This window comes from Notothenia rossii (genome assembly GCF_949606895.1).
Source record: "Notothenia rossii genome assembly, chromosome: 1".
NCBI lineage: Eukaryota > Metazoa > Chordata > Actinopteri > Perciformes > Nototheniidae > Notothenia > Notothenia rossii.
The window spans coordinates 28,452,137-28,591,638 of record NC_136912.1 but is presented as its reverse complement, the minus strand read 5'-3'; the positions used below and the strand labels follow the sequence as shown (position 1 = coordinate 28,591,638).

Genomic DNA, 139,502 nt, shown 5'->3' with positions numbered 1-139,502 from the left:
GCTACTTCTCAGGCATGCCGGGTAATCTGTGACGTTTCGCTCTCTCAAAAGTTGGGCCATTTTGTCATCATGCGCCATTGAGCAACTCTCATATGAATGAGGCCCCGCCTCCCACGCTGTATCCAGTTCTTATTATACATCCATGGCTCTTCCTCGCTCGATTCAGACGAGTGAAGGCGGGAGCTGCGTAGTTGTATTTCTTCACTTTTCTCATTCATTATTTCCCTTTTTAAGGTAATTACAGTAAACAAAGCACTATAAATGTATCAACCCATGTTATATATAATCTGTATTACATCACCGTGGTTCGTTGTGAGAGGAAAGTGTGTATTTTGTAATTTGTTGTATTGTTTGAAGGTTCTTGCTAATTCTGGCTAACTTTGTGGGCATTGAAGCTAGCTGCTGTATACTTCGTGGTGCCGCTGAATCAGACGGTTTGTCATGTTGTTAGCAGCTAAGCTAGGCACTGTTACATTCACATTCCCATACAGATGTTGTGTTATCACTGTTAAAGAGCTAAGGATAAAGGAGAATTTAGGCATTATTATTAGTCCTGAAACTTGAGTGTATTCATTGTAAATGTACAAACTTCATTATAAAGATGGCTCGATTCAGACGAGTGAAGGCGGGAGCTGCGTAGTTGTATTTCTTCACTTTTCTCATTCATTATTTCCCTTTTTAAGGGTACTGTGTGTGTGTGTGTGTGTGTGTGTGTGTGTGTGTGTGTGTGTGTGTGTGTGTGTGTGTGTGTGTGTGTGTGTGTGTGTGTGTGTGTGTGTGTGTGTGTGTGTGTGTGTGTGTGTGTGTGTGTGTGTGTTTTTGTTTGTTTGTTTGTATAGAACAAATATGTATCACATTTGCACTTATGGCCCCATTCAGCCTCTTTCACTGCTTGATCAGATTGACCCAGATACAATCTCTGTGATATAAACATGCAGATAGATGACATGAACCATTTTCATTTGTATTGTACTAATTAAGGCAAGCAGAAGATGATTCATTAAAAAAAAAAAAAAAAGGTTAAAATATTTTTCCTAGAAAATACTTTTGTATCATTATGTTGCCGGTTTGGAATATATTTTTTTATTGTTCTCTGCAATCTCAAGTGCATCAATCTCATGCCAAAACGATGTAGCCTATTCTTCTCCAGGAAATGGCACAGCAGTGCTCAGGTCGTGCTATACAGATAATGCAACCTGCATTAATCTGTTATTATCTTAATAAAAGTGCATGCTTGCAGAAGATTTAAAATAAACATTGGCCTATATCATTACACTCAGGACCATTCACACCACTTGACATGCTGGTGCCGGCAGCAGACAGTTATACCCGTGAATCAAGCTCTAAGAACCAAGTTCATCTGGGTTGCTTATCCTTCCAGTTTTATCTCACATACATGCCAATCCCACGCCACGCGCAGGCCGGTCTCCAGCAAGGGAAGAGGCAGATTTCTGGTCGGGTCCGGTTCCCGTTGCCATGGAGATGACGTCATGCTGCAGAACCCGGATGAAATGCGCATGCGCGGACGGAGGGTAGGGCGAGACGGAGACCCCATTACGCATTCAGCCAGAGACAGTCGACTGCACCGGGAGGACCATCACCGAGCAGAACAAGAACCGGGGCACCTTCATCCCCCTCTTTCTCCGTGAGACCCCCTCACACACCGCAGAGACATCATGCGTGAGATCGTGCACCTGCAAGCCGGCCAGTGTGGCAACCAGATTGGAGCAAAGGTAAGAAAACGCGCACAATCGTCGCCGTTATATCTACCTGTTAACAGGGCTCGTTTTCTAATGTGATTCAAGTCAGATTTTTACAGTGATTATGTTATGTCATGGCTGTTACGGGGCCATGTTTTCCACAAGAAATACTAAATAGGTCAACACAGGGGAGGAGAAAGGGTTGTATAAGACTTAACGCAGCGCACAATAGCATCCTTTTGGATCCATGGGCAGTGGCAGGCAGAGACATACCCTGCTGTCACTTATCCCCTTTGAGCACATCACAGACAGTGAACTGCGTGTGCGTGTGTGTCACAGAGAGATAAGGTGTGGCTCAGACATTAAATGCACCAAGAGGACTTGCAGTTTTTAACACACACATATTTATATAAGTCATGTGTTATTGCAACGAGAACACTCCTGTATCCAAAAATAGGTTTAACCTAATTTATAATGTAAATCATCTTATCTTCTGAAGGTATCTGAACCAGAGATGAATACGAGGTTGATGATTTTCAAAGATTATTAAATAATATTCTGAGACTGCTAATCATAAGTGTCATTCATTATTAATTAATCTGTTTGGCCTTTAATTCAAGTAGAAATAAATTATTTAGTTTGACGTATTGGCAGAAATGTAATATTCATAGCATATAATCACCTCATAGGCCTACTATAAATCATGTGTTTGGAGTAAGCCCTTCATAGTGGCTCCTCTTCATCAAGTGCGCAATGTTGCATCGTCATGTTTTTCTCAGAAGCTCAGAACAGACACATCAATCCTGTCTCTACACATAGGCATTTTGCATTTCCACATCCCCATAAGGCTAAATCCTACATTGGTATTTAATAGATAAATAATTTGGTGTATGAATTACAAATGACATTATTCAATCAAATTGTCTATTAATTTCCTGTCAAGCAAATGTTGTGGCTCAACAAGTACAGTGGTTTGTTAAATGGAATATAAATGTATTCCATTACTATGTTTTAATCTATTAAATTATCAGTGAATTCAGACTGCATCATGCAAGTTTTTCTGTCAATCCAACACATTGCCTTATCTGTAGTTCTGGGAGGTGATCAGTGATGAGCATGGCATCGACCCAACAGGAACCTACCATGGAGACAGTGACCTGCAGCTGGACAGGATCAACGTCTACTATAATGAGGCTTCAGGTCAGGACTCTTAAAAACGATTTGGTGTTCTTATAGTCAGTCCTATCTTTTCTGTTGTAACACATGCATTTGTGTTCTAGGTGGGAAGTACGTGCCCAGGGCCATCTTAGTGGATCTTGAGCCAGGCACCATGGACTCTGTCCGCTCCGGCCCCTTCGGACAGATCTTCAGACCCGACAACTTTGTCTTTGGTATATGATCAGCCACAAACACATATGTTGGTTAGAACATAACGATAGCTAATTTTAATTGGAAGCATATTATAGAGAGAGTTGTTGTCTTCCATAAAGATGACTATTTTAAGTTTAAATTAAATGATGACCTGCTAGCAGGAGAAATATGGCTGAATATTGAAAGGATCGATCAACCTTCTCTTTATAGGCCAGAGTGGAGCTGGTAACAACTGGGCAAAGGGCCATTACACAGAGGGGGCCGAGCTGGTGGACTCAGTCATGGATGTGGTGAGAAAGGAGGCTGAGAGCTGCGACTGCCTGCAGGGTTTCCAGCTCACACACTCCCTAGGCGGTGGTACCGGCTCTGGTATGGGAACACTGCTCATCAGCAAGATCCGTGAGGAGTACCCGGACCGTATCATGAACACCTTCAGTGTAGTGCCCTCACCTAAGGTACAGAATGTGTTGCTTATTGGAGGTTTCTTTACTCTTTTCTGGCTTTCCCCCTCCCTGACCTTTTTGCTTTGTGCCTCCAGGTATCAGACACAGTGGTGGAACCCTACAACGCCACCCTGTCTGTCCACCAGCTTGTTGAGAATACAGACGAGACTTACTGCATTGACAACGAGGCCCTCTATGACATCTGCTTCCGCACCCTCAAACTCACCACACCCACTTACGGAGACCTCAACCACCTGGTGTCTGCCACCATGAGCGGGGTGACGACTTGCCTACGTTTCCCCGGCCAGCTCAACGCCGACCTCCGCAAACTGGCAGTTAACATGGTGCCCTTCCCCCGTCTGCACTTTTTCATGCCCGGCTTCGCCCCCCTCACCAGCAGAGGCAGCCAGCAGTACAGAGCCCTCTCTGTGCCCGAACTCACACAGCAAATGTTCGACGCCAAGAACATGATGGCGGCCTGCGACCCTCGTCACGGCCGCTACCTCACCGTTGCTGCCGTGTTCCGCGGCCGCATGTCCATGAAGGAGGTGGACGAGCAGATGCTGAACGTGCAGAACAAGAACAGCAGCTACTTTGTTGAATGGATTCCCAACAACGTCAAGACAGCCGTGTGCGACATCCCACCCCGCGGGCTCAAGATGGCCGCCACCTTCATCGGGAACAGCACTGCCATCCAGGAGCTGTTCAAGCGCATCTCCGAGCAGTTCACCGCCATGTTCCGTCGCAAGGCCTTCCTCCACTGGTACACCGGAGAAGGCATGGACGAGATGGAGTTCACCGAGGCTGAGAGCAACATGAACGACTTGGTGTCCGAGTACCAGCAGTATCAGGACGCCACCGCTGAGGAGGGAGAGTTTGAGGAGGAGGGAGAAGAAGAGGCAACCTAAAGCTAAAATAACCCACAATTTCTCAACTGCACTCGTCATAAATCCATCCAACCGTCCAAATATTAATTCACTTTAACTACTCGGAGGGAGTCAAAGTACTAAGTACTATCCGTTCCCTTTTTCCTGTTATCCTTCTGTTCCCTTTTCTCTCTGCCTCTCCTCTTTCCTCCTCTCAGAGTAGGACTCATAAGGCTAAAGTGACCCCGCGACCTCATAGTTCATATAGAGGAAGCTAACACAGCTGTGCTTGTGGTATTTTGTCAGTAGCTTTCTGTCCATGCTCTTTCATCAGCATCAGTCAAACTGGGCCAAGTATTCAATGAAACTGTTCAACTTTCAATGTTCAATTTGATCACTTGTCTAGTTTGGCATTGATTGAAATAAATGTTTTATTCCTGTTAAAAGTGTTTGATGTTCTTCTGTGTAATGCATTTTGGATTTCAATACATTTTTACATGAAATACAAGGAGATAAGTAAACCCACGCTGTAGATTAATAAAATCCTGCTGACAAAATAGATCCCTTTTGACCAAAATAGACGAAAGAGAATATCAAAAATGTTTTAGATCTGAAATTCATCTTCAAGTTAGACTCTAGATGGCACAGTATGAACCAAAATGGAGACCTGCATTTTCTAATGATAAGGCAGTTTTGCTTGAACACCACTAGGAGGAAGTAAAGAGATCTGCGAGTGTAAAGCCTCTCTTAGCAGGATGAGGATATGAAACCTGTCGACCAAATGACTTCATAAATGCTAGATCTAAAAATGCATATGTTTTTTTATTTATTCAGGAAGTCACAGTGAATTCTCTTGACAAGAAGGTAACTCATTATAGAGGAGACAAACTACTACACTCCTACAACAACTATAATAATAGAAAAGCAAGATTGAAATATACATACAAGGTTAGATAGAAATATCCTTAAAAAATAAAACAGAAAAACAAGCATATTGTGTAAACCAGTCTGAAATCAGAACCTCTAACATTTCTTTTTTTGTAAATTGTCCAATTAATTTCAGTGTGTGAAGTTGTAGTCTACTCTAATAGTATACACTGTACCGTGATTGTTCCTGAAGCCGCTCATGAACATGTAAATGATTAAAGACATGCTTTACACCTGATGGCTGCCTTTTTAAAATGAGTATCCAACTCTAATAGGAAACAGAGGGTGAAAAAACATCAAAGGATGGAAATGGAAGTCTATGAGAGAGCTTAGAGAGGTTGGTTATAACAGACGTCATGAACACACACTGACATAGATCAGGAAGTGTTCTGTCACTTCTATTGCGCTGATTGTGCAGAGAGCTGCTACCGCCGGTGTGCTACTTCTTTGCGCCACTGCTACATCCAAAGTATGGCCATCATCTGAGAATCCTGCTGAAGATATTGGCCCTCCTGGACAAACACATGGGCACAGACACATCGGGACAGCATGGGCTCCAGACTGAAGTGAGTGGTCATGTCTTTCTTCGCTTGACTTCCATCATCACTGCCTGTCAGTCTGTTCTTGTGGTTTTTCATGACTTCCTCTCACAACTGCACAGGAAGTTTCCTGCAGCAACTCTTTGCCCTTTATGTGTTGCCATACACTTTACAGTAGACACTTTTCTTCTTAAAAGCAATCTGTGTTTGATGCATATGAGCCACTTTTTAGAATTTTAAAGTAATCCCACAGTGGAGGAGGAAGTATTCAAATACTTTACATGAGTAAAATAAGCAAAACCGGAGTGTATAAAGACTTTCGTACAAGTAAAAGTATTGCATTTTAAAATGTTATTTAAATTAAACTACAAAAGTATAGGCATTAAAAAACACTTAAAGTAAAAAAGGTGAAAGTATCCAAGTTGAAGAATAATATATTGTAAATATTTCATTTCTATTTATTATTGATGCATTAATGTGTTTATCTGTTTAATGTTGTAGCTGGTAAATACAGAACAGATTTAGTAAAAAACCTATTTGGGGGGGGGGGGGTTTATCTATAATAATACATCGCCATTTGTAGTAGATTGATATTTGTTATTAAGAATCTAAATCTATAAAGTGACTAAAGACGTCAATTAAATGAAGTCGAGACAAATAGTACAATATTTACCTCTGAAAAGTAGAGTAGAAGTATACAGCAGTATGAAATTGAAACACTACATTTTACTACAAATTCCTCATAAATGTTTTAAGTAAATATATAAGGTAACAGTCCTTTTTCCCCAAAAGCATACCTGTTTCATACCTCTCTGAGAACAAAGTCCTCTAGGTGTTGTGAGATAATGTTTTTGATTAATATGATAAATGTTGGGCAGATTAACTAGTTAGTGTCAACACATATGTGGAAATGCTTTGGTTTGAAACACACTGTCTAGATAATCTTAAAAATGATGTGTGAATCTCTTTCCTGTCAGACAAAACCCTGAGCGAACCTTTTACTGGTTCTTTCAAGCAACTTGCCCCGTAGCCAGAGACAAAGGTGAGTCCTCTGTCTTTATTCTGTTCAACACACCAGGGCTAAAGAAATAGATGTGATTACTGTGATTCTGTGTATCAGCCTCTATATCGGTATAGATGAGCCATTTCTATGTGCGAAGTGATTTGTCAGCAATAGAGAAGTTGTTTAAAATTGTTCCTTAAACTCTTCCCTCTGACTTTGTTTACTATCTTCTCGTCATTTTCCCTGAAATGTTACAACAATCTGACTGTTAACTACAATCAGAAATCTATGTGACATAGAAAACACACATGAATTATGATGTGATAAGATAATAATGCTTGGTGAATATAAAGGTGTTTTTGCCGAGCTTAGGGCTCATACTTCCTGTCATGTGATCAGAAAAACCACAAAGTCACACTAGATGAGATGAAGCATGTTATGTTTAGACTGAGCAGCTGGGTTAAATAAATACTTTTTATTGACATGCAACATTTATTTAAACTGCCCATCTTTAATAATGTGTCGTCTTTCTATTACAACCAGTGTTGCCTTATAACACACCTAAAATACTTTGCTTCTCTACATGTTCTGTGTAGCTGATGTGTTTGGAGTATTAGCCATGTGGTTCATTTCATCAATGTTTTTATGTCCTAGATCCCGGTGTTCTGTTTCAGTTCCCAGAGGACTTCAGCGATGAGGTAGCCATTCATATCTTCTGCTCCTGGAATGGTTTAATATGTGTTGATGTATTGTTGCGTTAAACTGATGGAAGAGGTTTGTTTTTAGCCATGCTACTGCCGTGCCTCTGTTAGGATGGCAATGTCAGTCAGTCTGCGGGTCAGTCATTCCACCACTCTGGTTCATTACAGTACATTACATTACATGTTACTTGTTAGACGCTTTTATCCAAAGCGACTTACATACTCAATACTGGGGGCAATCCCCACAGGAGCAATTTGGGGTGAAGTGTCTTGCCCAGGGACACAACGACATGCTGACTGCAGTGGGGTTTGAACCTGTGACCCCCTGATCCGAACACCTACGCACAACCCAATGCACCACACACCTCTCAGACTGAAATATCTCAATAAATATTTAGATAGCTGATATACATTTATTTATTCCTGAGGGACATTATTTTGCTTCAGTTGCAGTACAAGGGAAAGAGTGCTAGTTTAAAATAAAACAATCCATAAGGCTGCAAATATGAAAGTATCAATGCCCAAAATCCACAAAATGTAGATATACACAATGTATAATTTGTATTTCCATTACATTTTTAGAAAAACATTTGTGTGTTCTTCAGAAGAGAATTCCTACTGACTTTAGCAATCCCCTGACTTTTGATGTACCGCCACCATGAGGTTTACATTCGTTTTTCAGTAAACTATTTCTGCAGCTATTGGATGAATCGGCATGACATTTTGCATACATGCATTAACAATGCCATTGCTATGACTTTTCACGCAGCGTTATATTCTGATCAAATTTATAACGTTCTAATATGGGAGAGTGGGGTAAGATGAGTCAATTTGTACTAATGTTGTCCTCTAGGCAAGGGAACATTAGATAGAAGTGATTCTATTCTATTGTTTTACTTTTATGTATGCACCACGACACCAAGTCAAATTCCTCGTACGTGTAAACCTACCTGGTAATAAACCTGTTTCTGATTCTAATTCTGATTCTGATTCTCTCCATCACAACCAGATATAAATGATGTGTACTTCCTGAATTTATGGTCACAAGAAAACAAATGTGCACAGTTCCCTAGATTAAGGGGGTGGGTCAATTTACCCACTGGTTCATCTTACCCCACTCTCCCCTACTTTGGTTTGTGATCGAATACCTCCAAAAAACACTCACCATCCCATCAGCCTCAGCTGTACATTATCGCTAATGCTAATTGGATGATACCTGCCTGGCAGTGTGAATGTGTTATCAGTGATGTGCCTAAGTGCAGCCTCATATAACCATTAGCATTGCTTGACTCTTTCAACATGTCATGTGATTTTTCACTGTTGACGTGAAACACACAATTCTATCCCTTTCCAGGAGTCCTCTCAAACATTACCCCGGTTCTGCTTCCCGTATGACATAGGCCTACAAAGGTGAGTACAAACTGTTGTTACTCATGGTTACACTGTTTATCTATACGTCAACCTCTCACCACATCTCTCTGCACAGAGCGAAGGAGGGGGTGGCCGTGCAGCACTTTACCTTTGTTTTGACTGACCTTGAAGGATGCCAGCGGTTTGGCTTTTGCCGTCTCACCAACCACACACATACCTGCCTCTGCATGCTCAGGTACATCTGTGTGAGAATGAGGAAATGTGGGTGTAAGGGGATTTTAAAATAGTTATTCTAATGATTCTAAAATTATGATTTTACAGTTATCTTCCATGGTTTGAAGTGTTTTACAAACTTCTCAACAACTTGGCTGATTACCTCTTGAAAGGACAGGTGAGTTTCCGTTGCTTGTGTGTTATCTTTCTGCTCCTCTATTTGTCTGAAATAAACACACTCTTATATGAGTATCCTTAACATCATGTTCTCAACAGACCAATGAGATGAAAGCTCTGCTGGCTGCACTCTACAAGCAGCCCTTACCGCTGGCAGCTGGATCAGTCACACTGCAGATGGTAAATCTCTAAATATCAATATGGTGTCACACTTGGCTTATTTGGCTGTTTACCTGTCAGTGGTTAGCGTGTTGTGTTTTTTTTCTGAGGGAGAGCAGCTTTTGGTCAGCACAGAGGTGTCCCATCCTGATGGACACAGAGAGGGAAAAGAGGGGGTGAGTCCCACAGGGGTTCATGTGGTCTCGAAGAATTGCCGAGCGGATACAGACTAACTCCTGGAAAACTCTAGCTGTCTGTGCTTGATGGCTAAACCTTGTGTGTGTGGACTAAAACGTTGTCATTCATCTCTCTAATTGAATGTTTAAGCCAAACCTAACACGATTTGCACTAATGCCCGCCTGACCTTTGTGAACAGTTGAACAGTTGTATGTATCCTAACCCATAAATAACCCTTGATTATACTGATCCAAAATAAGTGTATTGACTTTTTTTCATTCCAAAATAAGCCATTATTTAATGGATACAGAACTTTGGAATGAAACCTATAGCCTCATCCTGTAACCTTTTGTGCATGCATGTCATATGATTTCGAAAGCCAGCTGAAAGCAGAAACATTTGCATTAAAATCCAGTTTTTAGTAATGTTTTGTTTCATTTGTCATGACCAGGTTCCATACTTCATCGCTCCAGACCCGAGAAGTCTCCCTTCAATCCCCGAAAATGTGGGTAAAAATGATTTAAAGCTAAATGAATTAGTTTAGACACCTAGCCCATTAAACCTGAATTGCATGTGCTTGTGTTTTCCAGAGGAACCTGACTGAGATGATAGTGGCAGTAGATGTGGGGAACCTGCTCCAGCTCTACGCCAGCATGCTGTTTGAGAGACGCATCCTCATCTTTGCCAGCAAACTCAGCACTGTAAGACACACATTTGTTATCTTCTATTGTTTTTAAAGAGTGTCTAGACGTGTGTCATGTTCAGACTCTGAAAACTCATGACACTTTAGCTTATCCAAGAAGTTCAGTCATGGTAGACCATACAGAAAGGCGTGTGTATCCTGTGTGTTGATGTCTGAAACAATTGTCAATTTTGTATTGTGTATAGCTGACGTCCTGTGTGCATGCACTCAGTGCTGTGTTATACCCCATGTACTGGCAACACATCTTCATTCCTGTCCTGCCACCCCATCTGCTGGACTACTGCTGGTAAGAACTCTACCTACCTACCTACCTACCTACCTACCTACCTACCTACCTACCTACCTACCTACCTACCTACCTACCTACCTACCTACCTACCTACCTACCTACCTACCTACCTACCATCCCACCTTCAATTAATTGAATTCACTCTTTATTTGGGTTACAGTGCACCTATGCCCTACCTAATAGGGGTCCACGCCAGTCTATCTGAGGTAAACGCCTAATTAAAGTTGACCATAGTCACTCAATTATTTCCTTATTGTGAACCACAAACGGAAGCTCAAACTGTGTGTTTGTGTCGGTCTGACAGAGGGTGAGGAGTCGTGGCTTGGAAGAAGTGGTTATTCTGAATGTGGACACAAACACTCTGGAAAACCCCTTTGACGACCTGAAAAGGATACCTTCAAATGTGGTAATACACACTCTGTGTATATGTATGTTTGTCTGGTCAAATTAAAGTATTTTGGTTGTCTCTTATCTCACACTGAACTATTTCTAGGAAATAATGACTGGGATGTGAAGTGTGTACTACAGAATCAGGCTGTTATCCTAATTATTTATATAGATTCCTTTAATGGAAATAAAAGCAAGGTTCTTTATTTTCTAACCCTAACCCTGAAAAGTTCATGCAGTTCATTGAGTGGTACGAGCACACGTTCCAGCCCAACCATAATTCTCTTTCTGTATTTCTGTCACTCTACACAATCTACGATAACAAAGTCAAAATGACAAAAAAGAGTATTCTCTGTAGCAGCTTTGGCACTTCTTCTGTTAATCGTATTTGTTGTGCCTGTTTGTATGTTTTTGTTGTTGGTTTTGAGCACTAGATAGCACATTGGGGCATAGGGTATTTTGGTGACCTTACCGGCATTGGTGTGAGATTGGGACTGGGAAGAGCAACAGTTTTATGACCGTGTACCATGCACACACTGTTTCTTTGGATATAAAATGGTATTGAAAGCTAAAAACGTTGTCGTGAATGAGATTACACACGTCCAATTCCCTTACCCAGTTTAGCCAATCCCTCTGCGATATTGAGGGGCAATAATCACCACAGTGTTATTAATCATTATTATTGAGCATAAGCATTTGCTCTTGATAAAAATGTAAATATTTCTCCAGATGTCTGGGCTGAAGGTGTGTTTGAAGCGTCAGGCGGTGTCTCCTGGCTGCGGGGTCTCGAGGGCCTTCCTCAAAGCTCAGGCTCTGCTGTTTGGAGGCTACAGGGACGCACTGCAGGGTGAAAAGGTCAATCTTTCAAAAGGCTTATGGATGTCATTAAGTCTTCAGTTTGTTATAATAACAATACTAACAATGCAGTAAATGATTAAATAGTTAAAATGTGTTTAAAGTGTTTTCTGTATTTCTGTTTTTTTATTTATATGTGCATTTTGGGGAAACATTTTTCTCTTTTGTTGTGTCAATAACACTTTTGTTTCTACAGGAGGGAGAGGTGTGGTTCAGTGAGGAACTGTTTGTAGAACACAAGTCTTCCAGCATGAGGCACTTCCTAGAGAATGCCATTCATCTACAGTCCTTCAAAGAGGTGAGCATTGTGCCTCGTGTGCTTTACTGCCCTCTGCTGGGCACTGCAGTTACAGGAGAAGAGCTTGTTGGGCAGAGAAAACAAATGAAATGCAGCTGCTTCAAAAAAATTCTGACATCCTTTGATGCTGATTTATACAGTAATGGACGGGGTGTTGTTTGCTACATCAGATTACTTGGACTAAGTCATTCTGCTGTTACTCTAATGTACATGAGTAAGCATTTAATATAATTTAGAAAAACATATCAAAATGTGTTTTCGTAGTTCATTGACGGTCGCCTGGATATTCTGAACAAAGGGAAAGAACCAGATGACCTCTATGAAGAGGAGATCTTAAAGTGTGAAACAACTGCAGGTATGTGTGTGTGTGTGTGTGTGTGTGTGTGTGTGTGTGTGTGTGTGTGTGTGTGTGTGTGTGTGTGTGTGTGTGTGTGTGTGTGTGTGTGTGTGTGTGTGTGTGTGTGTGTGTGTGTGTGTGTGTGTGTGTGTGTGTGTGTGTGTGTGTGTGTGTGTGTGTGTGTGTGTGTGTGTGTATGTGTATTTTATTACTCAGGTATCACTCTTCTCTTCCCATTGTGTTTTTGTGTACTCATAGGGAGAAGCAAATCCTATCAACAGTTAGTTGGTAATTTAAAGGTAAGCTATTTGTATTATTATTGAAACCGCTTAAAGTTCATTCTTGTAAGTTCTTGCCAAAAATACAGTATGCACAATTCTGACAGAAAGGGGGAGGAGCGCTCATCCTCAACATGAAGTCCAAAGCAAACATGGGGGTGAGTCTTTTTTTTTTGTAAGGGCAAGTGAATTCAGTCGTATAAAAAACATTTGTTCATACTGATTTTAATCTCTCCCAGGCCAAAGGTCTCACAAAGTCTGGTTTTAAAAACCTGCTGTTGCACAAGGTGGGTCAGTGTTTATGTGGTGTTGGTTTTTACGGGGATCAATCAAATGCTGCTGTTGATTTATTATAATACTTATTTGTTGTGTGTGTGTGATGCAGACCCAAAATGAAGAGAACACCCTTCACAGGGGAGGATCTGTGAAGCATCGCCGTGCCCAATCGGACTGCTTACAGAACCGCCTGCCAATCACTCAACACTTTGGGAGGGTGAGAGCTCATCAGTAATCAAATATTTATTTAAACAATGTCTTTCTAAAATGTAACAAACATAACATTATAATAAGATACAATTACTACTGTACATAAATGAATGAAAACCAAATAAATTGATATATATTAATAATACAAATAATAATAATAATGGCTAGGTTTTTTTGCAATGATTAGTCCATAAGCCAGAAAGCATTATTATGGCACTTTTAGTTTCCCCTACAAGATACCATTCATATGTATCCTCTTTATTAACTAATGTTCTTATTTGTGCTATTTTGCATCGTTTTTGCTCCATTTCTATTGCCTTTTGGTCCGCCCCAACATCTGTCACCTCTGTTATGGAAATGTTGCATCCTCTTTGCTTCGTTACTCCATGTTGCCTGTTGTTAGTCACGTCCCCGTCGGCCTGTTCACCAACGTAGGTCCCCTGGAGACGAGGAAGACGTGCAGGACACTGGGGACACATGGGATGGGTGAGAGTCGGAGATAAACTGAGAGATGGAGAAAAGTGGGAAAACCCTGGGGTTTATGTAAATATTTAAAAATATGTTTTACTCTTTTGTGCCATTCCTATTTCTGTGTATTAGAGCTGGCTCTGGGCCTGTGGTCGAGCTGGACTCTGAGCTGCAGAAGGATGAGGAAGATGGGGAAGATCCACTGCTGTGTGACCCAGAGGAGATGGATCTGCTGGGGGAGATCTTTGACACGCTCAGCTCCCGGAGCTCCAACGAACGTGGCCTCCTATACGCCACACGCAGCCTGGATCTGTTTGGACCAGACAGCCATGACTATATCAGGAAGGTAAGAAGATGAGGTGGTGGATGTTTGTGAGGTAGAGGGTCGTCCATCAATCGGAGTACATTGGTTCCATTCCTGGCCAATGCAGCCAACATGTCAGATGTCCTTGGGCAAGATACTAAAACTGATATTGCATCCAATGACATGGCCAACAGTGTGTGAATGTTGTTCTCCCCTGAGAAGGTTGTACCTTGAATAACCTCTGCCTCAGCATGTGAATGTCAAGTGCTTTAAGTGACTGGATGAGGGCTAGATAAATGCTTGAGGATCTAACACACACTGGTCTTACTCATGCCGTTGTGTTTTCTAGGGTTGTTTTCCAGCCAACCCGAGCCAAGAGAGCCTGTCTCTGTCCATCAGCGGCAGCGGCAGCCTGCACAGCTGGAACGTGGAAACCATGGAGGAGCAGTCAGACCTGACAGAGGACTCTGATTGGCTGTGCCTGGACACCAGCGTACCAGAGGAGGACAGGGCAGAGAGTCCGCTGGCAGTGTGTGACATAGAACAGCAAAAAGGAGGACAACAGGAAGAAGTGAGGTTAGCAATAAATGGGAACAAAGAAGAAGAAATAGATGGTGGAGGTAACTTTAAAGAAGCGAAATTAGAGGAAGAGACAAAAGAAGTGAGTGAGGAAAAGAGAGTGAGTTTAGGAGAGGAGCAATTGATAGGAATAGGGGATAATCGTGAGGATAAAGGGTTGAAAGAAGAGAGGGAAAGCGAACAAAGACAAAGTGACGAGGTAGCTGAGGGGCAAGAATTGGAAGAAGTGACAAATGAAATGCAGAAAGGTGAAGCAAAAGGAGAAGAGGGAACAGAGCAGGAGCAAGATGATTTAAACAAACTGAACCGTCATCATGCCAACGCTGCGGAGGAGCAAAAAGAACTGGAGGACAATCTGGAACCCACATCTGGGCTTCAAAGTCTCATTGTTGACCCTAAACCTCCAGAAGGTCCTGGAAAAAGTAGAGAAGCAGTAGTAGAGAAACAGGAGCAAGACACAAGGCAGACCCCCTCTCCTCCTGAAGTGATGTCTGCTGAAACACGCGTCCAGTCTCAGAGCCACGGCGTTCAGGTGAAGGCCAGGATCCAGGAACGGTCTGAACCTGAGAGACCCTGCAACACAGTTTGGAGCAGGGAAAACACACAGACTCAACCGCCATGTGACTCAAATATATCAGAGAAGAAAAATGTCTCAAAGGATGGTGAGGACAAACCGCCTCTGATCAAAGTGTCTGAGCTTAAAAAGAGATTTGAAGCCTAAATTATATTTGTATTTTAACAAATCCAAGGAAAAACACCAACATGAGCAATGTGCAAGTGTGTCAGCACTGACCACTCCTGCATATCTGTGACCCAGGCCCTTTTTAAAAACGTTTTAGCGCTTTAAAAATAGGACACATGTATAACGTTTCATGTTATTTAAAATGACTCAGTTAACCTAAAAAAGGATTGTAGCTTTAGGAAAGTATTATACAGACTTTAATATGTAGCTCATTTGTTGTGGACTATTAGGGATTGGGTCAATGGAGTGTTTTTAATCATTTTTGGTATATGGAGTTGTTGTCAAGAAAATCTTATGGAACTTTGCCAAGATTTGCCAAATATGAACAGATTTGTACAACTAGGAAATGTAGTTGAAATGAAAGAAATACATTCATGTTTTGCATTTCTGCTACTGTATGATGGCCCATTTGTCATTGATACATGAATATTTGTTATAAGGTGTGTGAGAAAGTTATTAAATACTATAACTGACAATGAGGATATTGCATTTGTCTGGTCTTCACACAGAATATGAACTTAAAGCATAATAAACAAACTGTTTTGAATATCTAACGTCCCGTTTCCTTCAATATTCAAAGACTTGGGTAAAAAAAGGTATTCACATACCTGGTTTATTAATAGAACACCTCGTGTACCGCACATACTGATTTAGAGACATTGAGCTTCTTAGAGCTTGACATGAAAGTGCATCACAGTAATCGTTTTAATCAATATCCTTCATAACTGGAAATAGTGTAAAACACAAAATGTTTTAGATATAAATACACAGAACAGACAGTACAGTAAAAATATACTCATCTCTCTACAATACAAAATATACTTCAGCTCATGTTTCTTATCCGGCAAAACAAAGGGAGTGAGGGAATTTTATGAAGCAATACAACAGGATCTGAGATGACACACATTTTCCCTTCCCATGCAGTGAGTCGGGGGATTCAATTGAAAGTCTGATCTATGTATTTGTTGTCCCCAAGAAGAAAAACAAACAAATAGTGTTTTTGAAGATTTTCTGGCCCCAAAGGCAAACATAGATCATTCTAGAGGAGCGCAGCACAGAGACGTCAGAGAACAGGAGGAATGGGTCCACAGGTCACACAGGGACAGAGGACAGAGGGTGGGTCCACCTCCAACCGTCTGTCATATGAGGCGTTCCTCTTTAGGCAATGGGAGAGGCAGGCTTGGTTTTTCGCCCCCCCCTGATCCCGTCTGTTTCCTCTCCTCCGCACTGGGCCTGTATGTTCCCTCCATCCTCCTTTTCTTCCTGAGGACACACAGCAGCAGCAGCAGAGCCAGGCTGAGCAGCGACAGCACAGTGGAAACCAGCACGGACACAGCAGGGGCCATCAACACCTGCATCACCATGGTGAAAGACAGCTGGGGAGGGAATCACGCTGGTCAGTCAATGTATAACTACAGATACACTATTGATTGGTTACATTCAGCATGTTAAATAAAGTCTAGGAAATGAATTTGTGCGCAATATCCAAACCATTTCCTGGAGAGAACTTAGCAATTTGATACTGAATATTGGAGGTGTTCAATTGGTAGCTTCCAATTAAAGCATAACCTATATGTGTGTTATTTGGTAGGTCTGGTCAACTGAAGAAGTAAAGATGTGTAATTTGTCTACAAGTCTACAAGTAGGCAAATGGAAAGATTTTAAAGTGTCACAATTGTTGATACTGTTAAATCATCAAAATATAATAAAAAGATGAAAACATACTGGAAAAATACCTCATAGCTTGTCTTAAAATCCTTAATATGGTATTCATAATTCATAAATTAAGAATAAATACATTTTTTAAATAGCAATATTGGACGAGCCCTACATGATGAATGCTTAAAAGCAAGTTGTATTTTTACTTCCTTGATTGAGATAGATGGCTTTTTTGAGGATATTGATGATTGTCCCAGAATGGAAATTAATCGCTGTTCAGACCTATTTTTTTTAATCATGATCCATACTCATCCAGTATGATACAGACTTATTTTCCTTATTATAGAGTGGTGCAGTGACGCGTCCTAAAACCCGGAAGTAAGCTGCGCATGGGTACCTTCCGATTCTATCGATCATAAATCTATAAAAGTAGGGTAGACATGTCGAGATTATCCGACTGAACAAAACGTGATCCGTCTCTTAAATGTGTGTCAACCACAGACCTTATTTCGAGCTATTTTCCAAAATCCTATGGAGAAATTGCATTGCTATTTTGTCGAGGGAACCGGAAGGAACTTACTTCCGGGTTGGATGCGTCACTGCACCACTCTATTAGTACATAAATACATTACTCCATGCCAAGAAACCTCCTAGGAAATAACCGACCCTTTAAATGAAATTATCCCCAAACAGGTATACAGGGATGAGATCATCCAACAGCGTGAAGTCCTAAAAAAAAAACTACCTGGTGATGAGGAAGTACTGATCAGGTCTGTGAGGCATGTGCCCTTACATCTGGACCAACACTGTTAAGGTAGAAACAAAAGAGATGAATCTGAAAGATAAGAAAGAAAGCAAATCAGGCATTGAACAAATGGATGTCATCACAGCCAAAGATTTCATGTAAAAGAAAAAAAAACAATGATCAAAGTCAGTCCCCATTTAGTAATAGCAAGTCCATGTCAAATCGTGTTTTATTCCCACGCATTGTGGAGAAAAGAAAGGTTAAGCATGTGTTTAGATGAGAAGGGGGATATCATCTCAAGTGCACACATTGACTTTATTTGGTGTGGTGCAGACAGTTCAAGCTCAGAGAAAGACTAAAAACACAGTTCAATGACCAAGAGTTATAAAAGCAAACTGTAAGGAAATATTCTTGTTTCAGGCTTCTATTCTAAACACTGACTGCAAGACAGCTAAATGTTGAAGAGGTGCAAATATGTCACTCTAACAGCTTAGTCAAAAGATCAAAGACAGCATCTAAAATAGTCGGGCTACAAAACAACTCTTGTCCCATGTACGTTAAACCTTTAATATTATTAAGTCCAATAAAACAACTCCAGGAAGTAAATACTTGAAACCACAGGTGAACACCTCTCTTCTAAAACACACAATAAAGTTAATGTTTCACAGGCAGTATTGCAGCAGTGCTATTGTTTTGGATTACATTACATTCCTTAGGTCTGTTGTAGTTTCTATTCAGCTAGTGTATTGCCTACAAAAGGCCAACAAAGCATCCTACGCTTGAGGCTAGCAAGGGTAAACAAAAATAAGAAATGCGGATTTAGAAAAAGCATTGCAGCTTAACAATTATGCTGTTAACCTACTAACAGATAATAATACATGTTAATATTTTAAAAATCAAAAACCATTTCAGTCACTTTTTTTGTTCACAAAAAACACACTTTTACAGGTAGTCAAATATGATGCTTCTTTTGAATATGTTGCCTGGTAAATGTATGTACAGAGAACAGGAAACTTACATTACATTCTTTTCACGTTAAATCATTGCTAACGTGTGAACAAACTATGAAAAAGGTCAATTTCCGTCCTAATCCTTGATAAACTAAACACACGGACACACCCACTGAAGTTTGATATTGGTACAGGCGGTTGTATGTCTGCGCACGGCGGAATGCAGGAGGTCCTGCTGCACCTGTTTAACTTGTGCTCTCAGCCCAGGTAAACCGATGAAAAGTACAGACATAAAGTAGTCCCTTAAGGATCTGTAAATCTAGAAGAGGCTCGGAACAGTTTCGTTTGGGCTCGACTCGTAGGTTAAGTGTTGACGTTATTTAGGGGATAATGGATACATTCAGAGAGAGTTACCTTCCGGTTACTGAGCGTCCGTCCAGGTGAGCGGACCGACGGCCTGTGGTGACTCCTGGTTCAAAGGAAGATGCTCTGGCAAAGCGACAGGACTCTTAATCCCGTCAGGTGTCGGTGTGTTCGCGACATAGCTCAAACTATTTTCTCCCACACTCACCTGCCTGTCCACATGTAAATGAGCCCGGTCACGTGTCCCATGTCCTCCAATCAGGAACAGCTCCTTATCTCTCCAACCTTTTACTCTGTGCATGTCTTTCTTTATGATGTTTATCTACTTCTTTTTTTGTGTTGCTTTTTGGCATTTCAAATTAAATGTTATTTTCAGACTTTTTTCATTTTTCCATTAAATTCTTTATTTTGAATTTTGCAACATAAACCACCTTTCTCAGTAGAAACCTGGATTAATTGTGTTTTCCAAAGCATCAATCTCTCTGGTATCGGTTTAATAATTAAAGAGAAAGGCCTTCTACAAGATTAGATCTGCTGTTGGTCAGCAAGGACAATTTGCTTTCTGGCGTGGCCTAGTTTCATTATTACTAATCAAACAACTTTGTTTGTTTCCAAATAGTAGGACTCCTGACATCCAGAACAAAGACATGCCATGGCTCTATAGTGGTATGGGGCTTATCAATAATGAATGGAAGCATGAAGACTTTATGTCAAATTGTAGAGAGATAAGCTTACTCTACAGCAGTTGTAGACAGAGTCATTTACTTTTCTTACTTTCCTGTTGGGTGTAAACTCATAAGAGATGTGAGACCAAAGGTGCAAAAACAACCATTTAAGCCAGCTTTGAACTTTTGATAGGCTATAAATCTGGCCAACTGATAAATGTAAAATGAAAAAATGTAGCCTTTTAATGAATGTGATTGTCTTGTTTTATTATCAGTATACGCAGAGCCGACCCGACCCATTAAGCGACATAAGCGGCCGCTTAGGGGCCCCGCAGCCACTAAGGGCCGCCTAGCAAACCGCCGCCGTGATAAGTATGTTTAATTAATGTTGTTAATATGCATAGATTGCCTACTCTCAAAGTCATGTATTATATTATTGAGTCACTCATATAATACATTAACAGTGCTTTACCTGAACCTCATCATGACACTAGAGAGGACGGCAGGATTGTAATTTCCCGTGTTCAGTGAATGCAACAGAGGCAAGGCACCAGACCAACCAGAGAGTTGAATGGAAATAAACATCTGTCTTATTGGCTGACAGGTACCTATCCTGTGAGCTGTGACAATGTTTAAAATAAACTGTGTGGCCGTTTCTCAATCTCGAGGATACTGGCTTCCAAGCCAATATTTCAAGGATGCTACGTCATCGAGTGCCGCCGAAGTACTGTTCCAATCTCCAACATACTTGGAATTCCACCGAGGCCGCGTCCTTGGTTTGGGGGAAATTTTGAGGCTGCACATGGGTAGACTTTGCGTCCTTAAAATCCCCACGATGCTTTGCGCACGGACAAATTTCAAAAACCCTTGCGGAGAATGGCTGAACTGACTCAGCACACATTTAAATATAAGTATGTAGTGCCGTACAACATGTGTTGGTAAATATGTTACTTTGTTACATTTGTTTGTTATCACCAAAAATGTGTTCCGTGAAAGTAAAGCAAGTTCATAATTAGATAGACATCGTGAGGTATTTATTTTCGGTACAGTTTATGTTGAAACCGTTAGAGAGAGTGGCACACTTGTTAGCCTGTTCCATTCTTCTTCGTTATCCGAAGCCGCGGCTTGGAAGCATACTTGCTTCGTTTCTGAAGGAAGTGACTTGGAAGTACGCAACTACCAAGCCAGCATCCTCGAGATTGAGAAACGGCCTCAGTCTCAGACTCAGAGTTTTTGAAGATGGACATAAGAACATTTGTTCTTAAAAAAGACGACAATTCTCAAGTGGTGGTTCACACAACAACCCCAGAGCCAGCACTTGAGCCAGGAGAAATTACAGTTACGTTGACGTTACTTTGAATCGCAGGGGGTAAGCTAAACCGTTAGCAAGTAGCTATAGCTAGCCAGATATATTAAATAAACACTGTCATACAATCTAAATGTAATGTTTTTTAGCGTTACCCGGTGATTTCAAAGAAAGCTATCTGGGAAATGTTGACTTACTGTTCGACATGAAGCTAGAAGCTACCTTACAGTACACAGTTGATCCTGAGTCCTGTCAGTTAAAGTGTTTCATAGTTAGCTTAGCTAAGCATCAACCTAGCACTGAAATATATGGATGTTATGTGACAGTATTTCTGAGAAAAAAGTCAGCTGAAATGGTGGCATAGTTGCCACTGCTTTACGTATCGACAGCATGTTTGAACGTATTTGCAGCAGTAAATGTTGCTGTTTGGCCACTGACGTTGCCATAACAACACCTGAATGTAAATATGCAACCTCTTTTGTGACAGATTTTTCTATGAAATTATAATTCTTCTGAATGATATTCCTATTGACAGCTAGTTTTTATGTGAACATTATGAGATGGACAGCCAGAGAGAATAAATGAAAAACAGTTATGAAATACTATATGACAAAACAAGAATACAGTTTGAAAGGGGAGTGATTTGTAAAATATATAAGAAAAATCTATTTACAGTTCTGTTTCATTGGGTGTTGAGAGATGTATCCATAGATCTCTTAATTTGGCCCCCGGACCCCCCTAGAGGAGGTGAGGACCTCCCTAGAAGATGTTAGGTCCACAGTGTTTACATGCTTATTTATACAATATGTTTGCTTATTCTAACATCATAAGGCAAAAGTTGGTTCCGTGTTGTGTGAAGTGTGAACACGCTAGAGTGAGGGGGGCCCCCGAGCCAAAGCTCGCTTAGGGCCCCCAAAAGTCTAGGGCCGGCCCTGAGTATACGTAACCGGATGATTTATTCTCATTGCCAGCCCGAATGTTCCTTATGCCTTACCCTAAACCTTAACCTGTATGTGAAAAATATATAAGTAGATCTATCAAACAATGGCATCCTTCTTTTAGTATATAACTCATTATTGAATTGTTATTTATTTCAATATAGTTGCAAAATCAATACAATCACAAATAAACTGAGCCATAAAATGATTTGAATATCTGAAAGAAATTGTACAGTTATAACATTCCCAGAATAAAATAAAGATTCATAGACTAACAGTTTTTTTCTTCAGACTTTCAAATGTGAAAATTCCCCACTGTTGAAACTTCAAAAATCCCTGCCAATTATTACTCAACAGTTTGTACCTTAGGACTTAGTGTGCATGTTTAATATTATTGATTATGTGCAGTTTCAGAATAATAATGAAACATTAGTAACATTTCCCAAACAAGAAAAGAAGAACCACTTGTCACATTTAAAAACAACATAAATGCAGATAGTTATTTGGCAGTCATTTTGAACTTGTCATTCAACTTTATGCTCCAAAGTTAATCAAACATGTTAACCCCTTATTGATTTTCTACTGTTTCTACTATCAAAGTGGACCTCATGTTTATCAGTTTCTCAACTGCTGCTGGGAAATGGCGTGTATGTGATTGTGTTGGTACATATGTAAAGAAAGACTACGTGAGGTGAGGTGGCGGTGGGGCAGTGACAGGATAAAAGGAGGGTTCTGCACAGCGACACTTCACTGACAGCGGATCAGGATCAGGAGGATGAGGAAGACTCTGCTGTGGCTGCTGGCCTCTCTGGCCTTCGTCTCCCTGACTTCTCTTGCTGATGGAGCTCCTTTGTAAGTAGACATTTCATACCTTTACCCACTCCAGCTCTGCTTGAATCATTTCTCAGAAAACAAAGATATATATTTTTTTGTTTTTGGTCATCTTCCTGATATACACGTTGCTATTGGTTAAACTGTAATGGGAGCAACTATTGGTGGTCGCAACATTCATATTATTCAAAAAGCTTTTGGATTTACCTTAACTTGTGTCTTTCATAATGAGGAGCTACAGTCCACTCTGTGTTACAAAATTCAAGGTCATGTGGTGTTTCAAATGATGCCAATAAGTTGGCCTAATGTTTAGAGTTTGCACAACGATGCAAAATGTCAGACAGAGTAAGGGTCTAGACTAGAGTATGATGAAATATTGTGTTGATCCAGTGCTGGATCTTTGTCAATGTAATCAATAGATTACTCATTGTGTGTGCAATCCATGCTGGAGCTCATGATCCTCATCTTTGAAAATAGATGCAGTTTGGGGGAATTGAAACCTAAAATTAAGTGTTCTGCTCCCCCTTACTGTTCCCTTTAATTATCTTCTTACCAATTGGGTTTATTTATTTGACCGAGTTAAGCACATACACACAACTCATGCAGTATCCCATATATTTATTTGTATGCTAACAATTTCCAAAACGCATAAACTTCACTATTTGAAACACTTCAAACTCGTCCTGCGAATGGAAATAAACCATGGAGGCATCATTAATTCAAGGTGAGTAGTTAATTTAAAAAAGGTTGTTTTGTGTGTGAATTAATATTTTGAACTCTTTTTTTTCAGTACATCCAAAACAGCATGTGGTTCTTTCTGCTCGGTGACATCACATTCACATTAATAGATATCTTCTTTTCCGCCCCCGCTTTACAGGGAGGTGATGTCTGCCCCCAACTTGTTAAGGGTAGGAACAGCAGAAAACGTTTTTGTGGAGTGTCAAGACTGCACAGGTGCAGACCAAACGGTGGATATCATTGTGATGAACCATCCAACCAAAAACAAAAGGCTGGCAACTGCATCTGTGACGCTTACCAGTACAGATCAATTCCAGGAGCTGGTACAGATAATGGTAAATGATGCGCTATAACTGCTGCATTTTCTAAGATGATCTAGTGTTGAATTAAAAAAAATGCACATAATGTACACACCCTGCTCTTAATGCACTGTTTGTGTTTCTTCATAATGATTTCAGATCCCTACTGGAGACTTCAGTAAGGATCCCAGCATTAAGCAGTATGTGTATCTGCAAGCTCAGTTCCCTGACCGACTGCTTGAGAAGGTTGTCCTGGTCTCCTTTCAGTCTGGGTATATCTTCATCCAAACTGACAAGACCATCTACACCCCCAACAGCAGAGGTGAATTCATTATCAATAAATCAAGCAATATTTATTCATAAAGCCCCATATTACAAATTTGAAATGTGCCTAAAGGGGCTGATTAAGGAAATCAGTCCCAATTAATCAGTGAAAAAATAAAAACTATAAAGATATGACTTAAAGGTCACCAATAAGGCAAAATCCACTATTTAATGTATTTTATACTTTAATATGTGTCGCCTCTGGGTTAAGAGTTTCAGGAAGTAATAATCTTTCTCTTTTCGTCCTGATCCATCTATACTGTATAAAAACCAGACTGAAAATGAGCTGATCAGATTTAAGCCACTTTTTCATGTCACAATGTTTGTTTTGGGTTGTGCAACCATTAGCCAAAAACCAACCAAGGTGACACCCGCCTTATCACCTGGAACTCATCCTAGAAGGTTTCCCATTTCTCGAATTTCCCCTCCTCGACTCCTCGACTCCTCGACTCCTCGACTCCTCGACTCCTCAACTCGTGTCTTAGTCCCGCCCACAGGAGATGCGAGCGGAGGACTGAGGAGGGGAACCGAGGAGAGAGGAGGGGAAGCAGCAGGCGGTTAGAGAAATGAGAACTCCTCTCCTCTGAGCGCTCATTTTAAAGAGACGTCCATTAATGATGACAGGAGGCACAGCAGCCCTCTGTCTGATGGACAGAACTGTGTTCATGATGACTTATATATTTACTTTTAATTCATTCACAGTGCGGTATAATGAGACAATAGCAGGCTACAGATGCGGACATATATACACATACACACACACACATATTTATATATATACAATTTCAGAATCAAACAAGTATGAGAGCACTCTTATAATAACGTAACAATATCAGAGATATATCCCCCCCCCCCCCCCACACACACACACACACACACACACACACACACACACACACACACACACACACACACACACACACACACACACACACCTACACACTGTACAACACACACCTACACACTGTTCCACACACACAACTACATCTCCTAAAGCATATAATATATATCAGACTACAGCCGTTGTGTATTTTATTATGTGAAGCACTAAATGGTTTTAGAAAAAATATCGACTCTTTGTTTTTAGATATCTAAACTAAAGCAAATAAAGAGAGTAGGCCTGTTATACTGAGTGATATATATTATACACATTGCTCTGCTTTCTGCAGGGGCCTCAAAGCTGTTCTGGCTGTAAACATCGTGTCGCGTTTAAAGCAGTTAATAAAATAATATCCAGGGGATGCATGCAGAGCTGTCATTGGTTGAGATAAGTCCGGCCGTGCGTCACGACTCTTTGAAACATCACAGTTGCCATCCGTGGAGGAGCCGTGGAGGACCCATCAGTGTATCCTCGATTATAGCTCCTCCAGAGAGCCTCCTCGATGCTCGATCCTCGGTCCTCGATGTGCATTTAGAGAAATGAGATGTCCTTCAACCGACCGAGGAGTCGAGGAGTCGAGGAGGCGGAAATTAGAGGAATGGTAAACCTTCCTCAAGCACCATTGTGTTTTTTTTACCAAATATCTCACAGAGGGGCGTGGCCAGCAGCAACTCATTAGCATTTGAAATCATCACTTTTGAAACAGGGCTGAAACAGAGGGGTTTATGGGATGCTACAATGCACGATCTGTTTAGTATTTTTGAGCCAAACACTTCAGAGACATGTTTTATATATATCTGAGACCTATAATATATTGTTGAAAAAGAATATAATAGGCGACCTTTGAAACATAGTAGTGGCAGTGGACCTCAATCAGGAGAACTGCAACAGGTTAATCCACAATCCAAAAGGTGCAACGATTGAATGTGGCTTTCTGCAAGAGGAAAGAGCGCGAAAAATCTGGAGTTGCCAAGTTATTACCATGCATTTATCGGACATTAGTACATAAAGATAGAGAGGCAGCGGAAAAGAGAGGCACTATAGCAGCATGACTTGGGGCTGGTCCAAAGTAAGACTGAACCAGCCCCAACGATAAGCTTTATCAAATAGTAAAGTCTTAATATTCCACTCTTTTTCTATGTCAGTTCATTTCAGGATGTTTGCTGTGACACCCCGTATGGAGCCTGTGGAGAGGGATGACGCCAATCAAAACGATGCGTCTATTGACATTGAGTTTGTGGTATTGTTTTCCGATCTTTGATAAGCACATATACCAAGCCTCTTGGTATTACAAATTCTTAACAGTAGATACTTTTCTCCAGAAATTACCACAATAAAAATAAAAACACAGCCAACATTGTGAGTTGGGTTGTGTTAATTTAGGAACACCTGTCCTATCACTTGCTACCCTCTAGTGGTTGATTTGCATAAACGTAGACAATTCCTTTAGTGGTCGATAAATACATTTTAGGAGTAACTGGAAATTAAATAAGTCTCAATAGAGACAATGAACAAGCTCATGGAGAAATGCATAAAATAGACTATAGCGTGGATTTACAACATTAACTTGTTTTCGTTAATGTTTTATTTTTTATATTGTTCTTTTTTAGACCCCTGAAGGCATAATTTCACCACTTGATCCAGTCTCTTTGAAATCAGGGATCCACTCTGGAGATTACCAACTCAATGAAATTGTCAGGTTAGTAGTTTATCTTGTTTATGTTCTGTTCTCTACAATGAATTTCCATGTTGCAAATTTAGTGTTTGGAAAATAACTAAACAAAAAGTAATATATTGTATTAAATGTGGAGACACAATGAATTCTCAGTTCACACATCACACCATACTTCCATGATGATGAATGTAAGTGAAACACACTGGATCAGGACAACATAAACTGAAAATATAGTGTTTTGAGTGTGACTATTTGTTATGTCAACAGAAGAAGTGGAAGTGGAGTTTGACTTTCTTTAGAAATGAGATGAGATTTGATTATAAATATATATTCAACTTGGTTGGCACAGTGGTCCCTGGGCTCTATAACACCTTACTGCACCTCATCTGAAAATTCATTCAGCCAATATGCTACTTTAGTACATTACGATTCACATCCGAATGTACTAAAGTAGCCTATTGGCTTTCTAGTCGAAATGATTAAGGGTTTAAATAACAGTCTTCTTGTGGTAATTATATGTTCTCACTCTCAAATAAATAGTTTATCTAGTATCTACTTTATCTATAATAATCCAGCCTTTTAATTGTAAGTGAACAGATTCAATAGAAATAGGCCAACATTTAATGCCTATGAACTGTACAGTAAAACTAATCAGCGTAAAAAGAAATACAATAAAAGTACTAATACCCTTACTCCCTGCTACGCTACTAACCTGAAACGTTACATTTTAGTGTAGGGCACTAATAACTATACTCAGCAGCTAATTTTTATATATTTTGTTTGTACCTTCACAGAGTATGAGGCCTGATTCCTGTATTACCTCTCTAAATTAGTGTTTAAATGTTGTCTTTGTGTGTGTTTCTATGTTTAGTACCGGAGTGTGGAAGGTCGTCACAAAGTTCCACAGCAACCCACAGCAAAGCTTTAGTGCAGAGTTTGAGGTCAAAGAATATGGTGAGTCTCCCATTACCTGCACTTTCATTTAAAACCAATATCAGATTACAACATTCACTCGTTTTTTTACTGGATTGGTAAAACCATAAATATCGTTTTTCAGTGCTTCCCAGTTTTGAGGTTAAACTGAATCCTACGAGCCCTTTCTTCTACGTGGACGACCAAGAGCTCACAGTCAACATTAAAGCCATGTAAGAGAAAGTTCTTGCTCTGTGGCTTTAGAGACTGTTTGATTGGTGGATTGATTGTAGGAATGAATACAGGTTGCTGTTTAGAGGTTGGGTTGACGCTCTTGCTCTTTTAGTTTCTTAACCATTTGTTTTTACTTTGTTTAAAATGACCCTGTTTTGATTCATACATTTCCCTCTCTTGTGGATTTAGGTATTTGTTTGGTCAAGAGGTGAATGGGATGGCCTACGTTGTGTTTGGGGTCATAAATGATGGTCAAAAGAAGAGTTTTCCAAGTTCTCTTCAGAGAGTGCAGGTGAGCACATTCTACACTTACTGTATTTGACATGTGTTTTGGAAGAGTCTAATACTCACAAAATGTGTAGTATTTCTCCTCTAACTCCAAGAGTTATTTGCAGTTATTTCAGTTTCATTTTTATTCACAGATACAATGTATTTAGCTTGTTGAAAATGGTGGTGACAAAACACAGTATTTTCATATTCTTTTAATTGAGAGACCCTTAGCAGCAGGAAATAAATTGTTGTATTATCCATTGTTCACTGTAACACTATTTAAGACACATTTTTAAGACACATTTTTTAACTATGTTACATTAGATTGAAAGAGGTGTTGGAGCTGTCACGCTGAAGAGAGAGCACATCACAAGGACCTTCGAAAACATTGAAGAACTGGTGACGAAATCCATATTTGTAGCTGTCAGTGTGCTGACGGAGAACGGTAAGAAAGAGACTAAGACTATTCCCAAAAGAGACGGACAGAGTTGGAAAACATAAATATATAAAGATAGGATATGTTTTTAAAATGTATATCTGAGTGTTGTATGTCTTTTAAAAAATGGACCTTGAGTCTCTATAACACACCTGATGATGATGATGATGATGATGATGATGATGATGATGATGATGATGATGATGATGATGATGATGATGATGATGATGATGATGATGATGATGATGTATTGACAATTGAAAGATATAATTACATTATAAACAAAATAATCTTTAATCTGTTTTGTTTTGTTTCTGCAGGTGGTGAAATGGTGGAGGCAGAGTTGAGAAATATTCAGATTGTTACATCTCCTTACACCATCCACTTTAAGAAAACTCCCAAATATTTCAAACCAGGAATGTCCTTCGATGTTGCGGTAAAGTACTTTACATTAACTTTAAAAAGTACGATAAAAAACATTAGCAAAAGTATGGCTATATCTTTAATGTATTAAATGATTCGCTGAAAAACAGTTACACTTTTTTAAATTATGAAACCTACATACAGTTTACTTCTCTCTTATTATACTATTAACACTAACAGATCACATCAATTATCTTTGTCATGGATTTGAATTATGATGTTATGGCAGATTTTTCAGATTTAGGGAAATATTCCAGAGAAATTAAGAAATGTACCCGTTAAAGTTTGTGTCACCATAAAGTCATAATACTTAGTGAATATTGGCAATAAATCTACAAGAGATTGTACAGTCCAATCAGAAGATACAGTACGTCCATGTTTTTGAGCAGGTCCACGAATCCAGTCTTTGTCAAGTCTGTCACCACCTTCGCCAAGCTGCTGGCGCCACTTTGCCCGGTCCTCTGCCAGCCGTCCATCACGATGTCCAGGGCCTTCATGTCACGCTTTACGACATCTTTGAAGCGTAACAGTGGTCGCCCTCTGCCTCTGAAACCAGCGCTCAGCTCGCTGTATAAGATGTCTTTTGGCAGGCGGCCGTCTGGCATTCTGCGAAGGCAGTAAAACAGTAAAACATCTTTCTGATTGTTGAACTGTTTGTGTCTGTGTTGGCAGGTCGAAGTTGTGAATCCTGACAACACTCCGGCACGAGGTGTTGCTGTTGTGGTTGAACCAGGCTCCGTGAATGGCTTCACTGCAGACAATGGCATGGCAAGGCTAACCATCAATACAGGGGACCCACAACTGATGATCACTGTAAGTCTCTTAAAAATGAATACAGGCACCACAGGCCGCTTTTCAAATGTAAGCTTTAACCTATAATCAATGAATAATCATTATAAACATTTTTTAATATTCATTTTTTAAGGTGAATTCAAGCAGAGTATCAGCAGATGCTTTTGCTTCTTTATAGCTCATTGCTTTACTTCCGATTTTTTGCACATTTAATTTACAGCATGTGAAAGGTGAAGTTTATCTTCATCGTAGCCAGGATAAGGATGGAATAGGAAAGACTCAGGAGTTTTCAAGTAATATTTATTTGATCAACCATGTGTAAGCTTGTGTGTTTATTTAATTTCAGGCAAAGACGAATGATCCTCGTATTTCATCGGCAAGACAAGCATCAGCCACCATGAAAGCTCTCCCATATATTACCAAAAGCAACAACTATATCCACATAGGTAAGATACCAGGGGTGGGAATCTTTTTGTATACCACTATTTCCTTTTGTATCCTTTGAATCATGGTTTGATTCTAAATTGGTCCTCAATTCACTGCATAGAGGTGCTAATTTAGGAATAGACTCCAATCCACCTTGCGCTGAAAGTACAGTAAAGCGTGGATGAAATTATGGATTTGTATATTTGAGGAAATTATTATTATTATGATTTGCAAGACTTTGGACGGTATTGAGCTATATACCTTTGAAATAATTTGTCTGGAAAACATGCTCTTATTCCTACATTTTTTACTTTTATGTTACAAGTTAATCTAGAACTCTCTTGCTCTAGAATAACTGTCCATCAGAAGCAATGTAAAATATCATTGTTTTATGGGGAGAAAATATACTACAAGGCTCTACTTTAGAAATACTTGAGATACTGCAATCACAACATGTCATATTTGCAGGTGTGGATTCAGCTGAAGTAGAATTAGGAAATAACCTGAAAATCAACCTCAACCTCAACAGGCAGGAAAGTCATCACAATGACATCACATATCTGGTGAGAGATGTTTTAAATATGTGCATGTGTGCTTATACTACCCTTTTTCTTGCATCCATCAAGTTGTATAGTGCAGTATACGCTCATTTGCATTAAGTGCTGATATGTAAGTTTGTGTCCCTATAGATCATGAGCAGAGGTCAGCTGGTGCAAAAAGGCCGATACAAGACAAGTGGTCAAGTACTGATCTCCCTGATAGTTCCCATTACCAAAGACATGCTGCCATCGTTCCGCATCATAGCATATTACCACACAAATGGGAATGAAGTGGTATCAGACTCTGTTTGGGTGGATGTAAAAGACTCCTGCATGGGCTCGGTGAGACACGCAATACAAAACACACACAAACTGATTTATTTATTACTGTATTCATCTGACATTTTTTTATATAAAAAACTAGTTCAACAAATCCAAACTGTATGTGTGATTCATTGACCTCACCTTCACATTTAGCTAAAGCTGGAACCATCGAGACCCGCTCCATCCTACGAGCCTCGCAAGATGTTTGGTCTGAAGGTTACAGGAGACCCAGGGGCCATAGTGGGACTGGTGGCAGTGGACAAAGGCGTCTATGTCCTTAACAACAAGCACCGCCTCACACAGAAAAAGGCAATTTATTTATATCATATTTTTATTGCATTCATTGCATGAATACATTTCTAATGACATATCAGAACTTTAATGTGAGTTTCGAGATATGTCTACGTCTTGCCTTTAAGTCTTGTTTATCTATTTGTGTGTAAATGACTTTCACTATGCTCAGGTGTGGGACATTGTAGAGAAGTACGACACAGGTTGCACACCAGGTGGAGGGAAGGACGGTATGAGTGTGTTCTACGACGCTGGGCTGTTGTTTGAGTCCAACACGGCTTCTGGGACTCCCTACAGACAAGGTGACACTACTTTACTTTCCCCTTCCCTGAACATAGTTTTAAAAAGTGAGCACATACACCTTTATTCATCACCATCAGTCAAGTGCTTCTTTAGAAGTGAGCATATTGTGTTCAGTAAAAGAACTGCATCCTAAAGGGTCTTTTTATGGCTCCCCTTTATGGTCACGCAGATTGTTTTGGTGTTTCTTAAATGGTTCGTTGCTGTTTGGATATTTTGTAAATATTTGCCTCCTATAGAAAAATATTGAATGCTAGAAAAACCTGAAATCGAAAAGCTGAAACGGTCAGATACTCCCATATCTGGGTATTTGTTCGTAGGAAATGTGACTTTGGTTGAATTTACCCTTTGAGGCATTTCCAAGTTTGCATTGACCATCGTGACTGGCCAATGAGCTGAATTGTTCTTATTATTAGGCGGTTTTAAAAACCACCTTTAGCACTTATTCTAAAAAAAAAGATGTCTCACCCTCACACCCTGTTCACATGTCCTACCAGAGAAATAACCTCTCTCTGATTGTAAAAGTTCCACATTAATTATATAATGCTAAAGGTAGGTTGAATATTGTTGAGTTCTGTAAAAGATTTTGCCTCTGTTGCTTTTTTCCAGAATTGAAATGTCTGGCACCGAGCAGGAGGAAACGAGAGACTACAATCATGGATGTCAGAACCAGCTTACGTAAGAACCATAACTCTATATACAAAGCAATAACCTAATTTCCTGTTATCTTCTGTCTGAAAACATTCAGGTCTTAAAAGGAAAACCAACTCATAATTGCCTTAAACCTACATCTCATAGACAACATGGGCAACTACACAGGTTTTAAAGAGAAGTCTGATTTTATAGAAGTATTTCTTACAAGTTTATGTTCTCAATCCCTAGGTTCCCAGTTAGAGTAAAATGCATACAAAACCAGGGTATGGTTAAGGTTGCGGCTATCTTTTGGTTGTCAAGTCGCTAATACGCATTTTCCATTGGTTTGATATTATCCAATTTTGGGTGACCATATGTTTTGTTTTGAACTCTTTCACCAATTTAAATTTAAATGTTATAGTCTATTTTAAATCTATGTGTCACTGTTCTAATTAACAGATGGCAACTGCCAAAATGCCAGACCTTAGCTTTAAAGTTGTAGTTAACAAACTGATGGCCGACATCACGATAACTACATCTACTTCTTATATACGGGCTATGCTTCCATCACACAGTTCATGTTTAGGGTTCTTTAAGGACCCTAATACACATTAGATACATCAATGTGTCCACCTCCTCCTCCTCTTCTTCAGGAGGGAAGGCTCAGGTAGAGTCCCACGAGAAGCCCCCTTTGTAGATGTGGAGAGCAATGGATGGTGGTGTGGAGCTCAGGCTTGAGTCCAGGTCTAGTTGGTGCGGTGGATGAAGGCTTGAAACAGGGAGTGCAGACAACAACTGGGAGGGGTCAGATGGCAGAGATAGAAGCAGAGTGTAGCAGTTCAGGCTCTCCACATGTTTGTAGATGGTCTGGTTTCAGATTATTCTTCCATACCATGCTAAAGCAGTGTTTCTCAAACCTTTTCATTCCAAGGACCACTTAACCAATAAAAAAACACTCACGGACCACCTAACTCCCCAAATATCCCAAAACAATAGGCCTGCTTACCAGTCCAACAGTATATAACAAATTACAGCCTAATAATGACAGCTTAACCTTCTCTATATCGCCTTGTTCACACATCAAATCAACAATACAAATACAATTACAGATTATATTAGCATTTCGTTAAAATGCGATTCAAAATGCTCATAGGTTTTACACCTCTTATGAAATGTAGACTACATTTATTACGGAGTTTATGTCCGAGCCAACAGACTCACAGATCGTTGGCTACTGAGAGATATGCAAAATACACCGCATGTAGTACAACACAAACCTCCAATGTGGATTTTCAGAACAAAAAAAAACAATGGTTGCAGGCCCAAGTTTAACTCTCTGAGGTTTAAGCCATTTTTTCCCATGTTAGGCTCGTCTTGGCTTTTTTTGTAAAAATGCTATTAAGACATGAACCTTGGTGACCATCGGGCTGGCCTGCATGGTCTGCCTACAAAACAAAAATAAAAAAACTTTATGCAGCCCCAACAACAGCCTCTGATTCATCAACAGACTTCAGTCAATGCTTAATTTGATGCATATATTGTATATGTAATCTCTATCTAACTCCTAAAACATCTAAATATATTTCCAGCATGGATAAATGTTCATAAAAGACATCCATTGTTTATTTTATACGCTTCTTGAAATCTAAATCGTTTTTCTAGAACAGATTACAAATCGCCTGAAATTGGTACAAACAAGTGGCAACATGTGAAAGTTAAGCTCGCTCCATTGCGGAGATATTCCCGCGAAAGTGCGGAAAACATACATTAATTAAGTTATTTCAAAAGTGAAATTGTTCCAATATACTCACGGACCACTAGGGGCCGCTCACAGACCACCAGTGGTCCGCGGACCACACTTTGAGAAACACTGTGCATGTATTGTGGAAAGTCAAAAGGGAAAACTCTTTTTACTTTATTTTTCATTTAGTTAATTGGTCGATGTGTTCCTTCATACTACGTATTGTCCATGCTTAAGATTTATTTTTTCCTTATTCTTAAAAAACAAAAAAACAACGTTTTGTTTCAAGTTTACACTTCCTGCACCCATCTTTATCTCTCTGTCTCTTCTTCAAAACCCTTTTTTTATAGTGAGTAACTATAAAGAAAAAATGCAACGTGACTGTTGTTTGGATGGCATGAGGGACACCCTCCTCTCTTACACCTGTGAAAGGCGTGTAGAGTACATTGTTGATGGTGAAGCCTGTGCAGCAGCCTTCCTGCACTGCTGCAAGGACATGGAAAACCAGCGAGCTGACAGCAAGGTGGAGAGCCTTCAACTGGCTCGCAGTAAGAGACCGGGACAAGGGATGGGCTGAAGACCTGGGTGATCATGTTTTGCCATAGTAGTAGTAGTAGTAACAAAACATTCTGAATGAAAATATGTTTGACACTCTAGGTGAGGAGGATGACAACAGTTACATTGACAGCAATGAAATTGTTTCTCGCACCAAGTTCCCTGAAAGTTGGCTGTGGTCAGATATCATGCTTCCTGCTTGCCCTGGACAAAACCCATGGTAAGTCAACTGACATATATACACACAAAAAACACTATCTTCAATAATGACGCCACTAGAATTTAAGTCTACACTTACCTCCCAAAGATTTAACACTATTCTTTGTTTCAGTGATACCACATCAGTGACTAGAAATGTTCCACTGCAAGACTCAATCACCACCTGGCAGTTTACTGGCATTAGTCTGTCAACTACTCACGGTGAGGATTCAGTGACTGAAACCTGTTTCGTTTAGGAATCTAACCTTGAACTTTTTTTATCCCTTAAATCCTCTCTCTCTCTTTGTAATCCCTTTTTATTGTCCCTCTCATCTTAAAGGAATCTGTGTTGGTGATCCGTTAGAGGTAATTGTCCGGAAGGAATTCTTCATTGATCTCAAGCTTCCATACTCTGCTGTCCGGGGAGAGCAGCTGGAAGTTAAGGCAATCCTGCACAACTACAGCCCCGATCCTGCAACTGTAAGTCTATGTTACATACAGTAAAAGAGGCAAGAGAACATTTAGACTAAAGGGCAAAATCAACAATAAATATTCAACTGACTACTGTATCAAAAAAATATACTACTAGAGTCCTACTCTAGACTTTTGATACCTGCTCACATACTGGTTGGCCTGCGACTATCGTTTTTCCAACCCAGTTTAGATTTAATGTATTCAATTCAATTCAGTGTTAATCAGAACACCAAGAAGTATTCAAAAATAGCTATTTTCATCAATCTACTTTTAAAAGGATGCTCTATGTAGCGACTGTAGCTGTCAATTCCATATTTTGTGGGATGCCACCAGTGACGCTCTGATGCTGCATTAATGCTTCCATCATGCGGTAGTGGGCACCATGTCTGAACTGGGATGGAAAAACGATAGATGCCTCAGCAGCGGGAAACCTTACTGCATAATTAACAGTGTGCCTTTTATTATTAAGATCAGATTGATCCTGTAAAAAACACTGTATATCATCAAATGTTAATTAAAATCAGGTATGCATTATCGTTAGATGACTTAAAATAAAACTGATTGTAATCCTATTATATCCTCAATAATAGTATTTTTCTTTGAGCAATTTCACAATCTCCAGTCCATCTTTGTCCTGTTCTCAAGGTGCGGGTTGATCTGATTGAGGAGGATAATGTGTGCAGTTCGGCTTCAAAGCGTGGAAAGTATCGGCAGGAGGTCAAAATGGGTGCTCAAACTACACGATCTGTGCCCTTCATCATCATTCCCATGAAAGATGGAGAATTCAAAATTGAGGTCAAAGCAGCTGTTAAAGATTCGTCGCTTAATGATGGAATTATGAAGATTCTGCGGGTGGTGGTAAGAAAAATACTTTTTTCTACACGATTTGGAATTGTTCTCTTATTGCAGTGAAATGTTCAAGATGCCATGAAAAAAAAGTACTTATCCGAGGTCTGTTACATTATGGATGGAATATTCTTGTTACTTTTAGTTTCAAGCCACAAGCCGTTTACAAATCCTTTAAAAACCTCAGTTTGAATACAATCGGTTTAATAACGTGACAAAGCTACAGTTACGGGTATGAGAGATACTCTGGTAAAGTCAGTTTCGTAGACTGTCATGTTTATGAAATGCATCTCATTGATATATAAATACCTTATTTAAATTATGACCATATTTGACTTTGCTAAACAACAGCAAAGAAAGATTACTCAAAAAGTTATGCAAATAATTGTAATTTCTAATGTTTGTCCTAACTGTTGTTTTTCCAGCCTGAAGGTGTACTAGTAAAAGATCCTAAGATTGTAATTCTAGACCCCACTAATAAAGGTGTAGGTGAGTTACCTTGAAGAATGACATGCGGTTTATCAACTTTATGTTTTTACTTTTTATCTTTTGCTAATTGATGCTCCAACTTGCCCACTGTTACTCCCTTTAGATGGTGAACAAGAAGAAATTATCACCGCAGGAATTCCCAAGAAAGATTTGGTTCCAAACACACCAACAAGCACACAGATCTCTGTGACAGGTGGGACATAATGCCATGTCAGTGCATGTACAATGGGAACAATTTATACAATTGGTATAAATTGTTATTGTTCTTATTGGGAAATATCTGCCTCACTGGTCGTAGGGGCACTTTGTTGTTGCTTAGTGGTTCCTTCTTGTTGATTTATAACGTTTTGTGTTTATTTTCGGTTTGTCTGTTTTCATTCAGGGAGAGAACAAGTTTCTGCCCTCGTGGAGAACGCTGTTAGCGGGAGCTCAATGGGTTCTCTGATCTACCAGCCCTCTGGCTGTGGAGAGCAGAACATGATCCACATGACTCTACCTCTCATTGCAGCCACATATTTAGACAAAACCAACCAGTGGGAAACTGTGGGCTTTCAGAAACGTGATGAAGCCATCCAGCACATCAAGACTGGTAGGCTCACTGATGTATTTTTAGTTCAGATAGCAGAATCTTATCAATGCCACTGTGAGTGTGATTTTAAATTGTCTGACATTGCAGAAGAGGTTTGAAAAATAAAATCAATCCACACCACCCCTGTCCAGCCCTCATTTGGGTTTCCCTTTTTAAAACAAAAGCCTGTGCCAGCAGAATCTTTTAAAAGAAGCTCTAATGACTGAAAAAGATTCAGGACTCCTTAAATTGGCTTCTAATCAATAAGATTCAGTAGAGCAATGAATGGCACTTTTTTAAATGGTTGAGTGTATTTGTTTGTGTACAGGCTACAACCGACAGCTTACCTACCGGAAAAATGATGGGTCTTTTGCTGTGTGGGCAAAACACCAAAGTAGCTCCTGGTGAGGAATTCAAACATGCTTGAACTCACACAATGATGTATGTCACGTGTGAATAAAACTAAACTATTACACCTTCTTCTCTCCTCTAAGGTTGACGGCCTATGTTGCCAAGGTGTTTGCCATGGCAAACAATCTGGTGGCAGTGCAAGGCCCACACATCTGTGAGGCCATCAAGTATCTGATTCTCAACGCACAGCAACCTGATGGCTTATTTAGAGAAGTTGGAAGGGTGATCCATGGAGAGATGATTGTGCGTTCACTGGTTTCATAGAAATCTGTTTTTCATCTAAGTGCTACAAAAATAGCTAATAAGTTTGAAAACAATAACATGTTATCGACCCTCATTCAAAAAATAAATAAGCTTGTGTGTGTGTTTGTGTGTGTGTGTGTGTGTGTGTGTGTGTGTTTGTGTTTGTGTGTGTGTGTGTCTAGGGTGATGTGCGTGGCGCAGATTCAGATGCCTCCATGACGGCCTTCTGCCTCATTGCTATGCAGGAGTCCCGAACGATTTGTGCTGCCAGTGTTGGTGTGAGTGATTTACTTCCATAAAATGTTTTCTCTTTTTCCCTCATCTGTTTCATTTCGTTATTTAGCGTCTCCTCGCAGAGGATGTGCGAAACAAAGCCTTCTGAGGCACTAAACCACTGGGAAGCATCTCACATCTGCAAAGCTGTAAATCTCTGTTTCACAGCCAGCCCTGTTGCTGCTCCTGTCCAAGCAGCATGCTCCGGGTCTAAAAAGTGAAGCCAATCCGGATGAGCCTTAAAGCTGCATCCAATATCCAGCAGGGGGCGACTCCACTGGTTGCAAAATCAAGTCAGATTGTATAGAAGTCTAAGAGAAAATAAACCAACTTCTCACTTGATTTATTAACTCAGTAAAGATTCTCCAAATTTGTTTCTGGTCGCTATCGCTATATTTAAGTCTTCTTTATTGAAGCATGATGTTCATTTTGTAAATGATGATCTTATTTAGAGTAAAATAGACGATTAATCAGCGTATGCTTTATGGCGTGGCTACCATGGGATTGAATAGTAGCTAAAATAGTGTTATCCGGTTAGGATGTTGTCCATGTTTTAGTTTTACACTCTCTAATAGTGTGTCTTCAGTTCATGAAAGGTTATTTTTTCCTTTTGGTTGCCTAAAAATGTCTATCTAACTGTTCTCGCCTTATTCTCTTTCCTCCCTTACTTTTGTACAGAGTCTACCAGGCAGTATAGACAAAGCGGTGGCCTATCTGGAAAAGCGTCTGCCCAACCTCATCAACCCATATGCTGTTGCCATGACATCATATGCCATGGCCAATGAAAACAAAATGAACCGCGAGATCCTCTACAAGTTTGCTTCCCCAGGTGCTGTTACTATTCTTAAACATAGAAAACATAGTCTATGTTGTGGTGATTAGATTCAAAGGGATTTCTCACCCACAACTACTAAGAGCCTGACCAACACATTGGTATTATGGGATGATGTTTGCTCAGTAGAGAAATGTCAAATGTTTGAGCTAATTTAGAAACAGTCTGTAAATGACGTAAATAGTCTTCCAGCCGTACTATGTCCTGCTCACAACACTTTTTGAATAACAGATATTATTTCAAATTATTAGGAGCGAGGACATTTTAATATGTCCCTACGTATTTTAATTTTACATTATTTTCTAGGATGAGATATCCTGGATTCATAAGTAAATAGATTTATGTATAGCAAAGTAATAAGGAAGATATTTGTGTGTCATCCTTAGAGTTGAACCACTGGCCGACGCCTAAGGGACGTGTCTACACACTGGAGGCTACGGCTTACGCTCTTCTCGCTCTGGTCAAGACCGAGGTGAGCATGTCGCATTTATGTGTGTTCCTTTCATGCTACAAACAACATACAATTTATTCTTATCAATGCTACCTTAATATAAAGGTTTGTATTCCATTTTCAATTAAATGTGTCTCTCAGTAATATCACTGCCTTAAAATATAAGTAAACATTTACCCTTTTAAGTATCCAATATTTTAAGTATTACAATTATTAAGTAACTGATTTGATTGTCTTTTTAATATATTTGTACGTTTTTTTATAATTGTAATGTGCAGTGAATGACAGAAAAGTTCAACCATGTACCTTCCTTCTGTGAATAAAGGCTTTTGAAGATGCCAGACCTGTTGTGAGATGGTTCAACAAACAGCAGAAAGTTGGCGGAGGCTATGGATCGACTCAGGTAAGAAGAGGCTCCTCTCTCCATCTTGATCCCTCCATCCTGTTTTAGATTATCATTTATTTTGTTCTGATAATTTGTTCCCCCATTCACCCACTATTTTTCTCTAAAGGCCACCATGATGGTGTACCAGGCTATATCAGACTACTGGTCCAGTGCTAAAGAACCAGAGTATGATCTGAACGTGGACATTTTGTTTCCGGGCAGGGCAAAGCCTGAGAAGTACCACTTCAACAGGGATAACCACTATGCCACAAGGACATCTAAAGTAAGCACAGACAAACACACAAACTCACAAACAGTGGCTCGTTAAGGTGGCAATGTGTGAACAGATAATATGCATGTAATTATGCATGTGTATATTGTGTGTAGTCTCCTGGAATACCAAAAAGATCTGTAAACTCTCGTAAACTGGAACTATAAAAGTGATTTTAAAATACAGAAAAAAATTAAATTTCAGTTTTACTAAAAATAAAAGAATCACATTTGAAAACCTATATTCCTGATAAATGTAACTTTTGAACTAAATTTAGTTTTTATTTATGAATTCTAAAGTCCCTTGAGGATCTCAATTCTTCCATGGAGATTTGCCTGATTTATCAGATTTTTTTAGAACAAGTTTTAAATGTACAGATTGCATATTTACACACTGATTGTTGATTTCGTCACGCAAATAATAAATACTTTAATGTCTGCCTATCCTTGACTGTTTGTGTTTGTGTTCATATTTAAACTCTGACAGATCAATGATATAAACCAGAATGTGAAAGTGACTGCCAAGGGTTCAGGAGAAGCAACAGTGACAGTGAGTATAACATATACTCTAAGTTTTAATAACAGTTACTAACTGGTCCGTCCTTTTTTAAATTAAGATTTGACCTAATACCCTTTTAACCTTGTGAGGACTTATATCAAATATTGCACCTTCTCTGTGTGACAGATGGTGTCGCTGTACTACGCTCTACCTAAACAAAAGGAAAGTGATTGTCAGAAGTTTAACCTGTCAGTGCAGCTCATCCCAGGTGATTTAATGCCTTCTGTCTCTTCTTCGTTTGTTGTACCTTACTCTTGAGAAACAAATGAACTAAATACAAATACAATATTACACTCCTTCAGAAAAAATGGATGAAGACGAGAAGATATACAAGCTGAGGATAGAAGTGTTGTAAGTACAACCAAGGCAACACACTGACACATGGTTTTATACATAACATTTTCTAACCAGCTATTTACAATATTATTATATTTCACAATCTGTATTAAATATTCTGCTTCTGTTCATTACCCTTTTCCCTATATTCTTAACACTTTAATTTCCTTCAATCTATTCTGTGTACAGGTATAAGGACAAGGAAAGAGATGCATCAATGTCAATTTTGGATATTGGCTTGCTAACCGGCTTCACCGTTGACACAAAGGACCTGGACTTAGTATGAACTTTTACAGACACACATTAACCCACAACAATTGCACTAGCTGGTTTTTGTTAGGAGAAAAAATATGTGTATTATGGTTAGTGGTCTGATTGTGTGTGTGTGTGTGTGTGTGTGTGTGTGTGTGTGTGTGTGTGTGTGTGTGTGTGTGTGTGTGTGTGTGTGTGTGTGTGTGTGTGTGTGTGTGTGTGTGTGTGTGTGTGTGTGTGTGTGTGTGTGTGTGTGTGTGTGTGTGTGTGTGTGTGTGTGTGTGTGTGTGTGTGTGTGTGTGTGTGTGTGTGTGTGTGTGCGCGTGTGCGTGTGTGCATGCGCGTGCGTGTGTAGTTGTCCAAAGGACGTTCCCGCACCATTGCAAAATATGAGATGGACAAAGTCCTGTCAGACAGAGGCTCACTCATCATCTACCTGGACAAGGTAAGACGTCGCTGTTTCCTTCCTCTATACTTTTCCTCTCTGCTTTGCTCTTTGTGTATATATCTCTATCTCACCTTTATCTACAGGTTTCTCACACCCGACCAGAAGAAATCATTTTTAGGGTTCATCAGAAGATGAAAGTGGGCGTCTTACAACCAGCGGCTGTATCTGTCTATGAATACTATGAGCGTGAGTCTTAGAGAAACCTCCATGTGTTTTGCTCCCAATATATGTCAGAGAATATAACACTGTCAATAAGCAGCCATTATTATTTGTTCAAGTATTTAATTTATATATTTATAAAGTACCGTAAGAACCTGTTTCAATATCTTTCTCTTTTATTGCAGAAACACATTGTGTGCAGTTCTACCATCCAGAGAGGAAAGGTGGACAGCTACTGCGACTCTGCAGAGATGATGAGTGCACATGTGCTGAAGGTAAACGGGTCAAAACAACCTTTATCCATCCACTGTAAAGTTTTATTTGTTCAATTCTAACATAAAACAACACTTAAATTGTGCTTTGTACAGGTAAGCTGCAGATCTGAGGTCTGTAAACTGCAGCAGCGTATTATTATACTTTGAAAACAAAGACTCAGAGGCTATACAGCAATGCTAGTAGCTGAGAGTCTTACCTATGGATGGCAGCACTAAATGCTATTCCCCAATCATAGTTGTTGAGATATTTCAGTCTTAACCCAAGTGTTGGAGCTAATAAAACGACAGACAGACATTGTCCCCATGAAAGCCACACTGCAAGCATCGAATCAAAATGATATCACCAGGAATTGTCTCTCAGATTTACAACATAAACAAAGGAGTTGTACTCCTTGTGAGAAAAGTACTTACCGTAGTTTAACATCTGGTAAAGGAGAATGCTGTAGAATGTAGTTTGCAGTAAATCACCAGATTGAAACACAAGCACCTGAAGTCTAAAATCTAAATTGTGACGTAAATACAGCTGCCATCATCCATGCTCATGTACTAATATAAGCATTTGATTGGATGTGTTATAACTTTATGCCAATTGTGTATTTCCAGAGAACTGCAGTATGCAGAAGAAGGAGGAAATCAGCAATGATCAGCGCACAGCTAAGGCTTGTGAGAGTACACAAACCAGCAAAATAGATTTTGGTAAGAGAGCATAAATGGATTGAATTTACTCAATATAGTACTTTTATACGCAAAAAAAATGAATGTGTTTGATTGTGTGTGTCTAAGAGGTTGGGAGAACAAGTGAGCAATGAAACAGATGAGCAAACAATCTACAATGTGTCTGTCCTCAGTGTACAAAGTGAAACTGGAACAGTTTGAAGATGGTTTGTCCACAGACATTTACACAATGCTTGTTCTGCAAGTCATCAAAGAAGGTGGGTGCCGTAAAAGTGTAGGTGACTTAACAGTTGGTTTACCTCCTTTTTACATTTTGTGTGCACATTTAATCTCCTGTCAGACAATAAAATACAACTTTTAACATTTTGGTAAATGCATTTATGTCAGGCAGTTCGATGTAAACACCGGTAATTTTCATGTTTCTAGGCAAAATAAGATGTTCGACTCGTTTTCACTTATTAGTGCAGTTAGCAGCTTGTTGGCTGGATAATTATTATACAGTCATGAGAGTGGGATCAATTTAAAGGGGCCTATTATGCTAATTTGTATGATTCATATTTTTATTTTGGGGCTCTAAAGTGACAGGTTTACATGCTTTAATGTCAAAAAAGGGATTTTTTTGATATACTCATTCTGCCTGTGCGGCTGCACCTCTTTTCACCCTCTGTCTGAAACCAGAGCCAAGTCTGCTCTGATTGGCTTTGATTGGTTAGCCGGCCGGCTCTGTTGTGATGGGTCAACCACTTGGAGTTGTCCCGCCCCTTAGCCTCTCATGTAAGATGTGTCAGGAGCTAGACAATTGAAGCGCAAGTGTTATGTAGTGATGTCACTATGTCGCGGAAGTAAACCGTAAAGCCGTCCAATGGAAGAGTTTCGAGCAGGGGGCGGGAGTGTGGGTCAGAAACTCCCTCTGGAGGGAACTTTGGGATTTCAGCCTTGCAGACCATTTACATGCACAGAAACTCATATACTGTAACACAATACAGAAAAGGGAAAACCCCAAAAAGCCTAATAGAGCCTCTTTCACTTTTGGCAAGAGGACAAATAAGTGTGTTTCCAGAAACGCTTGTTCCTGTCAGAATGATTCCACTGGAAATATGTAATAATAAAGTACTTTTGTTTTGTGATTACTAATTAGCTATCCAATTGATCCTCACCTTTTCTTTGTTCTCCTAATTTTAAATTACAGGAACGTTTGATGTGGGTCCCCTGAATAAACTTCGCACATTCCTCAGTTATCCGCACTGCAGGGAGTCTTTAGGTTTGGTTCAGGGCAAAACGTACCTTATCATGGGAACATCAGGTGATATTCACAGAGATGATACACATCAAACGTAAGTTTGTTTGAATCTGATTGTGTGGTGTGGGAATTTAAGATCTTTCTGTTTCATTGCTTTTTATACTAAATCAAGTCAATATTTGTTGTACTCATTTGCTGTTGCCATTGATAGAGTAATAAAGTATCCAGAAGGAGGAAGGAGGCTTTCTTGTGTTATGTTTGAATGTTACAGATAGCTATTCACATGAAGACCTAACGTGTTTTTCACTCTGCTGTCCTTAGGTATCAGTACGTACTTGGAGAAAGAACCTGGATCGAGTACTGGCCCATAGAAGCTGAGTGTCAAGCTGATGAACACAGACCTACCTGTTTGGGCATGGAGGAGATGGTCCAGCAGTACCAACTCTTTGGATGTCAGCAGTAATGGAATTAATTGCTTTTGGAATTGTTTATATGTTGACATTATTCCCATCTTGTACGACTTTCACTGCTATAAGATGTATGGACTTGCAATGTCAGTGTATTGATTGAAATTAAATGATCTTAATCTCATTTTCTGTGTCTTATATTCATATTTACTTTTAGTTGATGTAGAAAATTTGACAAATATTTGACTGTTTTGTTGGCTATAGTAAACTTCGATGAGTTCTAACCGAAGCAATATATTAAATATATATATATATAATATTGAGTTCAGGGGATAAATGTATAGGAAGTTTAACAATGTATAAAACAATTTCAAATTGGCTGTGATTCAGAATATTTGAAAGATTATATAGACAATACAATACATAATGACAACTGTAATAAAACTACCAACAAAAAGAAAAACACTCAAAAATGTGTAGCTGAAAATGCTGTTTTATTGATTGTTTGGGTTGAGCAAAACCCACAGTCAAGAAACAAGCAGGCCACAGCCTCTCACAAAATTCAAATGAAAAAATACATCAATTTATCTAACAGTATCTTCATTGTCATTCTTGTATCTTACGAAGGTGAGAGGGTATAATGGGATAAACCTAAAAATGATTGAATTTTTCTGAATCTTATGACTGTAGTCTGTTTACCCTTAATTTTATTTTCTAGCCTGAGTGACAAATGTAGTAATTTATTATTTTATTCTGGTTTATTTATAGTTTTCTCCCTTTTTATTTGTATTTTTACTTACCTTATGTTTGTGAACTAAACTGTGTGCTTTTTGTATTTTATGTATTTACATCTCTGTACAGCACTTTTGGTTTTAAAGTGCTTTATTTGTATTGTATGATCTGTAGTTTAACACATACACATTAGGAGGCAGCATCGCGCCGCGATGCAGCGTGTGGCTACCAGAAATACAGACGGAGAAGACGAAAAGAGTGACGTACTTCCTTTAGCCCGGCCGCCTTTGGGTTTTGTTGGTGTTCTCGGAGAAGAAAAGTCATAACTTTAACGACAGGCAACGTCAAAGCGTGCGAGTCCAAGAACACAGCGATAGTCAATGCCGAGGGAGTCGTTACAATTGGATCAGCGAATTTAAGTTAATTTTCCAGGTCGAAGTGCCTCAGAGATAGCGCTATGGCCAAGGTCCAAGTGTTAAATGTAGCTGTGTTGGACAACCCGAGCCCTTTTGGAAACCCCTTTCAGTTTGAAATAACGTTTGAGTGCATGGAGGATTTGCCGGAAGGTGGGTATCGTTTATAGCTAACTATTTTCTTATTCTTTGTTATTTTAGCTATATTAGTAGCTCACTCGCTGGTCGCCTTCTGCTTTAGTTGTATCTAATACACCAAATGTAGACGAACGAATCTTAGTTTGTTGATAAGAACGTTGTGTTTTTCGACGATGTATCACTATTAGCTGTCCTAGGGGCTAAATAACAAGATATCCTTTGACAAGTTATTGAAAATTGGCGCTGGCGCGCTTGTGCTCATGGCCCCGCCTCCTGTATGCAATGATTGGTTCAGGGTAAATCCGAGGATTGTTTTCCGAGAAGCTGATTGGTTGTATCAGTTATGTTACTGTAGCAACAGACGAACTCAACGAGTTGCCGCGAACTGAGCGGAGTTTTTCGCCATTCGCCAGTTTATTAGGTACACAAACTGTTTCAGCCTAAACACAACAGTGATGCACACAATGTAATCCTAACATTCCATTCCATTACATGTCACTTTTTAGACGCTTTTATCCAAAGCGACTTACATACTCAACACTGTAGACAATCCCCACAGGAGCAATTTGGGGTGAAGTGTCTTACCCAGGGACACAACGACATGCTGACTGCAGTGGGGTTTGAACCCCCTGATCCCAACACCAAGGCTCTATTCACTGCGCCACATGCCTCCCTACCCCTATCCAAGTTATTGTAGAGTTGATTAAACTCAAACCGTTTCAGCACAAACTGAACATTTATAGCCTTAATAAAGTGGGATTCTTTTGGAGCACCATACTATTTTTAGTTTGGTGTAATTTATAAACTGGAAACTGAGTGTTTTCTGGGAATACAAGCAATCGATGGTGACATCAATTTTAAGCATACCAGGAAATATTAAGTTTCATCAACCTATCTACTGGATCTATTGTAGGGAATTTTTGATTGTAAAAGGGGTAGAAATGAACTCCGGTGAAGCCAATCAGTTTATTGATTTTTACGGTAGATATTTGGCCCAATGGTGAAACTGGAAATTCAAGGACCTATTTTTCTTAGGTCATGTTACTTGATATTCAGCTAATATTGTAATGGTGGCAGAAGTCCCATAACTGGGAATGTCAAAGAATGCAACCATATTGCCTTGCTAGATACCTTTTTAAGTTTGAACAGATCCCCCTTTGTCCCCTGATTTACCTACCTCAATGCTAGGGTCGATAGAAAGTACAAATGTGCCATAAGTTCTGTATTTAATGCATATTTGAAATCTGTACACTACACTGTTTCGAACAGTGAATGAAATGTATTCTGCTTTCATTGATTATATTACACACAAAGGTCTGCAAAGAGAAGCGTTGTTAATACGCTGCAGATGTTATTCTGTTCTGCTTTGAAAGTCTCACTGTTGTGTATGGTTTCAGATCTTGAGTGGAAGATCATCTATGTGGGTTCAGCTGAGAGCGAGGAATACGACCAGGTTCTGGACTCTGTTCTAGTCGGCCCGGTACCAGCTGGTAGACACATGTTTGTGTTTCAGGTATGTAAGCTTTTTTCACATGTTACTTCTCTTCTCTTAAAGCTAGACCACAGGGAATTATAGAACTTCTCACCAAATAAATGTGGGTGAAAGTGTTTGATTTCCCTAGTTTTGTTCTTCCTTTTGCCCAGTGCTGCATTAATAGGATAAATACTTTGGTTTAGTTCAATCTGATTTATGTATTTGTAATGTTCCTCTCGTACCCCCAGGCGGATGCTCCTAACACAGGGCTGATTCCAGAGACTGACGCTGTAGGAGTGACTGTTGTCCTTATAACCTGCACCTACCGTGGACAGGAGTTCATCCGCATCGGTTACTATGTCAACAATGAATACACAGATCCTGAACTAAGGGAAAACCCACCTCTGAAACCAGACTACGCTCAGGTAATGCATGCATACACTCAGCAAAGACCGGCATTGCATTACTTTACGGATAGAAGCGTAGGAAGCCCACTCGCAACAATCTGCAGACATACACTACAGTGATGGGCCATGCTTGTCGAAAGGGTCTTTTAAGCACACACAGTTTTTACTGCCCTCTGGTGCTATGAACATGGAAATGACAGGATGCATTGGCATCAAGAGTATAACATAAACTTCAAATATATATATATACTTTGTATAAAGTAAATGTTTCCTTATCTTTAGTTGTTCTCTCTTAATTCTTATTTTTCTGTTGGTATAACGCAAAAGTAAGTCAAAGACCCCAAATATATGCATCTTAGAGATTATAATTAGCTTTCTGCTCTTTTCTTCTGAAATTAAAAGTTTTGCTGAATGATTGCTTGATTAAAAAAAAAAAACTAAAGTTGAATTGATAAGGAAAATAATCCCAGTCCATTTGCAGCCCTATACCGCTCAATGCAGGTTAAAGTTAGTTAAAATATAAAGGGGGATGATTTTTTATTAGCCTTGCACAAACATTTTCAGTTGGCTAAATATTGATAATGGCTTTCGTTTGCCTTTGAATAGAGATACAAAATAACCTACACTTTGTTTGCATTCAACTCTGGGCTACACAATGCCCACTCATTGTCAAAACTCCACGAGAGCTGAAGGTGTTAAATGCAGACAAACATTTTCTTTCTGGTTGAAATAATAAGTGAGGGGTTCTAATATCAGGGATGCAAAGTATTTACTTATTTAGCTTGTAATATACACCTACAGTACACACTAGGGATGTAACGATATACCGAATATCGCGGTATCGCGGTAAATAAACTTCCCAATACCGTCGTGAGACTGACAAAATCTACCGCGATTTAAAAAAATATTTTTTTTTTTTTTTTTTTAAAAAACCTTTATTTAACCAGGTGGTCCCATTGAGATCATCGATCTCTTTTTCAAGAGAGACCTGTCTAACATGGCAGCAAGTAGGTTACAACATGAAAATAAAACAACAGATAACACAAAAGGACATCGTATTTACAGGGCTACATTTACACACCTAGAGACATTGACAAGTACCAACCATATATTTATATCTCGCCCTGTCAATAAGCCTGGCGTTAGACTTTTTCGCTGTCCGTCATTTCGACAGACAGGATCGTAAAATATCCGTCATAATCCCTTATTACCCGTCGGGTCTGAAAAGTTCACGATAGAGCATGCTCGTGAACTGTCAACGGTGGGGGGGGGACGTGTGTGCATGCACCTCGCGGGACGCGCACAGCGTAAAGCAAGACCTCCCAGACATGTATTGATCTGTACGGCAAAGTACGGTTTGGAAATATCATTTCCTTTTGGAGGGCATGCATAACACGGCATAATACCAGAGCCTGGCTGCGGGGAAACGTTGGCGCTGTTCCGAGTTTGTTCTAATCTGTCAACATGACAGACTGCTTTCAGATTTTTCCGTCATTGTTAAATAAAATATTCGGTTAACGCGACCACTGGTGTCCCAGCAAAATCAGTACCAAGCGAGAGAGTTGTTTCCAGAGCAGGGGATATTGTAAATGCCCATACATCCCAGCTTATAAATACCTGGAAATGTGGACATTCTCATATGCCTAAAAACCTGTCTGATGATGCTGAATGAGTGACTAGTGAGTTTGAGTTGAGTTACTTGAAAAACTAAAGTGAAACTTGATTTATTTTATTGCAGGGTCTGATTATTAAATGTCCTTGTTTATTTGTGAGATGCAGTGGCATAAAGAAAATGCTTACTTTGTTTGGTAGTACTAGTAGGTACAAAAACACTGGTTTTCTTGTTCCAGTCTGTTACTGTCACTTTGTTTTTGACACTTTAAAATACTGCTATCCTACAAAAATGCTGTAAAAATCAGATTTATTATGTAATAAAAAAACATTTTCCGAGTAAAAAAATGTTTTATTGAAGAAAAAAAATTCAGAATTTTTTTTCTTCTTCCCTTTATTAGTCAATATCGCAATAAATACCGTACCATGGACTTGTTATCGCGATATTATCGTACCGTGAGTTTTTGGTATCGTTACATCCCTAGTACACACTCCATTAACCCTCAGCCTGATAAAGAGGAACCCTGTAGCATCAATGCAAGCCAGTGGAACAGAAGCCTACTCAACACTGACCATGACTCTCTGAAGTATGCTCTGTAACTTCTACTGTATGTAGAAAAGGGACCTTTTTATATTCACCTGACAGGGATCCCAACTTTTTTTTAAAAGTTTCTGATGTTCCTGTCTTTCTTTCTTTTCTGGCATGGAAAGCCATCAAGATTACATCAGTTTTGGCTGTAGGTCCACAATCCTGCAGTCATCGCATGTTTACCAGGCGGGTGGGCACTAATGAAAAGATGGTGTTTAGTTCCATTAAGAAAAGTGTTGAGACTTTACCCATATTTGGCACTAAAAGTGAGGATATCTCAACCATAACAAGTAAATCTGTCATTTCCCAAATTCTGTCAGCTCCTGAGAAACATTTTGGCCTCAAACCCCCGTGTCACCCGTTTCCATATCAACTGGGAGGGCTCAGCAGACAAGATGGAGGACGGCGAAAATGTTGACCCGTCTCCCAACATCAGCGGCATGCTCCCTCCGTCCTGTTTACCAGGAAAGATGCCACCTATTGGGCTGATGCCGGAAAACTCCATGGACTGCATGTAAGAATCATCAGAATAACATAATGGACAAGAAGCTCTTCTTTCAATACACTCAACCACAGTGAAAACACCCATTTGGACAAAGAGGCCATGGATTTATCCAGACAACGTGTGGAAATTAACAGGAAGCAGGGATATGGCAGCAGGAACAATCTTTTTATACAGCACACACAAATGGGATGCATCTGGAAATATAACAAACTGTTTTTGTCTCTTGTGCATTTCGACACACCAACCTGCACAACCAACATTGCCTTATTTTACTGTATAAGATAATGTCAAAGCTGAGTCAGAGAAAGTTAAAAGTCCTCAAGTTTGGGTGATCTTAAGACCACCAAATCCTCACAGCAAGTCATACTCATACTGTGCTGCTCATTTTATCCTCTGGAGCACAGATCAAATCTATGGGCAGTACTCAGAATAGATGTAGCTCTAGCTGCTTATAATAAATAATTGTTCTGAAGGTTTGTCTCCTCTGAGCTTGATTTTGTTGCATCTGAATTACATGTTCAACAATATTGGGTATGAAATATATGCCGTGTTCTGGGGCCTGTTGCAAGAAGCAGGTTTTATTTGTCTAACGCTTACTAATAGTCTGTAAAACAGCCTCTTCAAACAGGCTCCAGGTCAGATAATGTTCTTTAAAATGTTACAAAAAATGTCTGTAATTATGCACAAACCATGTATGTGAAGGAAACAAAGGAGAAATGGATTCTGTGTTGCAGCCATGTGGTTTGGGTGTTTTAGGCTAATTGTAAATAATGTTTTTTCTCAGCGCTTATTTTGTCTTCAGGAAGGGAAGGCATGTTTTTTATACTTACTATATATTCTTTGCCTCAGTATTTGTAACAGTGATGGGGTTAATAAAGTTTGTTTTGTGAACCTAGTGCTGCTTTCTGGTCATCACATTGTGCTTACACAGCTGCTTTCCACCTAGAGGAGAGGAGGGCACAGCAGCAGCAACAGCAGTGTGTGTGTGTCGCCCACTCTTTCCCCTCCCCTTTCTGGCGCCCTTTCTTTTTTCCAATTTCATTCATAAAATGTAGCAGCCTCACTCCACCATTCTCACTCTAGCCTCATGTTGCTAGGCAACTGCAGCACAAAAGGGAGGGGGGCTGTCTGCTGATTTTATCTCTTCTGAGGTGAAGGGACTGGCTCCTCTGCCTTCATCTGTTACTTCTGTCCTTTTACTATTCTCACTGTTTAGCAAGACTGTGAATAGCTGCGGTCTAGATCTAAAAAATGCAAAATTTAAAGCAAATCTATAATAAGTAGTATTGTATGTAAAATGGTGCATACATTACAATTGGTATCACAATCAATTGTTGCTTCTCCTGCCTGAGTGGAGGAAATGTATTGGGTGCGTTAACCGCAGTTCAATTGTATGGTCCTTAAATTGACCTTTTTAAATATACTTTAATAGACCAATACAAGGATTGTGTATGAGCTTGTGTATAGGATTGTGTCTTTTGGTATGAGATTAATAATATTGAAGAATAATAATCTGAAAAATGATGCATTATCATAGGTTAAGGTATGATTGATCCCAGGGGAGAAATTCACAAGCTAATCCATTCACTTTTACTCATGGTATTTTAAGCATGTAAGTTTGATACTAGTCCTTATCTGCTTTGCGTTGTTGGTTCTATTTTACCTACCTTCTGGTTTTTTATTTTCAAAATGACAATGGTAACACCATGGTTGCAGCCTTTATATATACAGTCTATGGTTGCAGCCCACCACTGCATTTCTGAAAACCAGAGGTGCCACAGAAATAATTTGATTAAATGTTCAACAAGCACTGATAATAAATAAAAGCTTTATTATATAATCAAAACACACTGAGATGTCACATGAATATAGGGCTTAATATTTTACAAGTTGTAGCTTATACACCTGTTTAGGCTTATAGAATATATATAAAATAAAGTAGAAGGCTGCAGAGCCATAATATGATGGTGTCAGACCCTGCAGTAGCTGTAGGGATGTCTTATTTATAGCTTGGGTGTTTGTTAATGGGCCTTTTTTTTTAAATTAGACTTAGACTCAAATAAATCTTAAAATGTGATATTTAGATGCAAATCTATATGAAATTGAGGCTTTTCAGGATCATGATAAGAAGGGGCCCTTGGTTATTTGGTACACCGGAAGGTGCGGATGACACGAGATGCTGTTTGAAGAGTCTGACTGTAACCGTCGACGGTCCACACAGACTGAGAGTGAGGCTCTGCGTGTTTTCAGCCAACACTGATTGTAAAATTGGTTTATTCCTGTGATTCACTTCCTACCAGATAAACTCTACCCTCCATGCAAGACCGTCTGCGATCTGTTCAGAAGTCCTGCCAGCCGCGCGGCGCGTGCGTTAAATTCTGACCAACATTTCTATAAATAGCTCGCAGTTGACGTCACTCAGCCAAACGTGTATCAGTCGCTCGGCGGCGGGGAGAGGGGGTGTATGAGAGCTCGGGGAGGGAAGTTTTTTTTTGGACGAGTGTGGGGGGGGGGGGCATTCCTGTCAACCACTGAATACAGCCAATAGATATCCACGCATTCACCGAGATTCCCACGGTTCGACCACGCCAAGCCAATGGAGGAGAGCAACCGGAGTAAGTGGGCGCGTACGTCGTCGGGAGGAAAATAATCACTGACGTTCCCGTCGCTTGCTATGGCGGCGGTACGCTACCGTTAATGATGGATTGCAAAGGACCAATTACAACGCTCCATGGGACAGCGCTGTAGAAAGGTAGCCAATCAGTTGCCTAGCTCTAGCTGTCATTCAACCCCGATTCTGGCGGGTAGGCGGGACGTTCGCTCGGCTGTAGTTCCGTCATCTCGCTCGTCTCCGAGGCTACAGGGGGCCAATGTTGATTAGGGCGAATTCCCGTCGTTGTCGGAGCCCGCCGAGGAACCATTTTTAAAAGCTGGGTTCGGTAACGAAAGGTGGAAGGCTTTTGGTTGATAATATTGCATCCCCGCCGTCGGCATAGCTTTTTTTCTGGGCTGGGGGAGAGGTGGCGAGCCGGGGGGCCTCGCTCGGAGGGGGCTGCAAGGAGGGACAGGAGAAGACTGGATCCTCCGTGTTCAGGCCAACTGCGCCGAGGTCGGCCTGGCAGTCCAGTGAAGCCCCAGCGACCGAGACACCAAAGTGATAGTTCCCCGTGGATTTAAACTCGATTCCGGTCGCCGGTGGAGGGATGACCGTGGAGTGAGTGAGTCCGCTGCACCGTCTCTCCGTGGCACCGCATCTCCGTGGCACCGCATCAGCAGCTGTCAGCCTATTAAGGAGCAAAACCTCGGAGTGAACGCTTTCTTACTATAACAGCTGGATTTAAGGAGCACCATTCAGACCTAATCGAGCTTTGACCGGCTTGCCAAGGCTGTAGGGCGGCCAAAAAGCCACGGATTGCCGGTTGACAAGTTGTCATCATGGGCAACGCGCCCACGGCCAGGAAGGGAAGCGAGATGGAAAGCGGTGGGTAAAATACACACTACTCCTGAGCAAACACCTGCTCTGTAACAGCCTCATGAAATGATCAGAGACGATGTTATACAGCAGGCTATGTTAGCTTTACATAACAATCCATACACTGTCAATTAGAGGCCTAGATGCTTGCTTTCCCATTCATTAAGATCCATTCGTACGTCCATGACAAGTCCTCGCTGCTGTATCAGCCTGTGCCCTGCACATTTACATCGAGTATCATGTATGTAGATGGAAGGGAATCTCTCTTCAAATGAGGCTCAGGCTTACTGTTCAGGTTTTTAATTTAAATGTTTGTGCTAAGGTAGGACTAAGCAGGATTTTGATCTGTTTCCATAGCCAAATATATCTGTAAGCTGAAAAACAGCATCTTGGAATATTCAATGTGCTGAAATATTGGCAATATCATAACACTCTGACTGTCAGATATTTCCCAAACACTAGGCCTGTTTCTCCACACATTTGGAAAGAGATGCTGCTTTAACTGTGTGTGGGTGAGCTGAATATATTCTCTGAGAATCCAAAAAGAGTTTGTGTCTGATGTACTGTGAATCCAAGGAAATATGACTGGTATTTATTTAGTTTTTACCACGGTTTTTACAATGACACATCAACTAAAGCCACTATTATTTAAATGTCTGTCAGCAGTGATGCATAATAAATGCAGATGTGTGTGTATCTCATACTCAAGCCAGTCTGAGTACTGGCTAGCAACCTAATAGCATGCTACAACCGTGCATCACTATTAAAACGGTGTCCTTTCAACCAGATATGTTTTTCAACAAACAACTTACATTGATGATGAAGAGAGTCCTTGAAATTTGATTTAAAAAGTGTTTTCTGTGGCATTACTATAGTTCACTTATCCCTACCATATCCACGCAGCTGGTTATAACCCTTGATCTGTTTTCAGGAAATGTTTGATTCAAATTTGTGTGAATCATAATTTTGTTTTCTTTCTCACTTAAGTAGCATGCTTGTCCTGTGATATAGTATTACACTTTCAAATAGCTGGATACTCACAAGAGATTGATGAAGCAGCAAAGACACAGATTGTCTTTTCTTTAACAGCTTTCTATGCAACTCAAATATTCTTTCCTTACTGCCTGTAAAAGGCCCTTGTCTTTTACATCCCTAGACTATAGAGATCTTTGAAGTTCTACAACAGTTTTACTATGACAAGTAACAACACAAAAACACAAAGTTTAGTCTTAAACGATATAGCTCAGCTTTTTAAGTTTAGATTCATGTTTCAACCTGTTAGGCACCTGTTGCACGCCATCCTATCAATTGTTCCTCTTTTGGTGTTAGCTGGGCTATAGAAAGCACACCTGCTCTTTACAACTTATTATCATTTAACACCAGATGTATCCTATTTATTTTCTGGTTTGTCAACTCTTTTCACACACCAACATCTTTCCTTTACAGTCAAGGAGTTCCTTGTTAAAGCCAAAGAGGACTTTCTAAAGAAGTGGGAGATCCCTGCACAGGTTAGTGTTCATCTCAATAACAGGAATGTGACTTGTATTATCTCCCTCTACGATTCCTTCTTTTCAATTTAAAATCGTGAATACCACTTTTAATGTACATTTCTATATACTTGTAAAACATGTTGGGTGATGTTTCATCATTTATTGATTTAGATCAAAACCATATTGCCCTATTTCCTCTAAAATTGATTTTGTGTTTTTTGTTATATATGATGAGTTATGACACATGTGATGGATAGCATTGCATTGAACAATATATGGCTTGTTTTACATGCATTTTTTACAATCCTTTTCATCTGCAGGCATTTTAGAAATCCTTGTTAAGATTGTGGTTTTAATTTCAACTGTATCCTTAAACCCTAGGAATATTATACAAGCCATGGATGTTCTGTGGGCTGCTATGCAACAAAGATTTAAGACATATTTTACAGACACTATGATAATATTTCATAACCTTTTTCTCTTAACCAGGTAGTTATGAAAAAAAACACATTCACATGTGACAGCGTGACTTCTTTGCAAACTTTATGTTGATGATCTCAATCAGGACTTATACGAAATATCCAGTATGCATTTTGATGCTTTACATACTTTAATAGTCCATATATACCATGCTTGATACACATGATTTACTCTGTGATTATACTTGGTCATTGCTAACCTGTACAAAAACATACATAAAGTATGTTAGAAGTTAAATGTGAGCCTTGGACACATTAGCAAATGAAACTTTCCACGCCACAACACTCACCCTCCAGTTTCACAAGGATCCACTAACCCTTAATGTTTGTTCAGAACACGGCTGGCCTGGAGCAGTTTGAGAGGTTGAAAACCCTCGGCACGGGCTCATTTGGCCGTGTGATGCTGGTGAAGCACAAAGAAACGGAACAGCATTATGCCATGAAGATCCTCAACAAGCAGAAGGTCAGTCGGGATGGAGAGTGTTAACTGGCATTTAGGGACACTTGCACTATGTTCATAGAAAATAAGGAAATTACAATTGATGTGGAAATGAACCTGCCTTGAAATATTCGTGGATATCAAATCCTGGCAATATGCCAGTGCAAAGATGCAGAGACTCTCATACAGGTGCAAGCCTTTATTCCTTTGTTTCCCTTTGAACCTCTTTGAACCCGCTTGTGATGAAGCAGGCATCGGCTGGAGTGGCTGAGCCGTGGTTGTCTTTATGCAAATCACATCAAGTAGAGCCATTCTGATTCCCAATTTAGAATTAAAGTGTGCCTGTGCCGATCCCCTTTAATTATCTAATATTTATAGATGGGCTTAATATGTTTGTAGATAACATATGCGAATTACCAAGTGGCTTAGGTTCTTTTACCACATTGATACAGTCAAAATACATGCAGGTTAACAGAATAGGTCACCAAATAGTGAAAGCAAATGTTGTTTTTCTATACATGTGCTGGAAACATGGCTAACTGTCTGACCAAATGCATGCTGGGCCAGACTCCTAGCAGGTATAGAAATAAAGAAATCTTATATATATTTAGGTTTCTGTATAGTCTCATTTAGAGTTCCTTATATTATATAACAAACGGTATGCATTTCTTTGTTTTACTTCCTGTCTCTGCATCTGGAGAGAGACAGCCCTCCTTTAAAGGATACAAGCAGCTGATGTAATTGGCCAATTTGATGCCACCTGCTTAGAATATATTCCTCCTGTATGTTCATCCTATTCAGGCCTGTATTTCAAAGTGTCGTTTTTTTACTTTAATTAGTGTATACTTTTAGTAGTGTGTCTGATTACTAAAAGAGCAGGCACCCTCCTCTGCCTCAGTAACAAAATGGTATTGATCTTACCATTGTGTTAATCCCCCCATGACCTTTATCTTGGTTTACTTTGAAAGTGAAAAGTGGAAATACTTGTAGGAAAAGTACATTTTCATTGTCCTACTATCCAAATTAACCTCATTTAAAAATAATTGGATGTGTGTATGTGTCGCTTGACCAACAAAAGATGAAAGAAAATGGTTTGTGCAGCAAATAATAAAGATATACTTTTTGAATATGTTTTGAAGACATTGCACATCAAAAGAGTAGAAAATACATTCAATAGAAACATCCCAAAATAGAAAACAGAACTAAAAAGTCGACTGTGAAAGATAAACATCTGTAGACTGCCTGACAAATAAACTCTATGAAGGGCCAAACACAGCTAACACAATTTAAAAGTAGGATATTATTTACATTAAGTGTGCAATGTTGACCTATTCACAATGTAATAGTGCCAGCCAGGTGAAATAACCTGATCAAAAGCAAACACAAATGGAAAAATAGATAGACAGCTGTTGGCCATGAGTGCCATAAACTAAAGGCATTGAGGTAAATAAAGCATGTGGAGCCTAAAAGCTGCAGACTGTACGGAGTAGAAATTATGATGTGGGGGGAAACATGATAATCTTAATCACTTTTTTAAATTATTTTTGAACTATTGCCTTTTGTCCTTAGTTGCCTTTTACTTTCTAAGCTATAGCTATTTAATGTGTTATCGAACGAAGTACACATGCATAGCTCAGTGTTTTAGATGGGAGCATAGTTTATTTGTTCTATCCATAGGTATCAGTACAGTGGCTGTTGTTTATTGTTGTTAAAACTCATTTCTTGTTACAATCTAAACTCTCCTTTTTCCATCCCTATTTTTTGCCTTTCAGGTGGTGAAGCTCAAACAAATAGAGCACACTCTGAATGAGAAGAGGATCCTTCAGGCTGTCAGCTTCCCTTTTCTGGTGCGACTAGAGTACTCATTCAAGGTAAGTCTTAGATAATGTGTGTGTGTGTGTACGAGCCTGTATGTGTCTTTTACTTATATCCCATTCTCTATAAGGGGAGACCCATTTTAAAGACTCTCGCCCTGACTGCTGAAGACTATTTGTCTATATACTACATGTTAGCATTTCCTTTTATCTGTAGTGGCATCCAAACTTTCCAAGAAACCACTATAGAGCCGTGTGGATGACAAGCAATCCAAAATAATCATCAGCCACCGGTCTAAAGTCAAATACTGAATAAACTAACAATTCTCGACTTGAAATAGCTCTCAAAATAACAAAACTTCAGTTATATTTCAGGCAGTATACTTTCCGCTGCCCAACTCATTGTGTATCATGTAATCTCCACACTGAAATAAACGTTGTAAATGTAGTTGCCTGGAAGACCAAAGGCAAAGTAAACATAACTCATTTTCCATTCAAAATGTAACACAACCATTTATTCAGACACATCTTTAAAACACCATGTTTAACAGGCTGTTAATATAATCATTCTTTCACCCTAAATGAATGTATTAAGTATTCATCTAAATATTAGCTTTGAGTTCATTATGGCTTTAACGTTACGTTTTATCTTTTGAACAATGTTTTTTCAAATAAGGCTCTTAACACTACATGTGAAGTTAAAACCTTAAAACTTCTTTACTCAATAAAGCATATCATATCAAAAATATCTAAGGTCACTCAACATTTAGTTTGCTTCACAGCTTTTAACACTATGTTGGGGGGTTTGGGTTATTGTCCCCAGATAAAGAATGCAGTTATTTTGTAGGGTATAATCTGTCTGTTTAAAGCTCAATCAAGATCTAAGTTGATTGTTGAAGAAAAGAAAATATACTCAAGTGGGGAGTTGGACTATATAAACACCTTATTGAGGTTAAGCTGATCAGATTGATCTTGGAGGACCGGGATAGAATATGAAGAATAAAACCCTCCTTGACAATCTACAGCTAGTATCTCTCTGCTCTACACAACAGGCTGGGCATAACTTCCGTGTGTGTGTGTGTGTGTGTGTGTGTGTGTGTGTGTGTGTGTGTGTGTGTGTGTGTGTGTGTGTGTGTGTGTGTGTGTGTGTGTGTGTGTGTGTGTGTGTGTGTGTGTGTGTGTGTGTGTGTGTGTGTGTGTGTGTGTGTGTGTGTGTGTGTGTGTGTGTGTGTGTGTGTGTGTGTGTGTGTGTGTGTGTGTGTGTGTGTGTGTGTGTGTGTGTGTGTGTGTGTGTGTGTGTGTGTGTGTGTGTGTGTGTGTGTGTGTGTGTGTGTGTGTGTGTGTGTGTGTGTGTGTGTGTGTGTGTGTGTGTGTGTGTGTGTGTGTGTGTGTGTGTGTGTGTCATTTCCATGTAAGGCGCTTTGTGTTGCTTTTTATTAATGTGCTTTAGTAATAGAGCTTGAAAAATACATTTTGACTACCTGACACTGTTTGATTTTAATTATATGGATACATCATTTGATCAACATAGTCCAGCGATTCAATGAAATAGCTTGTTAGCTAATTTGCTAATTGCACAGGTATACAGAGGTACATAGGAATAAATAAACTTGCATTTGACTAGCCTACAATCACTGAGCTATTCAGAATCAAGAAATAAAGAACCTATGAATTTCAAATAGGGTTTTGGAAATATAACACATCTTAATGAATGTATAAGATACAGAGTGACTGACACCTTATCGCTTTTTATGGTTTTTAACAAAAAAGATCAGTGGATTTATTTATATTGACCCCCAAAAACAGTGTTTCCATGTTGTCCTGTTGCCCATCCTGTGCGTGCATGTGTGTGTCTGTTCGAATGTGTGTGTGTGTATAAGTTAATGTCACTAACAGGTCCTCTGTCTTCCCCTCCCCAGGACAACACTAACCTCTACATGGTGATGGAGTATGTTCCAGGTGGAGAGATGTTCTCCCATCTACGAAGAATTGGCAGATTTAGGTGAGTGTCGAAGGAGTTTGCAGCCGGAAGCATTTTGTGGGCACTCCCACTCCGTCCCTTAACCCTAAGACCACCGCCATTCTTGTTCACAGCCTGGTCACTTCTTGCATCGACTACTGCAACTCCCTTCTCTTTGGTCTCCCTCTCAAATCCATCCACAGACTTCAACTGGTTCAGAACTCTGCCACCCGCATCATCACCAGAACCCCCTCCATTAACCACATCACTCCTGTTCTTCAGCAACTTCACTGGCTCCCCGTCAAATCCCGTATCGTTTTTAAGATTCTAATCCTCGCCTTTAAGGCCATCCATAACCTCACTCCTCTGTACCTCTCCGACCTCCTGCACATCAACACACCCATCCGTACACTCAGATCTTCTGCTTCCCTCAGCCTCACTGCACCCCCCTTCCGTTTAACCACAGTGGGGTCTAGAGCCTTCAGCCGCTCTGCACCCCGCCTCTGGAACTCCCTCCCACCTGACATCCGCAACACTCACTCTCTCCCCATTTTAAAATCATGCCTCAAAACATATCTCTTCACACTCGCATATCCACCCTGATCATTATCCATCACACATCCTACGTTTTTATTTATTTGGTTATTTGATTGATTTATATACCGTCTTGTTTATGTTTCTTATGCTGGTGTTATGTATTGTGTATCTTGTTTTTTATGTGTTTGTACGGCGACCTTGAGAGCCTTGAAAAGCGCCTATATAAAATAAGTGAATTATTATTATTATTATTATCTCATTGAGCTGTGTTCTCCTGTTTTTATTCTCTTGTAGTCTATATTATTCTATATGTTACAGCTTTGTTCTCTCATGTCTGTTTTAGCCCTACTCGGTTATATTTTTTAATATCTTCCCCTCTTTTTTGTTCTCCACTTAACTGCCACTCTCCCTGTGTGCAGTGAGCCACACGCTCGTTTCTACGCTGCTCAGATCGTCCTAACCTTTGAGTATCTGCACGCTTTGGACCTGATCTACAGAGACCTGAAGCCTGAAAACCTGCTCATAGACCAGCAGGGATACATACAGGTAAATCATCCTGGTTAAATAAAGGTGAAATAAAACAAGACCTGATCGTCTGATATAAAAGAGGATCATAGGTTTCCTACTCGGATGGCTGTTGTTTATATGTATTCATATGATTTTTCAGTCATTATACAGCATTGGGAGTTCAAAAGTGGTGATGAGGATGCTAGCCTTGTGGTGTCCCAGTGGCCGTTAAGATTTCCGTGTTTTTTTTGCAGTGTGCAAACGTTAACGCTGATGGAGATGAATTCATATTTATTAGATCTGCAACTGAAATTATTTTCATTACCAATGTATCCGTACATTATTTCCTCAACTGACTGATGCTCTTTAAATGATCTAAAAAGTGTGAATTCTTAGATTTGTGTTGATTACACATTTTGTATTGTGTGACCGAAACCAAGACGAAAAAAACAGTCAATAGATTATCAAACTAATGGATTACTCTAGTATTTGAGCGCTGAATTTCAATTTGTTCATCAAATTGAGCAGGGAAGTAAACAGGTAAAGCTTTACACTTTCGCTAATGTATACAGACTTAAAATGTAACTGTAAAGGCAACCGAACAACAAATATTTGCCAGTGAGGGATATGGTGCGAAGCTTTTCCAGACGCGTGGTGTTGACAGCAAATCAGGTCTTCTCTTTGAGTGCATTTAAGATGTTTATTTGGATTGCAGGATGATGACAGCAAAACAAGAGCCGGGTGTTTAACTAAACAACTAACTGTGATAAAGAAATAAACCGAAATTAACTCAAAATAAGCGAAAACACGCACGGTTGAAAAACTGTATGGCTTCCCTCTGGTGATTCCCAATCCCTAATGCTGTGCACCTGTGTCCTCCCCAAATAGTAGGCTGTACCCTGAAATTGGCTGAGTCCCCGCCTATGCCCAGGTCAATTCAGTAGTATCACAGCACCTTCATATACCAATATTAAAATACATCAAATTGGCTGCAACACTACGGCTCCTAATTGTTACTGTATAATAACATAACAATTCAACAACATAAAAAACATTGCAGCCAAATAGAATAGTCCATATCAGTATTCTCAATCCATAATGTTCATTGTTCATGTAGATAATCCAATAGGGTTGGTAACCCCAATAATAGAAGTTGGGTTTCAGTCTTTATTCAGCTTCCAATAGAAGACAGATCTTCGTGATTGGTCGCTCCAGGATGTTGTACTTCGTCCGGACTTTAACCGACCGCACAAGTCCTTGTCTGTCGGGAAAGGTCTGCAGTACCTTGCCCAACAGCCAGGATCCGTGAGGGGCATTAGAGTCCGCTACAATGACAATGTCTCCTGTGACAAAGTTCCTCTTGTCCTTTGGCCACCGTTGTCTCTCTTGCAACAGTGGTACATACTCCTGAATCCATCTGTGCCAAAAGAGATTGGCAAGGAATTGAACTTGCCTCCATCGTCGTTTGGAGTAGGAGTCATTTTTGTCAAAAAGCCCGGGTGGTAGAGAAGGTTTGCCTTTTAACAAGAGAATGTGATTTGGAATCAGGGGTTCGAGATCATTTGGATCCTCTGAGGTTTTTGTAATGGGACGGTCATTCAATATGGCTTCCACTTCGCACAGGAGTGTTTGTAGTCCTTCATCATCCAAATGTTGCTGATGAAGAATAGAGTTCAGCACTTTCCTGACCATGCGAATGACTCTTTCCCATACTCCTCCATGATGGGATGCGGCTGGAGTGTTAAAACTCCATTTCACTCCAGAATGAAGCAGTGAGTTTTGAATTTTCTGATGGTTCAAATGAGATAGAGCTTCTCTCAGCTCACGTTCTGCTCCAACAAAGTTGTTTCCGTTGTCTGATTTGATGTGTGATACTTGGCCTCGCCTGGAAATGAATCTGCGTATTGCATTGATGCAAGAACTGGTGTCCAATAAATAGGCCATTTCCAGAAGGACTGCCCGACTAGCCATGCAGGTGAAGATAACTCCATAGCGTTGGATGAGGCTGCGGCCTCTCTTCACTTCAAACGACCCAAAATAGTCAATGCCCACATTTGTGAATGGTGGAAGATCAGATTGCAGTCTTTCTTTTGGCAAATCTGCCATCTTTTGTTCACCCAGCTTTCCCCTATATCGTCTGCAGACAACACAGGAAGAGAGGATCTTTCAAGCAGCAGCATTTGCTCTGGTGATCCAGTATTGTCGACGAAGTCTGGAAAGTAGGTGATTTCTTCCACAGTGTCCTAACTGTTCATGAATGTGGCGTAAGATTAGAGTGGCGATGTGTTGGTCCTTAGCAAGAATGACTGGATGTTTTGTGTCTTCAGGCATTGCTCCTTTGCTAAGCCTACCTCCCACTCTCAAGATTCCTTGTTTCAGCACCGGATGAAGTTGCTTTTCTTCACTGCAGATGTTCCCTTTTTCAAAGCAGTGATTTCATCACTAAACTTGTCCATTTGGCAGTACTGAATGATGATACTTTCTGCCGCGTCAATATCTTCAGGAAATAAGACGTGACCACCCATTGTGGCTCTGAATCTTTTCATGTCCTCTTCCTCTTTGTTCTTTTGTTGAGTTGGGTCAAGTCCACTGCTGGACAGAGAAGCTTGTATTTCTTTTTCTTTTTTGACTCAACAACTGCAACGTCTTTCTCAGCTGGAGAAACCACGCAACTGAGATCTTAAGCCTTTTCCACGAGGAGAAGTGGGTTATCAGTTGATTTACTGCATTCTGTGGGTCTTCATCAGAGATGTTATTTGTTGCATTTGGTGCATCGTTAATGATGACAGTATTAACTGAAACTTCTCCTCTAACCTCTGGGTCATCACTGCTGATGGAAGTTGAATTCAAGATGTTAAGAGGCCATTCCTCTTCACTCTTGGAAAGAAACTCTGGGCCATGGATCCATCTGCTGCAAGTGAGAAGGTGTTCAACTTTCACCCCACGAGAGGCCTCATCAGCTGGGTTCCGTTTTGTGTCAACGTACCTCCATTGTGAGATGTCTGTGGCCCCTATTGGCAACAAAGGTGTGAAAGCGCTTTGTTTCGTTCCTGATGTACTTTAACACTGTTGTGCTGTCTGTCCAGAAGATTGAGTTTTCCAGCTTTAGTTGCAACTCTGCTTTCAGGAGTCTGTCAACTCTCGCTGCCAGCACAGCAGCTGTTAGTTCCATCCTTGGGATTGTCACATTCTTTACCTTTCCTTCTTTTCCTTTCACCTGATGCTCTGGCACACTCTCTGCATAGCCATTATTTATGATATCACCAAGAAAGTTGGTGTATTCCTCTTTGAATGTTGGATTTCTCTCCAATTCCTTTTTAGGCAGAGGACCCTTTGCTCAGCAAGATGGCGGTTGTTGGGCTTGACAACATTATCCTCTTCTCTAAAAGGCAACTTCAAGCAGTAATGTCCATTGTTGAGTTCAGCTGAAGTGTTGGCAATTTGCATGAACTTAAGATCTTCTATGGACATTTCTGGCTTGTCTTCTGCTGATTTCTCATTGAAGTCATGGTTGTACTGCTTCACCAGCAGTTCCTCTATGTGAGCAATGGATATGCGGTTGGCTGTGACTGTGGGGCAGCTACTCCCACTCTCATTGCCTCCTCTCAATGGTCCGTTGACAACCCATCCCAATAGGGTTCTAACAGCGTAAGGTCCTTTACCCCTGCTGTTTATCACTTCCCATGGCTCCATTACTTCTGGAGAGTTAGTTCCAATTAACAACTCCACATCAGCATCGATAGCAGGAATTTCCACAGAGTCCAAGTATGGCCAAGCATACAAGTCTTCCTGTTGTGGGATGTTATTACGAGTCACAGGCATCTTGCGTTGGGTGTACACATCAGGCAACTCAATATAGATGTTACCATTGAGTGCAGCTACCTCTAGTCCTGAGATGACGTGACTGTTGACAAAGCTTTCTTTATTCATTGTTTTCATCAGGAATTTAGTGTTCCTTCCTCTCACCTTTAGCTTCCTCATCAGTTGCTCAGAGCAGAAAGTAGATGAGCTGCCGGGATCTAGAAATGCATAGGTCTTTAGAACTGTGCTGCCTTTCTTTGCCTTGATCTTTACAGGCACAATTGACAAGATGCAATCTTGTGCTCCGGCTCCTATATGGCCACATGTCTTGGAAGTAGTGGCTTGACTCATCCATGTTGTTTCTTGCTGTGTGTCCTTTGATTTGATTTCTTTCCATTCCTTTGCATGGATATGGAGAATGCTAGGATGTTTCAGGTTACACAACTTACAAGAGAGCCGACTGTGACAATCTTTACTCATGTGTCCAACTGATAGACATCCAAAACAAGCACCTTTCTTTTTTAGGAAATCAATTTTATCCCGATGCTGCTTCTTTTCCATCTTGGGGCACACTTCCAATCTGTGGCCCTCTTCACACAGCAGACAAGGTCCCTCTGTTGACTTATCAGGTAAGTATTTCTCCTTTTGAGTTTCAGAGTTAACAGCTGCCACAGATGTAGCGAAACTGCTTCCTTTCTCCTTTATGCGTCCCTGTGACACTTTATTTCCAACTTTGAATTTTGAGAATGAGACAACTGTGTCTTGAATGTCTCCATACAGTGGGTCAGATGCAATAGACACTTGTCTCTCAATAAAATTGACCAAGTCACTGAAACCTGCTTGACGATGGCGTCTCTCCTGATGTTCAAAAGCAATGTTTCTCCATTTTTCCCTCAGTTTGTATGGTAACTTCATGATTATAGCACGTATGTTTGATGGCATATTCATTTCTGACATGTAGCTTATGTCCTCCATAGCGTTACAGCAGACGCGTAGGAATAGTGAAAATCCTTGTAAGGCTTTGATGTCCTCTGACTTCAGTGGTGTCCATCCAAGTGCTTTTTCCATATATGCAGTGGCTATTTTTTGCTCATTTCCAAAGCGTTCTTCTAAAAGCATTCTTGCTCTTTGATACCCCCTGTCAGATGGCATGTGTTGTCAGCTCTTGACCAGCTCTCTAGGTTGCCCTCGAGTGTACTGCTCCAGGTAGTATAAACAGTCTACACTGCTAGCAGCTTTTCCTTCCACTCCATTTTCAAAAGCTCTGACAAATAAGTTGTACTCAAGAGGGTTTCCATCAAACACTGGTATGTCCCTTGGGGGTAATGATAATGAAGACTGCTGTTGCACTAGTAATGCTGTGATGTCGTTTTGCTTTTGCATGATGGTGAAAATATTGCCTTGGTCCGGTTCCTCACTGTTTTGGTTTGATTGCTGTGATGGCTGTGCAGTTGAATATGACTGACAAGATCTTTGAGGCACTCTGCCTTGGTCCTCATCGACTTGGATACATTGCTGTTGTGTATATGCACTGGGATATGACTGCAAAGACCTTTGAGGCATGCTTGGGATGTGATTTGAAGCATACGTTTTTGATCTGGTTCCTTGTGAAATGGTTTCTTTGCGCCGTGCCCCTTTTCCACTTGGCATTGTAGCTGCAGTATTGAACTGGTTGTATGGATCCTGTAACTGCTGAGACTGTAATGGCATTGCAGCTTTAGCAGCTCCTGTTGGTGGATTGTACTGGTTGTATGGATTTTGATGTGATTGAGTGGGTTTTGTAGTTTTACTGCCTCCTGTTGGTGGATGATTGACAGTACAACTTGAAGTTTGTGGAACAAATGGCACAGCGGAGGATTTGAGAGCAGACTTGTGTTTTGACACATATGAATTTGTTCCATTTGTGACTCCTATGTCAGACCCTCTGTTTATGAGTACTGTGACTTTTGCTGTCTGCGCAGCAATCTGACTTTGCACTTCAAGCAATTCCCTTTTCTTCCTAATTTGAGCCTCTTGAGCTTCCAGCTCATTATTTTCCTTGAGAGCAGCCTCCAAAGCCAGGAGTGCAGCCCTTTCAGCCTCTGCCTTGATACGTGCAGAGGCTGCATGATTTGCATGTCAGAAACATTTCCATTTGAAATCATCATTTGTTCCAATTCCTTTGCCATTTTACACAATTGCTTTATCCCAGAATTCCTGTCCTTTTGCATAGATAATATCTTTGCTTCCGCTGCTTTATATGTGAGTTTAGCTGTCCTTTTACTAAGCCCATCCTCCTTTTCAGTTTGATTGACAGCAGCGTTTATTTCTGCGTTCATTTCCTGATTTTCCTCGTTACTCATGGCCATTATTTAGCAATCCACGGAGGCTTTGTTTAGAATTACTTTATTGGATTTGCCTGTATCCCGTTGCGTGAAGTCCACTCTCCTCCGCAACCTTTTATTAATTCATAAATACTCCTACCGTGATTTTGATGTTTGGTCCGTCCCCGTTCCTCTTGCGGGTGCGTAACATGGATTTAAGTCGGGAAAAGTCCATGAATACAGCGCTGTCCTCCTATGTCCATCCGTCTTTGGAAGCAAGTTTTTCAACAAATGTAAAGGCAACCGAACAACAAATATTTGCCAGTGAGGGATATGGTGTGAAGCTTTTCCAGATGCGTGGCGTTGACAGCAAATCAGGTCTTCTCTTTGAGTGCATTTAAGATGTTTATTTGGGTTGCAGGCTGATGACAGCAAAACAAGAGCTGGGTGTTTAACTGATAACTAAACAACTAACTGTGAAAAAGAAATAAACCGAAATTAACTCAAAATAAGCGAAAACACGCACGGTGGAAAAACTGTGTGGCTTCCCTCTGGTGATTCCCAATCCCTAATGCTGTGCACCTGTGTCCTCCCCAAATAGTAGGCTGTACCCTGAAATTGGCTGAGTCCCCGCCTATGCCCAGGTCAATTCAGTAGTATCACAGCACCTTCATATACAAATATTAAAATACATCAAATTGGCTGCAACAGTAACCATGAAAACAATTCTGAAAACGTCTGGTTTATGTAGCAGCATAAAGACTTCTAAACTCTTGGGATAATGCCATTGTTTTCACTCCAATAGCAATTCTAGAATGAATTCGCCTTCAAAAAACTGCAATCGGTTTGGTCAGCTAAACATGTGACTGTATTAGACTGACTGTGCACTGATTTCATAATTGAATTCACAAAAAGACACACAATTTCTCATGTCACTTATCAGTGCAATTGCAGTGAATTTTACCAACAAAGATGGAGTTTAGCCAAAGTGGAGCTCACTTGAAAGACAAATATGTAGCAAATGTTGGTACAATTACTGCTATATTAATGATATACACTCAGATTGTTGCAATTTAATTTATTTAATAAATGGACCTTTATTTATACCCCAGGGGAAATTCAGGGTTACCTTGTTAAACATAAAATTGCAACTTACTTTGATACAAAAATAAACAACCTAAAGCTCCAAATGGAGGCAAATAGGAAACAATTACTAGTGTACAAATTTACATTTGACGATTTAGCCTAAAAGAGTGCTTCGATTGTAGTGGTATAACACCAGTGATGCTCTGTTGGAGATATTCATCTATCTCTGTGAATCGCTTTGTTGGGAAGAATCAGTTTAATGAAAGGAGAAAGATGGAGTTGACTGCAGCATTCCCCAAGAGATTTTATGGAGTTTGAAAAAAAATCTTAATTAGTTTCAGTTTTGAGTATTGAATAATTTACCATAGTTAGAGGAAATCTGTTGAAATGAATGTACATTTGGGGCCTGCTAATTTTAGGCAGTGAGTGACTTCGCCCCCGTTGAGAAGTCCGCTGTTTATTTAGTAAGGGGTAGATATGAAATGAAATGTTGGACAGGAATTATTGTTACTTTTGATATAGTGTGCTGCAACAAGAGTGTCTCCGTAGAACTGTTGTCATTCCAAACACTAACACTAGACACAGGTCAAAGTTGTGTGTATAGAACACGACATAGAGGAACACTGGTTGCATGAAAAAAGACCAACCTGGAGTTTTTGATTTGTTGACTGTCATTGTAATTCGAAGTGTAACAGTCCGTACATAGAGAGATGCAAGGACAACGCTTTACGTGAAAGTGGGTTTCGCGGTGTCTTTCCATACACCTTGTTGCATGCAGCTCTGCAGTCCATTGCCTGAACATAACACACATTATTTGAAAAACAGAACATTTAAGTCTGCATTTGTGCATGTTTGTTTAGATTGAATGCATATAGTACCATTTTACCAAAGTTCAAACATTTAAAAAATATATAATGTGTCAATTATTAAATTTATGAAACATAATCCCTGAAAAAGAAACCCTGGAGCTATAAAAATTAATTGTGAAGTAATAGTTTTATCCTTTTTTTCATCTATTGGTTTGTCCTGTATTTTAAAGTGTACACCAAAGAAAGTTGGTGTTGTAGTGCAGATTCTGCTGCCCTCTAGTGGTAAATAGTCAAATAACAACTGGTGAAAAAATCCATTGCTCTACTCCCTCCCTCTCTTTCCATCTGTCTCTCCTTCCTAAAACTCTTAATATTTTCCCTCTCTTAGGTGACAGATTTTGGCTTTGCCAAACGTGTAAAGGGCCGGACCTGGACACTGTGTGGCACCCCAGAATATCTGGCCCCAGAGATCATTCTCAGCAAGGTGAGCCAACCATGCCATTTGATATCGTGGTAGCTGTCACCTGTGTCTCCCTGAAAACAAGATACTCTACATTTAAACAAACAATGATACCAACGTTTTTTTACTGGATAGTTGTACATCTGAGTCGTCAGATATGAAACACATGGTTACAGTTATATTGATTCAAAACGTATAGAAACATGTAGGGATGTTGATGATCATCTATAGATGGCACACATCTTAAATGTTGTTTTGATGCAACACATCATGTCACCTTTATTCATTGCTCTCAGTAAGATGCTTACATAGCTATTCTTCAATATAATAACCACAGAAATATTTGTAATGAATATAATACTGCCAACGACACTGTGTATGACAATGACACCTCTTACATCCAAGCAAAGTGACATTGGAGTATACGTTAATTTAACTTGAATACGCTAAATATATTTCCTTGATTCTCTCTCTATAATGAACTCTTTTTGTCTCCACTTCCCTCCTCCCTTGTTATATCCACCAGGGGTATAACAAGGCAGTAGACTGGTGGGCGCTGGGGGTACTGGTTTATGAGATGGCAGCAGGGTACCCGCCTTTCTTTGCTGACCAGCCCATTCAGATCTACGAAAAGATCGTATCAGGGAAGGTGAGTCTGACTCTCATTGCCATTCTGTGCTACAGTCACTATCAGGGATGCACTGATTGTGAAATTCTGGACTGATGTACGGATGTTTGAAACAACCATTTGGCTGTTGTTGCTTTTATGTTGATATGTATCCCCCTTTTTTGCCAGGGAATCTAAGACATCTTCATTATTTAAATGTTTGATTTCCGTTCACATACTGAATACAGCTGCAGTCAGCCATCTTGATTCACTCCTGATAATATGCCTTTATTTATCAAGATACTTCCTATGCATGTCAGTGTCAAATGTAACACACAAACAAACACAAGGTGCCTTTGAGACTCTTGGTAAAGTTTGAGTTTCAGTTCAGCCATGTTGGATACCGCTTGTCACACAAAGCAGGACTTCTTGTTCTAATACCCAATACCGTGAACTTTATACGGTATGATATGAATTTTTCATAAACCGCAATACTGTTGAAAAAGTGGCGAAGGGCGCTCGAGCAGTGCGGTAGTGAAAGGAGTCCCCTGGGGACGCCGCTGAAATGCATGCTGGGATACAGCGGCAAGCGTAGTAGCAGTAGCATAACATGTGAAGCTGAATGTCAAGATGGAAAATGAGACTGGAGGTGGATATACACATGACAAGGAGAGGAGCTGTGTCTGTTGTTTGGAGGTTTTTTGGATTAAAATCTAACGTGCACCAAAGAAACATTTATTGCAAATGTTGTCAAATTAAAATTGTTGCCTGAGGAGGTAACACAAGTAATTAACTCAACCACCTCAACAGAAAGCACTTATTAGAGTACGAAGAATGTATGAGAATACGATCTGCTTCAAAAAGTGACGCTGGTGAAATGTCTTTCTGAAATGTTGCAGTTGTTTCATGCATTCTGACTCATGAGGGCCACCACTGATCAGGTGCTTTTTGTGGGGCCAAAACATATAAATGTAAATACATTTCCAATCATTGAAAAATAAATAAATACCGTGATACCGAGACAATTTGGGAAATACCGTGATATGAGTTTTTTTGTCATACCGGCTGGCCTGTGAGGAATGTAGAAATGCATCACTTCTTCAGGCCACTGCATGTAAGCAGGTTTGGACCCAGCGTTCTAAATCTCATATTTTGGCTTTTTACTTTAGTACGTACTGCAGCTGCACTTTCTAAGTTAGTACTGTTCCATGCAGTATGCAGACAGTATCTTGCACTTTAATCATTGTCGCTCTTGTTCATATATCCACTGCTCAGTAGTGTTTGGGTCAGAATTGCCAGAATTTATTATTTTACTTTTTTCTCTGCCTGAGGATTTTACCAGGGAAACAACCTTTATGGATAGGTGTTGATGAAGTAGACAGGACCAACAATTGTAGTTGAATAGATTTATTTCAAACTTGAACTAAAAACGCTCCTGCTACTTCCTTCTTCTTCTTGTCTTCTGTCTCAGGTGCGTTTCCCATCTCACTTCAGCTCTGACCTGAAGGACCTGCTGAGGAACCTGTTACAGGTGAGAGCACATATCTCACTCATTCTGGTGTTAGGCCACATTTACTTTGCTGTGTGTTGTGAATGTATTATAACGTGAGGAAAACCTATTGATTAAATCCCCAGGTGGATCTAACAAAACGTTACGGAAACCTCAAGAACGGGGTCAACGACATCAAGGGACACAAATGGTTTGCAACCACTGACTGGATTGCGATCTACCAGAAAAAGGTATGTGAGAGTTTACTTTGTATATACACGTTGACTTCCTTTCTGTGGAATTCTCTTTTCAAACGGGCCTTTCGTTGTCATCAGGTGGAAGCTCCCTTCGTCCCCAAGTTCAAAGGACCAGGCGACACCAGCAACTTTGACGACTACGAAGAGGAGGAGATCCGTGTCTCCTTTAATGAGAAATGTGCCAAGGAGTTTGCGGAGTTCTAGAGTTAGAAAGTGAGAGAGGAAGGGAGTAGGAAAGTCAAAGGTAAGCTGGTCAAGTGGGAGACGTAAGGAGGAAGTACTGTCTCCTGTCCAATCACAAGCACCAGCTACAAACAGAGGGGGGGAATGGGATAGAGAAGGGAAAAAGAGCAAGGAGACTGATAACCAGCAGTGTTGCCTTTTTTGTTGTATTTAATTTATTATTCTGTCTTATTTATGGATCCCTTTATAATGAAGGTGTGCTTCAGATTCATGGGTGTTGGGAAGCCCACTTATTTAGAGTTGCCTCTACACATTTTAACACAAGATCTTCCCGGCTCTTCTATTGTTTCATTCATCATTTAGTCACTTTTGGGCCACATCACAGAGAAAGTCGGTTCTACTCTCCTGCAGGTTACATGAATTACATGATGCGTGGTGCAATTCGAGGTCTCAGTCTGCACAAAGGTTTCTTGCATTTAAACTGAAAACCTTCTCGTTGTTTTGTTAGCAAGAGGAGCAATTAGAGGTGCATTCAATGAATCACTCTCATGCACTTTTTACAATGTTTTCTAGTCTTTTTTTTTCCTTTGTATACTTAAAACTCCACCGTTTCATATCATACACAGCATACGTCGAGTCAAAGTTGGCCAAAAGAAAAACTTAAAGTGGACGCATTGCATTCTCAAACAGGTTCCTGTCAGATACAAGTGACACTTTGGGGGGGGGGTCACTAAAGTTTACTCCATCTATACTTCTTATCATTGTAGGCATAGCCAGGTTTGTGAACTCCATGTGGCTCCAATGATATCATGTCAGGTTAACAAACATGGACATTTGGATGGTTATATCTCAGTTTAATGGCGTAGTGACGGAACATTATAACATAATGGTATCTCAGGTTTGAACATATCACTTAATAAGACATTTTATCAACAGAAAGCGTTAGGGTTAGCAGGTTAAGAAGACGTGTGAGACACTTGCTTATGATATAGATTTGGGAATATACTGTTCTGGTAAGCACTTAAAGGAACATAAGGGAATATTTAGACTTTTGGTTTGCGTTTTCCAAATGTTTCCTTCCAGAACATTTGGTTTTCAAACGTGACAAATCTGATTTCAAAGCACTCGCTGTTTCTGCTCAGAGCTCACCTACTAGTCAAGTTGATGCAGCATTTTGAATCAACCATTAGGCCCTCCCACGAATAGAGACCATCCGAGGCAGATTACCTTAAAACTGCGTCTGGTTGGTGCTCGATGTGTTTATGTTCATCTCCCCAGCCCTCTCCTCTTATCACTTGCTAAGTTGAGCCACACTCCACGCGACAGTCTTACATTTGACAGAGACTCTTTCCCATCTCTCTGTTTACATGCTTAATTTTTATTTTATTTTTCCATGCAAAGATGACTCAATTAAACAAGTTAGAAGAAGGTAGAGCACCTGGAGTTTAAGAGAGCTCAGACGATACAAAAAAACATCTCAGTGGACAGGATACAAGCGGCCTGTTTAAAGTGCAAAAAGCTCTTCAGGTGCTCAATGCCTCTTTAGCTCTTGAGCTACTATGGCAAATAACTGAAGCGATGCGACAAAATGGTGGTCTTACGGAGTTTATAAAAGAAGACGTAGTGACATTAGTGTCTGTTTCAAACATTAAAATGCCTTCTTCATAGCTGTGGTGTGCCACCAAAATGAATATGTTCCGTTTTGGTTCCAAGAGGTGCTCCAGTTCTTGTCTGATTGCTTTAAAAATCCAGATAAGTTTGATGCACACAAGTCCTTCCTGTCCAAATAAAAAGATTACACATTTACAAGTTAACATCAGTGTAAATTCAAGGTGGGCTAAATGAGATGATGTGAGGTCTATGTAGCCCACAGTTCATGGCCGGATTATCCAGCTAGTGGGGTCCGGGCCCCTATTAACCCATCCTCCCTCTCTCTGTACATTAGACAGTATCACTATGCCGGAATATGACATGACCCAGTTTTACTGTTCTGTAATTTGACTTAAACACTACTTTGTGAATATGCATCATGTAAGCACATCATTACCAGAATTAATGAAGGTCTTAAAGGGCAAGTGATTCAGCGTTGCACTTGAATAAAACTTGCAAAAGACTTGCAGCAGAGGCTTGGATTTATATAACTGTCACATCATACGGGATGGATGGTAGAGCGGGGAAAGATTCTAATGTCGACGTGCGACACAATTTGACAACTTTTATAGTCTATTTTCTTTGACAAGTAAAGAAGCAGTAACTATCTAAAGTCCTGTTCTAGTGTCAGATAAAGTTGTGCTTTAGTAATGTGTTTAATTAAGTTATATTACTACAAACCAACTCATACAGTTGACCTGGGGCTGTTGGGTGCTATGGACAGTTGCTTTCCTAGTTGGTAGCCTCAACAGTGTCCATTAAAAAAAGATTTGGATTATTTTCATAGAAATGAGTCACAGTACAAGGCGACCAACTTGTGACCAAAAGGGTTGATCCCCTCCCCCATACACCCACTACTTTTCATATTGTTCTTTTTGATTGAGATGTGAAACAGCTGAAAAACATTTCATTGATCAATCTTGAGTGAAAAATGATATTGGCAGATTAATGGTGGCAAAAGCTACAAAGTTGACACTCGGTTTCAGCCGGCTTATTGTTTATGAGTAATTTAACTTTTATTTTCCTTATTCTTATTATTATGACATTGTTGTAAACCAATTGTTGAGAATTCACACTCGCTGTATTACCTCCATGTCAAGTTTAATGTTGACTATATCATCATGGACAAAATGTTTGAAGTTCTAATATTATTCCGTGTCTCCTCGATGTCTTTTGCAGTGATACAACTTCCTCTTGATGCAGGCACAATGCTGGTACATACTGTCGCACTTTTTAGGGAAATGAGACCCCCATGTAAACCATGTTAACCCACTCCCCCCGCACACATACACACACACATACATACACACACATACATACACACACACACACACACACACACACACACACACTGCAAAGGGAAGCGTCTAAAGTCACGGGAACAGTGACATAAAAACACGAAGTGTAATATTTTGCAACATGAGTATCATTCCAATAAAGTTTTACTTGTAAAATTCTACTGAACGTGTGTGTGCTTCCTGGATGTTTGTATGATGGTGGAGCTCCTGTGAGTTTTGAAAACAGTAAATTGTAGATTGTGACATAACTCAAATGAAGCCTTAGTGTTGTAGCCTGGAGGTCAGAAATCTATCATTGCCATCTGATGCGGAAAGGAGCCTACATCCACCCATCTGTTGACCGCCCTATTCAGTCTGATTCACCATGATATGCTTAAAAACACGTCTCCGCCCTCACTGTTTGTTCCGCGCAGTTGTGTTTCTTTGTGTCTGTTCAGATTTTATAAACGTCGGTTTGATCAAATCTTGACTGCAAACAAAGACTCTGATGCGCCCAAAGCCAATTCCACCTTAATTTTGAGTTTTGTGCTGGAGACATGCGCCATCTTCGGTCCACCTTAAGCGCACATTGTGGCCAACGAACGACAGCGTACCAGCCAGGCTTCCGTCCTCATTCTCCAGCCGGGGATCGCACTCCGGCTTCCCTGCTTTGACATAGCGTCACTTGTGAAACAGAAGAGGAGGAAGGAAGAAAAGACGCACTCGGGCCAAACCCCATCCGCACCAGCAGGAGAAGATGTCCGAGCCCAATAAGTACCGAGAGTGGATCCTGGAAACAATCGACTCTCTCCGCTCGAGGAAAGCCCGTCCCGATCTGGAGAGGATTTGTCGAATGGTCCGAAGACGACACGGGTCAGACCCGGACCGAACCAGGACAGAACTGGAGAAACTGATACAAGAGCAGATCGTGCTCAAAGTTAGCTACAAGGGCTCCATATCGTACCGGAATGCAGCGAAGGTGCAGAGGAAAAGCCGAAAGAAGAGTGAGTTTACGGCCGCTGGCAGCAGCAGCAGCAGCGGCGCGGAGGCAGCGAGGGAGCGGACCAAACACCACCATCCGAACAACAACAGTGCTCACAGCTTCACCGACCAGGAGGAGGAAGAGGAAGACTCGGAGCCCAGCCCAGGTTCCCACACTCAAACATCAGCCACCGACAAGAAGCCCAAGCCTGCCTCCAGCCCGAGTAGCGGAAACGGGTTCCAGAGCTGTGGCGCAACATCGGGCTGCGCTTTCGGGAGCGGCAGTGAAGAGGAGAAAGCAAGTGCACCTAGAGGCGAGGGATTAGGACAGCAGGGAGTGGGGGACTGTAACATAACACACGCACACGACGACGGCGGTGGCGATGCCAGCGGGATAACGCCGAGCAAAGCCGATGCAGTTCGGGGAGAAAAGGAGCGGTGTTTGTCCCGAGATGACACCCAGAACAAAACTTCCTCCGGGAGCGTCGGAGACCACCCGCAGCAACAGAGAGAGACTGCGCCCCTCAAGCCCAAACTTCGAGCCGGAGGAGGAGGGGGAACCAAAACAGCGGGGAACCACGCCAACTCCGACCTGGGCGACAGACTGGTGGCTTCTGTTCGCCGCCTGTCCGAAAAGAGCATCCGAGGGGACTCCACCAGCGCCACCAGAGGCCACATGCAGCCGCTCGGGCTGAAGGAGATCCTGGGCTACCTGAGCAGCCAAGAGCGGCTGTCGGAGGAGAAGCTGACCCGAGGCAAAGTCAAAGTGGTCATGGAGAGAGAGGTGGCGAGGGGCCGGCTACGCAGGACCCGCTGCGGGAACATCACTTTGCCGCTGAGGGGGGTGGTGACGGAGGAGCCGAGGACCGCGGACAGACTTGTGAAGAGCGCACTGCAGGACACGGTGACAAAGGTGGGCTCCGATAACTTAATATTTCCAACACGTCCCGGCTGTACTGGTCGTGAACGCTTGCTTGTTGATTGCTCGCTGATAAATTAATGATGTTAAAATCGCACGAAAGCCACTAGGACGCGCTCGGCTTATCGCTCGCCTCGTTCATGTTTCTAGTTCTACTACGTCGATATTTTACATGTAAAAGTGTTTGGGGCATATTTCACACATTTAGTGTGTGTGTGTGTACGTGTGTGTGTGTGTGTGTGTGTGTGTGTGTGTGTGTGTGTGTGTGTGTGTGTGTGTGTGTGTGTGTGTGTGTGTGTATACATGCGTGTGTACATGCGTGTGTACATGCGTGTGTGTGCACATGCGTGTGTAAATGCGGGAGCTACGGAGCGGTATTCGCGGCTGTGCGCGAGCACGAGCCGCTCTGGTGTCGTCTTCAAATCATGCTTGGGATCCTTTATGTTTGCTTCTCGCTCTCACGAACTTTGGCTGCGGACGGACTGGGCCTGCCTAGCGGGAGGCGGTGTCTGTCTAAACTTGAGACGTGCCGCTGGCGCTCTGTGCACGCTCGGGCCAACCTGCGGAGGACTGTTCCTCACGTAACATCGGTAAACATTTTGTGAGGGCGCGTTTTCTAACCGGGTAGTTTTGTTTTCCTCTTCCGTTTTATGCCTCATTAAATCCTTCGGATATTTTCTGACAGCACGCTCTCCTCCCTCCGCGGTGCACACTCGAGTTGTAGGCGGCTATCGTTAGCGTCAGTGGTGGAAACAGTATTCAGATGCTTCACTTGAGTAAAAGAAGGCCTAATACATTAGTGCCAAGATACTCCATTACAAGTTAAAAGTCCAGCATTCAAAATAGTACTTAAGTAAAAGTGCAATAGTATTATCAGCTAAATGTAGGCCTACTTGTAGTAGGCTCACAAGTACAAGTATACTTTACCTTTATGTGTGTATCATTATATTTATACACTGATTACAAATATAAACTGAAAAGATATAAGTGCACTGCGCATTTTAAAGTGGCCTTTTATTGTGACCAGCCTAAGGCACACTGTAATCTTGCTGTCTAATCAGCATCTTGATATGCCACACCTGTGGGATGGATGGATTATCTCGGCAAAGAAGAAGTGCTCACTAACACAGATTTACACAAATTTGTGAGCAATATTTGAGGAATCGGCCTTTTGTGTACATAGAAAAGGTCTTGGGTCTTTGAGTCTTTCAGCTCATGAAAAATGGAAGCAAAAACAAAAGTTTATATTTGTGTTCATTGTATACATGACAAAATGTGTTGCATCATCTTGTAGCATTTTATTGTTGTAGACAAACAAAGTTCTGATTGACTTTTTGTAAAATATTTACATAATTTGACTCTTGAGGTTTAGTCCACCATTTTAATTTTTAGAGATGCATTTTGTTAAAAGTAGCTAAAGCTGTTCAGTAAATGTAATTATTTTAAATATTGAAGCTTGTATAAAGTTGGATAAAATCGAAATACTCAAGTAAACCTGTACCTCAACATTGTACTTGAGTACATTTACTTAGTCACTTCCCACCTGTGGGAGTGGGAGTGGGAGTTGTTTGTCCTCTTTCCAAGACTCCGCTCAGGTTGCAGTGAATAAGAACTTTGCTCAAACTCAGGTGTCGCCCCTTTCACCTCAGAAAACACGATTTATCTCCAGTTTGTTCTTAATGGAGACATATTTGAATGCAACTTTCTCTGTCAATGCAGCCGCCGTCCCCCTCTCCCAGGGAGAATGAGGCGATGGAAACAGCCAGTGAAGAAGAGGATCCCCGGAGCTCAGACGAGGAGGAAGGTCTATCCCCTGTAGCCATGACAACCGATCCGGAGCTCATTGAGAAAACCTCAGAAGATGCTCCAGAGATCCAGGCGGCATCAAAGCAGGAGAGCTCCCAGCAGCAGCAGCACAGGGGTAAAGGTGTGTCCATGTGCGTGTTGATGTGGGTCCTGGAAAGACCCCATTAATCTCCCTTTTTTTAATTAGTAAGCCGAGTACAAACATTTAGTTACATTACCTTTTTATTATTGCTGTTTAAAATAAGTTGATGTCATTTATGTTTATTTTGTGCCTTGTTTTCCCTGTGAAGCTCACTTGTTTGTACCGATTTTGTGAATTTACTGTATAAATAAAATATTATTTCATAATAATGTTAATATCAATACACAATTATCGTTCCAACAACTATCAAACAATATGAATTTGAATACTATAACTATTATAATAATAAGGCTTGTCTTTATCTCTTCTCTTCCCTCTTTTCCTCTGGGTTTGCTTGCTGGTCTCAGGGATGGGTGGGATTGATTCCCTCACCGGGACGGAGCTTCCACCTGTTCAAGGAGCTTCACTGTGCTCATGTAACAGCGCACACTTAGAGGAGAGAGCTGTCCGTCCTGATCAGCTACAGAAGGAGGCACATGTGAGTGAAAGCTTGTGCTTGTTTTAAATAAATGATTTCTGATCAAAATCACTATAACGACAGCAATGAAATAAAACATTCTTTGATGCATCACTTTACTACATCTTTGAAAAAGGCAAAAAATGCCCCAAGAATATACTAAAACATGTACTACTTCTCAAGTCCTTCACCAGTTATGGAATTAAATTGAGATACTTTAACTTGTATATATAATACTATTGTTTAAAATACCTTGATTCAAGATATTAATATTGCTTAAGTAAAAGTACCAACAAATTATTTTAATTAGCTCCGAAATGAAAGTAAAAGTAGTGATGAACAAAACCCAGTTTTGTGTACTAAACGCTATATTATTGAGTCTTAGTGCAGTGTTTTTCAAAGTAGGGGCCCTGACCCCCCGGGGGGGCGATAGGGGGGTCACGCAAAGTTTGAGGGAAACTGGATTGTTTTAAAAAAGTTTTAGATGTTATTAATAACTGCATATCTATCAATCTATGTGTCCTTTGATGCCAATCTTTTCATATTTTTTGTTCTTGAATCACACGACCGCCCTTGAAGCCAATCAGAATCGAGCTGCCGCTACTGAGAGTGAAACCGAGTATTTCCTCAGCTTTTGGAGCAAGTGAGAGCTAGTGAATATTTCGCTCTGCAGCTGGATGAGAGCGCGGATGTAGCAAATGTTGCAGAATTCAGATTTATTTTGGAAGACAATACGAAGCCCGAAGCCGTCAGTCCACAGTGACGAAGCCATCTTTGTCACAACTTTGTTGAGGAAATATTATTTTGCAAAGCACTGGAAGGTAGGACCACATGAAGAGACATTTTCCAAGTTTTAGATGAGTACATCATCTCAAATGGACTTGACTGGTCTCGTTGTGTGGGTGTGTGTTCAGATGGGGAAGTGGGGCTATGACAGGCAAAAAAAGCAGAGTGACAGCTTTGATCAGGCAGAAGGCCCCAAGTGTAGTGGCAACGCACTGCATCGCTCCATCGCGAGGCACTTGTACACATAATTTAAAAACATTATTGCAACAGGGGGGTCCCCGCCAGAGGATAACTCTATATGGGGATCCTTGGCATGGCAAAGTTTGGGAACGCCTGTCTTAGTGTGATGGATTAGCATGCATGTTATTTTAGCAGTTCAAAGCAGTGCTCATTTTTATTACGTTATTATAACAGAATTGTAGTGAAGTAGAAGTTTGAAATACCATGATGAAATATACAGAAATACTAAAAATCCTTAGTTTTAATTATATTTTAGAACAAAAGGCTCACCGTGTTACATAACAAATCTTTCTGAAGAAACAATAGTTATTAGATACATCCCTCACACCAGCTCGAGTGCGCTGGAATTTGAAAATACACAACCGGAAAAAATCTGCCCCTTCCTTCAGACTTCCTTAGAGAGCCCCTCCTCCAACACACACAATCTTCATCATTAAGTAAAACACAGTGTTGCATTTGGACTAGCTCCCAGAGTCAGAGCAAACCATCCAGCTGAACTTTAAAAAAATTAATCGATAATCACAGAATTGTTCGTGACGGTTTGAAAACTCACAAAATAAAAAGAACATGAAAAATAATTAACCAGATGAGCTGAAGCACATGTGCTTGCTATCCTAGGTAATTGAACATTTTCTCCACGGTCTCGTGGAACTCAAGTGTTGTACTACGCCTTTAAAAACGCTCCTTTGTTGGCTCTTTTCTCTGATGCGGCAGTCAGGAGAAAAATAAAGTGCAGCGTAAAGGACCCGCATACAGAGGACAAAAAAAGAGATGCCGATTCCAGTGTGTTTCTATTTGATACATAAAGGTGCACAGAAAGTGTTCATAGAGGGCAAAAGTGAAAACCTTTCACTATTTTGACCTCTTCCATGATTTTGGGAGAAAAATGTGTTCCATTATACGAGTAAAATCCAACCATGAATATTGACAAGCATGATGGGGTAAAGCAGTTGCCACTATGTTTGTGCACGCATGCATTAACCAAAACAACACCGCACGACACATCATACATACAATACATCATCAGAAGCAATGTTACATGCACCATAAAGACCAACAACAGCTCACACACACACACACACACACACACACACACACACACACACACGCACACACTCACGTAAGACACAGAAATATTATTTAAAACTCTACGCAAGAATATCTCTGATGCTTTTAACATAATTTCCCCCCCTGTCTCAGATATCCTCTTTTTGTCATGCTTATCATTTTGTTGCGAATCAGAAAGTAGAATTTGTGCAATCATACAAATATCTCGGGACAATTATTGACTCAAAAATGAGCTCCGATCCAAACTGTCAAGCTGTGTGCAAAAGGGGCACCAGCGTTTGTACTGTCTTAGGAAACTGTCCTATTTTAAACATTGACCAAACCATGATGGTCATTGGTCATGTTTTATCGTGCTTTTATCGAGTCAATTCTGTCTTTTTCACTAATGTCATGGTTTGGTAACCTGACTTTAAAGAGCAGAACCTCTCTGAGTCAGATCGTAAAGTGGTCCAGCAGACTAATTGGTGAGCCACAGCTGAACCTGGAGACCCTGTACCTCAGGCAGTTACAGCGGTTATCCAGCTCCATATTAGACGATGACTCCCACCCTCTGCACTCACAATTTAAGCCTCTTCCTTCGGGCCGGAGGTTACTCGTCCCAAGGAGTAGAACGAAGCGGTAAAAAAACTGTTTTATCCCAGCAGCTATTGCACAAATTAACACATCATAGGAGCGTCACACAGATGCCTCTTTATTTATTTATTTAAGAATTTTGAATGTTTGTACTAGTGTTTTTCTTCTTAAATGTTTTTGAAATATTTTGAGATTTGGTTGAGCAGGGTGTACTTGCACTTTTTATTAGTCCTGTTATTAGAGATGTGTCAGTTATCTGTGTTTGTTTTTAGAGTGTGTCAGGATGGATCCCTTGTCATTTTCTCTGCAAACAAAATCTACCTACGGGTACAAATAAAGAACCTGAACCTGAACCCTCTCTCCTCCACATACAGGATGACACAACCAACCACACCCCCTCAGGCTTTAACAGTAAGTTCTGCTTTACAGATCATCTCAAAAGAAGTGTGTATGCGTTTGGTGGCTTGCAGTGACGACAGTTGATCACACTGCACTCTGTTTTCCCATCGTAGGTCTGGAGTGTAAGACAGAGGTTGGCATGTCGTCCTGCCTGCTCACACCCACTGCCTCCCCGAGAGACTCCGGCGTGTGTGAGGAGCGAGGGATGAACGGAGGACTTGGCGGTGGAGGAGGGTGAGTAGAACAGAGATACTGGAGACGCTATGACTAAAGTCCAATTTGACTTAAAGCACATTCTCACTCAACTGTAGTCCCATTTCAGTGGTCAATAAATCACCAGGCATTGCATGTTCTTTCTTTCGTGTAATCCAAGTTGACTCTTTCCCTCTTTTCCCTTTGGCCACATGAGGGAAGCATAAACACATTGGGAGGGCATCACCTTTTAAAGTGATGTGGCACATTTATCATATCCAGAAGTTATATACCACCATTATTAGTCATTTCGGAGTTGTGTCTCTGTCTCTCTGATCAATGTTAGTCTAATGTTCACTTTCTTTTACCTCTGTATTTGGTCTTCACCAACTACTAAGGGAAATATCTGTCTCTTTAGCATCTAAAAGCTACACTTGGTTCACCAGCTAGTCTCTAACTGAATCTCTATTTGCTTGACGCTGAGCCAGTACAGTAGTGTAATGACAGTTACAAAAACAATGTGAACAATGAGTTACAACTCAATATAAAGCTCTGTAAGCCAAGTATCAAAATATTGATTGTAGCCTTTTAAATGAGCCAAGCCATTTCATATGAATCAGAACGTAACATATCATTCTCCTGTTTACACTAAAACAGTGCAGTTTCAATGTTAAAGCTTCCATTTATTTATCAGTAAAAACATTGACCTAACAATGCTAATTGTAATTGAATAACGCTTTACCGAGTGCTCAAAGACGCCTGCTAATTCTCCCGTTCTAATAGAGCAAACACATAATTTATATATATATATATAATTGATTTATTTATTGAGATCTAAATCTCTTAACAACCCAGAAGTTAGTACAGAGAAAAAAAGATATAATAATAATGATAATGTTAATAACATAAAATATAGCTATAAATATTTAAACGTATATATATATAGATAGATATACACACCACCTCAATAGGAATTCTAAATAAATGCTTTTGTTGAATAGCCTTGTCCTAGGTATAAAACAAATATGCAGGTACAAGCACATTGTGTAAAACAGTATCACCTAGAATCACTAGAACTCCTAACCAATTGTCCAATCATCAAGTTTCAGTCTATTCTGTAAATTATTCGAGAAGAATAGGCAAAACTATCAGAAGGTTGTCTCTCCCAGATTAGTATTTACTGCAGGAACATGTTATGTTAGCCTCCGCCCACAACAGGTGTTATAGGTATAATGTCTGTAAAGGCACACGAGTGACAATAAAAAGGGGGTACTCTTTTAAGGAATCATTTGATGCTTCATGAATCCAAACATAGGGAATAAACCCCTTTATAAACCCTGGAATAAAACACAAAACTACATTCCTTATTTAAGCTGTCTTCATTCCAAGAGTTTACGATTTCCAGATGTCCTTCAGGTTTTTAATTGGCCAACCGCCATCTTCCTTATCTCTCTAGGTTTATAAAGTCCGAGGGGACCATTGGGAGCCCGATGGACTGGACAGTGTCTGATGTGGTCAGTTATTTCACAGAAGCAGGTTTCCCTGAGCAGGCGGCTGCATTCGGGATCCAGGTGAGCCTGTCAATCCCATTAATGGCCACTAGAGGACACCAGAGACACGGTTAATGTCTGTACTTGAACCTCTCACAGCTGTAACCCACATCTACCTCCCCACATTGCTTTGCTCTCTTCATTAGGAAATCGATGGCAAGTCTCTTCTCCTGATGCAGCGTAACGATGTTTTGACCGGCCTGTCGATCAGACTCGGCCCCGCCCTCAAGATCTACGAGCGCCATGTAAAGGTTCTGCAGAAAACACACTTTGATGAGGAGGACTGTTAACAACAGAAGTACACACAGACTGTTGTGTCTGTTGTATCTACATATAGCTCAAGTTATCAAATACTATACAACTATATGCATGATATACAATACACTTCAATGTTCATCTCATGTGCAACATCATACACACACACACACACACACACACACACACACACACACACACACACACTGTGAATGCTCTGTCCCAGAAACAACACACAGAAGTAGAGCTGGAAAGGAGCCAAAAGGAGCACAAATGTTGGAGTGAGTAGGAAGACTTAAAATGTAAGATGCAGAGGATGCACAAAATAATGCAATATCCCCAATATCAAGCACTTTGAAATGTATCGACCAAACTGTGCAAAATGTTTTTATTGTGTTTATATATTAGTTTGCTCTGACCTTTATGCACATTTTGAAAGAGGTCGGGTCTGTGTGGAAGTTATAAAAAAAACTTTGGGCTTTTTGAGGCACTGATGCAAGGGTTACTTGCTTGTAGGTGTGTGTTTTGTACACATACTGTGAGTGTGTGTAGAGGCATGGAATAGTAGGTTGGATTGAGCAGAAACATTCCCTGAAACTTAGATGGTTGGCACGCTGACCCGTCAGTCGTCCTATATGTCAGGATAAAATCCCGTGCAGGGTCGATGACCTTGTACAAGGTCCTTGGACAAAGCAATAAACTCGTAATTCACCCTAGATGTTCGAGAGGTTGTTGAATCTTGTCAGCTCGCTGATCGGCAGGTAGTTGATTTTGTGTATATTTCAGATACAAAACTCTTTGACATAATGTTTTTAAGCAGAGCTCGCATTATCTGTTCTGACCTATGCATCAGCACATTGGGGGCCAGTTTCACAGACAGATTGTGGCTTAGATCAAACCAGTAACACTCAGAGACGTCAAAATGAATCCGCCGCACAAAGCTTTTCCGTTAGTGACTGTCTTAAGAAAGGACTTCTTTGCAATAGAATAGCCAATATAAGAGTTTTTCCAATAAACATGTTTGCCCCCTGGAAGGATTAAATGATCAAAACAACACTTTTTCTTGGAAGATTCAGCAATAATAACAATTGACAAAACGTATCTACTGTAAAAATGTTTGAAACATCATGCATTCTTATTACTCTACTCTTATTCTAATCATGAATCGAGAGCCATGTTTTCCCTTTATATAGTTGTTGGGTGCCACTGGTCACCATTGTAACCAGGTGATTGTAGTCATAGAAACATGGCTCTTAGTTCAGAGTTAGCGTTGGGGTACGGCAGCTTAATTTTAGGTCCCCAAAAAAAATGTAACTTGCATTAGACTCACCTTAGTAGGATATTAAGACTGGACTAACACTACACACAAGTCTTTATGTCGTTGTGAAACTGGCCTCAGAAATGTTGATCAAACAAGCCGGCTCACTGAACTGAAATCAGCAGAACAATCGGATCTCACTTAGTGTAAATAGATAAAAAATGATGTCCATCCAATACATCAGCCTCCATTTGTAAGTAACTGAGAAACAACTATCTAACTGAAAGATGTTATGGCAGGGTAAAGCTGAGCCAATCAATAATCTCATAACACCAGCATTTTTCAACTATTACCGGTCAAACCTTAGAAAACCAATGCTGCCAAATGATCACACGTCTCATTCCCACCGTCACTGTCACGACAAATATTCCAGGTTTGGTATCTCTGTGCATAAATTATAAAATGATGTTTATCTTTTCTCATATCTGTGTGTTTATTTAGCATAATTCTGTCATGTTCTGAATGTTTTCAGTCCACTCTCAACACACCAATAGTTCTTAAAACCTCCTCTACCTCTTTCCCCTTCACTTTTACTTACTTTGCATATCCAGAAACACGTTACAGTAGGCCTGTCACAATTCTGTTCTTAAGAATTTTCAGAATGTGAAAGAAATATTAAAATATCACAAAAAAGACCACACATCCAAAACACAAGTTAGATTAGATTTTGGTCTCTGTTAACAAAAATGTGTAATACACAAATCATTGAATGTTGGCTAAAGTGTTGGTGACATTGTTATGTAAACAAAAATGCATGGAAAACAACATGCATATAACAACAGGTAGTACTGAGATTATCAAAAATGTTTGAGTTCACATACTTTAGTCTAAATCTCAAGTTATTCCACTTATTTTAACATGTATGTTACGTTCGTTGCCACTGTTATCAATCAAATCAATTCATTGTCATTAGTTGAACCTGTTGGAGAGGACAGCTGTGTCTGAGTCCAGATTCTCATGAGGGCAATGTACAGTGTCTCAAGTTATTTGTTAAAATACTTTTTTTGTAATAAAAGTTTTAATTAAAACACCAAAGTATGTCCATCCTGAGTGTGTGTGTGTGCATGTTCTTTGACACACGTGCTTATGTGTGAGGAAGGGAATCCAACAACAGCAGCTCCCTTCAGTCACAAGAAGTCAAAGACCGTGCTGTGTTTGAAACACATCCGGACAAAACAGACTAAAAGTCTGTTCTTTTGGAAATAGGCTCTATACCCACATTTGTTATGACCCATCAATATTTCAGAAAGTCAGGAAGTGTTCTCCATGACAAGCTAGTGCCTGCATGTGCTGGGAGGAGGAAATGTCATGCCGCTATACCTGTCCTGGGACTCAATGCAAAGTAAGTGCTTGTGTGCGTATGATTGCACATCATTGGTTCACAAATGAAACAGGGAAGTTTATTTATACTTCCACTGACGTATCCCACAAACATGTTGATTCAAGGCAACATAGAAAAAAGAAAAGACTGATCTCTCTACTTGGAAATAAACCAAAACCACACCAGGGCAGTTCAGAACCTGAAACCTTTGGCACTGGTCACAGCCGAAATTGGGTCATACAAGATCAACTCCCACAGTAAACAAGTGCAGACGACAGAGAAGGAGCAGGTCTGAGTGGAGATTTAGGATATCTGACCAGACAAAGGAGAGCAGTCATGCCCAGCTCAGGAGGAGCAGAGTGAGTACAACTGCTGTGATTGTGTATGCATATTTTAACTAACTCTTATATATTTAGTATTTTTCTTGAATTAAAACGTGTAACTTAGAAATTGTGCATATTGCATGTGCTGTTGATCAAGTTTTAAAACAATATAGAGTCATATTGCTTTAAACGTAAAGCTATTGATAAGCTATTAGGATCTTTTCATGTGTTTACAGACTATATACTGTAGTTGCTATGTGCAGAGCCAAAGAGAGTCTAAATTCAGCTCAGTGTCACATGAGGAAATTAGAGCTCCAATAGAGCCTGCATGATGTGTGAGAGTCATAATGTGTCTCTTGTTTGGAAGTCCAAAGGGAGAAGATTTCTCCACTGCCATCCTGAAGCAGAAACACAGACCCAACAGACTCATTGTGGACGAAGTGCTCACTGATCTCACCAAAGCTCACAATGAAGACGGCAGCATCGTCAGCCTGTCACAGGTCAGTGTGTGTGTGTGTGTGGATCTATATCATGTACATATGTGTATTTTGTTGAGATTTTTGGTTTGTGCACTAGGATAAGATGGAGGAGCTGCAGCTGTTTCGCGGGGACACGGTGGCGTTGAAAGGGAGGAAGCGTCGCCAAACGGTGTGCATCGTCCTGACTGATAACACCTGTGGGCAAGAGCGAGTCCGCATGAACCGTGTGACGCGCAACAACCTGCGTGTCCGGCTCGGTGATGTCATCAGGTAGATCTTATAGACTGTTACTTTGTGTATGGGGTCAAGGTCCAGGGGTTCAAAGTGTCAGGGGCCCCTCTGGTCGTCTAGCCTTCACCCACAACATTTCACTTAAAGACAAGTACCAACCAGGAAGAGACTTAAAATGACCCCAAAGAAACATAAAACTAATTCAAAGAGAAACCAATAGACAACGAACAGACTCAAAAATTACAAAAAGATTCTAACAAGATCTTAACAAAACAAAACAAAAAAGATCTAAGACACTCAAACCTACTACAAGGATACTCCAAAAACTACAAGACATAAACCAACTATATTCAGAAATAACCACAATAAACACCTCTAAAAACACAGAAATGGCAAAAAAAAGACCAATAATAAAATGATAATTGAAAAGGGACACATAAGTACCACAAATAGACAAAAATCAACAAAGAGATTTAAACCAGCTACAAAGAGACTCCAAAAACTATAACCAACTACCAAAACACATAAAAAGGGTAAAAACTGAAACAAAAAAATGACTTAAAAAGACCACATAATAACAAAGAGATACTAAGTATAAACAGGTTTAAAATAATGTATTTGTGTTTCGCTTCTATTGAAAGCTGGGGGGGGGCTTTTGCATGTCTGTACCCAGGCCAACATTGTAATCCGCCCTTGGTATGGAGTAACATGTGAGGTTTGACGACAGTATATGAACTGACCAGGATGTCGATGTGTTTTTTTATAACAGTATTCATGCCTGCCCTGATATCAAGTATGGGAAACGGATCCATGTCCTCCCAATAGATGACACCATTGAGGGCCTGTCTGGAAACCTCTTTGACGTTTTCCTCAAACCGTACTTCCTGGAGTCTTACCGGCCCGTCCATCAAGGTACTGAAACTCCTCTGCTGATGTTACCCTGATCCTCCCCTCTGCATCTCATAGAGCTGATGGATAGTCCCTGTATGTGATGACTTTTTACCTGTGTTTCCAGGGGACATCTTCTTGGTGAGGGGGAGCATGAGGGGGGTGGAGTTCAAGGTGGTGGAGACTGACCCCAGCCCTCACTGCATCGTAGCCCCGGACACTGTCATCTACTGCGAGGGAGACCCAATCAAAAGGGAGGTCTGTGACACATCCAGCCTCTTCACCAGCTCTGTACTGAGATCAGGATGTCACTGAGTACATTTACTGTAGTACTTTACTTAAGTACATTTGTTAGGTACTAATACTTTGAGTGTTTTCATTTCCAACCAGCAAATATTGTACTTTTTACTTCACTTCATGTATTTGCTAACTTTCTGTCTCACTATTTGTTACTTTGCAGGTCAAATGTTTTAATACAAAATATAACTAAGAATGATTATGTTTTTTTTTTAAAGTGTATTAAATGGAACAAACATTAAGTAGATCCAGCTTTTTTAAGGGAGTTGCTGCTTTCATTTGTCTTATGTGGTGGTAAAGAAGGCATATTTGGTTGTTAGACTAATGGCTGCACAAAATAACTCAATTGAACATATTACTTTGGCCTCTGGAAAGTCGGAAAGGCATTTCTGTCAGTAAATGCACCAAACGATTATTCGAGAAATGAATTGGCAGATAAATGGATTAAAACCAACAGAATCTTTAGCAAAGTCGCCAAAGTCCTCCAGCCTGGATAGTTTCATGTAACCTTGTATGCATCAGGTGCCGGCCACTGAGCATACACCACGATCATTACAACAAATAAACTCAAACAGGGCTGAATCTTGCGTATCTCCCTCTGATAGGACGAGGAAGAGAGCCTTAACGACATCGGCTACGACGACATTGGAGGCTGTCGGAAGCAGCTGGCGCAGATCAAAGAGATGGTGGAGCTTCCTCTCAGACACCCGGGCCTCTTCAAGGCTATAGGAGTGAAGGTGTTGTAGCTTGACCCCATACACTCTGATCTCTGCTTCCTTTTTTATTTGAGCATTATTCTCTTTTATTTACTCAAAGTATTCTTCTGTCCTCTCTCTCAGCCCCCCAGAGGGATCCTGCTGTACGGCCCTGCAGGCACAGGGAAGACCCTGGTGGCCCGGGCTGTGGCCAACGAAACTGGGGCCTTTTTCTTCCTCATCAATGGCAAGGGAAAATAGGATATGACCCTGTTCTTACTGTATGTATAGCTCTCTTTGTATAGGAGGAAATGTGTTTAACATGCCGTGCATTATTCTGTGAAAAGGTCCGGAAATCATGAGTAAGCTGGCAGGAGAGTCAGAGAGCAACCTAAGGAAGGCGTTTGAGGAGGCGGAGAAGAACGCTCCGGCCATCATCTTTATTGATGAGCTGGACTCCATCGCTCCTAAGAGAGAGAAGGTGAACAATAGATAGGAAGTGGCTGTGTACAGAGCTGTGGTGCAGAAACTCTCTATCAAGTCCACCACCAAAACCATTGTTGTGTGTGTGTGTGTGTGTGTGTGTGTGTGTGTGTGTGTGTGTGTGTGTGTGTGTGTGTGTGTGTGTGTGTGTGTGTGTGTGTGTGTGTGTGTGTGTGTGTGTGTGTGTGTGTGTGTGTGTGTGTGTGTGTGTGTGTGTGTGTGTGTGTGTGTGTGTGTGTGTGTGTGTGTGTGTGTGTGTGTGTGTGTGTGTGTGTGTGTGTGTGTGTGTGTGTGTGTGTGTGTGTGTGTGTGTGTGTGTGTGTGTGTGTGTGTGTGTGTGTGTGTGTGTGTGTGTGTGTGTGTGTGTGTGTAGACCCATGGTGAAGTGGAGAGGCGTATAGTCTCGCAGCTCCTGACCCTGATGGATGGCCTGAAGCAAAGAGCTCATGTAGTCGTCATGGCAGCCACAAACCGACCAAACAGCATTGACCCTGCTCTGAGACGCTTTGGTCAGCACAGCAACCTAAACAATCATATACACACATAAACACAGATGCATTTACAAATGGTGACGTCTCTCTCCAGGCAGGTTTGACCGGGAGATTGACATTGGAATCCCTGATTCCACCGGCAGACTGGAGATCTTGCAGATTCACACCAAAAACATGAAGCTCGGGGACGACATTGACATGGAGAGGGTGAGAGAGAGTAGCAGCCCGGGCCAAGACAAACTGACAGTTGATTATGCTTCAACTATCTAGACTAATATTTCTGATGATTTGCTTATTTTTTGTCTTATGTGACAGCAAATTGAGTGCTTTTTGGTTTTGGAATGTTATTAAATTGACGAGAACACTAAATAAATTACTGGGCATATTAATGGATAGTAAAAATAATTGTTTGGGACATGTTACAGAATTACATTTTGTCCACAGCCCCTTCATTTTAAAGATTGTTATTTTTTTATAAACTGTATTATAATATGTTTCTCATGCAAATAAAAATGTAACAATATTCTTTCAGATAAAACTTCTGGAAGTCAATTAAAAAAGTGATTCAATCAAAGTACATATCTTTAAATTTAAGAAAACCCCAGCTTAGCAACATAACATTTACATGAATTCCAGTGGACTCCTGTAAACTTTACATTATATAAGAAGTTAGGGAAAATGGAATTGTGACTTTCTCTACAAATATGTTGTTCTCATTAATTAATGTTTAAGTGTTAAACTTCTTATAATGACAGATTCAATTGAGTTCAGTCAGACAGGCCAGTTCCATCAAATGATGTCTAATTTTAGTGTTAAAAAACAAACGCTGGTTGCATGCACCGACATTTGAAAACGCATATGTGCTACTTAGCGAGTTAATAATAAAATCCCTAAACCTTTTTCAGATTGCCAAAGAGACCCACGGTCATGTAGGCGCTGACATGGCTGCTCTGTGCTCTGAAGCTGCTCTGCAAGCTATCCGCAAGAAGCTGACCCTCATCGACCTGGAGGATGATACCATCGATGCAGACCTGCTCAACTCACTGGCTGTCACCATGGACGACTTCCAGGTACACACGCAATTTAAACCAACACGCATACACTTTTTTGCTCATCCAAAAATAGTATGGGTTATTTAAGTTTAACTTCTGTTACAGTCATTCCTGCCAAGAGTACAGATGTTAGAGACCCAACAACTCTGACCAATCAGAACAACGGGTCTTTTCCAAAACAGGGCCTTAAAGAGACAGGCGCTCAAATAACATAAAACATTAAGGCAAAACTTAAATGAGGACTTTAATGAAGTGTATTATGTCAACCAATTTCACATAACTGTAAAAGGTTAGTTAAAAGCACCTAACATATTTTATTTAAACGTAATATTACTGCTTCCAACCATCCTAATATGTGACATCTGTTGACATTTAATTAAATTCACTGTTTCAGTTTTTCAGTGCATGCTCTAGTAGTAGAAAACGCAAATGCAATACAAAAGAACCTGAAATTAGCATTAATGCCTCCAAAAACGCAAGTGTGCACCTTGTGTACAACCACACTTAACGTAAATGTTTTGTAATGATACATAAATAAAGAAGAGTGATGCATTTCTGCTCCCTGACGTTTAACATGTCCTCTCTCAGTGGGCGCTGAGTCAGAGCAACCCCTCGGCTCTGAGAGAGACTGTTGCAGAGGTGCCTCAGGTGAACTGGGAGGACATTGGAGGACTGGACGAGGTCAAGAGAGAACTGCAAGAGCTTGTCCAGGTGAGAGACACTCACACACTCACACAAGCATGTTATGTGCATACCTACAAACAAAAGCCCCATCGGGGGTCCTTCTATCTCCACCTCGCTCTCCTCAGTACCCTGTGGAGTATCCAGACAAGTTCCTGAAGTTTGGTATGACTCCGTCTCGCGGAGTGTTGTTCTACGGCCCTCCAGGCTGCGGGAAAACTCTGCTGGCTAAGGCCATCGCCCACGAGTGCCAAGCTAATTTCATCTCCATCAAAGGACCCGAAATGCTCACCATGTGGTTTGGAGAATCTGAGGCCAATGTCAGAGACGTGTTTGATAAGGTGAGAGCAGAAAAAGGAAAATGAGGCATTCTGGGATCATTCATTTCACACTCTAACTTGTAACCCCCTCTGCCTACAGGCCAGACAGGCAGCCCCCTGCATCTTGTTTTTTGATGAGTTGGACTCTATTGCCAAATCCAGAGGAGGGGGAGCAGGGGATGGAAGCGGTGCGGCTGACAGAGTCATCAACCAGATACTCACAGAGATGGACGGCATGTCAGACAAGAAGACTGTTTTCATTATTGGGGCCACAAACAGGTGCACATGTGGGAGTTTTGTGTTCAGGGATTGTTAGACACATAGAAAGTCCTGATCTCACTTCCTGTACCCCTCTCGTCCCACCAGGCCAGACATCATTGACAGTGCCATCCTGCGGCCGGGTCGTTTGGACCAGCTCATCTACATCCCGCTGCCGGACAAAGCGTCTCGCACAGCAATCCTGAACGCCAACCTTCGCAAGTCTCCTATTGCAAAAGTTAGTGATACACACATACAGAGATTAATTACTTTCTTATCTACACAACATGGAAGCACAATCTGCGTTTGTATATCAGCCAATAGGAACACCTTACCTGTGTCTGGTGAAGGTCATGGGCTAGATTTGTTCTTAAGCCTAACAACAGAGCCAATAGGAGGTGAAGAAGTCTAGTTTTCTCTCAAACTGCTTGAAAGACAGTTATTATGATTTGTTGTCCAATAATGAAAAAAATAAACTGTCTACTCCAGAGGCACGTTCCTATTCTACTTCTTCCTCTCTTCTTCCTCTCCTTCCTGTAGGATGTGAACCTGGACTTCCTCTCTGGCATCACTGAGGGTTTCTCTGGAGCAGACCTGACAGAGATCTGCCAGCGGGCCTGTAAGATGGCCATCCGTGAGGCCATCGAGGCCGAGATCAAGGCTGAGCGCGAGAGGCAGAACCGACCCGGCGTCCCCATGGTCAGACTGTCAGACTCGCGGCTACAGCTGCATGCTTGATCCTACACCATACTATAATATGTTAAGCAGGAGAACAATAACTGGTGTAGTAGCCGATTATGCAAAATAGAATTTCAAAGGCCACTTAATCTACGAGACGAATTTGAGTATTGACTCGCGTACATTTAAGAAATCCAAACACCTTGCACGTTCCATTCAAGTGCTTTATAAGTTCACTGGATCAGCTGGCAACCCACTGCCGACTTGCAACATTTGCATGGCATTAAAATAAAATAAACAAACAAATCCAACAGGCGTACGGATGTGTGCGGTCAAAAACCTTTTCCGACTTCCTCACTAGACTTCCTGCTGTGTCAGCGTCATTTATAAAAAAAAAAACGGTATAATTATCATTCATAGTTATTCAGTTAATTTGAGTTAACTTCAAAGAATATTCAATTGGCTGACCAAACCATAATTAATTACCATTCAATAATGTGCCTAAAAGGCTCTTAAAACTGGGTTCTGTGACTTTGGTAACACTTTCTATGACCCACATGTCTGTAATGCACTATACATCTATAATCCCTTCAACTGCTCAAAGCACTGTGTATTTTATAGTTGTAAGCACTCGTAAATATTCATAATTCTTAATTAAAAAAATTATAATAACATAATATAATGTATGATTATAATGACTTAGGAGGTGAAATGTCATAAAGCGTTATAACTGTTGGTCACTGCAAGGATCAGGGTTTCTTGCTAATTCCCATGGTTGTAATCAATCGATTAATAATATTTTAATAAAAATCATAATCACTATAATCATGTTTTAATGTTATTATACGTTACTCAAAGTGCTCATTGTTTGCTTTAAGTGAAGTAAAAATTCTAAGTATTGTTATTGTATAGAATTACGTTTTTTTCACTTAATTTTAATAAACAATGACCAGAGTAACTGGCATTATAACATTAATAATAATACTCTATACTGTATATAGTATTACAAATACTGTTATACAATTATTGCTATAAATCATTATGAATGTTTATGAGTTATAGTTATAATTATACTGTGTACTATAGGAAGATCATAATGTGTTATATGTTTATTATAGAATTAGGTGTCATAGAAAGCGTAAGCGTGACCTGTGGTTTTTGTTACTTTCAGCCTTTGGACTGGGAACACACACACACACATACACACACACACACACACACACACACACACACACACACACACACACACACACACACACTCTCATTGCAATTTTTCTCTGCCTGCAGGATGAAGACTTTGATCCAGTCCCAGAGATCAGGAAGGACCACTTTGAGGAGGCGATGCGATTCGCTCGTCGCTCTGTCAGTGACAATGACATCCGCAAATATGAAATGTTTTCTCAAACTCTGCAGCAGAGCCGGGGTTTTGGAAACTTCAGGTACATTTTTATGAGTACAATTCATTTGTCACACAATCAAATGTAGTCGTAGATTCTTCTACAGATATTTGAAGTATTTATTTGTGTCCCCCCTTCTAGGTTTCCCTCTGCTACTGGTACCCGGTCTGGAGGTCAGGGGTCAGACTCTGGGTTAGGGGGGCCGGGACCGCAAAGTGAGGAAAGCAATGATGATCTCTATCAATGACAGAGTTGGGGAGTAGTGGAGTACAAATACTTTGTTAGTGTACTTAAGTAAATGTTTCTGGCATCAATACTTAACTCCACTACTTATTTTTCTGACGACTTTTTGCTTTTACTTCTTACATTTTTAACACAAATACCTGTACTTTCTACTTCTTATATTAACAGACTCGCGTTTGGTGGTGTGATTATTATTATTTAGAGTCATTGCGTGACTATTGATTTTAACACGATCCATGTATCCATCATTTCCTGGTCTTCTCTAAACAAGAGGGACCAATGAGAATGGCAGATGTTAGGGAGGAAGCGTAAGAGGCAGAGACAGGTGATGAAGTTAGCGACAAGCGGAGATATTAATCTCCCTCACCCATGGCCATACAGTATCTGAGGGTGATGCTCGAAATGATCGGCATCAGAAGCGATTCCTGGCGATGTGTGGTTCAGGAAACTATTGTTACGCTGATGTCTTCAGCTACAATGTTACTTCATGTTAATTTGTTTGGTTTTCGAAGACACGGACACAAACACACACACAACATTTTTGAGTTGGGTTGTTTATGAATTGATCCAACAATTTTAAATAAAGTTCACCATATAACTTGTTTCAATTCAGTTTTTTTTAAAGCATTACCATAATAATTGTTGTGTTGTTTCCAAGGAAGAGGTAGAGTCACCTTAGAATCTACAATGTACTCTATAGGCGTTTATTTCCCTGCTTTGTTTTTCTTTGCTTGTTTTCTAAATGTGTGTTGTTCAGTGTTGAACCGTTCATTAGCTAACAATGACATTATTACAATTTGAAATAGAAAATCTTTAATGTTCTATTAATATAAAGTGAGGTCCAGTTACCAGTTACTCTATGAAACAGCTAGTAGTTATGGGTACTTTTTACTTAAGTACATTTCGAAGCCTACACTTTTTTACTTTTACTTGAGTAAATAAGTTTAGTCAGTAGATGTGTGTACTTTTGCCATCTCTGCTAATTGGCAACAGGTGAGGGACATATATTTATTATCTTTAAATGAACACAGCTACCTGGTATTAACACACAATGACACTATGATGGAGCAAATAATAAGCATTAACTTCACATCATATATTTTCCACAACTATTTTAGTTTTGTGTGTAAAGGAAATAAAATCTTAACTGAATCTTTGTGAAACGTCTATGGAGTTAGGGTTTAGCCAATAAAGGAATATTTATGCATATGTCATATTGCAGTTGATTCTAAGGGCTTGTGGCTTTTCCATTAGATGTTTCGTCAGATGTTATTTATAAGAGAAGCCTAAATTATCCTGCTGTTTCCCTCCTTATCAAAGTTACAGTTTTTTTATAAGGGTCCCCCCTTATAAACATTTTACATTTTTGATAAGGCTAGAAAATACGATATAAAAATGTAGGCTACGGTTCTTTTACTAGATATGCGTAATTTAGATATGGTACAAAATATATATGGACAAAGTTTTGGGGAAAAAACTTACAACATTTCAAAACGGTTCCAGCCTGACTTTGCATCAATTCAGTAGAATGGCCCATATAAAAAACAAGGCAGTTGTATAATATGATATAGTTCATATTTATTCCATTTAGATGTTGCATTAGTAGTGAACACCTTAGAAAACAAGTTTCTAAAATCACCAGCCCCCTGCCAGCGGAACCTTTGTCACTCGGCTAGAGGGGAAGTGTTTCTGGGAGGGACCGCTCCGCTGGTTAATTCCGGTGAAAGGCGGAGGTGGCTTGTGGAGGTGACCGAATGGCAGACAGCTGAATAATTTTGGAAATAAAATATTAACGCTGAGCAGAAGTAAACTAAATGTAAAAATTTGTGTTGACAGTGTATAATCATCATTGTTGCCATGGGAGCTCACCTGGTGAGACGGTATGTCACCGAGACGGACACCGAGCCGGACCCGACCAAGAAGTACGAGTTCGACCCCCAGTTCGGCTTTGAAGAGAGGGAAGCGAGAGGTTTGTCACATTAATGCACCATACAGTGTGTTTATAAACACCTGGAGAGAAACAGAGTCCATTGCCCTCGTATCTCAGCTCGTCTTACGTTAGCCGAGCTAGGGTCGAGCTAATGACAGCATTAGCTTTAGGCTAACTGAGGTGCTCAGTGTCAAACTGCTGCAGATCTGTGCTCACTTTGTGCTGCTTTCCACCATAGGCTCCTGTTTTACATGCATTATATCGATATTATAGTTTTATTCTTACATTCTGTAACTGTTATACTCTCAAATATTGGGATATTTGTATATGCTATCCCTAATTATTTCAAATATTTAGTGACATACCTGTCTTGATGAATGTTTATTTATACATTGTCAGTGACCATAAATATTTTTTAAGAAACCACAAAGGAGCAAAAAGCATTTAACATGAAGAACGACTGACCTAAACAATACACAAATCCAAAAACACGTCAACACAATTTAGGAGAAACTACAAAGTAACTCCCACAATAAAAGACAACAGTTAAATCATTGAAGAATTCACTATAAACACGTTACACTGTTCATTAAAAGCCCTAACCTGAATTCTATATTGATATTTACAGATTGGCTGTTGCGGTAAACCAGGGGCAAAATCACTGTTATCTGAGAACACAAATACATATATAGAACGTAGCTCATATGATGCAGCTTCTGTTGTTTTTAAAAGTCACACATAATCAAGAATATTTCAATATTCATATTATATGTTTATACTAAATTGGCAGTGAACTCTATCTGTTCTATCTATCTATCTGCAAAGTAAGGTGTATATAAGAACTACATTGATGGCTTTTTGCAGATGCATACACAATTGTAATTCTTTAAATAAAAACTGATTGAGATGATATATCTTAAGCAAAGATGTTCAGAAAGTTGGTGTAAGTGAACCTGACTTAAAAAAAGTCTCCTTTTACATAGACCATTTACAATCTAGATTGAGTATGTTTTATTGAAATGGCACTGTGGCATGAATGTGTTTTAATAGTGTCTTGTATTTGTAAATGAGGGTTCTAAAAAAACTTCAGTATAATAATTCAAATCTCTGTATCTCTGTAATTGGACCACTCTTAAAGGTCACCTATTGTGCAAAATCCACTTTTTCATGTCTGTTCTACATCAACATGTATCCCCTCTGTGTAAAGAGATTCTGAAAGTCTCAGGAAAAAATATTCTGTCTCTTTTTGTCCTGATCCATTTATATACAAATCTGTCTGACAATGAGCTGATCAGACTTTGGCCACTTTATGATGTCATAACGATGTTTTGGCTTGTTTAACCATTAGCCAATAACCAACCAAGGTAACACCCGCCCCCCACCTTATCACCTGAATCTCCTCCTAGAGCACCATTGTGTTCTTTTTTAACCAAATATCTCTCAGAGGGGCGTGGCTCCTTATTTTCATCTAAAGTAACAGACAGAGAATCAGCACTTTTGAAACAGGGCTGAAACAGAGGGGATTATGGGATGCTGCAATGATCTGTTTGGTGTTTGGAGCCAAACAGATCAGAGACATGTTTTGTATACATCTGAGAATATATTGATGAAAAACAGTATAATAGCAGACCTTTAAGACTCCCAAAGTAAATGATATAGTAACATCAGGTGCTTGAATTGTAAGATGACCATGAACATGTGTTTACCTTTGCCAGAGATGGTAGCCACCCAGGATCAGATGAACTTGGCCATGCTGCCTCTGGAGCAGAGGGACTACTGTGCCCAGCACCTCCTCAAGCTCATGAAGTGCAAGAGAGACACATTTCCCAACTTACTGGCCTGCAAGCATGAGAGACATGACTGGGACTACTGCGAACACCAGGAGTAAGTGCTGACAGCCGAGTAGAGTTTTGACATTTAAAAGGTCGGGGTTAGGCGCTCTTAGCAGACGCACAAATATAACCAATGAAACTGGGCCTCTAGGTCTAGTCCTTTAATTCCAAATTTGAAAAATACAATACATTTGTTTTCAGTGATAGCACAGGAAAACCCAAACTAATGAAACTCTGTTTTATGGCCTTCATATATACAGCTTTACTTTGTTTCAACAAGGTCGAGTTAGTAGCTGTTATGGTGCTTTAAATGGTATCACACATCTATGCTTCTTTAACAGTTGTCGTGCAATTGTAGCTGTTGACATAGGGCTGCTCGATTATTTGGGTCAATAATTGTAATTGCGATTATTCATGTGAACAGTATGTTTTTAACAGTTGATTACCCTGAACTTTAAGTATAATTCAACTGAAAAACGGAAATAAAAATAAAAATAATCGTTTTATTTTCGCGATTTAAAATACGATTTAATGAGCAGCCCTGTTAACATTTACATTTTTGTGAGCATTATAAGGACTTCTCATCGATATGTGTGATCTTATTAGCTAATTTCCCTTTTTGAAATCACAAACAACTCCATGTTTTTTTTTCAAACTTTTGACAGTTTCCTACTAACAATATTTAATTAAGAGACAAGTGTAGACCTTTTCTAATCTTTAGTTTCAGTTTTGAGGGTAAAACGTAAATCTTGAGATGATATTTACCCACCTTGTCATTAACCCTGCTCTCTGTGGTTTTCTGTCTCCAGCTACGTGATGCGTATGAAGGAGTACGAGAGAGAGAGGAGGCTCCAGCTGAGGAAGAAAAGAATAGCGTCTCAGCCTGAAGCTGCATGATGACAGCTGATGCTTCTTCTCTGTATATATGTGCCGCTGTCCACAATAAACACGATTGTTTAACCTCTACAATCTGTCTTATTATTGTTAAAACATACAGTAATCCCCTGGATGATGTCACTATGAAGGTGGGTGCGACCTTTATTTAACCTAAGAGCGTTTGATGGAGGTTTTGACCTGATTCAGGAAATGGTTTAAATGTCCTCTCCTTTTTGATCTTGTCCTTTTTTGTACTTTGGTTAGAACCCATGTTTACCAGAACATGAATATCATAACATTTTGATTATGCAAGTAAATATAATTAATGTATTTGTCGGCTAAAGAGAGATTATCCGTCCATTGAACCCAAATAAGACCAAAAATAACCTTGGAACACTAGAACTTGGATGCATTCAGCTGCTTAATGGCCTAAATAAGATGCCTTTTGATTTTCCTGTAAGACCAGTTCTTACATTCTGTAAAATCACGTTACCTTCAAGTTTATTTAAAATTACGTTTTTTCTTCTTGTAACATTTTTTGGTAGGATCTCCAATGTTTGTGCGTACCAGATAATTTACACATCACAACACCTGTCCTATAATAAGGGGGTGTTACCTTTCATTAATTATCAAGAGGGATTCTTCATTCAGTACGCCTGGGTACGAGTAGATAACAATTATAAAGGACGTTGCTGTATCTGGATTGTTATTTTCTTTCCTACCTAAAATATACATTTAATAAATGTCGAAATGCAAGTCCATCACCATTTTATCATAAAAAAACATTCTATGACTCGAGGTATTCTGTTTTGTATTTGGTAACCAAAGATTACTCAGTTGTTCCTATCTGACCATTTCTATTTACATTTGAACCCAAACTAAGCCCATCAAATCTGCAGTGCATTCGTGTAAAAAGCTCAAGGATAACCACACTGGTACAAATACACAGAGCGGCAATTGAATCACAAACAGAGCAAGACAATCATTAGTTTTACATTTTTTTTATAAATTACTTCAAACATCAACAAAATTACATGCTGTTATGATTTCAAATGTAGATGAATGGATATAAAAACTAAGCCTTTTGACATTTGACTGAATCTCACCAGATGCAGATTCAGCCTCAAAACCACAGAATTAGATGACAGCGTGGTAAGACACTATTTATCGACAGTATGTCATTCAGGATACACTGGCTCGTTTGAAGGTCAAGAACAGCTCTTGGAGACCAAACACACATAAGTCAATTAATCAATCAGAATGGGTTATGGGGAAAAGAAAAAAATAGAGCAAGCGTTGGTGCTTTACATTTTCACTCAATATTACAGGAATTACAGACAGGAAGCAAAAGAGGGGGAAAGAAAAAGGGGACATTATTGAAGCCAGTCAGTCTCCTAAGCTCCAGTGTAAAACGGAGAGCCCCCTCTCAGTTAGCGGAGAGCTGAAGTGATGAACTACAGGATGAAGGGCAGGATGGGGGAGCGGAGGGGAGGGTAATCGCGGAACTCCTTCAGGTAGCTGCGGTGCTTCCCTTTGGCCCACACAGTCATCTGGATGAAACCCACCAAGGTGAAGAAGGCCACCGGCAGGCACTGGGTCATCAGTGTGAAGCCCAGCCAGGAGCCCAGCTGCAGAGGAGGAGGAGGAGGGGGAGGAGGAGGAGGAGGAGGAGGAGGAGGAGGAGGAGGAGGAGGAGGAGGAGGAGGAGGATGGTTACACACAGACCCATACCACAAGAGGGCAGCAGTGTATTTAACTCTGTGTTCATTCAAGGGAATACAGAAGGACAACCTAATCCAGTGGATTTATCTCAATTATCAAACAATAAATAATAGTTTGATGCTGAAAAAGGCATCAGTAAGCATTTAAAGAAAAAATGATCTTACCTCGTAGGTGTAGTTGGGGCAGGAGACCAGCACGAAGATCCAGGTGAAGGGGTTCTTGGTGGGATAGGGAATCTTCCTGGTCTTAGAGCCTAGATGAAGGTAGCAACAAAAGGAAATGTCAATCTAATATGACTTTTTATTACATTTTAATAGCATTCTATACCATGACATTTGTAGCTCCGCCAAGTTGAAGTACAGGTGTTACTGTTGTTTGTACCTGGTGGACGGAGGTTCCGCAGAGCGATGTGGATGGAAAAGTTGCCGATCTGACAGAACTAAGAAAGAAAAAATACAATAAATAAAAGAGAAAACCATATTTATACATGTTCTGTTAAAGAAGAAAATGTAGGACAGAATATAGTTTAGAATGCCAAAAAAACCAACTATTTAAAGGTGGGGTATGTAATTTATTTCAGAAACACTATTTGTTATATTCCATGGAATGCTCTTATCATCCCGATAGCAATGAATATCTTAAGTGCTTTGACAATAAATCCATTCAAAAATGTCATCTGTGGAAGCCGTAGCGCTGTAAAAAGCACGACCAATCATTTTAGCCGGCCCGGCTAAAATAACTGGATGGCCTACCTGCCTGTCAGTCTTCCATCTGTCCACAAACTTATCTCATGCCCTCATTGGTCATGTGCGCGTTTGTGTGTGTTGGAGGAGGGTCTCTAAAAGGAAGTGGCAGATTTTTTCCGGTTGCATATTTTCAAATTCTAGCGCACTCGAGCTGGTTTCTCCAATATTACCTACCCCACCTTTAAGTGATGTAAATAACAAGTAATTGTCTACTCTTTTTTTAATCGAATGATGCTTGATAATTGTCAATACTTACCAAGAATAAGATGAGGGCCAGTCTGATTTGCTGCTCCCCGTATACTGCATCAAGACATAATTGACAATAATAATGGTGAAAAAGAGTTATAATAACACAATGGTATAAGTTAAGTGTCTGGTGCATGTATACTCACTGGGTGGTGTGTACAGCGGGTGGTTGATGTAGTAGGCCATCCATGCTGCAAAGCCCCAGTAGTACGTGCAGTTCTGAAACAGGATTATTGTCATGTTCAGACTTGATTGTTGTGGCAGTAGCAATGCACTTCTTACTCAAACTAAACGGTTCATGATTCACCTTTGACTCCTCATTTGGGAATATGGATGTACAGCAGGATAAGATAGTGTTCGAATGCATCTCACCTTAAAGATGTTGCGTAGCGGCATTGTACCATGAGAGAAGCGATGCACAAACAGCGTCTCCAGATTCCTCTTAAGGAAGTGGAAGGAGTGACACATACAGGCGAGACTGCAGAAGGACAAACACTTGTGTTAGCTCTAGGGATGGGTGTCGTTAAGGTTTTAACGGTACGACTACTTTTATCAATACCGCTTATCGATCCGGTCCTTTAAAGGTACTCTTATCGGTTCTTTTGAAGAAAAAAAAAAGGTAAATTAACTAAACAAATTGTAAATAATGTGAACTTACAGAACTGTAAAAGAACAAACGAAAAACAAGTATTTTCTGCAGTAACACAGTGGTACAGAGCAACACAGGTGGGGCATGACGGTTCTTCTGGAGTAAGATTAAGGCATACATAACACACCTGACGTGGAAACATTACTTGTGGATGGGGCTACAGGGCTTCTAGAAAGACAGGGGAACCCGGTGCATTCCTCCGTCTGAATGTGGTGCACTTTTGCTAAATGTTTAGAGAAATTGCCTGTGTTACCGCCCTTACATGCTAAACTCTTATTGCACTTTTGGCAACGAGCATTGTCCACATCGAGACGGGTAAAGTTTAAGCACACCTTTTAGCGCTTAGTTAGCTCCGCCGTGTGTGTGTGTAAACCGCCCCGCCCCCTCACACAGACGGGGGAGAGAGATCTCTCATCTGGATTGGAAATGTCGAAAATACATCAAAGACGCATTTTGAAGTCTTATTGCATATCAGAAACGGAGTTGGCGAAACTAAAACTGCAATATAATGTTTATGTAGCAATAATACATATGAAATATATTTTTTTAAATATGTCCAGTACCGATAAAAAGACCGATAATGTCGGAGCTTAACGGTACCACTGTCTTTAATAATTCAGCCCCGGGGCCCCTTTAATACCGGGGCTCGATAACCATCCCAAGTTAGCTGTACTGTAGTTATCAAAAACAGGATGCTGCTAACATGGTGTCGATGTGGAAAGAGCACAGCTTAAAAGGAATACGCTTGGTTATTGACTAACATAAATACCACTCTTGTGTCTGCATGTTTAACATAAAGTAAGGCAATAGCCAGCAGCTGCTTAGCTAAAGACTGGAAATTGGGAATGTCTGGCCTTTTTTATCCTACCACATATTTGAATTTAATGCGAGATTGGCATGATCTATATTTAGTTCCCCAAATTAGATTTGTATCAAGTCATTTTACACTATGTTCCTTGAAGTCTTGTTATATATCTTTTTTAAGTAAAATGATAAAACTACATTTTTAAGCAAACTTCCATGTTTGGAGTATTTAAAAAAAAAATAAAGTTTTAAAATATCATAGTTTCTCTTGCAGAAACTTGCTTCATCCTTTATTGTTTCAGGCTAACGACAAAACTTTCTAGAGCACTTTTGAACAAATCCAAAGGGTGGACATTGGTGACCTGTATAGAGCTTTCACTTATTCAATAGATATGACTTTGAAAACAAGTTTCAAAAGTGCTGCGGTTGAATTCACATGTCAAATGCTGTTTCTACTGTGACTTATTTTATACTGGTAGACAGTTGCATTAAGTGAAATCAGCTTGCATGTGTTGGTGAAGTCACTGGTCTGGTCTGGATGTCATTAATGCTTGTTTATTAGTGACAGAGAATGTGGTTTAGTAGTGAGAGTGAATTTATATTTGCTGGAACTTTAAGAGGAACAAGAGAGGCGCTACTTAATTATAAAGTGTGTGAAGATGTGAGTAGGACACTTACTGAACGACCCAGTGTTTACTGGTGGAAAAGTCATATTTGGAAGCGTAGATGAAGGGAACTCTGAAATAGAACATCAGATAGAGGACCAGAGGACCGGTGTACTCGGTGAGAAAGACCTGAAGGAAAGAGGGACAGGATAAGTTTGAGCCTTTTTAACAGTTTAAGTGTAGCCCTAATGTCATAATATTGATATTCTTTTTATTGCTGTGTTAGAAAGATAAATATAGCCGTCCCGCTCCTGGCAGAGCCAATTTAACTATGACACACACACCCTTTTTACCCAGAGGGAAATCTCAATATAGCTCTTCTTGATCCCAGTCTGATGTATGTGGGCTTGTCAGGATTGTTAGATTGTGGCAGCACAACATGCCCATGCCCCCGCCCCCCCTGGCCTTTTGGCGGCTCCATGGTGTACTCACTGTGACCCAGCTGATCTGAGCTCCCAGGTCTCTGAAGTAGAAGGTTGCTGTGGTTCCCACAGGTAGTTGCTGCAGGACATCCTCGTCCTTCAGAGACTTCCCCTCTGAAACACAGACAGGATTACTTCAGGAGACATACAGAAAATGAGGACTTGATTACAGAGGGAAGTAATAAGATGTTCCCTTTAAGTATACTGGCAGAAAAAGTACTTCCTGTCTAGTTGTACTAGATAGGAAACTCCATCCCAGGAACTTTTATAGAATTATAATTGTTGTTATAAATAAACCCCATACAGTTTATTTAGAATTCATTAAAGACATGGTTAATAAATACTCTTGTCGGCCTTAAAGGGGCCCAATACAGTGGTGCAGTGACGAGTCCTAAAACCCGTAAGTGAGTTAGCATTTTACCACTACCGGTTCCCTCGTCTCAGAGTCAATGGGATTTCTCCATACAGTAGGATCTTGGAAAATAGCTGGAAATAAGGTCTGTGGTTGACACAAATTTAAGAGACGGATCACGTTTTGTTCTACGGCATTAAATACATCAGCAGTGACCCCACTGGTGATTTTTGAAGAGTTTACGTGTCTGAAAAACGATGGTTGTTAAGAAGTGGCTGAATAGGACTACAGAAGTTGTCAAGGACGTTGTACGTCATTACACCGAACACGTAAACACTCCCGCTAAGTTTGTTTTCCCTGTTCTGCTTGGAATTAAGTGCCTGCCTCCTGCCAACTGTTAAAACAAAAAGCTTCAACTTGTAACAATTTTAATCTTTATTTTTGAATATCGATCTTAAATTGGCGTGACGTTGAAGCAGCAACCCTGCTCTAGTTTGTTTATAGCATAATGCTAGCATTTTGCTTCTGGCGACTAGATTTATGATTTGATAATTATAAAAGTAGGGTAGACATGTGGAGATTATCCGGCTGAACAAAACGTGCATTTATCAAACAGGTTCGTTCTCCACAGACCTTATTTCGAGCTATTTTCCAAAATCCTATGTAGAAATCCCATTGCTTTTTTGTCGAGGGAACCCATGCGCAGCTTACTTCCGGGTAAATACGTCATCCCTGGATCATTCTATTGTTCTTTTTGGGGTTTTCCATTTCCTGTAGTGTGTTATATGGGTTTGTGTGCATGCAAATGGTCTGCAAAAGCTAAAATCCCTCCCCTCCCTCCCTCCCTCCCCCCCCACACACCCATGTTTACATAGTGACATCACTATGTAACATTGGCTCTTTTATTGGCTAGCGCTCCAACGCATTGTACGTGATATGCTAAGGGGAAGGACACTACTAAGTGGTTGACTAATCACAACATAGCCGGTCAGCTAACCAATTAGAGCAGACTGGGCTCTGGTTTCAGACAGAGGGTGAAAAGAGGTGCTGCAGCACAGGCAGTATGGCATTAACCCTTAAATGAACAACAAATATTTAAACAATAGTAAGTCACTCTTTGGCTGACTTACTGGCATCAAGGCGAATGGACTGTCGGGTTGGGTACCACTGAGGATCTGAAACAGACAATAATATGTCACAAACATCTTTAGACAGGACATACATTTTTTATTTTTAGCTTGATGTTAAATCAGATTTATGAGGCTTTAGTCGCCTGCAGAGAGACGGCACTCACGGCTCTTGTGGAACATAGACTTGATCTCTCCGATAGTGGCATTTGGCTCGACCTGCAAATAGGGTATCAGCAAATCAGTAAATTAGTAGAGGGACACGTACACAAAAGGAACAGATAATAACCCTGTTTTCCATTCATGAAGGGGGTAAATTTAGCTCCCATACCCCGCGGATGTGGTTCATTTAACAGCTGGTATTATGGTTTCAAAGCACACACACATCCACAGCCAAAGTACACGACCTTGTGCCAGGCTGCCAGAAATTGCCCAACTACCCCAAATATAAACCCAATGACTTCAAAACGGAAACATGAAGAGCTCACAGAGGCAGATCCGTTGTCACAGTTGTTACGGGATGTTCTGAGGACATCAACACATTCCCAACATGTGATCAAATGGCAAATCTGTTTGATTTGAGCAGCTTTCACACTTCATTCTGCTGCCAGAGCCCCCTCTTGTGGAGTAGTAAAATTGTTAAAAAGAAAGAGTAACATCGCTTACTCCTATTGGTTTATTTAAAATGTTGTCTGAGCCCTAGGATCTGCTATAATACTGAGCGCTTTAGTTTAAAAGGCAACAATACGTGTACACTAGAGCTTTAACAAATGTTTATTATTTATATATTTTTGGAATTATATTTATTTGTGGGTCCGAAAAATGTCATACAATTATTTAAAAAATGGCCACCAATGTTTTAAAAAGAGCAAATAAGACTGGCAAAGCAAATACCAGTGTTTTTGCACACTACACATGTAAGTACTGACTAAATATGAATTATAAATATAACTGGCTGTCTGTATGCTTTTATCGTTTGATATAATTGGTTTTTATTACTGTGCTGTTTCACCAATTATGCTCGCATTTAATTTGAAACACATTTGACTTCCCTAACCCATATGAAATGTGCTCCATAAATCAAGATTGGCGCCTTAAGCATTAATATTTATATTTGTAAATGACAACTTTTCTGACTGATAACCATTCATTTAAGATTATTAAACGAACTTGCTTAACACAGGTGCATATTAACCCTATTTTCATTTTTTGTCCTATATTCAGTATACAGAGAGTTATTAAACTTGTAAGACATTTTTTATTGGTATGAAAACAAACTCAGCAATGCACATAACATCCTAATAACATCTCAGGCATCCGCTTCAAATTTCTGTCAGGCCTCTGACATTTAGGAAGCTGGTGACAGGTTTCTCTAAACATTTTAGCAGTAGGCCTATATTACCCTGCTGGCCATGCCTCACTGTGCTAAGACGCTTCTGTGAAATGTAAACCTCTATGCGGCCCGTCACATTGACCAAGCAAAGGTGTGAAGAACAACACTAGAAAATATAAAATGATGTACTAATTTAAAATTTGATTGCAAATCATCAGGCCTTTAAAGAGCTGAACCACAAGGACACGGTTCAATTACATGTCAATGTTTGTCAGAGAGCACTTAACGTACTATTAACCTGTGGCCAAGACACTATCAGATTACCAAGGCAAGCATTGTTCAGTATAGACAGTGTGGTAGGTAGGGATGGGTATTGTTAGGATTTTATCGATACCGATACTGCTTATCGATACCGGTATTTTTCGATACTATTTATCAATAGTTTTAAATAATTTGGTGCTCAAAATTATAGACATGATTACAAGATGTGATGATTAAACAACAGTCATTTTATTGTAATTTATTTGTATTTATTATTTAATGTAACTTTTTCAATGTCATACCAAGCAGGTATGAGTGTGTTTGACAGTGTGTCTCTGGAAGGGTGGCGGTAATTAGGGGCAGTTCATAAATCCATGTAAACATGACCATTATTCAGTTAAAACGAGACGCTGCGTGCGCACCTCCTAAACCGGAAGCTCCGGTCGGCTAACCATTATAATCTGTTTATTGCGTTTATTATTTATAATTGTAATTATGGATTATCAGTAATCATTTTCAGCACGATGACATCACTGAGAAACCACCTCGATGTGACCCTTGCCCCCACCACCTCCCTGTCTTTCAACAGGCTTCATTCAGTATTGAGATCACTGGGAGCATCCTAAACTCTGACCCAGACATGATACAGGATTTGAGTTTTATTTCTAACTCAGTCTGTTAGTTCAGCGCCGTTAGCCTACTTTAGGAAACCAGTCCCATCGCGGGGCTCTCTGCCCAGATCCTGATCTATATCTGTCAGACTTTCTCTCCTAAAGGTGTTAATATTGTGCATGGTATCACCATGGGAACTCTGCTAAGCCGACAACAGGGTATAATCCAAGAAGGATAGCCCTTTATACTTGGTGGTCTTGAAGAGCAGCTTTTGAGCTTGGCAGACTAACTTGGCTAAGTCGCACACCAACAGCACACTAAACCCTCCTAATGCAGCAGCACTGACTTACAGGCAATGTGCAAGGTACTGTAAATATACCCACTAAAACAATGAGCTAAAACATCCTATCAAAATAAAAGGTGAGTAATACAACACTGATACACTCAAATCCAGACTAAGTCCATCAGTCTGAGTCTAAATACGTTATTGTGTATCATCTTTAAAAACATTTGACATGACATTTACACGACATGACAAGAACACGGTACAGCCCCAATGAAAGCCGAGAGCTTCCAGTCTCAACAAATTCTCTCTGGTACTTCTATGAAGGTGCTCTGAGTCTAAGCTGCTTCCAAAAACAAACTTTTTGGAGTCAACAATAGCTTATGTGCAGACTATCTTCCTTTTTCCAGATATGTGCTGCATTTTTCATGCCCATGTAAAGGGATTGATTCTTTACCCAAAACATACATTTGCTCAGCATTTTGACCAAGTCTTACTTTCCATTTCCATAGAAATACCTTCCTTGTTATATGCACCTTAATATGTAAAGACTACATCTGCCTTCAAATTAAATCAATTTTTCTTTTTGGGCACCAGGCATCTGTCTAACAGTGTAGAGGGGTGTCTTGGGACTCACAAGTTGTAGAGCAGTTATTTTATTGGTGTAACTTCTGACATCAAGTAGGCTGTTGTGTTGGTTTGCACAGCTGTACAGTTGTTTATGCCATGTTGTTTACCAATGTGATGTGTGTGCACAGATAACCGCACACAGACAGCAGGGTTGTGTTGCGTTGGGACTGTAGTCTCATTTACACACACACTGACAGACAGCAAGGTCTAAAGCAGCTCAACTATGTTCTAGAAAGCGCCTGACTCACATACGCTTTTTACTGTAATATAATGTAGGGGCAGAAATACGGCACCTCTTGCATTAGGAAACACACAAAACAGCTACATACAGCTGTAAAATACTTTTTGCAGAGCTGATGTTAGAACAGAAATCCAATGAAAACAAACACATACAAAAAAAAGTTCTCACCTTGTCCAGGAAGCAGAGCTTGTCCTTGGTCTTGGCATCCAGTATCTCCACCTCAAAGAAAACAACAGCTTTTTTAGTTTTTTTAGCAGGTTTGCGTTTGGCTGGGGCTGGAGCCGGCACACCGTTAGCTGGCTTTTTAGTGCTGGTAGCCTCTAGTGCTAGGGCATCCATGTCCACAGTGCTCCTCCTGCACTCGCTTTATTCCCTTTTTCCTCGCGGTTCTCTTGTCACTCTTCACCTCTCAACTGTCTCTCCACGCCAGACCATAGAGAGCAGCAGCACTCAGCTGTGGAAATAAATCTGTCTCTACCCTGCTTCTCCACCCCCTACCTCCTCTCTTCCATTCTTTCACAGTCCCTCCCTCTTTGCCCCACGCTCATTCCTTCACTTCTGCTGTGTTGCTTTATTTAACTGCTAGCGTGGACATATGTCACATGTGTGTGTGCACAGTTGCATACACAGGAATGCCCAGTATCCCCCTGGAAAACTATCAGCAGTACATCATCTGTGTGTCAAGAAGGAAGCTTCTAGAGACAGAGCTATGTTTCCAGTGACTCGGTTTTGAAACATAACTCATCCCTAAAAAAAGGTCACCTGACGACCCGTGAAACCTCTCAACCCCTGGTTGAGTGGTAAGATGGTGGAGAGGTATTATGACGAACAGCAACACCCCTTTCCCAGTTTGTCCCCACTCTTCCTCTCCCCAGCTAAATATAAACGTCTACTGCTAACTCTGCATGACCAACCCTTTCCCCAAGGACCCCCACCCGTCTACGACTATGTGATGATGTCATGGGCTAATGGTTTAAGACCCTCTGCAGTTCTGTCCATCTGTCCATCTACAGCCACGATGCACATCACCAACCTTTGATCAGACACCTAAATGCACCACTCTCAAGGTCTCTGACACACACTGACTGCTACAGTGTTTTGTACCTTCAAACTAAACGAAGTAGCAAGTCACTCACACAGGGAGTCACCTTTTCCTACCACCAACGGGGGATAATACTCGAGACTCTGAGGGCTTGGTTGGGGCATTCCCTTTGGAGAAGCCCACCCAACCCCCACCCTTCCAGTCTCTTATGACCAACAGTAAGTATTCAGTTACCATAAGAAATGTAAGACTTAGCCACAAGGGGCAGCATGGGAGTTAAGTCCAGACATTTATCTATGGAAACTTTCAATTTGCATAAAAGCCCACCTTTGCCTCCCTCAACTTTGATCAAAGAAATAAATGTATATGGGTTTTTTTCTTTTTTAAAACATAGCTATCTGATGATTTTGTGTTGTGCCATTTTACATCATGCCATAATATATGTATTTACTTGTTCAAGATAAGCATTTACTTATTTATGTGAACACTAGCCATTCTAAAACTCAAATCAGTGTTATTTGTAATGGATTTACGGCCCTGACAAACAAGCTGCCTGTGTGACAAGGTAAACATTCATGTCTTCCTAAATCAAGCAAGAAACCTGACACTGCAGTTAGGACTTCTGAGAAAGACCCCCATCTCAGTCTTCCCGGTGCCAGGCATACCCACTGCCACTGAACCTCCCCCATCTCATCTATATAAAGCTACTAGTAGTGAGTCAGTCCTAATGCTCTTTGGGGTGAGGGTGAAGCAGGGAGAAATAACCTTTAATTACTACAGCGGACTGTTGCTGTTCTTCGCTGGTTCGCTTGATATCCCAAGGTAAGAAGACACTTTTGAAATCTAGAAATATAAGGCCTTCGTCTTTAAACAGATTAGCAAACCATCTGGAAATGTTAATATGCTCCAAAAGTTTTTTGTTAGCGGATACTAATATCCGTGTGTAGGAAAGAGAGATCATTTTGGAAGTCATGCCGCCTCGTAACTTGGGTGCTATCTGGTGACTGTCAATCTATTTTATGACTCAAGTGAAAATAAATGTCCCAAGATATTGTGAATTTAAAAAAGAAAAAAATGCAGTAGTTTTAGTTTGTCAAATAATGTGTGTTAGGCTTTAAATTGATCCGTTGTGCCATGTAAAGCATGCAATTTACAAAACCTAAACAGTGATCACTATTATGATTGAATCAATTAACTTTTTTTTTTTTTAGAAGACTTCTAAGGTATACATAGAGGAAATATTAAACTCAAAGAGCACCTGCATGAACATGTGCACTGGTTATGGTGTCAGTAAGAGTTCACAACCAGCAGGGACCACATTTTATGACTTCAGTTAGCATACCCGTTGAAGATTATGCTCTTAGCACTTACCTGAGTGACATACTGGGTGGTTTAGTCGCAATACTGGCACCTTATAGGCCTGAATATCACACAGTGGCCTCACACAAACATGTGCAGGCTTATTTTATGCAGTTAGTCCTGGGCATGCATAGTTATACCTGTTGTAGCTTATGTTGCAATAATGACCATTCACTGTCTTATCATGCAGTTTCAACAGCCATGGCCATAAAAAGGTGAGTCAAGCTAATATATTACAGGTTTCAGGGGTGGCCCATTTTTACATATGGCCATAAAATCGGTCAGTGCAAATAAATATTGACACAATGTTTTTTGGGTGGAAAAAGCCTTCATGATTGTAATGTCGTTGCCCCCCCTTACAGGTTGCAACAGCCATACTGTCTTCAACAGGAAGAAGGGGAACAGGAGCAGCCACTGGTTGGGTCAGTTTCTGTCAGACTCCTGCAGATCCTGTCTGACGGGTTTTGGTGCTCATGAAACTCCTTTTCATGACTTTTATGAAAGCTTTTAGTGATTGCATTTGTTTACTGGTTAAGTATAGCAAACATTTTACCTTGATGATAACATAGTGGAACAGGCCTGTGGTAAAAGTGTGGTTGTTTCTGAGAGACAAACACTGTTACTTTTTTGCTCTTTCCAAGTGACTTTCTGTCATCCACTTAGGTCTGACTTTAGCGTCAAATAACATATTACAACGAAGCCTTGAAGATTTATTTCAAGTTTAAGTTTGCGCAGTTGACTGTTCACTTGCATTATTGGGTAATAACAAGATACGAAGCGTCATTCGCCGTTCCAGCCAGAGATGGCGATGAGGTGGAGTTTTATCCTGAACAGAGGTCTCTGTGTTTAGCTAACAAAGACATCCAGCATATATCCTAAAACATGATAAATATGCAACGAAAGTATAATTCGGCATTACTGTGGAGGCAGAAGGTCGACTTTGAGGTACGATATAAGCCGATATATGCCATGCACCGATAGGCCACAAATCCCCGTTCCTAGCAACCAGCCCATGACAGGCGGCGTCGCTGCGTTGTGTGATCCTCGCTGCACATGTTTAAAGCTATAAAGTGCCTGTTTTGGTGGAGTTTACTTTAACAGAAATCACAGCCACATTTCGTATTGGTCTGATGATTACATTATGGCTCCATTTAGGGGTTTCAAGTTTTAAAATCACTTCTTACCTCGTAGTGCTTCATCTTGGCAGCTTGCACCCCCTTCCTCAATATCCCAGATGATTGACAGAGCCGCCCTCCACTCAGCGAAGTAAGGTGCAACTGCTGGACCATAGTAGGCGGGACCTACGTTGGTTTTGCAGCAAATCAAAACCAGCAACATTCACGCCATTACATTATCACGTACACTATCAGCAACGTAGCCAATGAGATTTGAGCAAACGAAAAGGTCGCCGCTAACATAATTGGATTTATCCATAGAGTTTAGGACTAATTTATTTTTGAGAAGCAGCTCTGTCCGTCTTTGCGCAGGTGGAGCAGACTGGAGATTGAACCACCTTCCTTAAACTAAATGCATGTCGTCTTTAGTGTAATTGTATCTCTCTTTTCTACTATTTTTTTTTTTACTCTTTGTGACAAGTAACAAGTTAATTTTCCCTAAGGGTAATCAATTAAGTTCTTATTTTAATGTTTGCAATTGCTTTTGCCTTATATCAAATCTGTATTTGCATTATACTGTATAAAGGAATATATGTGTACAGTGTGTTTTCCTTGTGTTTTTAATTGCCTTAAATTAATAAAGTTTGCCATTTGTCCGGTATGTTTTCACTTAATATTCTCAAACCCAAGGCAACATTAAATAGTAAGGTACATTTCAAAAACATGATTTTCTTGTAAACCTGCAAAAAACACACTGAGGACAAAACGACCACACATCACTGTGAAATGTAAAAACACAAAGCATAACAGTTATCTGTGAAGCCATTTAACCTGCAGTGATTTTTTTTAATTCAAACTGATACGCCCCTCTCATCCTTGAAAACCCGGGAGGGAGTGGTGCTAGTGGAGCCTCGCAGCAGCGATACCCGCATAACCGCATAGGTGCACACAGGCATAACAAGATTGCTGCCAGCAATGTAGTCAACGTTTCATTTTGGTATGGAAGGGGTTCAGTGAGGGTAGTATTTTTAAGTCTTACATAGCAAGTATTCATTGTTCATGATATCTCTGCTTGGGACATGATTTGTGATATGATCTGCCATGTCAGTCATTTTCACAGAATAATGTACATGTAAGCATGGAATTATTGATTTACTTTATTTGAGTAATTCCATTGTATGATATTTATACCCAACGTCTGTAAGAAAATAATTGTTCTTTTGACAATTATTAGATGTTTATAGCTACTTTTTAGATTAGGATTTTAAACTAAAAGCAATTGATCAATTTATAATAAACAACACATTGTTAAAGATTAAACATGTTTGCTCATCACACTGACAGGGTTTGGTGGGGAATTGAAATCATACAAAAGAAAGTTGTACCAGACTTGTTGGTGTATCTAGTATTACCAACAGGATATTATTAATGTGTGGGATTTTGGGTATCACTACACTGTATTAAAGTGAAGTTATGAAATATGCTACATTAAATCACCCAAATTGTGCAAAAAAAATCTTTCTGCAGGCTACTTTGTAGACGGTTTCTTGTTTTGAGTTTTGGGTTCCCCAAGTTTGGATCCCTCAGTATCTTTCCAATGTATCAGAACCAGTTTAGTGAGACTGATAAGGCATGGTATGTTAGTGTGCGACAATATTTCCGACAGCGCTTGAAGGCAGCACGTCATGACGTCGCGGTGGGCGTGTCGGGGAGACTGGAGAGCTCGAGCTGTTTATGGAAAACTCTAGAAGTTTCCACGAGGTTTATAAAGAAAATACCCGGGACCCAGCGTACTCAGAAGCTACAGAGCAGTGACTGAGGACGGACTACAAACAGCTGTAACGTTTATAAACAGGCCACTGGATGGTCAAAATGGGTAAAGACTACTACGAAATTTTGGGAATTAAAAAGGGAGCGTCGGAGGACGATATAAAGAAAGCTTATCGTAAGCAGGCTTTGCGCTTTCATCCAGACAAAAACAAGTCGCCAAATGCCGAGGACAAATTCAAAGAAATTGCCGAAGCTTACGACGTTTTGAGCGACCCGAACAAAAAGGACATTTACGATCGTTTTGGTGAAGAAGGTAAGATTTCACATAGGAATCATTAGCCTGTGAGAATGGGGATAACCAACTGATTACAGGCCTTCAGTAGAGGCTGGTTGTGAGGCACACAGGAAAACCACCAAGACATGTTTCTACAAGACCAGGTTAAAGAAGTATAACTGAAATAATGTGAACGTGAGTTGAGAAGGGCAACTTAATGTTGTTGACGTCAGGAGGGGGCGGGGCTTAGCGTGGCAGCGTGCTCTTGTATTTGGATCAGATTTGGATGTTTGAACGGTGTTGTCAGGGGGGCTTTATAGAAACGAGAGGTGGGGCAGTGATTGACATGTACTGAAATACTTCAGTGACTAGTAATACCTGTTAAATAACTTTAGTACATTTAGGAAATACGTGATGATAAAAACAACACATTTGTAATTGAATGGAAATCTTATAAGAAACCCTTTTTTTAAAAGCTCTGCATCTATTCACTGGAGATGTAATGGCTCCCCTGATGTGTAACCATGGCAACATCATAATTTGGATCAACAAATGTCGGGTTACATGGATATCATGTTTTCCCCCCTGGGATAACAATGTTTGTTTGCATCAAAGACATAATGTGAACATTTAAAATAACTACTCATTTAATGGCAACACTAAAAATGTATTGAATGGAAATTATGTTTATCAAGGGAAACTCTTCAATGCATTCAAGCTAAGGATATTTCCAAATACGGAACCTGACAAGTAATACTTCTGCACACAGCTTGAAAACAACGACAGGCGCTGTAGAATGTTGTAAGTTTGTGTCACATTTTTTATGGTGGTGTCCGTACACAAGAAAGATAGATCTTTCAGGGTTTTATCCGACATTTACAAGGTCTACATATCCACATATTCTTACTTTGTGAGGCAATTGTTATGCACAGAATCGATTGCAAATTCCAAAAGACACCCATGCTAATAGTGAATAGAACTTTAAAAGTAACATTGAGGGACTTTTGTATTGTGTGTTTGTTAGTTTTATTGATAGAGCACCTCACAGTAAAATATGCTGCCTGTGTTGCCATTTAAAATGGAAAATGTGTTGCTGTTGCCATGACTTCTTAGCCTCTCCAATTCATTTATCAAAATGCTTTGCCCTTTACTTTGTAGCTTGCCTGCACAATCAAAACTGAGAAAGGAAAAAAAGCAATATGAAAAGCTATAACTAACAAGAACAATGTGGGGAAATACCATAACCTATAACATGAATGATGCTATAATGAGTCTTGAAATACATCATTTATAATACCATTAGAGTGAATTAAGTCGTTTTGGTGATACATTACTTTTTGTGGTTTCTCTCACTCAGGTCTGAAAGGCGGAGGAGCACCAGCTGGTGGTGGTGGTGGAAGTGCTGGGCCTGGCAACTTCAGCTACTCCTTCCAGGGCGACCCCCATGTCATTTTTTCAGATTTCTTCGGTGGACGTAACCCCTTCGATCAGTTCTTTGGTGCCCGTAATGGAGGCCCAGATGAGGACATGGACACTGAAGACCCTTTTGCCCGCTTCGGGATGGGGGGCGGTGGGATGGGCGGGTTCCCTCGCTCCTTCAGCTCTGGCATGGGAGGGATGGGACCTCACAGTAGCATTGTAAAGAAGCCTCAGGACCCCCCCGTGGTTCACGATCTCTGGGTTGCGATGGAGGATGTGTTGTCAGGTTGCACAAAGAAAATGAAAATCTCCCGTAAAAGGCTGAACCCAGACGGGCGAACAGTAAGGAAAGAGGATAAAATCCTGGAGGTGCAGATAAAGAAGGGGTGGAAAGAGGGCACTAAAATCACATTTCCCAAAGAGGGGGACCAGACCCCCACAAACATTCCAGCCGACGTGGTTTTCGTGGTCAAGGACAAGGCCCATCGGGTATTCAAACGTGAGGGCTCGGACATCGTTTATACAGCAAAGATTTCACTAAGAGATGTAAGTTTACATATAAGATAGCTTTTTTGTCACTTGTGTGATTTGCATACATATAATGACGTTTCCTGATCTTAAATCATGTTTTATTTCTCCCTTTATTTCCATCAGGCCTTGTGTGGCTGCACAGTCAACGCACCCACACTGGACGGCAGAACGGTGACCGTGTCAACAACAGATATTGTGCAGCCAGGGATGAAGAGACGCGTGAGCGGCGAGGGGCTGCCTTATCCCAAACGCCCCGACCGTCGAGGCGACCTGTTAGTAGAGTACGAGGTCAAGTTCCCAGAAAGGCTCAGCCAGAGCGCCCGGGACACCGTCGCTCAGGTCCTCCCGCGATCCTAAACCACACCAACGGACATCTGGGACTTTAGGATTATCACACTAAGCTGCCAACTATTTTGTCAGTCATTCATGTGCCGTTACAAATCACTTCACAAAAGTAAAGACAGATTTGTGAGATACAATTGTGAACGCTGTCAAACATAGTATGAAAAACCACCTTCGGAAAATGCTAATCATAAATGACTGCAGCATTTCAAACGATACCATGTAAATATGACCAATATTTTTTTGCTGTTTGGTTTACTGAATAAGATTATATTTTGATGAAAAAGCAAACATTATAACATGTACAGCATATGAGGACAGTTCTAGTTCTGTTTAAATAGTTTTGTTGGTATCAAAGGTTCTCCACTGGAAAAATGTTGTATGAAATTGCAACATAAAGATTGAATTGTTTTTATAAATTCAACTCATGTAAAGTTGATGGAGAAAATAAAATGTTGTCTGGCCTGAGAAACCTTCACTTCATGGAAAGAATGTTAATGCTAATGTTTATTAGCATTGCAGCTCACACAGTAAAAACAACAACTCTACATTCATGTGTTGATTGACTGACTTTCCCAGAATCCTTATGAAAGATCAATCCCCTGCAGCCACTGCTGACACATGAGCGCAACGATGAAGGTCTGAAAACATAATTTATTTTAAGTTTTCACTTTCTTGCAAAGGGCCACCCGCAGGGCCAGGGTGTTGCTCTTTATTTCTGCAGGGGCTAAAAATGGAAGTTTACCTTAAGCTTAAACTGTATACCGGTAGTCATGTTTCAGCCTCAATTATAGAAAACCATATCTGACTGAGGTATTGCTAAGTCTTCCTCTCTTTATAAACTCAATATTGACTTTCACATTTCTACTGGATGTCTCCCACAGATCTCTCCATATTTTAACCATATTTTAAGCTGGAACACTTCAATCACTTAATGTTTCATGTCTAAAATAAATACTTTTTTGTAAATACTCTTGTTCCCTTTCCCGCCAATAGTGAGATGAGAAGATAAATACTTTTCTCATATCTGAATTAAAGAAAGAAGATCTATCTAGCGAGATTTAAAGATACTTAAAACATGTGTTTTGGACCAAGCTAGTTTCCCCCTACCTGTTTCAGTCTCTACGCTAAGCTAGAAGAGCAGGCTACTTGCACATTTGCACTGAATGGATAGATATAAGCAGTTATAAAATAGACAAGAAGGACAATATACGTAATTTCCAAAATGTCAAGCGATTGCATTAAAAAAAAAAATCTCAGAATTTGAGTAGATACATGTGAAAACACCAATATTGTGTTATTCTGCATGTTAATGTCAGACATTTAAGCAACAACTAACACAAATGTATGTTTTCTTACTGGATTGAGACTTTAAATAGTCCAGGTTTTGTGATAAATAAAACCCTGTCACAGCTAACTTTATCAATTTATTATTTCATAGAAAAACATTGGAACTGTTTTAATCCTTTCTTAAAACAAAACATGAAATTTAGCCCTTCTCACACATCATTTTTATACAGTCCCGAGACTTCGCTGAGTGGCTCGTGTAAGGACACGCTAACCCTAATAAAAGGCCTAAGTGGAGCGAAAGGTTTCTGTGGCAACTTAAAGGTCAGAAGTTAGTCAGAAATACTTAATTTTTCGTGGGGGAAATTGGGTTCAGTGCAGTTGCCCTGTTTTGGAATTAGATAATATTATATTAAAATATGAAAAAGATATTAATGTAAAAATAACTTATAAGATGTAATAAAATTGAAATGTGCACATTGTACTACAGTTAAACCTGCTGTACCCTGATGGTGAAGTGGCCCTCTGGCTCTGATACCCGTGACACAGTCAACAGACAGCTGTATGACTTTGATGCCCTCCAGCTTCATGTGTACTGAGGCAGCAGGGCCAGCATCCAGAGCCGAACAATACATATAAAGACTGAAAACAGTTAATATGTATCACTGTTATGGGCTGGTCCTGCAGAGAGATGGGGGGCTGGAGAACTACAGTCAACTGTATAATCTCTGTTGTCAAGAGGCATGTTCAATTGAGAGAGACAGCTGCACAATCACAGCCTTGTAGCTGATCACCAAGACAATCACTTTTTTATGACACTGAATCAGATGACTACACTTTGAAGCGGACCACTGCTTATTTTCTCTGTCAGCTGGAAAAAAACGTTTTTAACCTTAAGCAAGAATGAGGATTCTTCATCTTATAATTTTTTGCTGCATCTTGGGTGAGTTTTTTTCAAATCATCCGAATATTTTTATTTCTAAAGGTTACATTGTGAATTGGTTATAAATGTACTTGTTAATAAGATGTACATTTATTGATGAGCTTCTTCTAATGCACTGGTAATGTTCAGTATAGTCAGTGGTGGATCGTAACATAAACCTGAGTTCTGTCAGTATTGTTTTATGCTACTTCATACTTCTACTTCACTACATTCTGGAAGCCAATACTTTTTAACTTCACCACATTTATTGGAAGCTACTTTTGAGATTTAGATTATTATTTCAACAAAGTATCAATCAATCTATAAATGAACTTTGACATATTATTTAATATGTATGCAGCAGCTTTATAAAAAGCCCTTAAAATAAGCCCTTCATTTACCAATTATTACAAACAAACTAGGACATCAAAAATCACAATCCAGAAATTAAGAATATACAATTCTGAAATGATCCATTACGAAATAGAAGAAATACTTTTGGTACCTCAAGTATAGATAAATAAGATTTTGAAAGCAATATAATTTAGTATACTTTTACTGGTAAAACATCTGAGTACTTCTTCCACCACTGGGTATAGATTTTAAAATTGGTCTTCTTTTTAAAAATAATTTAGTTTGAACACCATTTAAATATTTCTATCATAACTCAAACTTGCTTGCAAATAAACCTTCACAACCAAAAAGTGAAAGTCTACTGAATTAAAGTATGATATTGTATTTAAGATATTGAATCCGAGTTTTTTGTAATAGTAGAAGTAAGAATGTCTACAGATCTTCGATTAACAATGAGAAACTAAATATGTCAAATAAATGTAGTGAAGTAAAAATTACAACAATTGCCAACAAAATGTAATAAAGTACAAGTATAAAGTAGCATAATGTGAAAATACTCAAGCAAAGTACAAGTACCTCATTTTGTACTTATGTACGGTTACATTACCCCACAGAATGACATTATATAAAAACACAATGGTGTTAAGCCACAATTCAAATCAACCAAAAAAGGTGAAGCTGTAAAATTATCAAGCAGATTATGCTATTGTGTTTATTTATGTTAATATGCTGCCTGTTCAAGCAATTTAATTTCATCCAACTGCAGTTGTGTAGATATCACCATCATGTAACAAAGGCCCTTTGTTCCATAATGCAGGTGTGTGTGCTGAGGCTTCAGGAGTGCTGGAGGTGAGCGGCCATGTTGGAGGAGAGGTCTCCATCCTCTGTTCTGGCACCACCACCAACAGCTCGGAACTCTCCAACATGTACTTCTGCAAAGGAGACTGCGCCAGAGAAAACATCCTGATTCAAACTGAGAAGAAGAGTTTGGCAATCACGCGACGAGGAAGATACAGCATGGAGGTCAGCAGAGGGGATGGAGCCTTCAACGTGACCATAAAGAGGCTGGAGAGGGCCGACACAGGGACATATCAATGCAGACTGGAGGAAACGTATAGAGTGTTGCACCAGGAGGTCAATCTCAAAGTCGAAGATGGTACGTTCCTGGGTAGATGCATACAAAAAGTTAGCAAATTGCTTGAGAGAGCCGGGCTTTTTCGTAAAACAATGTATGTCATTCATCCTCCTCATGCAAATCATTTTAGCACAGTCACACTTAGCCAAAAAAGTCCCTGAAGCGAAAAGGTCATGGTACCTTAGATCAAACAACCTCTGTGACAAAATCATTTGAAACCTGAAGCTGTTGTTGCATTCAAGAAACACAGAGGCTGTGGAGTGGAGGAAACGTATAACATTTTTTCACCAGAGGGTCAACCTCAGAGTGGCATGATGGTAATTTTATGGATTAATGCATAAAGGTTCCCGCAGGCAATGAGGCGCTTTGGGGCGTTACTAATGCACTATTTATCTTCTAGTCAGGAGTGGTTATTTTGTATGAAACAAAGGTCACAGTGTACGCTTTTTCATTATAATATGACACGGTCATGTTGAACCAAAACCTATAAATATAACTGATTCTGACTGCAGAATAAAACCAACCAAACTGTATGTGGAAAATGATTATTATATGTACTGCAGGTGTAAAACTTAAAGGTTATAATACCATGTATACATTACATTGTTTTATTTTTAAAAACTGATCCGAGTGAACATATGTGTTTGTGTGTCCATGTGGGTGTGGAGCCCTTATAATAAGTGTTAATAGTTCATAATCATTAGACATTATTTTGAAAGCTCACACTAATTTATTAGTTTATTTAATGTGCTAGTGCTGCTAACATGTAAATTAACATTCTTTGTGGTTACATGCAATTTTTATAATGATATTATAATAATGAAATAATAACAACACTAATAATAACAATAATAATACATATAATAATAATAATAATAATAATATTAATAATAATAATAATAATAATAATATTGTGATGCTGTGAAATTGATTATACTGTGAAATTCTCTGGACGTTGCAACCCTTCCTGTGATGTATCACGAGTTCACAATATTTCTTGCCAGTCATCCTTCATCCTGTTCTCCCGCAGCCTCCACTGTTCCGGTCGGACCCCCTCCCTCCACCACCACCCCCTCTCTGCAGACTGAAGCACAAGCTCTGCCCCAACGCAGCTCTGCATCCAGCACTGAAGCATCAACGCTGCCGACTACAGAGACAAACCAGCCAGCAGCCACCAAACTAAAAGGTATATTTAACGGTCACTGTTAGCAGCTGTTCTCCTGTTGCAGGCCTCAAAGTAGCGTATACCTTATTGGTCAGTTTGGATAACAACTTAAGTCACCTTGCACTCTAAACTGTTTTCTTTGTGTAACTTCACTTGGATGGAGTCACCCAACTAGACATTTTTGGTTCTAAAAACATTCAGAGAATGTTACAGTCATTGTTCTAGGAAGGTTTTCAGTGGGAAGTTTTTGTTTGGTTCCCAGAACGTTCTTCTGAAAGGTAGGATAACGTTCTCTAAAAACATTCTTAAAATGTTTGGTGATAACATTGTTAGAACATTATGCCCTCCTATTCTTAAAACGTTTTCAGCGGGAAGTTTTTGTTTGGTTCCCAGAATGTTCTTCTGAAAGGTAGGATAACGCTCTCTAAAAACATTCTTAAAATGTTTATGATAACCTTCTTAAAATATTTTTGAAAACATTGTTAGAACATTATGCCCTACTATTCTTAAAACGTTTTCAGCAGAAGCTTTTATTTTGGTTCCCAGAATGTTCTTCTGAAAGGTAGGATAACATTCTCTAAAAACATTCTTAAAATGTTTTTGATAACATTGTTAGAACATTATGCCCTACTGTTCTTAAAACATTTCCAACTGCAAGTTCGATTTTTTATGTTGCCAGAATGTTATTATTTTAGAGAAGGATAACATGGTTTATGTTAAAGAAATTATGCAAATGTTCTATGGTAACAATTTCCTAAAATATGTTTACATTATTTTAACATGAAGATATAATATTCCTGTAATTGTTCAACTCAAAATTCCTGGGTAAGTGGACTGACCACTGTGGTCATTAGGATGATTACGATAGTTTACTTAACTATTGGAATTTGATTATTAACACATGTAAAAGGATGACACGGAATCAGCTGGTGAAAGTAACATTTGTTTATTAGAAAAGGTGAGCTGGGAGTGGAGGTTGGTTATGGCGGCAGTGGGAAACAGTTGTTCCAGGGTGGGTAGAGAGGCCTGGCTGGTCTTGGGAGTGTGGAAGGCCTTGGATTCCTCCTGGGAGAGACACAAAAATCAGTGTGAGGCAAAAGCAGGCAAAGTTGTCAAAGAATATGCTGGTAAAAAGCTAGAGCGGCACGCAACAAACCGTTCACGGCAACAATCCGGCAGGGAATGAATGCAGGGTGCAGGTTTTCATAGTGTGGCTGACGAGCAGGTTGCAGGTGTGGTTGATTGGAGATTGCTCCCAGCCGTGTATAGCAGACCAGCAGGCAGAGAGAGAGAGACACACAGTAGAAAGAAACACATACAAACACTAACAGGGGTTTCAGGGACGGGCAGTGATAGTCGGTCCGTTCTTCTATTTGTCTGTCTTTGGTTTTCTAAGTGTTATTCGATCCATATGACAATAGAGATATGTGCATAAACAACAAAAACACTTGGGGTATAATGTTCGAACAATGTTTTCACCAAACATTTTAAGAATGTTTTTAGAGAACGTTATCCTACCTTTCAGAAGTACATTCTAGGAACCAAAATAAAACTTCTCGATGAAACCATTCCTAGAACAATGAATGGTAATATTCTCAAAATGTTTTTGGAAACAACAATGTCTAGCTAGGAACTCCGACTTGCCTACGCAAACATGCAATATCATGAATTACGTGCTTGTTTTTTTCTAAAAAGGAAAATGTGGTGACATTAGATTTCTTTTAAACATCCTTTTCAAACAAATGCAACAACTTTGTTTTTTAAAGCACACTACAAATAAATTTGACGTTGACCATGACCCTGTTAATATTTCGCATCACAGGAACATTTTATAAAAAAAGAATAACCTCCTGAAAACATTATCCAAATGTTGCTTTCAAAATGTTCTTCTTTGGTTATCATTTAACATTGAGGGAACATTTTATAAAGAACATCTTTAATGTGTTACCTCAACAACGTTCAAAACACGTCCTTAGAATGTTGGAGGCAAAACATTCCACCTTTGTTGACTTATCACATTAAAGGAACATTTTATAAAACACTTTGTCATCTCAGGCCTCAATAACATCCTGAAAACATTTTCAGAATGTTGCTTGGAGAATGTTCTTTATTTGTTATCATGTAACATTGAGGGAACGTTTTATAAAGAACATCTTTAATGTGTTACCCAACAACGCCCAAAACACATCCTTAGAATGTTGCAGGCAAAATGTTCCACCTTTGTTAACATATCACATTAAAGGAACGTTTTATAAAACACTTTCTGTCATCTCAGGCCTCAACAACATGCTGAAAACATTTTCAGAATGTTTCTTGGAAAATGTTCTTCATTTGTTATCAGGAAACATTGAGGGAACATTTTATACAACCCTTTCTCTCATCTCAGGCCTCAATAACATCCTGAAAACAATTTCAGAATGTTGCTTTGAAAATGTTCTTCATTTGTTATCATGTAACATTGTGGGAACGTTTTATTAAGAACATCTTTAATGTGTTACACAACAACGTCCAAAACACATCCTAAGAATGTTGCAGGCAAAACGTTCCACCTTTGTTAACATATCACATTAAAGGAACGTTTTATAAAAAAACATCTCAGGCCTTAATAACATCCTCAAAACATCCTCTGAATGTTGCAGTTAAAACGTTATGTCTTAGTTAACCTTAAACCTTATAGGAACAGTATTTGAACAAATAAACATCCTAAAAAGGTTTTTTGAACATCAGATTAAAATGTTTCTTTAAAACCTTGTGAGAACCAATAGGTAACCAAAGTTGTGAGAACGTTCCCCGCTAGCTGGGCACACTAGACGTTTGTTTTCACTTCAGGTGCTGAAGGTGGCTTGTTTCTCACCTTAAATGTGTTTCTATATGTATATACAATATGGGTCTGGAACTAGTCCAGGTCCAACATGCAACAAGTGGGATTTGGAAACTTGACTGCACATCACTAACAATGGACTTTCCATGAAGTAGAAGACATCTTGTGTTGAATAGAATCTAGTTAATTTCTTTTAAATGAAAAAACAAAAACTAAGATCAGACACATTATTGAAAGCATAATATTGGAATATGTCTCAAAACATCTGAGGAAGCGATATGTTTTTAGTTAATTTTTGTATCTATACCATAGCAACATTGTTTTAAACAAACCTCTGGACTGTGTTGTTACAATATATATTTAAATCAATTACTGTCATACTAAATGATACTGTTCGCACAACAGATAAATAAAAGAAAGTTTGATAATCGCCTGAAACAAATCTCATTAGTAATCATGACAAAGACATAATCTCCTTTCACCGTCAGGAGGTGGCAAACCATTGTTTTTAGGTATTAACATGCATGCAGCCTATACAATGTATAGAAACGATAAAAAAGGCATATACTCTACTGTTGTAACATGCTGCTATCAAAGGATAAAAACATTCAGAAATGTGTGGAATGGGCATGTGTTTATCCTGTGATGTGCATGTGAAACATGTGCATTGTTTCCATTTATATAGGAGGCAGACAAAGTTTCCATAGAGTGCATTTTCAGTAATAAGTGGCTAAACATTCTGTGTTTTGAGGAAGAACTGATATTTTTTACCAATGGATAAAAACAGGTTGTTGTTGTTATGTTCTTAACTGACAGCTGATTGCTCATATTGAGAAATAACTTAGTCTGATAATTAGATTTCTTGGTCAGAATTTTTTTCTGCTGCATCAATAATGAATTGATTGTTCTGAATATCAGAGACTAAGTTGTCATCCTGTTGTTGAATAAGCTGTATTGTCAGTAGCACAAACGACTGTCTGTTTGCAGACGCCACAGTGGTCATCATTGTTTCGGTGACCCTGGCTCTTCTGGTTTGTGCCATTATACCTCTTATATTCTACGGACACTGCAGGAATAATGCGGGTGAGGAGACACATGCTCAGAGACATGCATGCTTACACACACTGCTTACACTCTACAATGTCTACATGTTTTTTTAAGGGTACATTTTGCCCATATTTTTAGTTCATACATGTTGTTCCCAAGTAATTGGAGCTGCTTCATAAATTAATTCTGAAAGATGTTATAGGTGACCCTGAGGGCACCAAGGACAACAGAGACACTGAGAACATTTCAATATAAAAGAGGTCATTTAGGTATTAAAATAACCCTGTGGGTTTACAAAATGTTCATATTCATTGTCTATAGGGCAGCTGCACACTTTAAGGATGGTGAAAACACACATTTCAAACATACTTCTCGGCTTTGAGATGCTCCTATTCACAGATATTGATTGAACTTTCGTAGGCCAAAGAACAAACATGAAGCAATCCTAAATTAAGGGTAGTGGTCCCCTTTAAGGAATCTTGTTGCTTGTGTGTTTCAGAAGGTCTAAACAAGAGTGAGGTTAGTAACCATTTTATAATTCACCACTTTTAGTGTTGATTTAATTGTTCACCTCTAACAGCTCTAATGACTGTATGGTATTTACTTACAGTCTGATTACTGCGAGGAAAATACGGATGGTGCTTCTACTCACTCTGCAGTGAGGATGCAGGCTCTGCAAGCAGGTGCTGATCCAGAGTCTAGTATTCCCGACGCCTCGCAGTACGCTGCTGTCTATCAGGCACTGGATCCAAAGACTGTGGACTGAGCAGGATTTATTCCTTTGAGCTGACAGCTAAACTCAACCTCTTCTCTGTATGTTACATTAAATAAAGGACAAGTGTTTAACTATATTTCTGTACTATATGTTTTACTTTCTATGTGTCATTTTGTAAATGTGTGAGTAAATGTGTCAGTTAAACTGGGTTCAGTTAAAGTATATCTAATCTGATCCAATTTCTTGCAATGACAATCATTATGTATCATTAGCACTTGAAATGTTTTAGCTCTATGAAACCTGATGTACTTATATGACTCTGTTTTCTTCAAGTTTGTATCTTGTTGGTCGAATGCACTTATTGTAAGTTGCTTTGGATAAAAGCGTCAGCTAAATGCAATGTAATGTAAAGTAATGTTCTTGTGGGGGATTGCAATGGCCCTTCCCACACTTCCTTCCCTTTACTTCTGGTCCCCTTGCTCGGGCAACACCTATCTTGAAACCCAGCCTTCGCCTTTATCTCATCTACATACCTGCAAAGCCACACCCAATCGAGCCAGCGAAGTAACATGGCGTTGTGGCCCCCTTCCTCCCCTTGCTCGAAATATGCCTATCTTCGTACTTGACCTTCAGTTTGATCTTCGCTATATGTGTGTAAAGTTTTCGTCCTGCATGTTGTTTCATGGCCACAAAAATATCTCTGCAGACAAACAAAGAAATACAGACTCCTGGAAAGTTACTCAAATCAAATTCAGTGGTAGTTCCTTGAGCACTTTTTGCCATGATGACAAACACCAACGCCTAAAGCAATGTTCCAAACTGCATGGAAAGCACTACTGGACTTACTACATCCTTGTCAGAGTACCTTTCTGGAGGTTTGGGATCCTCTGCTTTATACAATTCAACGTAGTGTTGGGGTAAGACCTGCAGAGGGTGCTACAGTACACATAAGCTATGATTCAACATGTCATCTTTGCCTCTCCCTATCTTTCACAACCCCCCTTGACAGCTCATTGACCATTATTCCTTCAGAAACTTTAAATACCTGGTCTTAAAGAGCGAATTTAAAACACTAACAAAGATTGTTGTCACCCATTTAATTTTTTCTTTGTGTATTTTTGTTATGTTGGTGTAGGCCTCAATTTTATTGTTGTTCCTTCAGTTTAATTAAGATTATTAATTGCATGTAGTTTATTTTGGAATTTGGAAAGAACTAAATGAAAACATAAAATTAATTGTAGATATTTAGTTTTCATCAGATGCACCAGTGTTTATGCTACCAGAACTATTTTCATGTTTAAATTGATGTACTAAAGGCCCTGCTAGGTGTAATTGGTTACCTTGAGTCAGAGGGTTAACTGTTGCTTCCAGTGTCCTGTCTTTATGCTAAGCTAACAGGCTTCTGGCTATAGCCTTGCCTACAGTATATTAACTCCCTCACAGAAAATATCTACTAATTATATATGATATACTTTTGCTTTAAACTTTAAATAAAGCAGTTTAATGTTAACGTCACAGGACATAAAAGTGATTCATAATGTGACCCTGTCTAAATGCATGTAGTTAAAATACTTATTGAGTGCGCTTTAGTTGCGCTGATAAGTGGGATTCCAATGGCAAATACCAACAGGTGGCAGATGTGGAGACATTTTAGATTGACCTTACAGTTAATTAGTCATTGCGTTTTAATCACCTTTAACAAGTGTGTAGCTGAAAGACTTTTGTGTAAACTCATGGATATCCCACTTATGGGCGAATATATCAAATAAAATAAAAGGTTATCTACACAATGGAACTTACAACAGCAGGTTAACATTTTCAACAATAGTAACAGTGCGAGCTTGAGGACCATAAAAAGAAGAAAAAAAAGAAAATAAACCAAATGAAATAAAATACCTTACAAATTAAGTTTACTTACTCTAGTGTACAGAAACTCTTACAATTTTAAGAGTTTCTGTATTGTTTTAGCATGTCCAGGTAAGATTTTTAAGTAGGACATGAAGACAGTTAGGGTTGGATTTCTGTTTTGTATGTATAAAACAAAAAAAAGCATGATGCACATTCTCTTGACAGACATTACATCATCAAAAATGTTTTATTCAATTTCGAGATTGGGTTTATTATAAAGTTTTCTGTGTATAGTAATATCATACCAAAAAGTCTGACTACAGGTACTGTCCCAAAAAGGGCAACTTAACATTTAAACTGTGGTGAGTTTAGTAACAGAGAGGGTAAACATTTAATCTATACACTTTACGATTACAGAATTAACTGGATTACACCGTGCAAGATTTCCGAGACATCCTTATTTGGAACCAAACATTTTCTGGGTAATAACCATGCGTACAAAGGATGAACAAATCCTTGTGGGCAGAGGTGTCGAAACAACAGAATGACTCTCACTTCTCTCTGACTGTCTCGCACCCTCCCTGGAAATGTTGTGACTCTGCCTGCATCTGAGCACGTATACCGTTCACAAGACTTGTGCATAGGTCTGAAAAAGTGTGAAGACTACATAAAACAAATGTTCGTAATAATTATATTTTGTTTGTTTAATCTTTACAAAACCAAGGTATAAAATTGACCATTGAAGTTCATTTCAGTCAGATCCATGCGAGCTATACCAACATGTTCATGCAAGCTAAGCAAGCTTTTGATTAGCAGTATAGACGTGAATGTTAACCTTCTTGTCCACGCTTTTTGAGTGAGCCCTTTCACTTCAATCATTTGATACATCTCTATTATTAAATGTAGCTTACATTTGTGCCAAGGCAACTACAACTATTCAGTACTACCCAATACTCTGAATAGTTAATCAATATATCAATATAAGATATGAAGGAGCAGCGTGCATTATTGTATATCAATGACATAATATCAGTGATGGACAGTATGTATTTTATTTTAATATTTCGCATTACATTCACCTTTATTGCTAAATACACATAATTGATAGCGCTTAAAGGAAGTGTTGAAATGCATTGGAGAGAATGGTCCTCTCGCTTTAGTCCATGTTTATCTTCTCTTGGGTTTAGTGTCATGTCTACACCCCCTCGTATGCTCTCTAAACCACAGGAAGTAGGTACACAGTTGAGAGCTTACATACAGTAGATGTAATCTTATTTGCAAACGGCTGTGCAGTAGTGGAACATGATGAAAGATTTAACCACTGCTTAGTCTATATTAAAAATAGATTTCAAATCAATTTCAAGATCCAGGAGAGACCAACCAGAGTAATACAACTACAGAGCTGACCCTTTTCATTCAGAATGAATACCTTTTATGCTTTGTTTTTTCTTCTACATGGTGAGTGTTTTTATTTAAATCCTCTATTAATGTATCCAAACAACTCAAATATGCTTTAACTCTTGTTGCATGATTTTATTTTGGCAGCTTCTGGGATAGAGGGAGCAGCGATCAACGTAGAGGGATTCGTGGGGGGAGATGTCTCATTCCAGTGTTCTCACAAATTTGCCTCGAAGATAGCTAAATACCTCTGCAAGGCTGCATGTAAAGGAATTGAAGATAGACTGGTTACTGTACAGTCTGGTGCAACAGCCGAGTCGGGAAGGATAACTCTGGTGGACTCAGGGGCCGGAGCCTTCTCCGTGACCTTCAGACAACTCCAGCTGTCAGACATGGGGAGATACTGGTGTGGGGTGGAGAGGATCGGTTTTGACACATACACTTCAGTACAGCTTACTGTTAATGAAGGTATGCGCGTTTTCTTATCATTCATATCTTTAACATGTGTCCTTACACTGATATCTTTTTTTCTTTTTTTCTCTGCATTCATGAACACACATTTTGTATTATTATGAATGGAATGTGGAGAGAATATTGTGTGTTTTTTACTCTACATCTGAATCCTGGGGAATAATTATTGCACAACTGTCCCCCATACAGGTGTTACAAATGAGACAAGAACTGTCAAACCTGAACTTTCTCACACATGGACATATGAGAATATGTCCAACTCAACACAGTTAACATCTGTAATGGACACCAGTAACCCTCCAATACTTTCAGCAGGTTAGAAGAAAACTTCACTTTGACTTCTTACAAATATATCTAATATCTTAAAAAAACGTTTTGAAAGAAATATCTCATCTGACCTTACAGCCACCAACAACAGTAATGGAGGAGAACAGAACGTCAGTACAGGTGGGTTTCATTTTGCAAATCTCAGCTGGAGAATGATGCTTGTGGAAATGTAAAGCGCTAAGCCATCTCTCTTGTACTTTTGTGTTTTTTAGGCACCGTTTTGTTTGCTACAGTTGGGACACTAGGCATGCTCACAATTTTGACGCTGGCATTGATCATCAGGAAATGTAGAGAGAGTTCAAAACCTCAACCACGAGTTTGCTTCAACTGCACAGACCTCTTCGGTGCAGACAAAAGAAAGGTATGAGAAACAAACTCAACACGTCAGGATGTCTAATAGCAAAACAACTGTCTTCCTAGAGAAATATGGCAATTGTCTTGACAGTTGGTCAAATAAAGCTAACTACGATCAGGTTTCCTTTCCTGATTTCAGAGGTCAATGTACAACCAGGGGTTTTCCAAAATACTTTCTGCTCCAATACGACATCACAACCCATTTCATACAAGAAAATGGTTAGCTTTTTGCAAGCTTTACAGGAGCTGATTTGTTTCCCCTGCCTTTAGTCTCTAAGCGCACTTGTATAGCATATGTTTTACTGAGAAAAATGTGCAGAGACACAGTTCAATTCCCCACAGTATAGTACACAATATGCTAATTATTTAAATAACTTTGCCACTTTTCAGCAGGCCAACTGTGAGAACAATGAAATTGTTGAGCCAGGGAAGTCATTGAAGAACACATCTCAGAGGCTCTCCTGTACTCAGCAGCACCCAAAGATGGATCCACCAACATCTGCTTCCACAGCACCTGACTTTCATACATATGAGAACATTTGCTGCTCCAAAGGCGCTGCACATTCGAGATTCTCCCCAGCAAACAACGGAGACGAACAATACGCCAACACTGTGATTTACATCAAACCATTACCACCTTTATCTGGAAGAACTGTCAAGGGCTGTCTTAGAAAACCCGCAAATGAACCTACAGAAACTACAAATGCCAAAGACCAAGAAAGCTGTACAAGCAATGCACCCACCTGTCAGTCCCGCGCAGTCACAGAAGTGAGGCCAGCATCACTTTGGTTTGGGTTGAATTTATCAAAAACAGAGTGAGTTAGTGTGAGTATGATTGGGATTTTAAAGTTTACCTTTTGACATTAATAGACAACTGAGCTGTACTTTCTAACCTGCTTCTAAAGTGTTAACCCACATTCATCTTTCAATTAAAACTGCCTCTGTCTTTTTATTATTTCAGAGACAAAAAAAATCAAAATCATCTACAGCTTTTTTGTCCATTTGCAGATACTTCAATAAAATACAAATATTTGATTACAAGGCGTAACCGTGTGAGTTCAACAAGATTCAAAGGTTACAGCGGAGACAGTTTATGCACAATCCTAGCACGACAAGTTTATATTTTCTATGATTTTTTTTAACTGCTACCATATTTATGGAGCGTTGACCCTTTCTTTCAATTACAGGGAACTGAGTAAATGGCTAAGGCTATCTCATTAGCTAGCATTAAGAACGTGGACACTGCAGTTAACTCTTTTTTATATTTATTTCAAAGGAGTTGTAAAAAAAGTAATAAAGAGTATTTTCTATGGTCTTTAGAAAGTAAGATTCTGGAAAATTCTTACATTTTGGCCATAGGGCAGTATAATATAATAATGTTTATTTTCTTGGTTAAAATGTGCATACATCTCCGGTGGATGTTGGTCAATGTAGTGTCTTCAGGTGACAAAAGTAAGTGTGCAGGTCTTTATGAGTGAAGTTAGACCGTGTGGGATGGAGAGGGCTGATGCGTGTGTTAAACTGGTGACTCCTAGTGGTCATATTATCAAAGACACTCTGAATAATGACACTACTCACCAAATTATAATTTCCGGGACATTAATGTTAACATTTTAAACGTTTGTGTGTACTATGGAGCAACATATAAAGGAACAATATTTTATAAAGATGGGAAATGAAAGGATGATGAAGGCTTGCTTTCAGCCAGAATGATATACTATTTAATATTTTATAGTTCTGTCTAACCAGCATTTCTACCATCCATTTCAGCTCCTTTATTATGATATATTATTTTATATTATATTATTATTATTAGACTTCATGATGTATTTCTTATGTGGGGCATTTGGTTCAGAATAACACATCTTTTAGTCTCCTCCATAATAATAATACAAATAAAACACTCCAAATGCTTGCCTTTCATGGCATTCCTTTTATATATAAATTGCTTTAATAGCTTCAACCTGGAATTATCTTTCACCTTTCACAACCTTTTAAACATGTTCTCATTAACTCTACATATCTACATGAACTTGTCAGTGGAATAAATAAAAAAAAAATATATATAATAATAATAAAATGATAAAATAATGTTATTAATAGTTCATGTTGAGACGAAACCTTAACAGGTGCTAACTTTGATTAAAACATACTTTATATAAAGGTTTATAAAATGTGAGGACAACAATCCTGAGCCACTGCCGCTGAATAGAAACGTTGACATTTATTCATTTCTGGGTCACTTGAGAAGGCCACTCTTTAGATCCACCCAACCCATCATCCTTTTACATTCATGGGCTGAAAGTTATGTGGTGAAATGTTTTTTACATGAAAGAGGAAGAGGTTGACACACATGGACATGAAAGCACCAGACAGAACACACAGACAGTTTTTATTCCAGGTTGCTCTCTCATTGTGAAGAAGTTGAGCGTGTGGACTGAATGTAAACTGAGAACGATGGGAGCGACGTGGATCTCATGGAGAACAACTGCAACCGTGTTCATCACTCTTCTACAAATCAAAGGTGGGCCGCTATGCTTTAGGCATTTCAAAGCTGATGAAATAGTCTTTAAATGAGTCAAAACTAAAATGTAAACACTTGGTTACGCAGCTAACAATGATTTTGTGTCACTGACAGCTCTGATCAGTGTCCAGACTACAGTTACCGGTGTGGAAGGCCAGACGGTTGAGTTCAAATGTGAATATGAAGATGGCCATAAGAGCAAAGTTAAATCCTTCCGCAATGACAAAAATACGATCCTGATACAGACAGAAAAAGATGTCCCGTCGGTGAGAAATGGACGTTTTTCTCTTTTCGACAACAACACCGGATCCTACTTCATCGTGAGGCTGGACAAACTCACCTCAAGAGACAGTGGGACGTACAGGTGTGGGGTGGTCTCACAGCTGATCATAGAGCTGAAAGTTTTCCAAGGTACAGTATATGATGGCGTCGTATAGGGTTACTATTTTAACTGCTGGTGGTCTTTAGCATGCACAACCAAAATTATATTTTCTGGTTAGTGCTTCAAAATTATAGATAATCGATAGCTAACCAGACAAATGTGATATAGTTTCTGTACACCTGGTGATCTGGAATCGTCGGGCCACATACCATAAATGAGAACTAAGTACTGATACCTTTCTCACACCTGTTCCTTTTTTTTTTTTAAAGATGTCTATTTCTGACACACACACACACACAGCAAACTTATTATAACTGAATGTAACTACTTTTTTGTTTTCTTTTATATTGCTACCCTTCAACAACAGCATACTTTCTCACACAACACAGTAAGTAAGATCATAATATATCAGTTACCTCTGTGTCTGTTAATTGTATTTTCTGTATATTAATACTTTGTTTTTGTTTGTTTTCCAGTTCCTGTATCAACCATACTACCAAATCACCGTAAAGTGGACAGTGAGTAATGTTTGTGTGTTCATCTGTTCTCATAGTGCGCTATAGCGCTCGTAATGATGTGTGTGTGAATCCTCCAGATAAACCTCAGTGGTTCTCTCCTGCAGAGTTCCACCTGCCGCTGTTTGTGACTGCAGCTATGTGTATGGCAGCGTTGCTGTTTATATGTCTGTTTACACTTTGTCTTCGCCTGGCTGTTAAACACCAAAGATCCAGCCCACGCCAAAAGAGAGAGGTTTGTCAAAAACTTAAAGGAGCCCTTTTATAAATGTTTGGGTTTTCCTTTCCTGTAGTGTCTTATCTCGTTTTTTTTTGCATGTAAATGGTCTACAAAGGCTAAAATCCCAAAGTTCCCTCTAGAGGGAGTTTCTCTCCCACACACTCTCCCCCCCTGCCTGAAACGCCTCCATTGGACTCCTTTGTTTACTTCTGATACATAGTGACATCATTATTTAGTTAGTAGTGACATCACTATGTAACACTTCGATTCTATAGGCTAATGCTCCAACACATTGTACGTGATAGGCTAAGGGGCGGGACATCTCTGAGCAGTTGACCAATCACAACAGAGCCAGCTAACCAATCAGAGCAGACTGGGCTCTGGTTTCAGACAGAGGGTGAAAAGAAGTGCTGCAGCACGGGCAGTAAGAGAAAAATAAAGACCTATTTGAACATGAAAGCATGTGAACATGTCACAGTAGAGGTGCTAAAAACAAATATGAAACCTAAAAATGAGCATAATAATGGCCCTTTAAAGCCACACTCATATCAAGACTACAGGGATGACTATGTGGGCCGGCCCACCACTGTTGTTCCGACTTTAATCAACTAGCGGATGGATTGCAAACATTATGGTAAATACATTCATGTTCCCATTAGGATGAATTAATAGAAACATGTTTGTTTAGTGCCTATATTAAAAATGTATTGTTAATGTAAGCAATTTAGCAGATTTCACCTGTTGATAATCAATTATAAACTTTATACCTGCTGAACATTAACCATATCACTGTGGGATTATTTACATTATCTTAAAACAACATTGTGACCGGGTACAGGCTCCCAGAGTTGCTAGCATGGCAAAGTAACACATTGTCCAGTAAAGCCAACACATTGAATTTAGAGTATAAAACAACCAAGAAGCAGTTCTCTGAGGTTTCTGTTCATCCCACAGGAGTCATCTGACTACGAGACAATGACGCCTGGTGTAAGAACTGACTCGGATGTCCGCTGCAGCTTTTCTACTCCAGGCTTGGATGATCTTTCAGCTCTACCACCGCCATCACCTGACCTCTGCTCCCATTTCACATCAAGGAATCGCGAGTCCAGTGTCACTCTCGGCCTCTGTGATTATGTGAATGTTGATGTACCAAAGCCCATCTGCCAGTACCAAGATCTGGATCTCAGTCGGTTAGAGGATCACATCTATCACAGCCTTCATGGAAACAGCCATCCTAAAGATGGACCTGTGATTAACTGTTGATACTGTTGAAGGATAACTCAAGGTTAATGAAAACAAACTGAAAGTTACTTTTTATTAAGTTTTGTGTTGTTGTTGCTGTCTTTCCTGAACTCGCAGAGATATGTGATATGATTACTGATAAGTATGATAGCCAAACGGCAACAGACCAAAAAACCAAAATGATCAACCATTGTGTATAGATGAGAGAAAGAGTTGAAGTGACAAAAATAAAAGAACGCAGGCCTCTAAACAGAAAATGTGTTAGTGTGGCAGCCAAATAAGTTGTTATGGAGAGGGAGTTAACAAAACGGCTTGTCACTGACATGAGAATAATCAGGAGTAAAGCAAGACAAAAATATGATGGACACCGCTACACTTCTTACAGCCAATGGGGATAAAGAAACAGACAGCACCAGGACACCAGAAGAGATAACTCAGATCCAACCTGAAGGCCTATTCTTCTCCACTCTTAGCTTCAACAAACACACAGACTGCAGTGCCTCGAACCGCATGCCATACATATGCAAATATGACACATAAAGCAACAGATCAAACAACAGTGTATTACAATCTTTAAACTCAGTGCTGATCATCTTAACTGTTAAGTTCACTATTATACACTAAGAGCTATCAAATCCAGCACTCACATATTTCTGTAAATTCACAGGTTGTTGAAAGGTTCAGATGGTTTTTTTGCTAACTTTTATGCAAGACAGATAACAATATAGGAATAATGTGAGTTCCTCCGAAAAATGATGTATTTAAGTAATGCAGCATCTTCACTAGATAATAAATTGTATCAATACATAGAATGTATTTTTTGTATACTTTCTGGGAATGTTTGTTTGTGGTTGACTTAAGAGTTGGTAAAGCTGACACACACACACACACACACACACACACACACACACACACACACACACACACACACACACACACACACACACACACACACACACACACACACACACACACACACACACACACACACACACACACACACACACACACACACACACACACACACACACACACACACACACACACACACACACACACACACACACACACACACACACACACACACACACACACACACACACACACACACACAGAAACTGAGAAGGTGATGTGAAAAAAGGAACTGCCGGTGGGAAAGCCTCAAACTCACACCTACAGCTCTTACATAACACAACACACTTTATGATGAACCTCAGTACTTCCTGGTTCAAATGGGGCTCCAGTTGTGTTTCTTGAAGATAATTAAAGGGGTATTGGACTCCAATTATTCTACTATCAGTCATTACATTACATTGCATCTAGCTGAAGGAGAGTTTCTGCAGCAGAGTTTGGAGGCAGGAGTTGGAACGAGTCAGAGGAAGGGAGGGCTGAGAGCACCGATGAGGCAAAGGTAGAGGGGGAGAGGGAACGAAGGTTACGGCGGACAGGTGCAGAATTAGAAGAGATTAGGTTGTTATGTTTGGAAAGGGGTAGAGAGAATGAAATGAAGAAGTGATCGGATGTGTGGAGCGGGTTTACAGAGAGGTTAGAAGTAGTGCAGTTCCTTGAGAATATGAGATCAAGGACATTGCCAGCATTATGAGTTGGTGGGGATGGAGACAGTGAGAAGGCAAAGGTGGTTAACAGAGATGTTAGTTCGTCTATCTTGCCTGTCTGGAGCTTGAAGTCTCTGAGAAGTACAGCGGGAGGGCCAGTTTCAGGGATGTGTGAGAGGAGATTATCTAATTCCTCCAAGAAGTCCCCCAAGGCGCCTGGTGGACGGTAGAGAACAACAATGGTTAATTGTATAGGATGGGTTACTGTGACGGCATGGAATTCAAAGGTGGAAGGAGTGAAGTTAGGTAGCTTGAAGAGGGAAAAGCTCCAGTTGGGAGAGAGCAGGAGACCAGTGCCACCTCCTCTGCCAGTGGGTCTGGGTGTATGGGAGAAGGAATATGCTGTAGAGAGAGCTGATGGGGTGGATGTGTTGGATGGAGTGATCCAGGTCTCCGTGAGAGCAAGGAAATCCAGAGACTGCAGGGAAGCGTAGCCAGAAATGAAGTCAGCCTTAGGAACAGCTGACTGGCAGTTCCACAGCCCCCCTGAAACGAGATGTTGGATCTCAGTGGAGCATGTTGGATAGACAAGAGCAGGCCGGTTATATCGATTAGGAGATACACGGGGCCAGTAATAATTGCGAGAGGACACATGAACAGGAATGGAGAAAATACACATGATTATAGCATGAGGGGCTAGAGAACCAAAGAGAATTGAATAAAACAAAAGAAACACCAGCGATACTTAGCTCAATCAAAGTAGGATTTGCCTCCTGTTTGCCTCCCTCGTGACTCCCACAGGACTCCAATTTCTTTGTCAGTCTTACTCCCACAGGACTCCAATGTCTTCGTCTGGCTGACGCTCCAGGAAAGAGCCACCTAAGATGGACACCTGATTGCTGAGTTCTCACAGCTGTGGGGGCACGCCAGTGGCGTCGCGCAATATTTCGGGGCTCCCCCGCAGGTCGGACAATGGGGCCCCGCCCCCTCCCCTAAATCAATAATAGAGTGACATGGGATAGACATCGCGGCAACATTTTTAAATGTTTATTTTTTCAGGCATCTTTTGTAAACCGTATAGGTCAGTAGGAACTTTCTGTATAAAGATACATCTGATTTAAACAGTATAGGGTCAGTAGGAACTTTCTGTATAAAGATACATCTTATTTAAACAGTAGGGTCAGTAAGAACTTTCTGTATAATATACATCT

The 139,502-nt window shown here is 40.0% G+C and overlaps 13 protein-coding genes across 26 annotated transcripts; 12 read left to right on the top strand and 1 right to left on the bottom strand.

The window, feature by feature from the left end:
* The first annotated feature begins 1,545 nt into the window (after positions 1-1,545).
* LOC307033481 (tubulin beta-4B chain) lies at positions 1,546-4,829 on the top strand. The gene is made up of 5 exons (XM_079671970.1): positions 1,546-1,733; positions 2,792-2,900; positions 2,981-3,091; positions 3,282-3,526; positions 3,610-4,829. Exons 1-5 carry the CDS (start codon positions 1,677-1,679, stop codon positions 4,420-4,422), a joined length of 1,335 nt encoding a protein of 444 aa, XP_079528096.1. The 5' UTR covers positions 1,546-1,676; the 3' UTR covers positions 4,423-4,829.
* Positions 4,830-5,689: 860 nt separating this feature from the next.
* Positions 5,690-15,922, top strand: dennd1c (DENN domain containing 1C). 2 transcript variants are annotated; one of them, XM_079671951.1, is made up of 23 exons: positions 5,690-5,873; positions 6,824-6,888; positions 7,504-7,547; positions 8,905-8,960; positions 9,037-9,156; positions 9,243-9,312; positions 9,411-9,491; positions 9,581-9,646; positions 10,099-10,152; positions 10,238-10,348; positions 10,536-10,636; positions 10,800-10,845; positions 10,944-11,045; positions 11,756-11,881; positions 12,078-12,179; positions 12,444-12,534; positions 12,775-12,815; positions 12,902-12,952; positions 13,034-13,081; positions 13,180-13,287; positions 13,684-13,766; positions 13,881-14,094; positions 14,402-15,922. In XM_079671951.1, exons 1-23 carry the CDS (start codon positions 5,857-5,859, stop codon positions 15,350-15,352), a joined length of 2,748 nt encoding a protein of 915 aa, XP_079528077.1. In that variant the 5' UTR covers positions 5,690-5,856; the 3' UTR covers positions 15,353-15,922. The 2 variants fall into 2 exon arrangements, with proteins under 2 accessions (XP_079528077.1, XP_079528078.1); XM_079671952.1 differs by lacking the exon at positions 9,581-9,646 and having other exon boundaries at positions 5,691-5,873.
* A 6,772-nt stretch (positions 15,923-22,694) lies between these two features.
* On the top strand, positions 22,695-44,597 carry LOC307033457 (complement C3-like). Its single transcript, XM_079671939.1, has 43 exons — positions 22,695-22,851; positions 23,708-23,903; positions 24,027-24,189; positions 26,217-26,311; positions 26,682-26,770; positions 27,618-27,700; positions 27,804-27,891; positions 28,082-28,184; positions 28,487-28,607; positions 28,919-29,034; positions 29,694-29,834; positions 30,160-30,259; positions 30,708-30,802; positions 30,929-31,120; positions 31,256-31,411; positions 31,566-31,695; positions 32,303-32,371; positions 34,418-34,615; positions 34,725-34,842; positions 34,954-35,042; positions 35,161-35,300; positions 35,940-36,152; positions 36,566-36,629; positions 36,733-36,822; positions 37,012-37,218; positions 37,526-37,601; positions 37,692-37,851; positions 38,034-38,129; positions 38,803-38,953; positions 39,343-39,428; positions 39,733-39,810; positions 39,920-40,075; positions 40,550-40,612; positions 40,748-40,829; positions 40,924-40,972; positions 41,147-41,237; positions 41,565-41,654; positions 41,741-41,843; positions 42,002-42,091; positions 42,695-42,787; positions 42,940-43,023; positions 43,956-44,100; positions 44,328-44,597. Exons 1-43 carry the CDS (start codon positions 22,775-22,777, stop codon positions 44,467-44,469), a joined length of 4,968 nt encoding a protein of 1,655 aa, XP_079528065.1. The 5' UTR covers positions 22,695-22,774; the 3' UTR covers positions 44,470-44,597.
* An 803-nt stretch (positions 44,598-45,400) lies between these two features.
* Positions 45,401-51,177, top strand: LOC307039168 (histone chaperone asf1b-B-like). The gene is made up of 4 exons (XM_079681014.1): positions 45,401-45,711; positions 47,094-47,209; positions 47,419-47,595; positions 50,098-51,177. The coding sequence occupies exons 1-4, from the start codon at positions 45,603-45,605 to the stop codon at positions 50,293-50,295; spliced, it is 600 nt and encodes a 199-aa protein (XP_079537140.1). The 5' UTR covers positions 45,401-45,602; the 3' UTR covers positions 50,296-51,177.
* A 1,621-nt stretch (positions 51,178-52,798) lies between these two features.
* LOC307035864 (cAMP-dependent protein kinase catalytic subunit alpha) lies at positions 52,799-75,084 on the top strand. The gene is made up of 11 exons (XM_079675684.1): positions 52,799-53,763; positions 55,201-55,262; positions 56,058-56,186; positions 57,935-58,033; positions 59,896-59,978; positions 60,893-61,019; positions 69,368-69,463; positions 69,966-70,088; positions 71,518-71,577; positions 71,682-71,786; positions 71,871-75,084. Exons 1-11 carry the CDS (start codon positions 53,718-53,720, stop codon positions 71,994-71,996), a joined length of 1,056 nt encoding a protein of 351 aa, XP_079531810.1. The 5' UTR covers positions 52,799-53,717; the 3' UTR covers positions 71,997-75,084.
* A 119-nt stretch (positions 75,085-75,203) lies between these two features.
* On the top strand, positions 75,204-86,623 carry samd1b (sterile alpha motif domain containing 1b). Of its 2 annotated transcripts, none has more exons than XM_079675664.1 (7): positions 75,204-76,796; positions 78,522-78,723; positions 79,098-79,228; positions 82,249-82,285; positions 82,387-82,507; positions 83,922-84,036; positions 84,162-86,623. In XM_079675664.1, exons 1-7 carry the CDS (start codon positions 75,660-75,662, stop codon positions 84,303-84,305), a joined length of 1,887 nt encoding a protein of 628 aa, XP_079531790.1. In that variant the 5' UTR covers positions 75,204-75,659; the 3' UTR covers positions 84,306-86,623. The 2 variants fall into 2 exon arrangements, with proteins under 2 accessions (XP_079531790.1, XP_079531789.1); XM_079675663.1 differs by having other exon boundaries at positions 78,522-78,729.
* A 487-nt stretch (positions 86,624-87,110) lies between these two features.
* Positions 87,111-96,027, top strand: LOC307021536 (transitional endoplasmic reticulum ATPase). 2 transcript variants are annotated; one of them, XM_079653741.1, is made up of 18 exons: positions 87,111-87,268; positions 87,600-87,732; positions 87,809-87,981; positions 88,712-88,854; positions 88,958-89,088; positions 89,733-89,864; positions 89,967-90,069; positions 90,170-90,303; positions 90,679-90,814; positions 90,891-91,003; positions 91,702-91,866; positions 92,437-92,559; positions 92,658-92,870; positions 92,950-93,128; positions 93,216-93,345; positions 93,648-93,806; positions 95,073-95,224; positions 95,324-96,027. In XM_079653741.1, the coding sequence occupies exons 1-18, from the start codon at positions 87,246-87,248 to the stop codon at positions 95,427-95,429; spliced, it is 2,448 nt and encodes an 815-aa protein (XP_079509867.1). In that variant the 5' UTR covers positions 87,111-87,245; the 3' UTR covers positions 95,430-96,027. The 2 variants fall into 2 exon arrangements, with proteins under 2 accessions (XP_079509867.1, XP_079509868.1); XM_079653742.1 differs by lacking the exon at positions 95,324-96,027 and having other exon boundaries at positions 93,648-93,726; positions 95,073-95,214.
* Positions 96,028-97,029: 1,002 nt separating this feature from the next.
* Positions 97,030-100,156, top strand: ndufb7 (NADH:ubiquinone oxidoreductase subunit B7). The gene is made up of 4 exons (XM_079653761.1): positions 97,030-97,171; positions 97,262-97,394; positions 99,071-99,239; positions 99,997-100,156. The coding sequence occupies exons 2-4, from the start codon at positions 97,283-97,285 to the stop codon at positions 100,082-100,084; spliced, it is 369 nt and encodes a 122-aa protein (XP_079509887.1). The 5' UTR covers positions 97,030-97,171; positions 97,262-97,282; the 3' UTR covers positions 100,085-100,156.
* Positions 100,157-101,048: 892 nt separating this feature from the next.
* tecrb (trans-2,3-enoyl-CoA reductase b) lies at positions 101,049-114,119 on the bottom strand. 2 transcript variants are annotated; one of them, XM_079657485.1, is made up of 12 exons: positions 113,742-114,119; positions 110,325-110,375; positions 106,964-107,015; positions 106,800-106,844; positions 105,328-105,431; positions 104,909-105,024; positions 103,150-103,255; positions 102,924-102,996; positions 102,788-102,831; positions 102,167-102,224; positions 101,950-102,038; positions 101,049-101,691 (listed from the first exon to the last, which is right to left on the bottom strand). In XM_079657485.1, exons 1-12 carry the CDS (start codon positions 113,844-113,846, stop codon positions 101,518-101,520), a joined length of 1,017 nt encoding a protein of 338 aa, XP_079513611.1. In that variant the 5' UTR covers positions 113,847-114,119; the 3' UTR covers positions 101,049-101,517. The 2 variants fall into 2 exon arrangements, with proteins under 2 accessions (XP_079513611.1, XP_079513610.1); XM_079657484.1 differs by lacking the exon at positions 113,742-114,119 and having other exon boundaries at positions 110,325-110,650.
* Positions 111,094-130,217, top strand: LOC307023878 (uncharacterized protein). Of its 7 annotated transcripts, none has more exons than XM_079657511.1 (7): positions 111,094-112,020; positions 112,920-112,979; positions 121,389-121,727; positions 122,737-122,892; positions 126,680-126,775; positions 127,239-127,258; positions 127,350-130,217. In XM_079657511.1, exons 3-7 carry the CDS (start codon positions 121,496-121,498, stop codon positions 127,503-127,505), a joined length of 660 nt encoding a protein of 219 aa, XP_079513637.1. In that variant the 5' UTR covers positions 111,094-112,020; positions 112,920-112,979; positions 121,389-121,495; the 3' UTR covers positions 127,506-130,217. The 7 variants fall into 7 exon arrangements, 6 of the variants coding, with proteins under 6 accessions (XP_079513637.1, XP_079513633.1, XP_079513632.1 ...); XM_079657507.1 differs by having other exon boundaries at positions 112,748-112,979; XR_013803790.1 differs by having other exon boundaries at positions 111,094-112,979; positions 127,160-127,258; positions 127,350-127,478.
* Positions 115,041-118,480, top strand: dnajb1b (DnaJ heat shock protein family (Hsp40) member B1b). The gene is made up of 3 exons (XM_079657475.1): positions 115,041-115,755; positions 117,074-117,681; positions 117,790-118,480. The coding sequence occupies exons 1-3, from the start codon at positions 115,536-115,538 to the stop codon at positions 118,021-118,023; spliced, it is 1,062 nt and encodes a 353-aa protein (XP_079513601.1). The 5' UTR covers positions 115,041-115,535; the 3' UTR covers positions 118,024-118,480.
* Positions 130,218-130,311: 94 nt separating the features above from the next.
* Positions 130,312-132,831, top strand: LOC307023846 (uncharacterized protein). Of its 2 annotated transcripts, none has more exons than XM_079657456.1 (6): positions 130,312-130,760; positions 130,848-131,168; positions 131,361-131,486; positions 131,577-131,618; positions 131,711-131,859; positions 132,246-132,831. In XM_079657456.1, exons 1-6 carry the CDS (start codon positions 130,724-130,726, stop codon positions 132,669-132,671), a joined length of 1,101 nt encoding a protein of 366 aa, XP_079513582.1. In that variant the 5' UTR covers positions 130,312-130,723; the 3' UTR covers positions 132,672-132,831. The 2 variants fall into 2 exon arrangements, with proteins under 2 accessions (XP_079513582.1, XP_079513581.1); XM_079657455.1 differs by having other exon boundaries at positions 132,243-132,831.
* Positions 132,832-134,018: 1,187 nt separating this feature from the next.
* LOC307015335 (uncharacterized protein) lies at positions 134,019-137,515 on the top strand. 3 transcript variants are annotated; one of them, XM_079643851.1, is made up of 6 exons: positions 134,019-134,376; positions 134,491-134,787; positions 135,126-135,146; positions 135,235-135,276; positions 135,354-135,508; positions 136,448-137,515. In XM_079643851.1, exons 1-6 carry the CDS (start codon positions 134,181-134,183, stop codon positions 136,754-136,756), a joined length of 1,020 nt encoding a protein of 339 aa, XP_079499977.1. In that variant the 5' UTR covers positions 134,019-134,180; the 3' UTR covers positions 136,757-137,515. The 3 variants fall into 3 exon arrangements, with proteins under 3 accessions (XP_079499977.1, XP_079499979.1, XP_079499978.1); XM_079643852.1 differs by having other exon boundaries at positions 134,022-134,376; positions 135,381-135,508; XM_079643853.1 differs by lacking the exon at positions 135,126-135,146 and having other exon boundaries at positions 135,381-135,508.
* The last annotated feature ends 1,987 nt before the right edge of the window (positions 137,516-139,502 follow it).

Excerpts from the sequence above, each read along its gene's own strand:
- ndufb7 (XM_079653761.1), top strand. The coding sequence starts at position 97,283 with ATGGGAGCTCACCTGGTGAGACGGTATGTCACCGAGACGGACACCGAG. Across the intron at positions 97,395-99,070 it reads TGAAGAGAGGGAAGCGAGAG|AGATGGTAGCCACCCAGGAT; the intron begins GTTTGTCACATT and ends TACCTTTGCCAG. Across the intron at positions 99,240-99,996 it reads GACTACTGCGAACACCAGGA|CTACGTGATGCGTATGAAGG; the intron begins GTAAGTGCTGAC and ends TTCTGTCTCCAG.
- LOC307023846 (XM_079657455.1), top strand. The coding sequence starts at position 130,724 with ATGAATACCTTTTATGCTTTGTTTTTTCTTCTACATG. Across the intron at positions 130,761-130,847 it reads TTTGTTTTTTCTTCTACATG|CTTCTGGGATAGAGGGAGCA; the intron begins GTGAGTGTTTTT and ends TTATTTTGGCAG. Across the intron at positions 131,169-131,360 it reads ACAGCTTACTGTTAATGAAG|GTGTTACAAATGAGACAAGA; the intron begins GTATGCGCGTTT and ends TCCCCCATACAG.
- LOC307035864 (XM_079675684.1), top strand. The coding sequence starts at position 53,718 with ATGGGCAACGCGCCCACGGCCAGGAAGGGAAGCGAGATGGAAAGCG. Across the intron at positions 61,020-69,367 it reads ACCAGCAGGGATACATACAG|GTGACAGATTTTGGCTTTGC; the intron begins GTAAATCATCCT and ends TCCCTCTCTTAG. Across the intron at positions 71,578-71,681 it reads TGCTGAGGAACCTGTTACAG|GTGGATCTAACAAAACGTTA; the intron begins GTGAGAGCACAT and ends TTAAATCCCCAG.
- LOC307033481 (XM_079671970.1), top strand. The coding sequence starts at position 1,677 with ATGCGTGAGATCGTGCACCTGCAAGCCGGCCAGTGTGGCAACCAGATT. Across the intron at positions 2,901-2,980 it reads CTACTATAATGAGGCTTCAG|GTGGGAAGTACGTGCCCAGG; the intron begins GTCAGGACTCTT and ends TTTGTGTTCTAG. Across the intron at positions 3,527-3,609 it reads GTGTAGTGCCCTCACCTAAG|GTATCAGACACAGTGGTGGA; the intron begins GTACAGAATGTG and ends TTGTGCCTCCAG.
- samd1b (XM_079675663.1), top strand. The coding sequence starts at position 75,660 with ATGTCCGAGCCCAATAAGTACCGAGAGTGGATCCTGGAAACAATCGAC. Across the intron at positions 79,229-82,248 it reads AGCTACAGAAGGAGGCACAT|GATGACACAACCAACCACAC; the intron begins GTGAGTGAAAGC and ends CTCCACATACAG. Across the intron at positions 82,286-82,386 it reads CACCCCCTCAGGCTTTAACA|GTCTGGAGTGTAAGACAGAG; the intron begins GTAAGTTCTGCT and ends TTCCCATCGTAG.
- tecrb (XM_079657484.1), bottom strand. The coding sequence starts at position 110,495 with ATGGATGCCCTAGCACTAGAGGCTACCAGCACTAAAAAGCCAGCTAAC. Across the intron at positions 105,432-106,799 it reads GTCCATTCGCCTTGATGCCA|AGGGGAAGTCTCTGAAGGAC; the intron begins GTAAGTCAGCCA and ends TCTGTGTTTCAG. Across the intron at positions 102,832-102,923 it reads CCCGCTGTACACACCACCCA|TATACGGGGAGCAGCAAATC; the intron begins GTGAGTATACAT and ends GTCTTGATGCAG.
- LOC307015335 (XM_079643851.1), top strand. The coding sequence starts at position 134,181 with ATGAAAGAGGAAGAGGTTGACACACATGGACATGAAAGCACCAGACAG. Across the intron at positions 134,788-135,125 it reads AGAGCTGAAAGTTTTCCAAG|CATACTTTCTCACACAACAC; the intron begins GTACAGTATATG and ends CTTCAACAACAG. Across the intron at positions 135,277-135,353 it reads AAATCACCGTAAAGTGGACA|ATAAACCTCAGTGGTTCTCT; the intron begins GTGAGTAATGTT and ends TGAATCCTCCAG.
- dnajb1b (XM_079657475.1), top strand. The coding sequence starts at position 115,536 with ATGGTCAAAATGGGTAAAGACTACTACGAAATTTTGGGAATTAAAAAG. Across the intron at positions 115,756-117,073 it reads CGATCGTTTTGGTGAAGAAG|GTCTGAAAGGCGGAGGAGCA; the intron begins GTAAGATTTCAC and ends TCTCTCACTCAG. Across the intron at positions 117,682-117,789 it reads CAAAGATTTCACTAAGAGAT|GCCTTGTGTGGCTGCACAGT; the intron begins GTAAGTTTACAT and ends TATTTCCATCAG.
- LOC307023878 (XM_079657507.1), top strand. The coding sequence starts at position 112,889 with ATGATTGTAATGTCGTTGCCCCCCCTTACAGGTTGCAACAGCCATACT. Across the intron at positions 112,980-121,388 it reads CAGGAGCAGCCACTGGTTGG|GTGTGTGTGCTGAGGCTTCA; the intron begins GTCAGTTTCTGT and ends TCCATAATGCAG. Across the intron at positions 126,776-127,238 it reads ACACTGCAGGAATAATGCGG|AAGGTCTAAACAAGAGTGAG; the intron begins GTGAGGAGACAC and ends TGTGTGTTTCAG.
- dennd1c (XM_079671951.1), top strand. Across the intron at positions 6,889-7,503 it reads CCCCGTAGCCAGAGACAAAG|ATCCCGGTGTTCTGTTTCAG; the intron begins GTGAGTCCTCTG and ends TTTATGTCCTAG. Across the intron at positions 12,180-12,443 it reads ATCTACAGTCCTTCAAAGAG|TTCATTGACGGTCGCCTGGA; the intron begins GTGAGCATTGTG and ends GTGTTTTCGTAG.
- LOC307039168 (XM_079681014.1), top strand. The coding sequence starts at position 45,603 with ATGGCCAAGGTCCAAGTGTTAAATGTAGCTGTGTTGGACAACCCGAGC. Across the intron at positions 45,712-47,093 it reads CATGGAGGATTTGCCGGAAG|ATCTTGAGTGGAAGATCATC; the intron begins GTGGGTATCGTT and ends GTATGGTTTCAG. Across the intron at positions 47,210-47,418 it reads GACACATGTTTGTGTTTCAG|GCGGATGCTCCTAACACAGG; the intron begins GTATGTAAGCTT and ends TCGTACCCCCAG.
- LOC307021536 (XM_079653741.1), top strand. The coding sequence starts at position 87,246 with ATGCCCAGCTCAGGAGGAGCAGA. Across the intron at positions 90,070-90,169 it reads CTTTTTCTTCCTCATCAATG|GTCCGGAAATCATGAGTAAG; the intron begins GCAAGGGAAAAT and ends TTCTGTGAAAAG. Across the intron at positions 92,560-92,657 it reads AACTGCAAGAGCTTGTCCAG|TACCCTGTGGAGTATCCAGA; the intron begins GTGAGAGACACT and ends CGCTCTCCTCAG.
- LOC307033457 (XM_079671939.1), top strand. The coding sequence starts at position 22,775 with ATGAGGAAGACTCTGCTGTGGCTGCTGGCCTCTCTGGCCTTCGTCTCC. Across the intron at positions 37,602-37,691 it reads AAACACCAAAGTAGCTCCTG|GTTGACGGCCTATGTTGCCA; the intron begins GTGAGGAATTCA and ends CTCTCCTCTAAG. Across the intron at positions 41,844-42,001 it reads TGTCTATGAATACTATGAGC|AAACACATTGTGTGCAGTTC; the intron begins GTGAGTCTTAGA and ends CTTTTATTGCAG.